At 36.6% G+C, this 144,179-nt stretch overlaps 3 protein-coding genes and 1 non-coding gene across 6 annotated transcripts; 3 read left to right on the top strand and 1 right to left on the bottom strand.

The window, feature by feature from the left end:
• Positions 1-34,600: 34,600 nt before the first annotated feature.
• LOC122453595 (ubiquitin-like protein 5) lies at positions 34,601-34,798 on the top strand. Its single transcript, XM_043487629.1, has one exon. The coding sequence runs from the start codon at positions 34,601-34,603 to the stop codon at positions 34,796-34,798; it is 198 nt and encodes a 65-aa protein (XP_043343564.1).
• Positions 34,799-40,319: 5,521 nt separating this feature from the next.
• Positions 40,320-40,424, bottom strand: LOC122454067. The gene has a single exon (XR_006273287.1). It is a non-coding gene; the product is annotated as a U6 spliceosomal RNA (small nuclear RNA).
• Positions 40,425-47,493: 7,069 nt separating this feature from the next.
• Positions 47,494-50,691, top strand: ATP5MC3 (ATP synthase membrane subunit c locus 3). Its single transcript, XM_043487507.1, has 5 exons — positions 47,494-47,629; positions 47,817-47,928; positions 49,072-49,149; positions 49,661-49,854; positions 50,433-50,691. Exons 2-5 carry the CDS (start codon positions 47,890-47,892, stop codon positions 50,545-50,547), a joined length of 426 nt encoding a protein of 141 aa, XP_043343442.1. The 5' UTR covers positions 47,494-47,629; positions 47,817-47,889; the 3' UTR covers positions 50,548-50,691.
• A 14,472-nt stretch (positions 50,692-65,163) lies between these two features.
• ATF2 (activating transcription factor 2) lies at positions 65,164-142,833 on the top strand. Of its 3 annotated transcripts, none has more exons than XM_043487506.1 (14): positions 65,164-65,332; positions 75,804-75,904; positions 89,484-89,558; positions 91,235-91,304; positions 102,615-102,711; positions 105,462-105,580; positions 105,709-105,837; positions 109,535-109,713; positions 111,211-111,325; positions 114,757-114,843; positions 122,294-122,443; positions 125,085-125,291; positions 135,064-135,169; positions 141,343-142,833. In XM_043487506.1, the coding sequence occupies exons 3-14, from the start codon at positions 89,527-89,529 to the stop codon at positions 141,420-141,422; spliced, it is 1,371 nt and encodes a 456-aa protein (XP_043343441.1). In that variant the 5' UTR covers positions 65,164-65,332; positions 75,804-75,904; positions 89,484-89,526; the 3' UTR covers positions 141,423-142,833. The 3 variants fall into 3 exon arrangements, with proteins under 3 accessions (XP_043343441.1, XP_043343440.1, XP_043343439.1); XM_043487505.1 differs by having other exon boundaries at positions 65,165-65,332; positions 109,646-109,713; positions 140,292-142,833; XM_043487504.1 differs by having other exon boundaries at positions 65,167-65,332; positions 140,292-142,833.
• Positions 142,834-144,179: the final 1,346 nt, after the last annotated feature.

Here is a 144,179-nt window from a genome sequence, read left to right as displayed (position 1 = left end):
CCAAATTCAGCACACTGCCTGTTTATGTAAATAATGTTTTATTGGAACATAGCCGCACTCATTCTTTTGCATATTGTTTATGGCTGCTTTCACACTACAGTGGCGTGGTTGAGTAGTTTTAACAGAGACTATATGACCTGCAAAGCCTAAAATATTTACTATCTGGCCTTTATACAAAAAATTTTGCTAATCCCTGCCCAAGACATTATGCATTGCATGTTATTTCTTAATAATTAATTTCTTATGATTTAGGAGTGCTATTCGGCATTATTGCTGAACATTGCTTAAAACGTTGCTTTTAAATAGCATTTCAAATGCAAAAGGATTCTAAACTCATTTACAAAATGTCTATCTCAATTGTACTGATCACCTTGAAGAGTTAGGAAATTACAGATGTTCCACAACTTCTTGGTAATTTGGGTAGCATCCAATAACCACTATACGTTCTATAGCTGGTAGATTTTAGAATGTGGGTAAAAGATATCCCAACTATTAATCAAGGAGAAAATCAGTGTTAATGTTTGGCCAGCTTTGTCATTTGAGTCAAGAACTGTAGTCTCTCAGGGCTTTTGCTTCTGTGTCTGCAAACTGTTGCTGTGTATTAAATCATCTGTACCTCCCTTTAGCACTTCTGTGCTATTGTTCATATTCTCCCCAAAGTTTAAGTCACTTCCCCCTCCCCCAGTCCCCTCCAGAAAAGTTTCTAGGCTCTCATGGGAATTCAGTTAGTCCCTGACTTTAAACAGCCCCTGCAGGAAGATTTTAATTCTAAATTTAACCTGAATCTCGGAGTGAAGGAGAGTTGATGCTCTGAAATGAAGAGCAGTTAAGTTACTCTCATGACAAGTAGCTTAACTACTACTATAAAAATGGGAAACTTGTACCCTTGTGAACCTGAGAACATGTATCCAGTCACAGGACAATATCTTTCCACAAAGATTTTGAAGGGAGACTTAAGAAATGTAACCAGTAACTTAAAATATTGTTTTTATGTTAAAACAAGTAAAACCATGTTGTCCATTAGCATGCAAAAATCAGCAAAAATTTTCAAAGTAAAATACAACGCTTCAAAACTCTTTTGCTGATGAGGAAGGTGCTTTAGATTTCACACTCAGAACCTTTCTCTCACCTTGCCCTTCACACCGAGAGCTCCATCGCTGGGGAACTTCAAGGGAAAAGCTGGAGAGGCGTTGCCTTGTAGAAAGTAAATGCTCATCTTCTACTGTGAAGAAAAGCACTCGTGCCTTTGAGTCAGCATGCCAGAATTTATATTCAGACTTATTACTGTGTCTCAAAACTTCTAACTAGCTCTGAGACGTTTATTCCAACAATAATGTGCATCAGTGAACATTCAGAGTGACCCAGATTTATAAATTCCCAGGAGCATGTGTATCTTGTCCTGATGTTTCAATAAATTACTGTGGGTAGAATTCAAGCATCATACATCAACCAAATTATCTCTAAGTTCCCTTCCAACCAAGGGAGGCAGTGGTAGGAGGTGAGGAATGGAATGAGAATACATCAGGAGGCTTTGCCACTAATTCACAGTGTGAACTTAGCCAAGTACCATAACTTTGGGCCATGGTTTCTCTCTTTTTTTTTATTGAAGAGTATTTGATTTATAATGTTGTGTTAGCTTCTGCTGTACAACAAAGTGATTCAGATATGTATTTTTCAGATTCTTTTACATTATAGGTTATTATAAGATTCTGAATATAGTACCTGTGCTATATAGCAGGTCCTTGATGTTTATCTATTTTATATACAATAGACTGTATCTGTTAATCCCAAACTCCTGATTTATCTCTCCCCACTCCCCCAACCCCTTTGGTAACCATAAATTTGTTTTCTGTGTCTGTAAGTCTTTCTGTTTTGTAAATAAGTTCATTTGTATCATTTTTTAGATTCTACATACAAGTGATATCATACGATATTTATTTTTCTCTGTCTGACTTTATTTAGGATGATAATCTCTAGGTTCATCCATGTTGCTGCAAATAGCATTATTGCATTCTTTTTTATATGAGCTGTGATTTCTTTATCTGGGAATGAGAGGTTGGAACTAGAGGCAAGCCCACATGGGCCAAATATGAAATTCTTAGTAAATTATAACTGCTATGAAAATATTATTTGTATAATCAATTCACTGTCCTATATCTGGCAGTTACAAAAACTTATTACATTATTTTCTATATTTCCTAAATAGTAAAAATTACTATTATTATATTCTACTACTCCTAATTCCCTAATCTAGTAATGAGAGTAATAAACACCATGAACAAAGCAAGTATCAGAAAAATAATTTGAAACAGAAGTGAAAAAAAAGATGATTACAAATCTAAAGGGGCTGCCGTAATCAAACTCAACAACAAAAAGGCTTAAGAAGCAAGGAAGTTTATTTCTCTCAAGTAACAGTCACAGGTGGATGGGTGGCTTTGTTCAAAGACTGTGGCTGACAGCAGCTCTCTGTCTGTCACATGAGGCACCAGGGCCATATTTGTTGTTGCCATTCCTGCCCCCAGGAAGTCCAGAGCCAGGAATCTGTTAGAGGCAAATTGCTCACCTCACTTCTACCCACCTTCCATTGGCAAGAGTTTAGCCATACACCCACCGGCTGCAAAGGGGAAGTCTCATCCTGGCCACAGCTCCATGATCACAAAGGAAGAGGAGGGTAGAGAATCCTTAGGGTCGTTGGAATGAAAGAAGGCTGAAGAGGCAGGCTAGTCAGTTACTCAGTGTGTGAAAGGCATATATTTAGGTATATTACAAATGTATTTATACTATATATTTATAGAAGTTTTAAATATTTTGATATTTCTTATTTGATATATGAAATACCTAGACATGGATAAAATTTCTAATAATAAAACAAATTAGTGGTACTCACCCACATTTTAACAAACCTTAGAATGTGTATAGTTGAAGACCTCCAAGTCTTTCTCCTCTTACAAGGGGGAATACACCCCTGAATTTAGTGTGAAATCTTCCCTTCTGTGGGCTTTTTTAAAAATTTTTACTGCATTTTTTAAATCAAAGAACATAAAGAATAATTCTGTGTTTCTTTAACTTTACATGGAGTGGTATGACACTGTGTCTGTCATAATACAGCTTGTGTTTTCCCTCCAAATTGTGTTCTTTAGATGCATCCATGTTGATAGTATAAACTTAATTCCTTCATTTTGACTGCTGTTTGGTATTTGTGTGACTGCAACTTGTTTCTGAATTTCTATTAGTGGAAATAATAGAGTATCTTTGTGGACAAGGGCAAGAATTATGCTCAAGTTTTATAGATAAAGCAGCCACTAGCCACTGGGTAGCCATATGGCTACTTAAATTAATTAAAATCAATTAAATTTATTAGAATTAATCATGTAAAAATTTGGTTTTAATTCTGTAGTCACACTATCCACATTTCAAGTGCTAAGTAGCCACACAAGGCTAGTGGCTAGCATATTAGAGGGTCCAGCCATCATCACAGAAACTTCTATGGGACAACATTGCTCTAAAGTATAAATGAAGCAGTGGATTTACTGACTTGTAGGGTATGCATAGCCTCAGTTTTTGGGTTTTTTTTTTTTTCTTTCACTTTTTGGCCACACCGCACAGCATGGGATCTTAATTTCCCAAGCAGGGATCAAACCAGCACCCTCTTCCATGGAAGCGGTGAGTCTTAAACTACTAGACCACCAGGGAAGTCCCCATAGCCTCAATTTTAATCTGGAGAAGGAAATGGCAATCCATTCCAGCCTTCTTGCCTGGAAAATCCCACAGAGGGAGGAGCCTGGTAAGCTACAGTCCATGGGGTCCCAAGACTTTGCCAAATTGCTTTGTGCATCAGTCAAGACTCTTTAGTTATAAGCAACAGAAAGCCGTTATGGGTCATTAAAACAAGAAAAATAATTTTTAAAAGAATGTTGGACAGCTTATAGAAGCTCAGGGAGGACTTGAGAACCAACTTTAAGATAAACTACCTAATGTCAAACCATGGTAAAATAAAAAGTAAAGTATATTAGTCGCTCAGTTGTGTCCAACTCTTTGTGACCCCACTGACTGTAGCCCGCCAGGCTCCTCTGACCCTTGAATTCTCCAGGCAAGAATACTGGAGTGGGTTGCCATTTCCTTCTCCAGGACATACCCTCACCCAGGATCAAACTCGGGTCTCCTGCATTGCGGGCAGATTCTTTACCATCTGAGACACCAGGGAAGCCCCATTAAACCATGGAATTGATCTAATAAGGACAATGCTGCTCTGCTGAAGGTCTCAGGTACCACCCCTTTTATTTCCAAATGACTCATGCTTGATACTCCTGCTATTTCTGGGACCATAGTCATTGCCACATCTGGAAATTGCTCATAGGTGCTGTCTCTGCTGCCACCTTCACGACAAGGGCGCCACTTGGTCCCAAATTTTTAACATCATTTTCAAACTCAAAGTTTGGAGTTGATGCATCTGTTTGGCAGGCTGGCTCAAACACCTGCATCCCATCTTTACAGAAGGCGAGGAAGGCAAATATCTTGTGATTTTTCATTTCTAGGAGTTGTGCAAGTTTTCAGACTTACTAGCTATTACCCAGTGGTTTCCAAAGTGGATATGGAAATTTTAATTCCTACCATAGCAAGGAATAGTTCCCATTTCTCCTCAAAGTTTCCAACATGTGGTGTCATCTAGCATTTTAATGTTTGCCAAACTAATAGTTGCATAAGGATATCTCAATGTGATTTTAATTTGCATTCTTTTGATTAGTAGTAAAGCTGAGCTTCTCAATGTGTTTCATAACCATTAGAGTTTGTTCTGAAAACTGCCTATTTATATATCTTTTCCCCCATTTTTAGGTTGACTTTTGGTCTTTTTCTTATTAACATTAATAACTTTTTATATATTTGATTTTTTAAAGTTCTAGGCACTAAATACCTCTTCCCAGGTGGTAGGTTGTCTTTTCAATTTATTTCTATTTTATTTTATTTTATTTTTTGTCTTTTCAATTTAAAAAAATTTCTTATTCTGAAAATCTTTAAGCATATATAAAATAGACAGAATGATATAATGAATCCCAATGTGCCCATCACTGAGCTCATCAATTTTATTTCAGCTACATCACGATGCTGTTCTCCCCAACAGTAGGTTATTTAGAAGAAAATTTTCAGATACAATATTACTTGTTGCATAGAATCTCTGAAGGAAAGAACTCTTTGTACAACCAGATCCATAATACCATCATCAACCTAATATCATGCAGAAGACAAAGTCCCCATATCATCAAAATTGGTCAATGTTCAAATTTCCCTAATTGCTTTATAAATGTTTCCAGTTGTTTGGGTCAATATCCAAATAACCAATTATAATCAATATCCAATAGTTAATATTCAACAACTGTGACAGTTGGTTAATATGTCTCAAGTATACTTTAATCTGCAGATTTTCTTCCATTCCATACTTCTCTCTCTCTCTGCCCTCTCCCCTCCCCTCTCTCTCTCTCTCCTAATTTCTTGGAAATTTTGTTATTGTAGAAGAAGCCAGGTTTTGGTCCTATAGAGTTCCTAAGGTTGGAATTTTGTTTGAATATATGTGGTATACTGTAACGTGTCCCTCTGTCCCTTATCTTTTCTATAAACTGGTAATTATATTGAGACACTCGAGTAGACTCACCTGTCTTATGAAAAGATTACTTCATTGATAGTGTAGTGTAATTCCATCAATAAGTACCTAACATTTAGCTCTGTCTCTTTTGAGATGCTAACAACAATTGCCCAGGTCCATTAATTCAATATGGATTGCAAAATAGTGATATTCTAATGATACTTGTCCAGTTTTTTTTGTTAGTTGATATACTTCTATTAAAAAATAAAACACAGAACAGAAAAAACTTCCCCTTATGAACTGTTGATATCACCAGGTACAGTTCATTTAGAATAGACAAGATAAATGCTATTTTCCCTGTAACAGTTTTTAATATCATAAGTTAGTCCCCTAGAATCCTACAAACAGGAAGAGGTTGTAGACTCTAAATACTGTTTTACACTGAACAAACCAAAGATCCTGGCTGTCTCCTGACCTGGAACAGGAAATGTACAGTGTGAATCTACACATCACAACTGAAAGTGAGGAAGATCTAGAGTCAGATAGCATTGCATCGGTAGTGCTTAGGAGCCAACTTGAAAGGTTTCCATGACAGAAGAATAATCATTAGAGGATTAAAACGCATTTTATATATTAAAATTCACAAGTTAATAATGATACCAAACAAAACACTCTTTTTATATTTCTAATGGTGTTCCTTTTTGACCAGATGCTTTTTTTAACCTGAATATAGTCAGATTCATTCACATTTTTCTAATCATGACTTCCAGACCCCTTTCTGTTTAACTTCACCACTAGAGATGAATGGGGCTTCTTTCTAGATCCTGTTTGAAATATACCAATCAAAGGCTCTGGAACATTATTCTCACTCTTCAAGCCAATCAATGTGGCCAAATAGATGAAGACTTATGATTGGTCATTTTGGCAGGTGGAGTAAGGTGGGGGAAAGGCTGTTAGCAGCAGGGAAAGTAGAGAACAAAAAAATAGTAACAAAGAGGAAGTGGAGGAAGGGAAAAGGAGATCTTTTCTGAACACAGTTTACCTATAGCCCCATCCTTAAATAATGTGTTTAATTCACAGCCAAGAATCTTATTCAGAGGTTCCTAACTAAAAACACTTGACCCTGAGTGATGATAGACTAGACTCTGATTCACAAGTCAGCCTGCAGGTGTCCATCTTTAAATGAGTCTTGCCATCTACCTCTTAACTGAACCTGTTACTGCTCTTGGGTTTCAATGAGGACTATTCCTATTGGGTATTACAAGACACAAAAAGGTTACACATTGCATGATTTTGTCTAACTTCACTGTGACATTTATGAGATTGCTTCTTGACAGTGACCATGGCCAGAGTCCCTCTGATAAATTAATTTTGTCTTATACCATCCTTAATTATTCTCTTCAGAGGCTCAGGTACTTCAGAATTTACTGGTATTAATTCACCCCAATAAAAAATCTTTTTTTTATTTAGCTTCACATTCATTGTGCTTCTTAAAGTCAATTTTATCATCAGAACCTCTGAAATTGCCAAAGTACAAAGATGAATGTCAGAATGTCAAGGGTTTTTTAATGAATTCTGACAAGACAGAAAAGGTCAAAGCAGATTTCTTCAACATGTTCAGATGTCCTGATTATAAAGATTTTTATAAGAGTATTTAGGCTATTCCTTAAAATGACTGCAGAATTCTGCTATACTTGATGGGTTAAATTTTGCCTGGAATACTCATCTCTCTAGGGCCCCCACCTTCTGCCCTGCTAGCCTCCTCTTCCTGATCTTGGTTGTGATATCACCTGCAAGAAGTCTTTCCAGGACCCCAAGATATAGCCAGTTGCCCCTTCTAATATCCTTTTCATGCTCAGCCTTTACCTCTATTATAGCACTAAATTGTATTTACACTATGTTGTAATTGCCTGTTTTTTTGTGTGTTTTTTTTCCATTTATTTTTATTAGTTGGAGGCTAATCACTTTACAATATTGTAGTGGTAATTGCCTGTTAACTTGGTCTTTCACTGTAAGACCAGCTTCCTGGGGCAAAAGACTGAACCTAGAATGAAGCACCCCTGAAGCTAGCACAACACCTACAAAAAGTACTGTGCATTTGTAAGATTAAGGGACATTCTCAAAACAACCGACCTGTACTCTTTGTAAGTGTCAAGGTCATGAACGACTGAGAAACTATCCCAGATTGGAAGAGATTGAGAAGCCTTGACTCTGATCCTGTTTTGGAACCTGAACCAGAGAAGGAACATTAATGAGACAACTGGCAAAATTTGAATAAGCCCATAGGTTAGTGAATAGTATTTAATAAATGCTAATCTCCTGGTTTTAGTCACTGTACTGTGGTTTTGTAAGATAACATTTGGGATAGGTTAAACTTGAGAGATTTTATAGCCCTAGGTGCCTCAAATGCCAAGTTATTACCAAGTTCTTAGCAGTTAATTAATAAATGGTGCTCATGACCACAACCTTATGTAATCCTTTCTTTGCTATTTACTCTTGAGCTTTGTTCCAGTCACTTTCCGATTATTTCAGATTATTATTAGATTTAGTGAGCACTCCCTATGTGCACTCCCACTGTGCCTAGGCACAGTGATAAGAACTGAGGGTAGATGTAGATGTGGTAAGATATGATCCTCGTCCTCAGAGACGAGTGAGAGTCACAGAAGAAATCTAAGCAAAAAGCAAATGAAGGGTAGTGATACAGTGAGAAATGTGCAACTGTTCCCCAAATACCAAATCGGGACAAGACTTGGAGGGCATCATGCTAAGTGAAATAAGTCAGATAAATACAGCATGATCTCATATGTGGAATTTTTCTAAAAAGAGCTTATAGGTACAGAGAACAGATTAGTGGTTGCCAGAGTACCACAGGCAAGGGCGTGGGGTGGTCAAATCAGTCAAGGGGGTAAAAAGATACAAATTTCCAGTTATAAGATAAATAAGTCTTGGGGATACAATATATAGCATGGTGACTACTGCTCATAAGATTGTTATTCTTGTTCTCGTGGTGTCTGACTGTTTGTGACCCCATGGAATGTAGCCACCAGGCTCTTCTGTCCATGGGATTTCCCAGGCAAGAATACTGGAGAGGTTGCCATTTCCTTCTCTAGGGAATCTTTCTGACCCAGGGATAGAATTTGTATCTCCCGCAATGGCAGGAGGATTCTTTACCACTGACCCACCAGGGAAGCTCTTATAGCTAGTAATATTGTATTGTTTATTTGAAAATTACTGAGAGAGTAGATCTTAAAAGTTCTCATCATAAGAAAAAAATGTTTAACTATGTGTGGTGATAGATGTGAACTAGACTTACTGTGTGATCTTTTCACAACATATACAAATATCAAGTCATTATGTTGTACACCTGAAGATAATATAATTTATATGTCAATTATATCTCAATTTAAAAAAAGAGCCAGCATAGAAAAGTGCTTACTTTCCTGAGAGGACAGAGGCTTCCCCGAAGAGATGATATGTAAACTGGGTCTTGAGAATAAATCAGGATTTACCAGTAGACAAAATTGGGACGAACATTCCAGGTACAACATGTATAGGATCTCAGAGACGAGAAACAGCAAAGTGAGTTCAGTACAGCTAAAATAAAAAGCATCCACAGAAGAGTGGATTCCTTTTTAGTAGCTTTATTGGTATATAATTCACATCTCATAAAATACACCCATTTAAAGGGTATACTTCAGTGGTTTTTAGTATAGTCACGAAGTTGTACAACTATCATCACTATCTAATTTTAGGATATTTCATTAGCCCCTAAATGAAATACCATACCCATTAGCAATCACTTCCCATCCCCACCCCACCACCCCAGTCCTAAGCAACCACTAATCTACTTTCTGCCTCCACAAATTTGCCTATTCTGGATATTTCATATTACAGAATCATACAGTATATGGTCTTTTGTGGTTCTTTCATTTACCATAATATGTTCAAGGTTCATCTGTTCTGTAGTATAGGTTAGTACTTTATTGCTTTTCATTGCCAAGTAATACTCCAGCATATGGATACATCACATTTTGCTTATGGACATTTGGGTTGTTCCCACTTTTTGGTTGTTATTAAGAATGCTGGTATAAGTATTAATGTTTTTATATAGGCATACTTATTCATTTCTCTTGAATATAGATTTAGAAGTTGAATTGCTGGGTTTTATGATAACTCTGTTTACATTTTGAGGAGTTATTAGTCTTCCAGAGTGGCTGCACCATTTTATTAGTACATTCCCACCAGCTATATATGAAGATTCCAAATACTTTACAACTTCATACTTCTTATTGTCTATCTTTCTTATTATAGTCATGCTAGTGGGGGTGAAGTGGTATATTAAGCTTTCTAAGGTCTGCTATAACAAATTACCACAAACTGAGTAATTTAAAGCAAGAGCAATTTATTCTTTCACAGTTTGGGGTACTAGAAGTCTTTAATCAAAATGTGAGCAAGGTCATGCTTTCTCTAAAGCCTCTAACAGAAAACCATATCCTTCTCTTAGTTTCTTGTGTTGCCAGTAATCCTTAGCATTTCAAGGCTTGCAGGTACATCACTTCAATCTCTGACTCTCTTATCACACAGTGCTCCCCTGTGTCTTTCTTTTATCCAGTCACATTTGTTTAGGACCCACCCTAATCCAGTACAATCTCATCTTGAGCTGACTGCATCTGCAAATAAGACCCTATTTGCAAATAAGATCATAGTCACAGGTTTCAGAGTTAGGACTTCATATCTTTGGGGAGGACACAATTTAACCTACAAGTTATATCACATTTCCCAAGTGGCAAATATTGCTTAGCATCTTTTCATGTGCTTACTGACCACTTACATGTATATCTTCTTTGGAGAAATGTCTATTGCCAATTTTTTTTTTTAATTTTTTTATTAGTTGGAGGCTAATTACTTCACAACATTTCAGTGGGTTTTGTCATACATTGATATGAATCAGCCATAGATTTACACTTATTCCCCATCCCGATCCCCCCTCCCATCTCCCTCTCCACCCGATTCCTCTGGGTCTTCCCAGTGCACCAGGCTGGAGCACTTGTCTCATGCATCCCACCTGGGCTGGTGATCTGTTTCACCATAGATAGTATACATGCTGTTCTTTTGAAACATCCCACCCTCACCTTCTCCCACAGAGTTCAAAAGTCTGTTCTGTATTTCTGTGTCTCTTTTTCTGTTTTGCATATAGGGTTATCGTTACCATCTTTCTAAATTCCATATATATGTGTTAGTATGCTGTAATATTCTTTATCTTTCTGGCTTACTTCACTCTGTATAAGGGGCTCCAGTTCATCCATCTCATTAGGACTGGTTCAAATGAATTCTTTTTTATGGCTGAGTAATTCCATGGTGTATATGTACCACAGCTTCCTTATCCATTTCATCTCTGATGGGCATCTAGGTTGCTTCCATGTCCTGGCTATTATAAACAGTGCTGCGAAGAACATTGGGTGCACGTGTCTCTTTCAGATCTGGTTTCCTCAGGTGTGTATGCCCAGAAGTGGGATTGCTGGGTCATATGGCAGTTCTATTTCCAGTTTTTTAAGAAATCTCCACACTGTTTTCCATAGTGGCTGTACTAGTTTGCATTCCCACCAACAGTGTAAGAGGGTTCCCTTTTCTCCACACCCTCTCCAGCATTTATTGCTTGTAGACTTTTGGATAGCAGCCATCCTGACTGGCGTGTAATGGTACCTCATTGTGGTTTTGATTTGCATTTCTCTGATAATGAGTGATGTTGAGCATCTTTTCATGTGTTTGTTAGCCATCTGTATGTCTTCTTTGGAGAAATGTCTGTTTAGTTCTTTGGCCCATTTTTTGATTGGGTCATTTATTTTTCGGGAATTGAGCTGCAGGAGTTGCTTGTATATTTTTGAGATTAATCCTTTGTCTGTTTCTTCATTTGCTATTATTTTCTCCCAATCTGAGGGCTGTCTTTTCACCTTACTTATAGTTTCCTTTGTAGTGCAAAAGCTTTTAAGTTTCATTAGGTCCCATTTGTTTAGTTTTGCTTTTATTTCCAATATTCTGGGAGGTGGGTCATAGAGGATCTTGCTGTGATTTATGTCGGAGAGTGTTTTGCCTATGTTCTCCTCTAGGAGTTTTATAGTTTCTGGTCTTACATTTAGATCTTTAATCCATTTTGAGTTTTTATTTTTGTGTATGTTTAGAAAGTTTATCTAGTTTCATTTCTTTTGCAATGGTTGACTTTTTCCAGCACCACTTTGTTAAAGAGGTTGTCTTTTTTCTATTGTATATCCTTGCCGCCTTTGTCAAAGATAAGGTGTCCATAGGTTCATGGATTTATCTCTGGGCTTTCTATTCTGTTCATTGTCTATATTTCTGTCTTTGTGCCAGTACCATACCTGTCTTGATGACTGTGGCTTTGTAGTAGAGTCTGAAGTCAGGCAGGTTGATTCCTCCAGCTCCATTCTTCTTTCTCAAGATTACTTTGGCTATTCGAGGTTTTTTGTATTTCTATACAAATTTGAAATGATTTGGTCTAGTTCTGTGAAAAATACCGTTGGTAGCTTGATAGGGATTGCATTGAATCTATAGATTGCTTTGGGTAGAATAGCCATTTTGACAATATTGATTCTTCCAATCCATGAACACGGTATGTTTCTCCATCTGTTTGTGTCCTCTTTGATTTCTTTCATCAGTGTTTTATAGTTTTCTATGTATAGGTCTTTTGTTTCTTTAGGTAGATATACTCCTAAGTATTTTATTCTTTTTGTTGCAATGGTGAATGGTATTGTTTCCTTAATTTCTCTTTCTGTTTTTTCATTGTTAGTATATAGGAATGCAAGGGATTTCTGTGTGTTAATTTTATATCCTGCAACTTTACTATATTCATTGATTAGCTCTAGTAATTTTCTGGTAGAGTCTTTAGGGTTTTCTATAATAGGGATCATGTCATCTGCAAACAGTGAGAGTTTCACTTCTTCTTTTCCTATCTGGATTCCTTTTACTTCTTTTTCTGCTCTGATTGCTGTGGCCAGAACTTCCAACACTATGTTGAATAGTAGTGGTGAGAGTGGGCACCCTTGTCTTGTTCCTGATTTCAGGGGAAATGCCTTCAATTTTTCACCATTGAGGGTGATGCTTGCTGTGGGTTTGTCATATATAGCTTTTATTATGTTGAGGTATATTCCTTCTATTTATTGCCAATTTTTAACTGAGCTATCTATCTTTCTATTCTTGAATTGTAAGAATTCTTCATATATTCTGGACCTTTATCAGATATTTGATTTCTATTTTCTCCCATTCTGTGAGCTGTCTTTTCGTTTTTTGATAGTGCTCCTTGAGACCGAAAAGGTTTAACTTTGATGAAGTTCAGTTTACCTATTTTTCCTTTTGTTACTTGGGCTTTGGTGTAATATCTAGAAGCTATTGACTGATTCAAGGTCATAAAGATTTATGCCTTTTTTTTCTTCTAATAGTTTTATAGTTTTATAATATCTTACATTTCATTTTCTGAGTATTTTGAGTTAAATGTTTATATGGCATGTGATACAGATCCAAATTCCTCTTTTGCAGGAGTATAGCCAGTTGTCCCAGCACCATTTGTTGAAAATTATATTCTCCCCCCATTAAATTGTCTGGACACCATTGCAATATGAATTAAATGTATGGACTTGTTTCTGGACTCAGTTCTCCTTCATTGATATGTATGTCTATCCTTTTGTTGGCACTACTATCTTGATTACTGTGGATTTGAGATCCGGAAGTGTGAAACCTCCAACTTTATTCCTATTTTTTAAAATTGCTTTGGTTATTCTTTTTTTTTTTTTTTTCTAAGCTGTACTGCAGATGTGTGATCTTAGTTCCCTAACCCCTGCAGTGGAAGGGCAGAGTCTTAACCACTGAACTGCCAGGAAAGTCCATGACTATTCTGAGTCTCTTGCATTTTTTTAATTTTGGCTGCACTGGGCCAAGATATCAGTTCCCCAACCAGGGATAAAATCCACATTTTCATATGAAATATAGAATCAGATTGTCAATTACTGCAAAAAGCTAACCAGGATTTTTATAGTGATTGTGTTGAATCTGGAGATCAATTAAGGGAGTATTGCCATCTTAACAATAGTAAGTTACCAATCCATGTGCACAGATTTTTTTTCTATTTAAATATTCTTTAATTTGTTTCAATAATATTCTGTGGTTTTCAATGTGAAAATCTGACATTTCTTTTGTTAAATTTATCTTACATGTTTTATTTTTTGTTATTATAAATGAAGTTGTTTCTTACTTTCATTTTCATATTGTTCATTGCTGGTATGTAAATTTATTTTGTATATTGATCTTATATCTTGCTATTTGAATTCATTTAAATAGCTTTCTTTTTAGTGGATCCCATAGGATTTTCTATATATAAAGACTATGTCACCTACAAATTGAGATACTTTTACTTCTTCCTTTCCAATCTGTGTGCCTTTTATTTCTTTGTCTTGCCTAATTGAGTGAAAGAGGAAAATGGAAAAGTTGGCTTAAAGCGCAACATTCAGAAAACTAAGATCATGGCATCTGGTCCCATCACTTCATGGCAAATAGATGGGGAAACAGTGGAAACAATGGCTGACTTTATTTTTCTGGGCTCCAAAATCACTGCAGATGGTGACTGCAGCCGTGAAGTCAAAAGACGCTTACTCCTTCGAATGAAAGTTACGACTAACCTAGACAGCATATTAAAAAGCAGAGACGTTACTTTGTCAACAAAGATCCATCTAGTCAAGGCTATGGTTTTTCCAGTGGTCATGTATGGATGTGAGAGTTGGACAGTGAAGAAAGCTGAGCTCTGAAGAATTGATGCTTTTGGACTGTGGTGTTGGAGAAGGCTCTTGAGAGTTCCTTGGACTGCAAGGAGATCCAACCGGTCCATCCTCAAGAAGATAAGTCCTGGGTGTTCATTGGAAGGACTGATGTTGAAGCTGAACTCCAATACTTTGGCCACCTGATGCGAACAGCTGACTCATTTGAAAAGACCCTGATGCTGGGAAAGATTGAGGGCAGGAGGAAAAGGGGACGACAGAGGATGAGATGGTTGGATGGCATCACCGACTCAATGGACATGGGTTGGGTGGACTCCAGGAGTTGGTGATAGACAGGGAGGCCTGGCATGCTGCGGTTCATGGGGTCGCAAAGAGTCGGACAGGACTGAGCAACTGAACTTAACTGAACTTGCCTAATTGCCTTAGTGAAAGTGAAAGTCACTCAGTTGTGTCCAACTCTTTGTGACCCCATAGACTATAAAGTCCATGGAATTCTCCAGGCCATAATACTGGAGTGGGTAGCCTTCCCCTTCTCCAGGGGATCTTCCCAACCCGGGGATCAAACCCAGGTCTCCCACATTGCAGGCAGATTCTTTACCTAATTGCCTTAACTAGAGCTTAAATGCTAAATGGAAGGGGTGAGAGTAGATATCTTTGTCTTGATTCTGATCTTAGCAGGGAAGCATTCAGTCTTTTCACCACTAAGTATAATATTGTTGTAGATTTTTCATAAGTCCCCTTTATCAGATTGAAAGTTTTTTCTTCTATTTCTAGTTTGTTAAGTTTTTTGTTAAGAAAAATTGTTGGATTTTGTCAATTGCTTTTTCTATGATTACTGAGATAATCATGTGGTTTTTGTCCTTTATTCTAGAATATTGTGTGTCAGTGTTTATTCTTCTTTAAATGCTTGGAATTCATCAGTGAAATCGTCTGATCCTGGGCTTTTCTTTGTGGGAAGTTTGTTTTGTTTTTTTTTTTTTTTTATTAGTGCTTCAGTCTTTCTACTTGTTATATATCTGTCCAGGTTTTCTATTTCTTCTTGACTCCATTTTAATATTTTGTGTCTTTCTAGGAATTTGTCCTTTTCACTAGGTTATACAATTTGTTGGCATATGATTGTTCATGGCATATCTTTGTAATCCTTTGGATTTTTTAAGTTTAGTGGTTATGTTCCCTCCTATCCCTGATTTTAGTAAGTGGAGTCTTTCTCTCTCTCAGTTTAGCTAAAGAATTGTCTGTTTTGTTAATCATTTCAGGGACAAACTTTTCAGTTCGTTGATTTTTTTTTCTGGTTTTCTTGTCTTTATTTCATTTATTTCTTCCCTAATCTATATTATTACTTTCTTTCTTTTTTTTTTTTTTTTTTTGCTTCGTGTTTAGTTTCCTATTCTTTTTCAGTTTCTTAAAGTGAAAAGTTGGGCCATCTAGTAAGATCTTTCTTCTTTTTCACTATAGGCATTTATAACTCTATATTTCCCACTTTAATGGCATCCCATACATTTTGGTATTTGTGCCTTCATTCCCATTCATCCCACCTACTTTCTAATTTTGTTTATAATTTCTTTTCTGATCCATTGGTTATTTAGGACTGTTTAATTTCCATGTACTTGTGAATTTCCCAAATTTTCTTCAGTTGTTGTTTTTTTAAGATTTTCCCCTGTGTACAACAGGAACTTTACTTGTGATTTCAATGCAATTATACCAGGGGTGTGCAAACAAAATGGGAGGAAGAGAAAGTCAGAGAGAGTGGGATCCTGGGATGAGCAAGACAAGAAGGCAGGAAGATTGGGATGTAGCAAAGGGAAGCTAGAAAACCCCTTGAGTTCAACAAGTTTAGCACAGGATCCCCAGTGTGCAAAGACTGGGTACAAGCACTCAGTTTGCTAGGGTGTCCATCACCCTCTACACATCCCTCCCTCCTCCAAAAAGTCCCTAGGGTGGATTCCATTTCTTTCCTCCATTACAAAGAAATCTGTGTCAATAGCTGACTCCTCCAACATTTTCATTATAATGGACCCCATTTTGAAAGCCACCTAGATTCACAAAACCTCGGCTTTGACCAAATTTCTTTATGTTATTAGATTCTAAGTGAAAATACCAAAGTAGTGCTTCTTTTCTTGAAGTGCCTCTCATCTGAGGAGTTATTTTTCTCCATAGGCTATTTTACTGTTTTGAACAGTTTTACATTTAGTGTCCCACAAAGAACAGATAAGTCATGGAAAAAGTACAAGACCATATCTCTTATCTGAAAACCTGGAGGTCAAATGTGCTTTAGAGGTCAGGTATGCCTCAAAATTCAGATCTTGTGATTTCATACCAGTCATGAAACACACAGTGAAAACCAAAATCTCCCTTCCAGTAAGACATATCACTAGCGGCCATTTCCTTGGAGTGGATAATCAGGGACCCCAAGCGGTGAATTCATGGCACCTCCCACAAAGACAGCAGCAGTCAGGCAGGTGGGATGCATCTTTTGTCCTCCTTCTCCACCTTCCTACCCCCTAGCCCCCCACCTCCCTGGTCTCCCAGAGAGTAAAGCTCGGAGCCTGAGGGCAGACTAAGACCTATTGTTGATTTTTAATTTAATTCCATTATGGAATTAAACCATATCAACCTACTTGATGTGGTTTCAGTCCTCTTAAATTTACTAAGACAGAAGAATGGACTCTGAATCTCAAAAGTCATGAAGGACTTTCAAAGGGTTTTAATCAAGATGTAAGCAGTTAACTGAAGTTGTGGAAAAGTCACTCTGGAAGAAGTGCAGTGCGCACGAAAGGATGGCAGGGAGGAGGAAAGGCCCGTCGAAAGGCTGTTGACAATTGTTCAGACAGGATGCTCCTAGACTGAGGCTGCGATAAGGAAGAGAATGAATGAACCAAAATTACACTCAGGAAAGAGTGTCACTGACGATGAGCATAATTTTCTGAAAGGAGGAAGTCTAAAATGACTCTTGGGATCCTTGGGGCAGTGGCAATGCTCTGCATAATACTATAATGCTAGATAATGCCAGTATACACTTGTCCAAACCCATGGAATGTACACCAAGAGTGAGCCCTGATGTAAATTATAGACTCTAGATGATAATCCAATGTAGTGTGACAAATGTTCTATTTTGGTGCAAAACACTGGTAGTGAGGAAGGCTAGCATGTGTATGGTGATGGGTAATATGGGAGCTCTTAATTTTGCTATGAACAGGAAGCTGCTCTAAAAAATAGTTTATTTTAGAAGAAGAAAAATGGCTTAAATAAAATATAAAATGACTCTTATTTGAGATAGTAGTGACTCGATACATTCTATGACCCAAATAGGACCAATCAGAGTCTTGGACTTCGAACCTTGAGCAGTGAAATTCAAAGCATTGAGAGCTCATCTGCACTTTCACCATGCCCCCAAAAAACTGTCCTCCTACTTAGAACCCAGAGCTGTGCCAGTTTTCATCCATCCATGGCCAGGATTAGGGTAAGGGGATGGAGTAAGTGAGGCTGGAGTACAAAATTTAAGAGGCACTCCAAAAGCTCAATAATCAAGATAAATATTTTAATGCAATATTTTTAAAAATCCAGATTAATGCAGATCTCCATGATGAACAAAATATCAAAATCTTAAATACAGGATCAGTGTTACTGATTTTTCCTTTTGCCTCAGGCTCAAATATGCTTGAAATGGCACATCTGAGCCTTGATTGTTCACATTTTCCTTTGTTTCCATAAGCCAGTCCCTGTCTTTCCAATAATTCCTCCTTTTCGTAAGTTAACCAGAAAATGTTTCCTTAGCTCACAACCCCAAATCCACCTGAGATGGAGTCTACCTTTTTAAGTAAAGGTATTGCTGTTGTTACTCACTAAGTAATGTCTGACCCTTTTGTGACCCCATGGACTGTAGCCTGGCAGGTTCCTCTGTACATGGGATTTCCCAGGCAAGAATGCAGGAGTGAATTGCCATTTCTTTCTCCAGGGGATCTTCCCAACCCAGGGATCAAACAGACATCTCCTGCGTTGGCAGGTAGATTCTTTACCACTGAGCCACCAGGGATAAGTAAAGGTGACTGCCTGTTAATTCCTTGGCTGCCACTGATTCCAACTTACTATTCTAATTGATTGACCTTCTATTGGACAGATTCCGTGTCATCCTAATGCAAACCTAAAACTCAGTTTACCTGAAGACTATTTGAAATCAGAGGTTTTCTTAAAAAAAAAAAAAAAAGCCACAGGTTGAGAAAGAATCTCAAAGTAATTATACTGAGTGAAAGAATTCAGACAAAATGAGTATATACTGTGTGATTCCATTTATATAAAACTTCAGAAAATACAAACTAATCAATAGTGACAGAAAGCAGATCAGTGATTGCTTGAGAGGTAGGGGTGGGATGGGCAGGGAGGGATTACTAAGGACATCAAAGAAACTGGGGGATAATGGATGTGTTCACTATCTTGATTGTGGTGTTGAATTCAGGTTTATACATATGTCAAACCTATCAGAGTATATACTTTAAATATCTGCAGTTTATTGTATGTAAATTATGCCTCAATAAAGATGTTTTTAAAAAGCCACCAATTGGCCTTTAGACGTTGCAACTTTACTGTAATTTTCACCTTTTGAAATTTTAAAAGTTTTACTTGAATACTACATGAAATGTTTTGACTTGATATTTCAGATGTTTAACATATTTTACTTATTCCATTTCGTCCTTTCTCTATACAGAGGTGGATTTATTCAGATAATTAGAAATTGTTCCAAGGGAAGATTTCCCTAAGGTTGCAATGGAATAGTAATTTAGTCTATGAATGGCATAACATCTCATCTGAGAAGTGTATGAAAAGTATACCTAATCTGATTATTTTCTGCTCAAAAACTCTTGTATGCAGATGATTCTCCACTTTTGAACAGATTGTCTTAAGGTTTTTGTTCATTTCTAAGCTGTGTACTCCTCTCTTGGGTCATACTTTCTCAAAGGAGAGATGTTTTACAAGCTGGACTTGTCCATAGGCTCATTCCCTTAATCCTATTTGAGTATAGCCACAAATCCAACCTTGAAAATAAAAAGGAATAAAAAAATTTTTCCCTGAAAAAAGAGATAAATAATAAAGAAAATAACATTTAATTATAATAAGGTTTTTTTTCTTTAATTTAACTTTAGAACTTGCCCTTGAGAGAAAGAACTTGTATACAGAAATTGGAAGGATGGTCAATGGAGACCTCAGTGGAAATTCTGAAGGAAACTTCCAGATACTTCCAAGGGCATTAGAGGCTAATAAGGAACTATTATTTCTAAATCTATTTTCCTCACTCAATCAAGTAGAAAGAGGTGATAAAAATGATTTTCTATAATCACACTTCATTATTCTGCTTTGCTTTTGGTGTTATGGCCAGAGGTTCCTTTCCCTGGAAGTTGAGGTAAATAATGCTTCAGACTCTGACACCTCTTTCAAGTCCACTTAATCAAATATAAAATCCAAACCACAGTAAAGAAAGAGAGCTATCTCTTTTCAGTTTTCCTTGCCCCTTCATCCTCCCAGCCCTAGTTTCCCTTGTACAATCCCAGCATAATCTGGTTTCTTAAAAGATTTTGCAGTCCTTATAAATTAATGGGTTTCTTCCTAAAAATTAATAGGTTTCTTTTTTTATTGTTTTACTTTGTATTCATTTTCAAGAGCTAGAGGAGTTTTTAATCTGAAAACTAATGTTTTAATCTAAAAATGTTCAAAGATCTCCTTAAAACCCACATTTGATTATGGGACAAATGAAATAAATACACTTTGATTTGTAATCATTGTAACAGATTTATAATGTAATTGGAATTCTATAGCAGAAAACTCCATTTTCTGCTGACATTTTTATAGAACTCTTCTTTTTTTAAGAGTCAAATCAGAGACTTCAGAAAACTGTTGATAAAAGGGAAAAAAGCCTACCTCAGAAGAACAGAGTGGAAACCTATATTTAAAAGCAAAGATGACTTCCCTGGTGGCACAGTGGATAAGAATCCTCGTCAATGCAGAAGATGTGGTTCGATCCCTAGTCTGGGAAGATTCCACATGCCACGGAGCAACTATTCTGTGCATCGCACAGAGCCTGTGTTCTAGAGCCCGAGCGCTGCCACCACTGAACAGTTACCAAAGCCCGTGTGGCCAGAGCCTGTGCCACGACAAGAGAAGCTACTGCAATAAGAAGCAGAAGCACCGCTACCAAGAGTAGCCCCTGCTTGCCGCAACTAGAAAAAACTCATGCAAAGCAGCAGACTCAGCACAGCCAAAAACAAAATAAATTTAAAAACAAAAACCGCAAAGATAATATATATTTTAAAACTAAGATAAAGAAAAATTTTAATAGATACACAGAAAGAAAAAAACCCAATAGTGACATTTACAAACAAATGCATGCGGTTGATCCAAATTTCTTGTTTTCAAGCATTACATGTGTAAAGTCCTTATGAATGGCTTCCAGCTCACTGGAGAGAGAGTACTTCTCTACATGCCAAATTACAACACTAAGGCAGATTGAGGGAGAAATATAATCAACCATTTGTTGATTATTTATTTTTTAATCATGTCCTCAAGTATCTACAGATGTAAGAAAGCATGTAGCCTCAGACTGGAGCTGTTTGCAAACAGCAGGATCACCTGGCCCAAGAAACAGCACTCACTGTGTGATGAAAACCATCCCTCCACAACCGTGTTTGGTTAGCACCCATGCCCTGCTGAAATTGGCATAGCACATTCTCCGTGGGCATGCTGCCAGCCTAACAGATGGGCATGAATGTAACTCTGCCAAAGAACCAGTGTGTGCAGTGAGCTCACAACTGTGGTTAGACAAGTTTCCAAGGATGTTGCATATACTTAAGCTGCCCAGAAAAAAATTTATGACTTACATGTCTTCAGATGGCATTAATGAATATGCAAATAATTCTCCAAATTGGTGGTTCTCAAAAGCATGGTTCCTTATTCCAGCAGCATCATTGGCACCATTGGGAAGATGGCTAGATCTGCGAATTCTCAGGTTCCATCCCAGACTATTGAATCAGAAGTTCTAGGAGTGAGAACCAGCAATCTGATTTAACAAACTCTCTAAGTCAGGGGTCCCCAATCTCTGGGATCTAATGCCTCATGATTTGAGGTGGAGCTGATGTAGTAATAATAGAAATAAAGTGCACAATAAATGTAATGTTCTTGAATCATCCTGAAACCATTTCCAGCCCCCTATCACCACTGGTCCATGGGAAAAACTGCCTTCCACAGAACCGATCCCTGGTGCCAATAAGGTTGGGAGCTGCTGTTCTAGATGATTCTAATGCAACTTGAGAACCACTGCTCTAAACCATGTTCTCAAATGTTCAGATTACTTGAGAAATTAAAAAAATTAAAAGACTGATGCCTATGTCTCAGGCTCACCCAAAGATTCTGATATAACTGGTCTAGGATGCAGCCTGTGCCTCGAGAATTTTATTAATAAAAAAACCTCAGGTGATTCTAATGGACAGCAAGTGTGAGAAGCCCTGTTCTAACAAACCTGGAATACCTTGTAAAGACTTTGGGAAGAAAGACTACAGACTTCTGCAAATGCAGATAAGTCTTTTTTGAAAGAACATTTGTACAGATCTTTGCTTAAATAATTCTTTGACTTTTTGATCTCTTTATTTTAAGCTATTGGATAGGATAAAGTTTATATAATCTGTGGCTTTTGGCAAAGTCCTGTGTGCTGAGTCACCATCAAGATCACCCTTTCTCAAAGCACCATAAACTTTACACCCGATTTCAGTGTACTCTCTTTTTTCTTTATCCATTTTTTTTAAATTGAAGTATAGTTAATTTGCAATGTTGCATTACTTTCAGGTGTACAACAAAATGATTCACTTATACACACACATACATATATACATATATACATCTATTTTTTTCAGATTCATTTCCATTATAGTTTATTACAAGATATCAAATATAGTTCCCTATGCTATATGGTAGACCCTATATACATAAATATATACATACATCTATTATTTTTCAGATTCCTTTCCATTATAGTTTATTACAAGATTCCAAATATAGTTCCCTGTGCTATATGGTAGACCCCTCATGTTTATTTTATATATAGTGGTGTGTGTATGTTAATCCCAAACTCCTAATTTATCTCTTCCTACCTCAGTATGCCCTTTTAATCTCATGAACTCAGCATCTTCTAATATAATATCCCCAAACTCTTTTCTTGGTATCTCACTGCTCTGGTTCTCTTGAATACTGAAACCTAGTCTTCTTCCCAGCCAGAAAAGATCTGTTATAGTATAAGAAAATTAAATCTTCAAGAAGTCTATATTGAGAAAATAAAAAACAGAAAAAAACCCTTTAACCCTGTGCTCTGCTTAGTCACTCAGTTGTGTCCAACTCTTTGCAACCCCATGGACTGTGCCCGGCTTCTTTGTCCATGGGAATTCTCCAGGCAAGAATACTAGAGTGGGTTGCCTTTCCCTCCTCCAGGGGATCTTCCCAACCCAGGGATCAAACCCAGGTCTCCCAAATTGCAGGCAGATTCTTTACCATCTAAGCCCCCAGGGAAGCCTTTTAACCCTAAAGCCCCTTTAACCCTAAATTTACTCAGCACATTTAGTGTAAGTATTCAACAAAGAAAGAAAGAGCCAGAAAACTTGAAATACCCATTAATTTGCTATGCTTTCACTACCAGTGTCATATCAAGGCACAAGTAGACATGGTAATATTTGCACATCCCACTAGGGTGAATGGGAGAGGTTGCTGCAAACTGGCCACTCTGAGGGCAAGAGATCGGGATCTTACACAGACCAAACTCACTGCTGGAGAGCTCTGAATGGATGAAAACTCAGATTCATGGATTAAATCTTAATATAATTCTTTGGAAAATGAGACTTATCAAATACTTGATTTCCCTTCCATTTTTCAACAGCTAATCTATTGTAAGATAATGATGATAGCCCTCGGTACTACTCTAGTGTCTAAGTCCACTTACCGCTGATAAGAACAATGTGAAGGCTGAAGTTAAGCAAGGGGACTTTGCTTCCTACGGTGGAATCTTAATTTGGTCACCTACTAGCAGTGTGACCTTGGGCAAGTAATTTAATTGTGTTTTACCTCAATTTCTCTACCTATAAAATAGAAGAATGATAGTATCTATCTCATAGGGTTATTGTGAAAATTAAGTGAGCTAATGAGTGGTAAGTCATAATTAAGTGGTTGCTATTCTCATCAACAATAGTTACATTTAACAGTGGTGTTGTGTGGACCTTATTAGCCCTCACCCTCATTTCCCTTATCTCAGTCTCCCATGGCCCCCACCAATGGACCTACTGAGTGGCCATTCAGCCATCCTAACAGATGAACAGAGCAAGGCACAGCAACAAACAGCAAATTGGTAAGGCATGCTCTGCATTCAGACAATGAGCACAGAGTGCCTGCCCTCTAGGAAGGGGTGCTGATGGCGTGGTTTTCAATTAGAGTGACCTAACAAGCTGGGGAAGGGGGGGAGGTTGGAAATATTTGGAAACATTTCTGGCTGCCCACAGCTGAGGAATGCTACTGGCCTTTAGCCAGGGTTGCTCAATGTCCTCAAATCAATGGAAACGGAAATGGCAATAGCATCCACATTAAGAATAAGTCAGAACAGGACCCGACCCCAGTGTGATGACTGGGGCGCAAGACAAGTCACCAGTACACGGACTGAGAGCAAGAGCTAAGAGTGAGGCCCAATATCTACTACACTGAGGCCCAGAGAGGGATGCTTATAAAGGACCCTCAAGGTGAGCATCTATGGAAGGAACGGGGCTTAGTCTGCTCAGGCCGCTGTCATTAAACACCACCAGATGGATAGCTCATAAACAAAAGAAATTTTTCCCACAGTTCTGGAGACTGGAAGTCCAAGATCCAGGCACCAGCATGGTCACAGTTTTTGGTGAGGACCCTCTTCTGGTTCCTAGCGGGAGGCTTCTTACTATGTTCTCACAAGACAGAAGGAGCTAGAGAGCCCTATAGAATCTCTTTTATACGAGCACTAATCCCCTTCATGAGGGCTCTACCTTCATGATCTAGTCACCTCTCAAAGGCCCTGCCCACTAATATTATCACCTTTGGGGTTATGACTTCAACATACAAACTCTGGGAAGACACAAACATTCAGACCAGAACAGGGACAGAAGCAAGACTAGGCAATGGGAGAAATCAAGCTGACTCTGTGGGAAGTGCTGGAACTAGTACAGTGCTGAAGCTAGTTGTTGTCTCGAGTTGGGCCAAGATGTCAGTGTCTTTACATTCCCCGTTGGTCAGTCATTGAATGTGGGCTGCTCTGTAGAGGGTGACTCTTGGGCAAGGCCATTCTCTTTTGTTAGGAGTTCATTAAGGGGCTAACAGCTGAAGGCTATCTGTTGACAATACTATTTTAACAGCTCAGTTATTAATAGTATTAATGCTGCTGCCGCTGCTGCTAAGTCGCTTCAGTCGTGTCCGACTCTGTGCGACCCCACAGACGCCAGCCCACCAGGCTCCCCCGTCCTGGGATTCTCCAGGCAAGAACACTGGAGTGGGTTGCCATTTCCCTCTCCAATGCATGAAAGTGAAAAGTGAAAGTGAAGTTGCTCAGTCGTGTCTGAGTCTTAGCAACCCCATCGACTATAGCCTACCAGGCTCCTCCGTCCACGGGATTTTCCAGGCAAGAGTACTGGAGTGGGGTGCCATTGCCTTCTCCGAATAGTATTAATAAGATCCATTAAAAGAGGATCAGAGTGGATGTAACAGAGATGAACAAGTATGTAGAGTAACATGAAGTCCCAGTGGCCAGTACCACAACATAGTCTCCTAGATCAACTTTCGGCACAAACACCTTCATCAAACACATTAGTTCTATGTCTACAGTTTGGTTGATGATCTATGAAGTAGGGAATTTGCACAGTCTCAAGACTGTGCCCTGTTAACCTAACTTGGAATGGTCTGAAAGAAGGAATCAGTCAATAAAGTGATGAAATTATCCCAACTCTCCAGCAGGATGCTAGGTGTCACAGTCTGTTTTGCGTGTTCAAGCCAAGAAGTAGGCATTTGACACATTCAACTTTGCAGCTCAGACCACCGTGTTGTTATGCTAAAGAGAACCAAACATGGCTTTGTTTAGGAACTGCTTTTCCTTTCATCAATCTTGTCTGGAAGGGATGAACAACAGTCTTTTAACATAAATCCCTGTCATAAATATTCAGTTGGAAGGAAGGAATTTTGACACTAGCTCTGGTTTATCCAGTGGTCCAGCATTGCCCTGAGTGTGTTTGCTCAGCTGGAACTCTCTCAATCTACTTCATTCTAGTCAATCTGGTTTTCCCAAGATTTGGATCATGTTCTTATCTCCCTCCACATGCTATCTGGGATCTTGTTTTCATCAGAACCAAAGTGATACCAGCCATTGAGTATCACCAGCATAGCTGCCACTCAGAGAATCTTGCCACAGGACCCCAGTTCACCTTACCTGATACCTTAATTTGGATTTTGCGATTTGGACTTCTGGTCCAGCCTCCTTGAAAACTCATCAAGTCAGTTCCCTAAACCCTTGCCCCTTAAGTAAAATTTAAGCTTACTTTGGTCTCCTCATAGACCCCACACTGTTGAGGGTCCAGCACAACCACTAGAAAATTATATGGTCTATGACGTTTGGAAACCTCTTAGAAGGATGTTTCCAAAGTACAGACTTTAGGAATCAAATTAGTATAATAAGTCAACTCTAGCCACGTAAAGATGGCAGACTTTAACCCACAATTGCCTTGGCCTCCTTTCTTCCCAGATCTCGGTCTTTCCCCCACAAGCAAAGTTATTTTACTTCATACATCATAGGAGTATTCCTCTAAACACACCAACCCCTTTGCTAGAACATGACTGAAGACATCACTCGACATCTCAGACACCCTTGGGGCTTCCTACTCAGGTTTGGTTTCCTGCCTGATTGGTATTCCTTCTGCAGTTCACTGACTGCACACAATCAATAGTCTACATTTCCCAGGCTCTTTGGGATAACTCCAGCTCCCCCAAAACTCTGGGCAGTGGCTTTGTCCAGATAAATAATATCTTAGCCATTTAAGTAGTTAAGATAAATATCTTAACCATAAATGATATGTATACCATGCATACCTGTATAATATTATAACAAATGTAATTTTAAATAAAATGTCTTAACCATTTAATAATATCAATAATGTGAGTAATATCTTAACCATTTGATACCAATGTTGTAAATAAATCCTAACCATTTAATATAAATACAATTTATATAAATCATAAATAATATCTTAACAGTTTATACCAATATTATTCATTTGAAAGGGACTCAGCACAAATTCGTACAGACTGAAGGTAGAATAGTGGTTGCCAGGGGCTGCATGAGGAGACAGGAGGAGTTATTGTTTAATGGGTACAGAGTTCAGGGTGATGAAAAAGTTCTGCAGATGGACAGTGGTGATAGTTGCACAACAATGTGAATGTGCTTAATGAATCTGAACTGTTTCAGTCAGTCAGTCATTTCCATCGCTCAGTCGTGTCCAACTCTTTGTGAGCCCATAGACTGCAGCACGCCAGGCCTCCCTGTTCATCATCAATTCCCAGAGTTTACTAAAACTCATGTCCATTGAATTGATGATGCCATCCAACCATCTCATCTGTCCCCTTCTCCTCCCACCTTCAATCTTTCCCAGCATCAGGGTCTTTTCTAGTGAGTCAGTTCTTTGCATCAGGTGGCCAAAGTATTGCAGCTTCAGCTTCAGTATCAGTCCTTCCAATGAATATTTAGGACTGATTTCCTTTTGGATGGACTGGTTTAATCTCCTTGGAGTCCAAGGGACTCTTAGTTTTCTCCAACACCACTGTTCAAAAGCATCAATTCTTCGGAGCTCAGCTTTCTTTATAGTGCAACTCTCACATCCATACATGACTACTGGAAAAACCATAGCTTTGACTAGATGGACCTTTGCTGGCAAAGTAATGTCTCTGCTTTTTAATATGCTATCTAGGTTGGTCATAACTTTTCTTCCAAGGAGCAAGCATCTTTTAATTTCATGGCTGCAGTCACCACCTGCAGTGATTTTGGAGCCCCAGTAAATAAAGTCTGTCACTATTTCCACTGTTTCCCCATCTATTTGCCATGAAATGATGGGACTGGATGCCATGATCTTTGTTTTCTGAATGTTGAGTTTTAAGCCAACTTTTTCACTCTCCTCTTTCACTTTCATCAAGAGGCTCTTTAGTTCTTCTTCGCTTTCTGCCATGAGTGTGGTGTCATCTGCATATCTGAGATTATTGATATTTCTCCCGGCAATCTTGATTCCAGCTTGTGCTTCATCCAGCCCAGCATTTCTCATGACATACTCTGCATATAAGTTAAATAAGCAGGGTGACAATATACAGCCTTGATGTACTCCTTTCCCGGCTTGGAACCAGTCTGTTGCTCCATGTCCAGTTCTAACTGTTGCTTCTTGACCTGCATACAGATTTCTCAGGAGGCAGGTCAGGTGGTTTGGTATTAGTGGATAGCTGTTCCCTTCTCCAGGGGATCTTCCCAACCCAGGGATCAAATCCAGGTCTCCCACATTGTAGGCAGATTCTTTACCAGCTGAGCCATCAGGGAAGCCCTCTGAACTGTGTACTTAAAAATTATTACAGTGATGAATTTTATATTATGTATATTTTACCACATTTTTTTCAAAAACGACTCTGTAAACCAATATTTTTCTCTCACATCACTCCTAGTTAGTTACTTTGGTAACAGATATTCACTCGAATCCCCACAGTTATGGCTGTTTAGCTGCCATCTAGGGGGTCACACAGAGTCGGACATGACTGAAGCGACTTAGCAGCAGTCACAGCATTGTAAGACTCAGGATGGAGCCAGAATCTCATGACAGTCAAGGAACAAGGATCAGGGTGGATCAGAAACTGCACTGTCAAAGAGAGCTGTGACTCTTCCCTCTAGCGCTCCATCTCCACAGGGCTCAGCCCTCTTCCTCTCCCTACTTCTCCTCACACTTCTTGCTACTCCTCCCGCAAAAGACTGGATTTTTCTTCTCCATATTTTCTCCTCCTCATAGGTTCCTCTTAATTATTGTCTTGGGCTTCCTTGGTGGCTCAGATGATGAAGAATCTGCCTGTAACACAGGAGACCCAGATTCGATCCCTGGGTCAGAAAGATCTCCTGGAGAAGGAAAAGGCAACCCACTCCAGTATTCTTGCCTGGAACATCCCGTGGACAGAGGAGCCTGGCAGGCTACAGTCCATGAGGTTGCAATGAGTCAGACATGATGGCAACCAATACACTAATTATTGTCTCAGCCTCTTTACAGCTTAGCTTCCTCACACCTGGCTTTGCTCTAGGCCTCTATTGTGCATCGTACCCCACTCTGTACTTTCATACCAGCTCCTACTGTTACCCACCTCATGTTCTATTTCCCAGATCGGATTCCCACAAGCAAGCCTATGATTGGTCCAGCTTGTAGTAGTGCTTTTTGAGCCAGGTCGCCCTATAAGCTGTCTCCAGGCGATATTTTGGCTCCCTCTAGTGCAATCAGCCATATATAGGAAAGGAAGATTCATATGGTACAGAGCATGGCCACTTCATCTCCTCTTTAGCAGAGACTGTAGCTATAAATGACACTGTGATAGCCACATCCAGTACAACCTTATTTCCCACATCTTCACTCCTTATGCTGTGGATGATAATCCCTTTCCAGGCAGCCATGGCAATGGGTCAATAACACATCTGGGTCAGTGACATCTTTGACATCAGTTAAGTTTCAGGAATATCTCTACTGTCTGATGGAGCTAAAGACCAGACCCCTGACTTATGTTAGCTAGAAGCCCTCCTTGCTTTAGGGATCACCAGAGAACACGCCTCAGGTGAGAACACATAACCAATTTGAAACACTTAGCTTGATTTTAGGACATATTTTTACCCTCTGCTGGTTAATTATTAGGTTCCTAATGTTGGCATAACATAAATCCAAAAACTCCTTTGGACAAATATATCATTTTTAATCAGCAAATTATTTTTAGTTCTTGGCTTTGGTCATTAAGTTCTAATAATGGCCCATAGCTAATGTACTAAGTATTAATGTTTTAAATAGCACAAAGTAACAATTTATTGTGGAGGCAACATGCTAAGGGAAATATTCCTCCCATTTGGAGATACGGGAGGCGCTTCCTTGAGACATCGGATGCGGCTGCCTGAGTCCTGCAGAGCAGCCTGAGCTCATCAGCTGGCTCAACTTCAGCTCTGCAAGGCTTACAGCTTCTGGACAGAACAAGCAGAAAAGCTGCATTGTGGGTGCCCCCAAGTGGGTACATTTTGATGTGCATGCTGAGGATTTTCTGGCCAGTAACTCCAGCATTAGGTCATGTCTGTGGAATGTTTTTAAAGATGGAAAAAAGCTATATTTTGTGTATGTTTTTCAGGATGCACCTCTTGTAACCTAGTATTTACTGAAATAATATTTAATACTTCGGGTTATCACAGATAATTTATTTTCTAGCTAATATCTTATGGAAAAGGTTTCAAGTTATGCAGCCATAAAAGAGTGTGGAAGTGAAGATGATGGACTTTAATGTCAGACACAACTTGACTTTCAACACTCAGTCCCTTATTATTTGTATGACCTTGGGCAAGCTACTTAATCCCTCTAATCATAATTGTCTCATTTTAAAAATGGGATTCAGGAGTATTTGAAAGAGTATTTATCTTATAGGTCATGTTTTGTAATATGGACAGTGTCTGACACATTAGAAGTGCTCAGTAAATGTTATTTTTGTTTGTAAACAAAAAGAGTTATGTATGTATATAAAACAATATTTGCATATATATGCAAAATAAATGTATTTATTGAGATATGTCAAGGAGCTCCCCAGTACCTTTTTAATAAGTTCCTTTCCTGGTCAGTCAGTCATAGGCAATTTCTGTAATTTATGACTGAGAACTGAGCAATGTATATGGTTATGACAAGATAAAATGAATGAAATTGACCTGGTTCCTCAAAAATGTCAATGTCATGACAGACCAAGAAAGGCTAAGGAAATGTTCTAGATAATAACATTAAAAGACATGGTGACTAAATACAATAAGTGACTTTGGACTGGGTCCTGTATGAGAGGGGAAAAATTTCCATAAAGGACCTTATTGGGACAACTGATGAAACTGAAGCATAGGTTGTAGGTTTTGTTAATGATAAATTCTCTGAACTGACTGCTGTGATTATGTAAGAAAATCTTCTTGTTCTTAGGAAATATGCAGAGAAATATTAAGGGACATGATGTGTGCAACCTACTCTCAAATTATTTAGAAAAAATAAAAATATAACATCTGTGTATATATATAGATAGATATAGAGAGATGTTTATATATAAAGACAATACCATACATATACCATACATGTGTACAAACAAAAGGAATAAGAGAGAATATGAAAAAGTGTAGAAAGTGATAAAATTGGTGTCAGGGTAAAAGGTTAACAGTACTTCTCTGTTCTCTTCTAGCAATTTTTCCTTAATACTTAAGATTTTTAAATTTAGGCTAATTTTTTTTGCATAAAAGATTTTAAAGATAATAAAGTAGTTTCATCCCAAAATATGAGCTACCTATCCAGTATTTTGAGACAAACCCACAAAATTATTGCAAATTATTTAGCAAACAAAGTATACTATATGTTAAAGGGGTATCTTACACTCTGAAGAACCCTAGAACATGTTAACTGATTCCTTTCAAAATTGAGAAATAAAGCATAAATATTGTTATGAATAAGAAAACTTATAAGCTATAAGAGCTCAAATAGACCTTAGAGAACACCTGGAAACAGGTTTTTTTCAAATAAAGAAATCACCCAAATTTCCTTAAAGATATATCACCCACTCTAAATCATTCTTGTACTCATATCCTGATGGTTTAAAATTATCTATGATTCATTATTCTGAAAACTGCAACAAAGGGAAAAAATCAACAATTTTTTCTGCCTTTTCTATCCTAAATAATACAAGATAATAAAAATAGTTGATATGGGAAAGTTTTTCCTTGTAGAATAATTCCAGCTAATAAGTGAAGAAGAAATGATTGAGAAAGACCATGTTTCTGTCCTAATGAAATAATGGATCTACAAAATAATCATCAATGACCACTAAAATTGTTAAGTAAAAAACTGATAAGGAGCTTTATAACGAATAAATCAAGCTGAACTCATTGATCAATTTTAGTGTCAGAAAAAGACAACCAGCATTGTGTGCTTCCTAAATGGTACACACAGGAAGTACAAAATATAACCTATAAAAGATATTTTAAGAAGGAAAGGAAACTGACCAAGCCTCTAGATCTATCTACCAATTTACAGTAAATGCAGAGTTCAAATAAACGTGTTCAATGACACCATGAGGATAAATTTGCAAAATCCAGAAGGACTAAATGGCAAAAACTTGAGTTTCTTCAACTAATAAAGTTAAAAGGAGACTGAGGGAGAATCTATAGGTTAAAAGTGACTTAAAAGACATATAATTAATTACAGTATGTAGAATTTGTTCAGATTCTTAATTTCAATAAACCAACTGTTAAAGTATCATAAGATAATCAGGGATATCTGAACACTGGCTGCATATTTGATGAGATTAATAAAAACTGTTAAATATTTTAAGTGTGATAATGATACTTTGGTTATGTTTTTCAAAAGAGTCCTTATAGAGATTTATACTTAAACATTCATAATATGAGTATTATGACCTCTGTTATTTGTTTCAAAATAACGTGCGATAGAGGAGATAGAGAGGAGAAGGAATAGATGAGAGGGAAAATACAAAAAACAGAACTGACCATGTGTTGATAACTGCTAGCTGGGTGATGGGTGGGAATTTAATATGCTATTCCATTTGCTTTTTGGTATGTTGGCATTTTCCCTTATAAAATTTTAAACATTATTTTTAAAAGATTCAGGTAACTGTATTTACTGAAGTTGAAAGATTGCTAACACATATTTATTGAAAAATTGAGGTGCAATTTTTGGGATTGTTATATTAGTAAAGGATATAATATAAATTTTGCATTAAAATTTATATTAAAGCTTATTTCAAAAGTGTACAGTTCAATGGCATTAAGTACTTTCACATTTTGCACAAAATCACCACTATTCATTTCCAGAACTTTTTTAGCATTCTAAAGAGATACTCTGTACCCATTAAACAACAACTCTCCATTTCCCTTCTCCTCAGTCCTGGTAGCCTCTATTCTATTAATATTTTCTATCTCTACTAATCTGCCTATTCTAAGTACGTCATATAGGAGGAATCATACAATATTCATCCTTTTGCATGTGCCTTATTTTTACTGTTTTCTAATTTCATCCATGTTATAGCATGTATCAAATTCTTTTGCTGAGATACAATAATTTTTTTCATCATAAGTTTTGTTTCTATTTTATAAAAAAATCTCAATTTTCTAAAGCCTACTTCTCTCTTTTTCTTTCGTAACTGAAGTATAGTTGATTTACAATGTTTCAGGTATACTATAAAGTGATTCAGTTATATATAAATATATATACATATTCTTTTTCATATTCTTTTCCATTATAGGTTATTACAAAATATTAAATATAGTTCCCTGTGCTATACAGTAGGTCCTTGTTGTTTATTTTATACACACTAGAGTGTATCTGTTATCCCAAATTCCCAGTTTACCCATCCCTATATCTTTCCCTGAAGAACTATGGATGGAGGCTTGTAGCATTGTCCAGGAGGCAGTGACCAAAACCATCCCAAAGAAAAAGAAATGCAAGCAGGCAAAATGGTTGTCTAAGGAGGCTTTACAAACTGCTGAGGAAAGAAGAGAGGTGAAAGGCGAGGGAGAAAGGGAAAGATATACCTAACTGAATGCAGAGGTCCAGAGAATAGCAGGGAAAGATATGAAGGTCTTCTAAAATGAACAATGCAAAGAAATAGAGGAAGACAATAGAATGGGAAAGACGAGATATCTCTTCAAGAAAATTGGAGATATCAAGGGAACATTTCATGCAAGGATGGGCACAATAAGAACAGAAACAGTGAGGACCTAATAGCAGAAGATATTAAGAAGAGATGGCAAGAATACACAGAAGAACTGTACAAGAAAGTCTTAATGACCCATATAACCACAATGATGTAGTTACTCACCTAGAGCTAGACATCATGGAATGCGAATTCAAGTGAGCCTTAGGAAGCGTTACTATGAACAAAACTAGTGGATTTGAGCTAGTTCAAATCCAGAAATGATGCTGTTTGAGTGTTGCACTCCATATGTCAGCAAATTTGGAAAACTCAGCAGTGGCCACAGAATTGGAAAATGTCAATTTTCATTCCAATCCCAAGAAGGGCAATGCCAAAGAATGTTCAAACTACTGTAGAGTTGTACTCTTTTCACATGCTAGCAAGGTTATGCTCAAAATCCTTCAAGCGAGGTTTCAGTAGTACATGAACTGAGAACTTCCAGATCTTCAAGCTGGGTTTCAAAGAGACAGAGGAACCAGAGATCAAATTGCCAACATTCCTTGGATCATGGAGAAAGCAAGCAAGTTCCAGAAAAAAACACTTCTACTCCACTGACTACGTGAAAGTCTTTGACTATGTGCATCACAACAGACTGGAAAATGGGAATACCAGACGACTTTACCTATCTCCTGAGAAACCTATATGCAGTCAAGAAGCAACAGTTAGAACCAGACATGGAACAATGGACTGGTTCAAAATTGGGAAAGGAGTACCACAAGGTTGTATACTGACACCCTGCATTTCACATGATGTACTCATGAGTATATCATGTGAAATGCCAGTCTGGATGAATCCCAAGCTTGCTTGTGATTGAAATCAAGATTGCTGGGAAAAGTATCAACAACCTTTGATATGCAGATGATACCACTCTAATGGCAGAAAGTGAAGAAAAACTAAAGAGCCTCTTGATGAGTGTGAAAGAGGAGAGTGAAAAAGCTAGCTTGAAACCCAGCATTCAAAAAGCTAAGATCATGGCATCCAGTCCCATTACTTCATGGCAAGTAGAAGGGGGGAAAGAGGAAACAGTGACAGATTTTATTTTCTTGGGCTCCAGAATTACTGCAGATGGTGCCTGCACCCGCAAAATTAAAAGACGCTTCCTCCTTGAAAGGAAAACCATGACAAACCTAGATAGCGTATTAAAAAGCAGAAACATCAACTCGAGTGAGGAGGTTGTGGTGTCAGTCAGTTCTAAGCAATTTAAGCTCCAGCCAGGATGATTGAAGTTGTTTGCAATGAACATCTGGGAAAGAAGGTTCATGTTACATGCAATATTGATGACACCACTGGGGACCTTAAAAAGCTGATCACAGCCCAAACTGGCACCCATTGGAACAAGATTGGTTTGAAGAAGTGGTACACGATTTTTAAGGACCAGGTTTCTCTGGGGGACTATGAAATCCATGATGGATGAATCTTGGCACTTTATTACCAGTAGAGCAGACTTCCTTCTCCCTCCCCTTCCCTCTCCTCCCACACTAATATCGATGCTTGTTTTTTGGAAACTCATGTTAATAAAAACTTAGGGACTGCAAAAAAAAAAGAGAGAGAGAGAGACATCACTTTGCCAACACAGGTCCATATAGTCAAAGATATGGTTTTTCTAATAGTCATGTTCAGCTGTGAGAGTTGTACCAGAAAGAAGGCTGAGTGCCAAAGAATTGATGCTTTCGTACTGTGGTGCTGGAGAAGACTCCCGAGAGTCCCTTGGACTGTATGGAGATCAAACCAGTCAATCCTAAAGGAAATCAACCCTGAATATTCATTGAAAGGACTGATGCTGAACCCGAAGCTTCACTACTTTGGCCACCTGATACGAAGAGCTGACTCATTGAAAAAGCCCCTGATGCTGGGAAAGATTGAAGACAAAAGGAGAACAGGGGCGGCAGAGGATGAGATGGTTTAATAACATCACTGACTCAATGGACATGAATTTGAGCAAACTCCAGGAGATAGTGGAGGACAGAGGAGCCTGGCATACTGCAGTCCATGGGGTTGCAAAGGGTCAGATATGACTTAGCAACAGAACAGCAATACTCCCTTTCCCCATTTAAGTTTGTTTTCTATGACTCAGTTTCTGTTTCATACATAAGTTTACTAGTATCACTTTTTTTTTTTTGGATTCCACATATACATGATATCACATGATACTTGTTTTTCTCTGTCCGACTTGATTTCATTTAGTATGATAATCTCTAGGTCCATCCATGTTGTTGCAAATAGAAATATTTCATCCTTTATTATGACTGAGTATTATTCTGTTGTAATATTCCATTTATGAATGGATAAAGAAGGCGTATCTTCTTTATCCATTCATCTGTCGATAGACACTTAGGTTGCTTCCATGTCTTGGCTATTGTAAATAGTGCTGCTATGAACACTGAGGTACATACATCTTTTTGATTTAGAGCTTTCTTCAGAGAGATGCCCAGGAGTGGGGTTCCTAGATCATAGGTAACTCTATATTCCTTAGCATTTAAGGAAACTTCATACTGTTTCTCATAGTGGCTGCACCAACTTACATTCCCACCAACAGTATAGGAGGATTCCCTTTTCTCCACACCTTCTCCAGCATACATATCCCATTGTATGTATATACCACACTTTGCTTATCCATTCATTTGTTGATGGACATTTGTATTATTTCCACCTTTTGGAATATGCTGAATAATGCTGCTATAAACAGATGTACAAGTATCTGAGCCCCTGCTTTCAATTATTTTGAGTATATACTTAGAAGTGGAATTGTGGATCATATGGTAACTCTTTATTTAGCTTTTTAGAAGAGACATCACATTGTCTTCAACAGCAGCTACACCATTTTACATTCCAATGATCACTGCTCCAGGATTCCAGTGTGTCCGCATCCTAACCAACAATTGTTATTGTTCATTTTTTTGGATCATAGTCTCTCTTATTGGTATGAAATGGTATCTTATTGTGGTTTTGACTTGCATTTCGCTAATGACGAGTGATGTTGTATATCTTTTTATGTGCCTATTGGCCATTTGTATATCTTGTTTGGCAAAACACCTATTGAATTCCTTTTTTCATATTTAGATTAGGTTGTTTGAGGGGTTTGTTGTTTAGTTGTAGGAGTTCTTTACATATTCTGAATATTAATACCTTATCAGAGATATGATTTTTAATATTTTCTTCCATTATGTGGGTTGTCCTTTCACTCTCTAGATAATGTCCTTTGATGCATACAATTTTTAATTTTGATGAAGCCCGATTTATCCATCTTTTTCTTTTGTTGCCTGGCTTTTGGTTTCATATCCAAGAAATCATCATAAAATCCATTGTCATGGAGATTTTTACCCTATATTTTCTAAGGGTTTTATAGTTTCAGATCTTACATTTAGGTCTTTGATTCATTTTGAGTTAATTTTTATATATGATATAAGGTAACATTTGCAGTATTTCACATGCAAATATCCAATTTTCCCAGCACTATTCATTGAAAATAAGATAAATTTTTAAGAAAATTAAAAATTCTATTCATATATATCAATATTTCCATATGCTCAGATGCTCAGTCATGTCCAATTTTTTCCATGTAAAAATACAGTGAAAGTTTGCAACTCCATGGACTATAGCCGACCAGCCTCCTCTGTCCATGGAATTACCCAGGCAAGAATACCGGGAGCTATGCCCTTCTCCAGGGGATCTTCCCCACCCAGGGCTGAAACCTGGGTCTCCTACATTGCAGGCAGATTCTTTTCCATCTGAGGAACCAAGAAAGCCCAGAAAGGTACACACTGTACTGTTAGTAATTTTTATTTTTAAGGAGGAAACCAATATTGGGGAGGAGGATATACAACAGTTATGATTTTGCTGGCTATAATTTTATATTGCTAAGATTATTTATAAGCCTATAGTTATGCATTACTTATATCATTTTAGAAAGACAATTTTGGTGGGATTCTTTTCCTGATGGTTTTTAAGAGAAAATTGGCTAGATGTTGAAGAATGGGATGAGTAAGCCAAAGGGTTACTATTCTGGCAGGTTAGAGGTCCAAATTAAATAAAAACTCCAAGGCAAGAGAAGTGTAATGTGGGAAGGAAGTATCAGATCTCAAAGGAAATATTATTTGTCTAGATAATCATGGAGCAACGATAGCAAATAGAGACAGTTAATAAAACTTGGCCCTAATTCTTACCACTGCACTTAGTCTGCCCCCACCCATTTGTTTTGTTTTTGACCTTCAGCTGAATTTGCATAGCATGTATTTTGTTGATATATATAAGAGGTAACTGAAAGCTCAGAGGTCCCCCTGTGCCTTGCCAGGCAAAGTCGCCAAAGTTACAAGGGTGGGATGAATTGAGAGAGTAGCACAAAAACCTATAGAAGACCAGAGGATTTCAATAGCAAAGTAGTAGGGGGCCAGGAAAAAAAAGGCTTTTAATTTTACCTTAATTACCACATATTTTATTCTAGAATTCTCAGCAAAGAAAATCCTTTTAGAAAGCAGACTCACAATTATATAAAATAAATAAAATGCTTGTTGAATGAATGATTGACACATGAATCTGAAGGACAAAAAAATGTGAAAAACTAAATAAAAGTAGAGTAATATGAGAGTTGCCTGGTGGTCAAGTGGTTAGGATTCAGTGCTTTCACTTCCATGGCCCAGGTTCAATCCTTGGCTGGAGAACTGAGATCCCACAAACCACATGGCATGGCATGTGTGTGTGTGTGTGTGTGTGTGTGTGTTTAAATGTTTATACACACACATATAGCTGAAACTGACAGTATACCTTCCTATCACATAAAAGAATACAAGAAACTCCAGCCAATATATAGATAAGAAGGTGTACACACCCACATCCACACATACATGATGCTTTAAAACAGGAATAGCCTTATCATGAATAGATTAGAGTTTGAATAATTTGAAATGTATTGGATGGGGCTACTGCCTAAAAGTACACCCAAGCCCATCACCAACAACTGAAATTCAACATTTAATAATGCTTCCCTTTGGTTTCATTAATGCAGCTGCCACAGAGGGGATAATATAATACATTTATCAGTTACCATAAATTAAAACTTTCCTAACATATTGCTTTTTTAACTGTTGAAGTTCATGCTTATGGTAACATATCAAATAATGCAGAGGTAAGCATGCACATGTGAAGAAAATTTAACAGTTTCTCCTTTCCTTCTCCAACCTCATTGCTTAAAAATGTAGTGAGTGCCTATAATAGGTCAAGCAAGTTCTAGGCTATGTAGATATAGCAATAAACAAAACAAAGTCCCTGCTCTCATATCAGTTCAGTTCAATCACTCAGTCGTGTCCGACACTCTGTGACCCCATGGACTGCAGCACACCCGGTCTCCCTGTCCATCACCAACTCCCGGAGTTTACTCAAACTCAAGACCATTGAGTCGGTGATGCCATCCAACCATCTCATCCTCTGTCGTCCCCTTCTCCTCCCACCTTCAATCTTTCCCAGCATCAGGGTCCTTTCAAAAGAGTCAGTACTTCGCATCAGGTGGCCAAAGTACTGGAGTTTCAGCTTCAACATCAGTCCTTCCAATGAACAGCCAGGACTGATCTCCTTTAGGATGGACTGGTTGGATCTCCTTGCAGTCCAAGGGACCCTCAAGAGTCTTCTCCAACACCACAGTTCGAAAGTGTCGATTCTTCAGAGCTCAGCTTTCTTCATGATCCAACTCTTATATCCATACATGACTACTGGAAAAACCAGACCTTTGACTAGACAAACCTTTGTTGGCAAAGTAATGTCTCTGCTTTTTAATATGCTCTCTAGGTTTGTCATAGCTTTTCTTCCAAGGAGCAAGCGTCTTTTAATTTCATGGCTGCAATCACCATCTGCAGTGATTTTGGAGCCCCAATAAATAAAATCTGTCACTGTTTCCATTGTTTCCCCATCCATTTGCCATGAAGTAATGGGACCGGATGCCATGATCTTAGTTTTCTAAATGTTGAGCTTTAAGCCAACTTTTTCACTCTCCTCTTTCACTTTCATCAAGAGGCTCTTTAGTTCTTCTTTGCTTTCTGCCATAAGGGTGGTGTCATCTGCATATCTGAGGTTATTGATATTTCTCCCGGCAATCTTGATTCCAGCCTGTGCTTCATCCAGCCCAGCATTTCTCATGATGTACTCTGCATATAAGTTAAGTAAGCAGGGTGACAATATACAACCTTGACGTACTCCTTTACTGGTTTGGAACCAGTCTGTTGTTCCATGTCCAGTTCTAACTGTTGCTTCTTGACCTGCATACAGATTTCTCAGGAGGCAGATCAGGTGGTCTGGTATTCCCATCTCTTTAAGAAGTTAGAGTCTAATGTGAGATACAAACAAACAGGCCATAAATGATGCCAAGGTAGCAATAACAGCCATGGAGAAATATAAAATTAGGTAAAGGATCCAGGAAAGCCACACTTAAGATGTGACTTGAGGAAAAACTTGAATGAAGTGGAGGTTAAGCCAAGTAAACATAAGGTGTTGCAAACTAAAGGAGCAAAACATGCGGTTCTATTGGGCAGTATGGTTGGGGTGCTGGAGGAACAGCAAAGAGGCCAGGGAGCATGAAGCTGATGATCAAGGAGTTGTTTGTTCTTTTTGTCCATTTCTGGACTCTTTGTACCTACAAAGAGTAAATTGTGGTTATGCTACCAACTAGAAACGGTGGAATTCGTTTGTTTCAATTTATAGGGGATTTAATTTTTTTTCACTTTTTTAAATGAGTTGCATGGTTCCAAACCCAAATCCAGAAAGCAAAGTATATTCAAAGAGGGTTAGCATCTATTCCTGTTCCCTTCAATCCATTCCTTCTCATATTGGGAACCATTTTTGAACCTTCTACTTTTAAAACATAGGAGGAAATGTATTTGTAATTCTCTCCCCTTCTTAGATGCATTCACATTCCTTCTCCACTTGTGAGGTTAATAGTAGCAGACTATAAAAATATGGAATACATGATGGATTTGAGTGTCACCCTTGCCTAGGTGCCATGCTAGTTTTCTCTGTATCATTACAATTTTGGTATATGCACTGCTGAAGCAAGCAATAAGTTAGATTTTACATGGGTAAGAGCTCAGAAGCGGAAATACCTGGAAAGAGATAGCATCAGTAGCTGTTGCCATGGAGAGCCTAACATAGCTACGAGATACCAAGCAAGTACAAGGTGCGGGCAGAGAGAGTCAGTTGCCCACTGACAGAGCAGAGTCTTTGAGAAAAATAGTCAAAGACTAACCACCGACAGACCTTGCCGGCCTCACAAGCCAGCCCAGGGCCTATTCTGCTTCTGCTCGTGTCCCACGTCTGCCAACATTCTATTGTATCACGTGTGCTGCGCGTGCTCAGTCAGTCACGCATGCACGTACGCACGTTCAGTCACTTCAGTCGTGTCTTACTCTTTGCTATCCTAAGGACTATAACCCTCCATTCTCCTCTGTCCAAGGGATTCTCCAGGCAAGCTCAGTTGTGTCCAACTCTTTGTGACACCCTGGACTGTAGCCCACCAGGCTCCTCTGTCCATGGGATTCTCCAAGCAAGGATACTGAAACGGGCTGCCATTTCGTACTCCAGGGGATCTTCCAGACCCAGGGATTGAAACTCCATCTCCTGCATCTCCTGAAATGGCTAGTGGATTCTTTACTACAGAGCCACCTGGGCAGCCCCTTTGTATCATAGAACAGGTCAATAAAGGGCTTTATTGTTTTGTTTTTTTTAATGAATTCTTTAGGTACACAAGACTATAAATACAGAATCCTTCTTAGGTACATACATAGAATGTTTATTTGAACAAACTCATGCCACAAATTAAAAAAAAAAAAAAATATTCCTCGAGGTCTCTAAGTTTGAATTTTGCAATACGAGTAAGAAAAAGAAATTCTAGAGTTCATTCCAGTTTGTCCAACAGCCTAAAATTTTAGTTAGAAGAATAAATTTTTGCAAATTACTTCAACCATACCAAGTACCTTAGTTACTACTGAGCAAACATTTATTGAGTGACTACTATGTTTAATACTCTATGTTAGCTGCTATAGAAGACATAAATATGAATTAGATGTTACTCCTGCCCTTAAAAATCTTACCATCTCTGTTAGTTAATAACTTACGACTCTCAGCTAGAAATCCATGCTTCTTTGCCTTGTTTCTGTTCTACAACTGGACCCTTTAGGCATTTCTGCTCTGACAACTGGCAAATGTTAGGTTTGGCCAATAGAGGGTGCTGGCAAGACACTGTGGAGCCAGACCAAGAGGAAGGACTTTCCTTTCTTCTTCAGGTGGATTGGCTTGCAGCAGAGGCCTGGTTGTGTTCACCTCAGCAATCCTCATGGTTCACTTGTGTGGCTTCTGCCTCCAGCAAGTTTCTTCACCACAAGTGGACTGTGGGCTGCACGTTCCTGTGACGGCCGTGCCCTCTCCTCTAAATCTCTAAATTCTCCCTTACTGTTCACTCTTCCTCAGCCGAGGATAGCAGCTGTTCTTATCGTTCCTGCTTCTAGACCCCTTAGAATACACTCTCCCATTTTTAGTAGTTAGATACCTTTTACTGGTTAACACAGTTTGTATTAAATTTTCCCTGTTCAAATTACTAATATGATTTCTGTCTTGTGGTTGGTCCCAGCAGAAATACCTAGCAGATAAGGGGAAAAAAGACAGATATAAGTTAATGTAAATTCTGTGAGAGAATAGGCCACTATAATCACAGCCCAAAATCCAAAAAAGTTTCAGGTGTAAATCTACAGAATTATGTATCAGTTTGGATTGTGTTCAGCTGCACATAACAGAAAACTGACTTCAGTGGCTTAACCAAATAGATTGATTTTCTCCTGTACCATGAAATCCATAACTAGGCAGTTAAGGGCTACTATAGCTACTCTTTTAAAAAGTTAAGAACTCAGACTCCTTATTTATTTATTTTTTAGTTGAAACATGGTTGATGTATAGTAAAGTTCCAGGTGTACAACATAGTGATTAACAATTTTTAAGGATTATGCTACATTTACAGTCATAGAAAATATTGGCTATATTCCTGTGCTGTACAGTATATCCTTGTAGCTTATTTATTTTATATGTAATTGTTTGTACTTTTTCATCCCCTACCTCTGTCTTCCCCATTCTCCTTTCCCTCTCCCCAGTGGTAATTACTAGGTTGTTCTCTATATCTCTAACTGCTTCTTTTTTGTTATACTCACTACCTTGCTTTATTTTTTATATTCCACATATAAGTGATATCATATAGTATTTGTCTTTCTCTGCCTGACTTATTTCACTTTGTATAATGCCCTCCAAGTCCATCCTTGTTGTTTCAAATGGCAAAATTTCATTCTTTTTTTTATGGTTGAGTGGTATCCGGCTCCTTTTCTTTCCCAGTTTCTCCATACTTAATGTGTGGCTTCTGGACTCATGGTTGCAAGATTGCTGCTTCACCTCCAGACACTGGGTTCATATTCCAGGCAGGAAAAAGAAAGGGAAAGAAAAAAAATGAACCAGTTGCCTCTAACTTCTTTCTAAGCATTCTTAGAGGCATTGCCAAGTAACTTCAACTCACAAACCATTGATAATTCCTAACTGTAAGTGAACCTGGGAAGCTCAGTACTTTTTTAACTGGGAGCAGGATCCTGTAAGTAAGAGAGAAAGGGAGAATAAATGTTGAATAGGTAACTAGCAGTATCTGACATATTAACTGGAAAAGGAGTAAGTTACTCCGAGATGGGTTAGAGTCAGCAGAGGAACATGATCTCATATTCATATGTATTCATTTTCTTTTAATGTAAATGATATTTATATATTAATTATCAAGCAGTAGATTACATGAGATGAGTAGCAAAGTCACATTGCACAGGAGCATGCAGGATAGGGAAGGATTTATTTAGAAATTATCTTTCATACTTCTTTTTACTGCCCCATTCCCTTCTTCCTCATGCAATCATCAGCCAGATATTATCAGATATTATGAAGCACAAGCTGGAATCAAGATTGCCGGAAGAAATATCAATAACCTCAGATATGCAGATGACACCACCCTTATGGCAGAAAGTGAAGAAGAACTAAAGAGCCTCTTGATGAAAGTGAAAAAGGAGAGTGAAAAAGTTGGCTTAAAGCTCAACATTCAGAAAACTAAGATCATGGCATCCGGTCCCATCACTTCATGGCAAATAGATGGGGAAACAGTGGAAACAATGGCTGACTTTATTTTTTGGGGCTCCAAAATCACTGCAGATGGTGATTGCAGCCATGAAATTAAAAGATGCTTGCTTCTCGGAAGGAAAGTTATGACCAACCTAGACAGCATATTAAAAAGCAGAAACATTACTTTGTCAACAAAGGTCCATCTAGTCAAGGCTATGGTTTTTCCAGTGGTCATGTATGGATGTGAGAATTGGACTATAATGAAAGCTGAGCGCAGAAGAATTGAACTTTTGAACTGTGGTGTTGGAGAAGACTCTTGAGGGTCCCTTGGACTGCAAGGAGATCCAACCAGTCCATCCTAAAGGAGATCAGTCCTGGCTGTTCATTGGAAGGACTGATGTTGAAGCTGAAACCAGTACTTTGGCCACCTGATGTGAAGAACTGACTCTTTTGAAAGGACCCTGATGCTGGGGAAGTTTGAAGGTGGGAGGAGAAGGGGACAACAGAGGATGAGATGGTTGGATGGCATCACCGACTCAATGGACATGGGTTTGTGTGGACTCCAGGAGTTGGTGATGGACAGGGAGGCCTGGCCTGCTGCGGTTCATGGGGTCACAAAGAGTTGGACACAACTGAGTGACTGAACTGAATTACCTAATTCTGATGTCCAATAATTTAACATGACTGACTCCACAGTCTAAGAAAAAATGTAGACAGGATTAAATACTTATTACTAACTTATTATTTGTCTTTCTCTGTGTCTCTGTCTCTCTGTTTGAAATGCACACACACACACCATTCTCAAAGGTAGAACATCTGTTCTTTGAACACCTAAAATTCTTCATAAATATTTAAACTCTAACTCACAGAACCCACAAAGGACCTATTCTCTTCTAGGCCAACTCATGTGCTCATTGACATGCCAACACATGTCAGGCGGGAGCCTGGACACAGAGGGTACCTCTCACTCCTATAGGCAACTAATCCACATGCACCATGGAAGTGAGACTGTTAGGGGGCCTGGTTTTTCTCCTGCCTCTTCTCAACAGTTACTGCTACTGATTTATGGCTGATTTATTTCTCTAAGCCATCTCCATACACAAATTTATTTAGAATAATTTTTTCCTTAAGATAATCTATTACTGAAGTATAAGGCCCGTGATGATTAATTTTATATGTCAACTTGACTGGGCACAGGAGTATGTATATTAAACATTATTTCTAGTGTCTGTGAAGGTGTTTCTGGATGAAATTTTTTTTTAACTGGAGGATAATTGCTTTATAGTGTTTTAGTGGTCTCTGTCATACATCAATGTGAATCAGTCATAATTATATATATAATTATTTATTATATATAAGATATATTTATTTATTTATAATAATAAATAGGCCACTCCCTAGTGGGCCTCCCTCCCTGCCAAGATCAGCATTTGAATCTGTGGACTCAGTAAAGTAGATTGCCCTCCCCAATGTGGGTGGCCATCCCAGTCCATTGAGGAATAGAACAAAAGTCAGAGAAAGGAAGAATTCACTTTTTTTCTCCCTGTCTCACTCCTAAGGTGGGCCATTCCATCTTATTTTCTCTGACTGGGATTTATATCATTGGCCTCCTTGATTCTCAGGCCTTCAGATCCAGTTCAACTATACCATCAGCTTTCCTGAGTCTCCAGCTTGAAGACATCAGTTCATGGAACTTCTCAGTCTCTATAACCACATAAGTCAGTTAGTGTGTGTGTGTGTGTGTGTGTGTGTGTGTGTGTGTGTGTCACAGTCTCTATAACCACATAAGTCAGTTAGTGTGTGTGTGTGTGTGTGTGTGTGTGTCACAGTCTCTATAACCACATAAGTCAGTTAGTGTGTGTGTGTGTGTGTGTGTGTGTGTGTAGGCACACACGCGCACTAAGTCGTTTTAGTTGTGTCTGACTTTTTGAGATTCTATGAACTGCAGCCCTCCAGGCTCCTCTGTCCATGGGATTCTTCAGGCAAGAAAACTAGAGTGAGTAGCCATGCCCTCCTGCAGGGGATCTTCCACGTCTCCTGCATTGGCAGGTGGTTTCTTTACCATAAGTGCCACCTGGGGAGCCTATATAAACAATAATGCTTAATATAATAATGTTCTGTGTTAGTCCAGGTTCTCCACAGAAACAGTAGGATCCTACCAAAAGAGGTCAAATTTTTCTTCCAGCTAGTTTTGCTTCTCTGGCGAACCCTGACTACTACAGAGCATTATTGTTTCTTCAAATTTAGACATCAAAGGACATCTTACTACATACTTCAAGCAAGAACTGAGTGCTTCAGAAAATATCCTAGTAAGTTCTCCTTGAACCGCACATGTGAATTAACTCTGTTTTATGTGCTAAAGATTGAGCCTAAAATGATCAGCTCACATGTGAGTTTGAAGCATTTGCCTATGGAGCTGGATCAGTGTCTTAATTGCCTATGAAGTGGATCAGTCTTAATTCATTCCTCAAGTTTTAGTTCTGAGGGCTTCTCCCCAGGATTACTGCTAGATGATACTGCACCATTGTGCCAACTAGAAAAAAAGTGATCCTCTGGGTCTATGTTGTTTCAGGGCTCTAGGCCAAGTAGGTAGGATTTCAGTCCCTAGATATCCCTAGATATTTAATCTTTCGTGTTGACTTGTACCACCTCCATAGCCACTTGTTAGAACTACTAAGTCAGATTTACAGAATTCAAGACCTGACAGAAGTCCAGTAAGAGCCATTTTTTTCCTGAGATATTTCTGTATTCATCTGAAGCCCAAATAAGTGTTCCAGTTGGGTCACTTTTGAAAATACTCAGACTTTCTTTAGTCCCTGGCCCTACATGAAAAAACATTTACAATCCCTTAATTCTCCCAATCACAGGGCTGGAAGAAAAACTGACCTCCCTCTCTTTACCAAGAAGTAACTTTGTGCCCAAGCCACAAAGCTCTTAGAGCTATTCATTTGCTTATTCCTTTGTCCCAGTATTATTTTGGGGGGCTCCAAAATCACTGCAGATGGTGATTGCAGTCATGAAATTAAAAGATGCTTGCTCTTTGGGAAAAAAGCTATGACAAACCTAGACAGCATATTAAAAAGCAGAGACATTACTTTGCCAACAAAGGTCCATCTAGTCAAAGCTCTGGTTTTTCCAGTAGTCATGTATGGATGTGAGAGTTGGATCATAAAGAAAGTTGAGCACGGAAGAATTGATGCTTTTGCACTGTGATGTTGGAGAAGACTCTTGAGAGCCCCTTGGACTGCAAGGAGATCAAACCAGTCAATCCTAAAGGAAATCAGTCCTGAATATTCATTGGAAGGACTGATGTTGAAGCTGAAACTCCAATACTTTGGCCACCTGATGCGAAAAACTGACTCATTTGAAAAGATCCTGATGGTGGGAAAGAGTGAAGGCGGGAGGAGAAGGGGACGACAGAGGATGAGATGGTTGGACAGCATCACCACATCAATGGACGTGGGTTTGAGTAAGCTCTGGGAGTTGGTGATGGACAGAGAGGCTTGGCGTGCTGCAGTCCACGGGATCACAGAGTCGGACAGGACTGAGCAACTGAATTGAACTTGTCCCAGAAGGTCAGGCCCACTTTCCCCCAAAAGATTATTCCAGACTTCTGGAACTCTTTTTTTCAGATTCCTTTACAGAAATGTATTTTCACTTTCTGCTAAGCAGTGAATGAACGGTTTCCCCACAGAGTCCTATTTCACAGAGAACAATGACCAGGAAGGGATCTCTTTTACGAAAGAAACCTAGCAACTGATAAAAGGCCAAATCTCATTAAGAAAGTCAACTGATAGATTAAGTCCCACTATCCTGCGACCAGCTTAGATCAAAGGCGAAATTATCCGTTCGGTTCCCTCTCCCTGGGCTAGTTTTCAATATCTACTTTTTGTCTCTCCTTCACCCGTCTTCTGCCCGCCACTCCATCTTAGGGCTGCTGTCTCTGTACTTCCGGACTGGTTACCAATAAAGTTGTTACAAAGTGACCTTGAGCGTCTTCCGGGCTTCACCCAATTCCCCGCCTTCTCCATCCGGGTGCTGCGGTGCGAATAAGAGCGGGACTGCGCGTGCGCGCCCAGCCCCATTCCTTCGACCTCTGCCGCCGCGGCCGCTGCCACCTCACTGGAAGGTAAGCGGAGGGCGCGGGAGCCGGGTCTGGCAGTGGTGGAGCTGCGCCCCAGAGGGACCCGTTCATTTTGCCGGCGCCTCGTTTGGCGCTGGGCCCGAGCTGACCGCGTGCACGGGAACTCGAGGGACTTGGGTGGAAATACTGGCCCTCGGAGGACACTTGACCTTAAGCCTCTTTGCCTCCGCAGAGAGGAAGCGGGAGAGGAGCCCACGTCTCCTGTCACCCAAGTCCTCCAGCTGCGCTGCCCCGAAGAGTGCAAGATGTTCGCCTGCGCCAAGCTTGCCTGCACCCCAGCTCTGGTGCGTAGCCCAGACTGGGCCCGGAGCTGGAGGGCCCGACCTCTTGGCACGGGCGTCCACGTTGTTGAATGGGTCACCTCCGCGCGGGACTCACGGCCCTCTCAGGACAGTTCCCTCACGCCTCTTAAGCTCTGTGTCTTTTTGTCCCTTTCCTTTTCCTTCGTGGGGTTTCTTACTTCGCTCCTCCCCTCCACTCTGGCTAGGGAGAACCGTCGGGGCCTAGTTGTCAGGCCCAGCTCGGTGTAGGTCAAACACTCCTTGCTCCTTGTCCTGGAACGGCCCCTCCCCCACCGCTTCCGACACCCTGTTGGATCCGTGCTCGCGAGGGTTGGTGTGCAGAGAAGGGTGGAAGGGGCCTTGAGGCCTACGTTCGCTGCTGCTGCGGTCTCCATTACGATCTGTAGGTCAAACCCGATGCTGCAGAGGGAGGGACTTTGCCTCACCCTGTGTGGGCGGAGGCGGCTAGTGCAGCAGCCCAAAGTTTCTACTGCTTCTGGAGTGTTATTTCCAAAACCATTTTTGGGTACTTTGTGTGAAGATCTGGGGGGTTTGTCTTAGAGAATCAGATCTTGGTTCTGAAGGAATTTTCTGTGACCTTAGTTAGTGGACACTCAAGGGCAGGAATATGTCCTTATGGTCAGACTGTTTAAAAGATTGTTCTTCCACCAGTGTGGAATTGTTTAAACTGCTTTTTAATTTTATGATTAATGGACATATAAGAATAATCTTAGAAATAGCGAGAGCTCATTTTAACTAATGGGCTATTTAAAATGACAAGCGTTTATAGTGCTTATGTACTTGTTGATCCACTTAACTTACCAAAGAATGTGGGGTATTTATTGCTGGTTTTCTGATCTGAATTGTGGCACTACAATAATTGAAATTTTAAAAGCAATACTTACAAGTTTTGTTCAGAGTATTACAAATGCATTATGAATAAGTTTTAAAATTTCATTAACAAGTTTTGTCAAAATTGTTTAATACGTTGAAAAATGATCAAATAGCCAGGATAAGAATCAATACAGAAAAGTCATGATCTTTCTGACTCATTTTTGCAGATTGCCTTTTTAGAATTCATGGTGTGGGAAGGGTCCTTGAAGTCATATCTGTTGTCTTAATACATGGAATCTTTTTCATGAATAGATCAGAGCTGGATCCAGAGTTGCATACAGACCAATTTCTGCATCAGTGTTATCTCGACCAGAGACTAGGACTGGAGAGGTAAAATTAACTAATGCTACCAAAGAAGTCTTAGGGTCTTTATCAAAGTGAAGGGGGAAAACCTCATTAATGAATGGTTTTAGGCAGTCCTTTCCACGCTTTCATCCAAAAAATTTGCAGAAGATGAGCCAATGAAAGAAACTTTATCCAAAACTTATTCACCTGAATTTTGGCCAGGAGATATAATTAATATATATACTTAAATGTATAGTTTTGAGTTGCTGGTGTACGATTTTGATAGCAACAGTTCCTGAACCGCCTACTCTATTAAAAAGCATATGCACATACACTGTTTCTTAATTTTCAAAGACCTTATGTGGTATAGATACTGTTGTTCCTTTTCTGCAAAACTGGAATTATTCTAAGCCCTAGAGTTTTCCATTGTGCCACACCATCTTCTATTCAAACTCAGCTACAAATAGAGAAGTGGTTATCATTTTGACAGTACCATGATTACAATAGCTAACTGTGATTACTAATTTGACCTTTGCCTTTATTTCCTGCTGTCTAGGGCTCTACGGTATTTAATGGAACCCAGAATGGTGTGTCTCAGTTAATCCAAAGGGAGTTTCAGACCAGTGCGGTCAACAGAGACATTGATACTGCAGCCAAATTTATTGGTGCAGGTGCTGCCACAGTAGGAGTGGCTGGTTCTGGTGCTGGTATTGGAACAGTCTTTGGCAGTCTCATCATTGGTTATGCCAGGTAATTTCTATTGCCAAATAAATAGTTTGAAAACATGTTTGAAATAGTTGGAAACTTAGAAAACTAGTGAAATAATAATAGCTACTTTCTATTTAGTGCCTTTCTGTGTCTTGCATTACATTTGAGTACTTTGCATGCATTATCACTGCTCCCAAAACCCCCTAGAGAGACTCCAGTTTACCTATTAAGGACTAGAGAAGCTCATTGTCTAAAGTCAAAGCAAGAGAGCTCATGCTTTGAAAGAATACCAGTTTCCATCTTATTATTTAAGACCTTTTATTTAAACTATCGAATCTTAAACATACTTTTACGGGGATAAGAAGGTCAGAATCCTTCATAATGGATGAAGACTGACCATTGACATAGGGAGATAATGCCTTCCTTTCCCCATCTGATTAGGAATGAGGGGAAAGGAATGTCACAGGCAGAACCAAAAGAGATCTGGGCAGAACGCTGTGCCAGTACTTTTCAGCTTACAAAGAACCCAACACTAATAATCTGGTTCTTTAACATTTGTCAACCATGCTAAAATTTGAATAATATTTCAAAGTAACAATGGTATGTGTTGTCTCTTTTAGAAACCCTTCACTGAAGCAGCAGCTGTTCTCATATGCTATCCTGGGATTTGCCTTGTCTGAAGCTATGGGTCTCTTTTGTTTGATGGTTGCTTTCTTGATTTTGTTTGCCATGTAACAGAAATTACTGCTTCAAATGTTGGCATTCATATAATTACGGATATAATTCTGTGTATCTTACTGTGACTCCGAAAACTGTAGTGTTGGTGTCATGGAAATGTATGTTATTTCCAAAGTCATTTCATTAAAGATGAAAAGTTTATTTTTGCTGTGATTTGTATTTACCTAAATTTAAATTTCGATCATCACTGAGAAGAACATGTATTCAGGCAGAGGCTGTACCAGTCCCTGGTGATGGAAAATATGCTAATATAATTTTATGGGAATTATTTTAATGTTTTGCACATTGTAAATTATAGGGCTTTTGTTTATTCATATAAAGGGGAAATGTTGGAGTGTTTTGAGCTTCTATGAAATATGGTTAAATCAGGATAGTTAATTACTTAAGATGGTTTTATGTTTTTAAGGGCTAACATGAATTACAATACGTGGAAGCAGTATTACCTTCCAAGACTAACCTGGCTGGTCTTACACACCTGGATCTAAAAATAAATCATGTCAGGTTTTTAGGAATTGAACCCTTATTAAATGGGTGTTGGGATTAGGGAAGCAATTTTTGATTGTCAGTAAGTCTCACATTGAGCAATTGTGTGTCTGTAGTGAATCTTACCTGCCTTCTTAGAAGAAACTCAGTATCAAAAAGTAAACTGAATTGGCTACAGTTTAAAGCCAAAAGTTGCTACAGCATTGTTTATCTTTGATACTAACAAATGCTTAGAATAGGAGTCTTGGGAATGACAACTGGTTCAGTTATGGGCTTCCCTGGTGGCTCAGAGGATAAAGCATCTGCCTGCAATGCAGGAGGCCTGGGTTTGATCCCTGGGTGGGAAAGATCCCCTGGAGAAGGAAATGGCAACCCACTCCAGTACTCTTGCCTGGATAATTCCATGGATGGAGGAGACTGGTAGGCTACAGTCCATGGGGTTGCAAAGAATCGGACACAACTGAGCAACTATGCTTTCAGTAGTATTTTATTTGTAATACTATCTGTTGTTTATTGGTCAAGTTTTGCCTATTAAAATGAGGAAAGTCTACTATAGAAAGACTTGAGTTTTCCTCACAGCAGATATATATTTCCTCAGCAGATATATTATTTGTCATCACAGTTGCAGGGTTTCTATAAAAGATTAAGGTGACAGTTGGGAAAGCTTCATTTTACTCCTTTAATCCCTGCTGTCTAATCTGATTTCAGTTGAGAAAGAGCCATCAGCTTCAAGGGTGTGTCAGAGTGCACTGGAAAGACCCATCTCCATCAGAATCATCTAGGATGTCTAAAGTACAAATTCCTAGGTTCCAGCCCTACTGAATTAGAATATTTGGCCTTGAGACTCAGCCATCTGCATTTTTTAAAAGGTTTGCCAGGTAATTTTTGTGCACACTATTTGAGAATCACTAACTTAGCCATATCCTTCCCCACTACCTAGTGTCAAAAACCAGAGCTAGAGCTACTGCCACTTTTTGGTTAATCATCTAGTGTGTGAAACATAATTTCCTGGAGCCTTCACTATTTTCATAAATAGCACCACTCAATATTTGAATTCAGCAATTTAAATGAGAAGTATTATATGACCCAGCAATTCCACACCTTGGTATATACCCAAAATTACAAGCATTCAAGCAAAAGCTTTATATACGGATGTTCATAGTTGCACTATTCACAGCAGCCAAAAGGTGGAAACAACCAAATTGATGTTTGGATGAACAAAAAATGGTGTTTGCATAAACTGATGATAAGATGTGGTATATCCATGTAATGGTTTATTCAGCCATAGAAAGGAAGGAAGTACTGATAAGTGTTACAACATCAATGAAACTTGGAAACAGACTAAGTGAAAGAAGCCAGACACATTAAGGCTGCATATTATATGATTCTGTTTATATGAAATACTCAGAATAGGCAGATCCACAGAGACACGGAATTCCCTGGTGGTCCAGTAGTTAGGACTCTGGACTTTACTGAGAACCCAGCTTTGATCTGATTGGGGAACTAAAACCCCACAAGCCTTGCATTGCTTCAAAAAACAAAGTCCACAGAGACAAAGCAGATTGGTTGTTACTAAAGGCTAGTGGGAGAAGATTGGGGACTGCCTGTGTAATAGTTGTGGGGATTCTTTTTGGGGTAATCAGTGTTCTGGTGATGGTTGTACAACACTGTAAATGTACCAAGTGCCACTGAATTATACACTTTAAAATGGTTGAAAGAATATATGTTTTACAACTTAAGAAGTACTATGCAATTAACACAAAGTCTATATTGTAAAGTTTCATACCAAAGCTTTTAAGTCCTAGGGAAGTACTTAGATTAACCAATCCTTTGTAACAAGTTCATTATAGTTATTTTATTAACTTTTAAAGCCATAATCATTTATTTTTAAAATATTTATTTGGTTGTGCCAGGTCTTATATGCAGCATGCAGGATCTTTAGTTATGGCATGTGAACTCTTGGTTGAGGTATGTAGGATCTAGTCCCTGAGCAGCAACCTAACCTGGGTCCTCTGCATTGGGAGCCCAGAGTCTTCACCACTGAACCACCAGCAAAGTCCCCAGTTATTTTAAATAAGATCAACTTAGACAAACCAAAACCTGCTCTTAGTGCTGGTTTGGTGGTTAAAGAGGCCTGAAACATTAATTATGGAACAGGTTTCTTAAAAGACATGCCCTAGTGCTCGGGCCTGGTGCACTGGGAAGACCCAGAGGGATCGGGTGGGGAGGGAGGTGGGAGGGGGGATCGGGATGGGGTGTAGATCCATGGCTGATTCATGTCAATGTATGACAGAAACCACTACAATATTGTAAAGTAATTAGCCTCCAACTAACAAAAATGAATGGAAAAAAAAAAGACATGCCCTTAGCTGAGGAAATCCCCTGAGAATGAAAAGGAAATTGTGCTATGGCTGCTTGGCTTCTAAGTTACTGAACAAAAAAATTCTTAGAAAGTAAGCATAACTTAGCAGTGTAACCACAGGCAATTTTATCTTACTTCCAGTAACAAGTTTCCAACACTGGAATATATCCTTAACAGCAGAAATGTTTATTGTACATTTTTGCAGCAAGTGCTACCAGCCTTACTAGCAAATATTAATGGTGTTTGCTTTTCACTAACTTTTTAGTTTGTGAACAGAGGCCAATAAAGATGTTTTCACATCAAAGACCAAATGAGTTTTCCATGTTGATGAGTTTGGCCTGTATACTCTCAGAGAGGACAACACCCAAGAGTAGTAGAAGAATGTTGTTCCTAATGGTATTTCAGATCTCCATGTGTACTTATTTAGTGACACATTGTTACCTTTCCTCATTGCAAAAATGTGGTATTTTTGATGCCTTTGGGATTAAGCTCAAATGCAGATTTGAATTATAAAGTATAACCAAAGAGAATCTTGTCATCTATCCACAAACACTAGCCACTTAAGGAAATAACTGAAACAAAGTAGAATGGTGAGTTCCAGAAGAGTGGCAGAAAGTACTAAGATGTTCAGAAGGGGTAGGAAGAGTTTTCTAGTGATGGAATTACATGAGGAAGAGTTCTTTTTCACAAATTAATATATACCTTGAACTGGTGGAATGAAGAAAACCCAGATTAAGAGGATATCTTATCCAGTGAATAGCATGAGGAAAAAAGCATGAGGGTAGGGAATTAGTTTAAGATAAGGCTACAAAGGTAAACAGGCCAAATTATGTAATCTGGCAGATGTAATTCATTTGACCACAGCCAGCTATTGAAGGTCTAGATCTGCTTAAAGTTTAATACAAGAACAGTATGTAGGATGGACTGGAGCCAGTTATGGTCAAGATTGAAGCATACTCTTAAAGACTTGTGGACTTGAAAAGGGGAGACGTGTGGTATATGATATGGAGTGTATGTGAATAGAAGTGCAGGGCAGGAGTAAGGACAGTGACCAAGGACTCAAAAAGACCTGGGAATACCTTAAGTTTCACACATCAGGCTGATTGGTCCTTGGCAGAAGAGCCCACAACAGTCAAAAAATTAAATCTTATAGAAGGAAGATAATCTGATTTCCAGAGATATCCCACATTATAAATTCAAATGTCCAGTTTTCAACAACAACAACAAAAAAAATCACAAAATATTTAAAGGAACAGGAAAGTATGGCTCATTCAAAGGGAAAAAAAAAGATCAACAGAATCTCCCTGATAAAGACCTGATGGCAGATCCACTAGACAAAGACTTAAACAACTATCTTATAGATGCTTGAGGAACTAAAGGAAAATGTGGAGAAAGTTTAAAAAGATGAATTCCCTGATTTCAAAACTTTGAAAATCTACAGTAATCAAAACTCTGTGATACTGGCTTAAAAATAGATACAATAGACCAATGTAATAGAGAGCCCAAAAATAAACCCTTGCATATATGGCCAAATAATCTTCACACTTTTTTTAAGTAGAGTATAGTTGATTTACAATATAGTCTTAAGTCTCAGCTGTATGGCAAAATGATACAAATATTTTTTCAGATTATATTCTATCATGGTTATCACAAGGTATTGAATATAATTCCATGTGCTAACAGTAAGTCCTTGTTGCTTATCTGTTTTATGTATAGTAGTTTGTTAATTCCATATGCCTCCTAATTTGTCCTTCCTCTCTCCCTTTTGGTAACCATATGTTTGTTTCCTGTGTGTCTGTTTCTGTTTTGTATGTAAATTCATTTGTACATTTTTTTGAATTCTACATATAAGTGGTATGTAGTATTTGTCTTTCTCTGACTTCACCACATATGATATCCTCTAGGTTCATTCATGTTGCTATAAAAGGCAATATTTCATTCATTTTTATGGGTGAGTAAATTTTTTTGTAAATTAACTTTTACAAAAATGCTAAACTGTTCAGTGAAGAAAGGACAGTCTTTTCAGCAAATGATATTGGGAAAACTAAATATCCACATGCACAAGAAAAAAGTTGGACCCTTATTAACAATCTACAAAAATTAACTCAAATTGGATTAAAGATTTAAACATAAGACTTAAAACTATAAAAATAAATGGAAAAAAAAAACCTCTTGGAAGAAAATGGCAAAGTTTGGAAGACAGTTGGATGTGGCAGATTTCTTGGATATGACACCATGGGTACAGGCAACAAAAGAAAAAATAGATAAGTTGGACATCATGAAAATTTTTTAATTTGTGCAATAAAAAATCTTAACAATGGGAAAAAATATTTGTAAATCATATCTTATAAGAGATTAAGTTCCATATAGAGTACTCCTAAAACAAGAACAAAAAAAGAATGATCAAAGGACTTGAATAGATATTTCTCCAAATAAGATACTCAAAAGGCTAACAAGGACATGAAAAGATGCTCAATATCACTGATCATTTAGGGAAATGCAAATAGCCCACTAGAATAGCTACATCAAAAAAATAACAAAAGTTGACATGGATGTGGAGACAATGGAATCCTTATGCACAGAAAGTAGAAATGTAAAATAGTATGGCTGCTGTAGAAAATAGTATGGTGTTCCTCAAAAAAAAAAAAAAATATATATATATATATTTATATGAGAATAGTCAAAATCATGGAGACAAAAAGAATCATGGTTGCTAAGGGCTGAGGTGAGGGAGATTGGGGGGAGGGGGCTATATATTAATGAGTGTAGAGTTTTAATTTTACCAGATGGAAAGAATTACGGAGATGGATGGTGGTGATGCTTGCACAATACTATGAATGTATTTAATGACTGAAATGTATACTTAAAATGGTTAAGATGGTATATTTTATGTGTATTTTATCAAAAACTTGAAAGGGAGGGATTAAGGGCCTAGAGATTTCAATAAGGTTGAAGATCCTTTCAATGTTTAGACAAGTTCTTTAAATTTCAGTGTTCAAGATCTCAGCAGTAAGGTAGGTCAAAGGAATGATGGAATTTTGTGGTTAAGTTGCTGAATGGCTAAAGTTGGGTAGAAATTAATGTTATTGAAGTTAAGCTTAAGGAAGAATTATAGAGAAATGGGAAATAACATTTAAGAATCAACCATCTCAAGCTTCTACTGTAAGTTTAAAATTCTATTTGATCATTTTAGCTAATATGGTTTTGTTTGCATGACAAGTAAAGAAAAGTTTGTTTTATTGCAGTACTATCCTCTATTTCTGCTTTATTGACTATGCCAAAGTCTTTGACTGTGTGGATCACAATAAACTGTGGAAAATTCTGAAAGAGATGGGAATACCAGACCACCTGACCCACCTCTTGAGAAACCTATATGCAGGTCAGGAAGCAATAGTTAGAACTGGACACGGAACAACAGACTGGTTCCAAATAGGAAAAGGAGTACGTCAAGGGCTGTATATTGTCACCCTGCTTATTTAACTTATATGCAGAGTACATCATGAGAAACGCTGGGCTGGAAGAAGCACAAGCTGGAATCAAGATTGCCGGGAGAAATATCAATAACCTCAGATATGCAGATGACACCACACTTATGGCAGAAAGTGAAGAGGAACTAAAAAGCCTCTTGATGAAAGTGAAAGAGGAGAGTGAAAAAGTTGGCTTAAAGCTCAACATTCAGAAAACTAAGACCATGGCATCTGGTCCCATCACTTCATGGGAAATAGATGGGGAAACAGTGGAAGCAGTGTCAGACTTTTATTTTTTTGGGCTCCAAAATCACTGCAGGTGGTGATTGCAGCCATGAAATTAAAAGACACTTACTCCTTGGAAGGAAAGTTATGACCAACCTAGACAGCATATTAAAAAGCAGAGACGTTACTTAGTCAACAAAGGTCCGTCTAGTCAAGGCTATGGTTTTTCCAGTAGTCATGTATGGATGTGAGAGTTGGACTGTGAAGAAAGCTGAGCACCAAAAAATTGATGCTTTTGAACTGTGGTGTTGGAGGGAGACTCTTGAGAGTCCCTTGGACTGCAAGGTGATCCAACCAGTCCATCCTAAAGGAGATCAGTCCTGGGTGTTCATTGGAAGGTCTGATGCTGAAGCTGAAACTCCAGTACTTTGGCCACCTCATGTGAAGAGTTGACTCATTGGAAAAGACCCTGATGCTGGGAGGGATTGAGGGCAGCAGGAGAAGGGGACGACAGAGGATGAGATGGCTGGATGGCATCACCAACTCGATGGACATGAGTTTGAGTAAACTCCGGGAGTTGGTGATGGACAGGGAGGCCTGGCCTGCTGCAATTCATGGGGTTGCAAAGAGTCGGACATGACTGAGCGACTGAACTGAACTGAACTGAACTGATCCTTTGCAAAACCTTTTAAAAATGTGGTTTCTACACATGAAATAATGAGTTGCTGAATTTCTCTACATTCTGAGAATATATAAATTTCATAATTTCATGGTATTACTCTATTGATAATACTATGAACGTCAGAGACAGTTCTATCACTACTTGCCGAATTATTAGGGGCAAAACTTATTTTTTTTTCAGATCTAATACCATTCTCCTCTGCCTCAACAAACATAGCAACGTTATGCCTTAGCTTGCTTTGACAGTTAACAAGTAGTAGTGAAAATCTGTCATAGTATACAATTTATTCATTGGAAGGACTGATGCTGAACCTGAAACTCCAATTCTTTGGCCACCTGATGCAAAGAATTGACTCATTGGAAAAGACCCTGATGCTGGGAAAGATTGAAGGAGAGGGGAAGAGGACGACAGAGGCTGAGATGGTTGGATGGCATCACCAACACGATGGACATGAGTTTGAGGAGGCTCCAAGAGTTGGTGATGGACAGGGAAGTCTGGTGTGCTGCAGTCCATGGGACTGCAGAGTCAGATGTGACTTAAGTGACTGAACTGAATAGGATTTATAAGAAACAGTAGCATCTTAATAGTTTTCTTTAAGTATATGGCATGTATATAGTTTATTTATACTTCTCTCTTTCCTCCACCTGTCCCCGTCCTACACTTCCCTTACACACAGAAGCTCACTTGTGTATAGTCCTATAGGTTTTCTGGTGATGTATATATCATAATTTACTTGAACATTGCTACTTAAAGTGATGTCCATGGATCAGCACCATTAGTATCATCTGGAAGCTTGTTAGAACTATAGGTTCTGGAGCCTCACAGCAGATCTTTTGAGTCAGTATATATATATATATATATATATTTTTTTTTTTTGGAGTTACATGTGTTCCCCATCCCGATCCCACCTCCCACCTCCCTCTCCACCCTGTATATATTAATACATTAAACTCAAAGCTTACAGTGCTCCTCAAAGAAGCACTACCAGAATACTACAATTGCCAGCATGCCATGACTCAGACTTCTTTATCTCTCAAAAAGCTGTCAACTCACTCGTTGAGAGACTTATTTTCTCCTCCCTATTGCAATGTACCACTAATCCAGTGATTCTTAAAGTGTGGTCTGAGAATTCTGAGAGCCCCAAGAGCCCTTCAGGGAGTTCATGAGGTCCTCTTTTCCATTTACATAACTCCGTGAGGCTAGATTTTCATCATATACTCCCAACTGCAAATCAAGTGCAGAAGAAGATACAATAATGCAACTATCTTCTCTTAAGCATGACATAATAGTTTGCAAAAATGAAAATAATTTTATTCCTTTTGTTTTGGAAAATATAATTATTTTCCCCCAAAATGTTACTTATGGTAACAAGTTGTTATGAGGTACAGGGTCCCAAAGTCAGGAAGTTGAGAACCACTGGTCTAATTTGTCAGAGGGAAAATAGGCTTTAATACACATCTCAAAAATCTATAGAAATGTCAATTTTGTAAGTTGAGAGTAACCTGTCTCCCTAGGTCATATCCTTTTGGCTATCAATCTCTTTATAATCTCAAAATATTGGCATAGGTTCTTGGCAAGAATCTATACTTCTTTCTCCCAAATAATGTAAGTAATCTGTCTCTTAGATGTTTTGTAATTTAGAGCTTCTTTCTCAACAATAATGAAGGGAAGAACTGACCTAAGATTAACAGGGACTCTTAAATCCAAGAGCTCCTGATTGTCCTGCCTATTTGCACTAGCTATTATCCTGCAGCAGATCTTGGTAGAGACTCCTAAAAGGACTCATGGTTGTTGTCAGTGGCTGCTTTTGAACAAAAAGCATTTAGTCAGCAATTCCCAGCCATGGAAATGCCAGGATCTGCTCCTCTTATAGAAAAGTCACAGGGTTTGCTTCCTCAAATAGCTGCATAGGTTGGCTGAATCTCTCGGATGCTGGACAGCTCAGTATTATTCCCTCAAGACTTGTATCTTAAAGTGAAATCGCCTAGTCGTGTCCGACTCTTTGTGACCCCATGGACTATAGCCTACCAGGCTCCTCCATCCGTGGAATTTTCCAGGCAAGAGTACTGGAGTGGGTTGCCATTTCCTTCTCCAGGGGATCTTCCCGACCCAGGGATCAAACCTGGGTCTCCCGCATTGCAGATAGATGCTTTACCATCTGAGCCACTAGGGAAGCCCATCTACTTCTCTAGAGAGGTCTAAACTATCTGTAGTTCTCAAGTCCTGTAAAGTTGTATAAAAGGAGTAAGCTTATAATACTGCATGTTATCACACTCCTGCTTTATTTTCTCCATAGCCCTTACCATTGAGTTATCTGACTATATAGGTACTGTATTGCCCCTCCTCCCACAATGAGGATTTGCTCAGAGGACTTTGTCTTATTTATTGTTGTGGTCTTAGGGTCAGGAACAGTGCCTGACATATTGAGCATGTTTTATGCTCCATCAGTATTGACACTTGATGAAAAACAGACAAAGCATTTGGTTGACAGGAACCTGAGAGACTGTGTCCAAAGTAAGAAGGTAACTGGAAAGAGCTAGGTATTGGCTAGGGCCCAGGAGAGTCCGTATGACCAGACCTACCTTGGTTTCTGATAAATAAGGAACTCATGATTTTGGTCTTATTTGGGCCTCAGGTTGATAAGTAGACTAGATATGGGGAGCCAGGAAGGGTAGACACAAAGGACAGATAAAAGTCTTTATTCTGGGAGTAGTTCTATCTACTTTTACTGGTAATTTAATAGTGTGTGGAAAGCAGACCATAATGATGACAAACCCTCTTTGTAGGGAGTGGGATGAGAGAGATAAGATAAGTCATTGAGATGAAGGATGAAAATGAGGCCTTAAATGCCATTCTCTCTCTTTGGGCTGGTGTCACTGAAGCTGGCATAAGCTTATTGGTGTAATTTGAAGATAAATACAGCTCCACAATGCCATACACAATGATAAATTCTTTTGAGGGGTGGGAGGTGTGTAGTGGTCTTCCTTGCACTTGAAATGTTCAGAATGGAAATTTCCATAGTGAGAATAGGTGCTGAGAGATAACTGACATAGGTCATGGTTGTCAGTGTACAAGAAAACTCTGGCAGTGTACAAGAGAGAGAAGTCATGAGATAGAAGCTACCCCAAAAATCAACTAAAGGGTCTTAGGTTATGCAGTCCTCATCTTTCAGATATCAGGTGGGTGGGTAATTAAGTCTGCTTCACACCACACAGACACACATAAACACACCCTTCCTGATTCCACAGGCAAAATCTAAACCACTGTACTGAGTTGCACCTTGAGGATACCTGTGAAAATACCTGTGAGGATACCTATAGAAACTCTTTCCCCTAGTCCAAGGCAGACATAAGGGATGCCCTGGACTATGCTATGTTTTGTTTAGTTACAAACAGAAACTACATTTTATAAAGTAAATCTTCCCATTTTACTCTTTTTATAGATAGATATTTATCTGTATATATAGTAGGGTTTTAGTAGCATTCTTATGAGCAATAACAGATTTATGGATGAATAATCACATAAATACTTCTAAATAAGATGGAAACATAACACTCTGTGGCATTGGGAAAGTTTTGAGAGCATTTAGAGGCCACCATTGTTTCTTGTGTTTCTTTAGTAATGGACACTTTGTTCAACAGAAAGGAGTTTTCTTCAAATAGTCTCCTTGTATTGAATGAATACCAGTTTTATTCAGAAGTCATGCTAGTTTCTTAAAGGTGGTTCACCAGGTCCTCACTAATTTTCCTAGGAGTAAGTTAGATAGATACATATGTGGAACAATAAGACAGGCAAAGAAGCAGTCCAGAAGTTTCCTGCCCTTGTTAAAAAAAAAAAAAAAAACTTGCAGAGAACTTTAGAGCTCTCAGGGATATTGAGAAACAAGAAAGTGAGAAAATTTTTGTGAGATTATGCATAAATAGTGAGCTTACAAGTTCACAGGATCAGAACTGAAACTACTGACTTCATTTTGTTCACACCGAATGTTTTCTCCATTGCAGTAAAGCCATAGTGAAGGAACTGTTGTGGAACTAGATGTAGATAAAGTGAGCTACTTTGCTATGCCAAACTGCTACATGTATATATAACAGATTTGCATTCATTCCACCCATTTTTCCCTCTGACCTCCTTCATTTTTAAAAAAGTTTTTAATTTTTTGGCTGCATTGCATGTGGGATCTTAGTTCCCCAACCAGGAACTGAACCCAAATTCCCTGCATTAGAAGCATGGAATCTTAACCACTGGACAGCCAGGGAAGTCCTCCTCTGACCTCCTTTATGTTTTTTCAGTTTTGGTATATTTTCCTTAGACAGTTAGCAAAATGTATCCTCACAACAGATCAGGGTACCATCTGTATTACTAATGATTCTCCTCCTGTCTAAAAGGACTCCCAAAGACTTCTTTAAAAATATATTTTAACCCATTATGTAGATAATTATCAACTTGGCAAAGTACTGGAGGAGGAGGGATGAAGAGGAGAAATTTAAGACCAAACCTACTGCCAAATGAAAATGAATCAAAACTGGAGAAAAGAATTTCAAATTCTTGACATAAGTGAATGGAAAATATTTTTTAAAATTCATCTAATTTGAAATGCTATAACATTTATAACTCACTTATAAATGAGTGACATGTGACAGTACACAGTAAACAGGGTGACAGTATACACCCTTGTACTTGTACTCCTTTCCCAATTTTGAACCAGTCCATTGTTCTATGTCCGTTCTGACTGTGCTTCTTGACCTGCATACAGGTTTCTCAGGAGGCAGGCAAGGTGGTCTGGTATTCTCTTTAAGAACTTTCTATAGTTTGTTGTGCTCCACTCAGTCGATTTAGGATTTGAAATAGCTCAGCTGGAATTCCATCACCTCCACTAGCTTTGTTCGTAGTGATGTGTCCTAAGGCCCACTTGACTTCACACTCCAGGATGTCTGGGTCTAGGTGACTGATCAAACACACCATTGTGGCTATCCAGGTCATTAAGATTTTGTTTTAGTTCTTCTGTGTATTCCTGATACCTCTTCTTAATATCTTCTGCTTCTGCTAGGTCCGTTACCATTTATGTCCTTTATTGTGCCCATCTTTGCATGAAATGTTCCCTCGGTATTTCTGATTTTCTTGAAGAGATTTCTAGTCTTTCCCATTCTATTGTTGTCCTCTATTTCTTTGCATTGTTCCCTTAGGAATGCTTTATTATCTCCCTTTGCTATTCTTTGGAACTCTCCATTCAGGTGGGTATATCTTTTTTCCTTTGTCTTTCACTTCTTTCTTTTCTCAACTATTTGCAAGGCTTCCTCAGACAATCATTTTGCCTTTTTGCACTTCTTTTTCTTGGGGATGGTTTTGATCACTGCCTCCTGTACAACGTTACGAACCTCCATGCATAGTTCTTCAGGTACTCTATCAGATCTAATCCCTGAGCTCCTGAGGTTTTAATAATCAATGTTACACTACATTAACAGTACTACAGTGTTACTAACATATAGGGATGGTACTTTCATTTTAACTTGAGACATAAACTGTGTCAATAATTTGTCTTCTTTCAGGTCTCTTGAGTAATGAAATTAGTTTTAAAAGAGGGGTTTGTTGACTCACATACAGGCATACAGGCCGGAAACCTGCTAAATGCCAGATACCGTTACTGAACTGCAGGTTCTTTAACTGTCAAATACATGTCCCACAATCTTCCAACAGTTTCTGTTTCACTTGAGTTTGGAGATGTTGGAGAGTACAGTTTACGCTCATGAAAGTGAAAGTGTTAGTTGCTCAGTTGTGTCTGACTCTTTGGGACCCCATGAACTAAAGCTCACCAGGCTCCTCTGGTCCATGAGATTCTCCAAGCAAGAATATTAAAGTGGGTTGCCATTCTCTTCTCCAGGGGATCTTCCCAACCCAGGGATTGAAACCATGTCTCTTATGTCTCCTGCATTAGCAGGCAAAGTTTTTATTGTCGAGCAAATATGTTCATATGTAAACTCAATTCATAATTTTGCTACAGACTATAAATCATCACTTAATAAATGGAAAAGGCGGCACTGGAAAAAATGTGCTTTTAAGAAACTAATGCAGATTTTTGCAGGGGTCCCTATCATACTTTTCAACGTGCCAGTGTGTATTTATTGAACAACCAATATCCCTACAGTTAACATTTGAAACATTTAAGTTGTAAAAAGAATCACAGATTTCTACTTCTGTTTGTAAGAGTGTATCTGTGTCAACTGCGGTGCAATAAATATCTTTTGTCCTTCATATTAATCAAATGACCCCCCCCCCCCACACACACACACTTTTTAAACAGGTACCTTCAAAGTTTGAGAGATATTTTCTTGGTATTGCATCGACCTGTGAAGTAGCAGGATAGTAACATGGAACGAGCGCTATATCTATGCCATATTAGTGTTTTCTCTAAAGTGTTAACACGGAGTTGTTGATGTTTTAAATATTTGAAATTATCTCTACTAAAATTGATGTATTTTTGTCTATAACTACTTAGTAAGGGAAAATTGATAAAATAGGATACACCATAATATGGAAGCTTTTCTCTTATAAACAAGTCCCTGTTACTATTTTAAGTTAGGGAGATATAGTGTAAAGCACTGTTATTTCCTTTTGGTAAGTTACTTTGAACATAATTATATGCTAAAATCACGTACAGGGCGCGCTAAGAGCCGGAGGAATCAGTTTCAGCTACAGCTTAGTAAAATTCGAAAAAATGCCATTCACAGTAAAGGCTTTCTCGTTTATTTTCAGAACTGACATCTTGCTTTCCCATTTCAGACGTGTTGGGGGCTCGAGAGTTAATTTCCAGCAGACTCCACTTCTTCTAAACCGAAGCTCTCCGTCTCAGGGTTCAGTTGTAGCCGGAAGGTGGGTTACGGTGAACGCCTCCCTACGCTTTACTCTCCTTTCTACCTAGGACCGGGAAGTGACAGAAACGGAAATACCAGGTTTCCAGAGCTGGGCTCAGAGGACTCCTGCTTTCTCTCCCGCCGCTCGCAGCCTTCCCAGAGTTCACCTTTCCTTCCTGCTCACTATCAACCTCACGCGACCTCAACATCCACCTGCTCCGGCGCCCCACACCCGCGCCCGCCTCCCAGCCGTCTGCCAGTCACAGCCTTCAGTTGCTCGCGGGTTACAGAGACACAGCTCTTTTGACACTCTGGTCCCGCCCCCTCCATAACTGCTTCCCGCCCTTCGAGTTCTTTATCCAATAATCAGCACCCGAGTATCCCTTGGTTCCCGCCCCGCTTTCCCTGCCCTCCTGAAGTCCCACCCGCTTCCTTAAGCCTGACGGAACCACCTGACCCGGAGGCGCTCCGTCTGAAGGAAGGCTAGAAGGGGCGTGTGCGTGTAGGGGAGGGGCGCGAGAAGAAAGGAGGGATGCCGGGAGTGGGGCGGAGAGAAGGGTTGTCAGTCCGATCTCGCGAGAGAGGACGGAAGCCTGTGGGAGCCCGTGGCCTTTAAAGTGTGGTTCAGCCCTTTCCTCTAGGGGTAGTTTGTAAACACCGCGGAGCTTCGGTCTTCCCAACGACCGAAAAGAGCATGAACTAGTGAGCTGGAAAGGTGAGTAGTGATGAGGAGAGGGCCGCAGGACTGGAGACTGTAGGGATACGGAGAAAGAAGGCACTAACATGGCGACGTCGCTCACCATAGTCCCCACCCCCCGCTTCCCATCACCTCCGGCTCTCCTGCCTGTGTGCCTAGCCCTCGGGGCGGCTGCGGCTGTGGCTGTGCTGCCGCCTCTGCGGCCCGCGCGGCGTCGGCTTCAGGAGCCGGACTGGCCAGGCCGGACCGTTAGGTAACTGGCATTTGTTGTTCCGGCCCCTCCCCGCTCGCGCGCTTTCCTAACGTGGAGGAAAAAGGAATAACGGCTTCTCTTAGACCCCTCCCCCGATGTACCTTCCCCGTCTCTGGTCAGTTCAGAGGTCCCAGGGGCACATGTCGAAGTCGCAGGGGGCGCAGGGAAACCCCGCTTCAGTTCTGGAATGGAACAGGAAGAGGGCCGGCTCCGGTCTCTGCACTCAGTGGCTGGGCACTGTATATGATGGTGGCGTGGGGAGGAACTGGACGCGCGGTTGGAAATAGGGTCAGGGTCTCTGGCTGCGGTGGAAGCTGACGGAACAAATGGAATGGAGAACCTGGGAGTTGGAAGTCTTGGCCTTTTCTGTCCTTTCTGCCCCTTCACTCTCCCGCCACCCCCCACTTTTTCCCGATGGGGCGGGGCTGAGGTGCGGGTGCAGATTGATTCTAGTATTTTCCCCATTTTTTTTTTTTTTTTAAATTTTAAAAAACCTTCCTGGGTAGACTGCAGAGAATCTGTAGGGGTATAACCTTTGCTTTTTTTTTTTTTTTTTTTTAATTGATGCCCTGGGGACCAGTACCGAGAGTATGTGTATGTGGGTTTGGGTTCTGTGTTCAGTGGTTAAACTGACGCTAGAAGGAGGGAGAGAGTGAAAGAGATGGGGACTATTTTTGTGCCCTTAGATCGTATAAAGTTATCTTTGCCTTTTGCTTAATGAAGAGTTTTAAAACTGGCCAGGCCAAGAGCAAAACTACTGTGAATATGATGGAGTAAAAGGGATTACTCCTGATGTACTTTAGGCTATTGACTAGTACCTGTTATTATGTGAAAGTAACAATTTCTAAGGAATTTTAAAACTTGGAGACAGTAACAGTAGATACACTTAATGTATAGATTTGAAATCAGAACAAAAACTGTTCCACTGAGCACATTTTTTGTCCTATCTGAAGAAATTTATAACCACTGTCAGTAGTCTTTCTAGTCATTATCTTAAAGCCTATATCTTTGGTCTTTTGTACCAAAACTATGAAGGTGAGAAGCTTCTTAGAAAGTCATCCCTATGTGGTTAAGTGCCCTGAAAGACAAATATAATAGCAATTATATTTTGTAATTGATTACACTGACTTGAAGAGTCTACTAAGAACACTGTTCTCAAAGCGGCAGGGACATCATTGTAAAGTATGTTAAAAAAATAGAGATGCTTTTCTTCAGATCAAACAGAATTAAGGCCATCGATAATTGAATCCTAATCTTTGTAAAATAATCTGTAAGAATAGTCCAGAATTACAGTGCTGTGTATGCTGCTTCCCCAAGACATGTTTAATCTTATTCTGAGAGGATGTTGCCACCATTAGGTTTTTAACTAAAATATAATATTGTGGTAATTTAGAACATAAGTGCTTGTTTTTTAATTGTCAGTAAGGACAGAGCTTTCAGGTGCTTTTGTGCATATGTTTTTAAGGTACATAATACCTTCTGCAGATTTGATTATTTTCTAGAAGTTCTTTTTAAAACATCTTATTAGAATGTTTATTTCATATTTGGGGCACTATATTATCTATTAGATATGTAATCCAGAAATTCCTGCATTTACTTTACTTGGAATATGTGTTTCATATTTTAAAACTAAGATTAAGAGTAGAAATTATTGTGTCAGCTCTTTAATAAATTGGAGTGTTTGTATTTAGGATTTAGAAGCTGTATGAATTTCGTATTTAAAAGCGATGTACTCTGCCTCAAATTTCTACTGCCTATAATTAGCATTAACTTTCAATTAATCATCTACATTTTTTCTACTTAAATTTTTGTTTTTTGGAAAAGTTGGGGTTTAATGATTTGTATGTTCTCTGCTGGTAAATTGTTGTTAGATCATGTTAGATCAAGTAAACTGTCCCACTGTACGTGCTGTTTCCACTCATTTTTTTTTTTACAAGCTCTTCCTTCCATTATGAAATAAGACTATAAACTGGTACTTCTTTCTCTTTAATAGTCTTACTGTAATGTCCTCCGACAAGGTAAAGTAGTTGAAGTCTCCCTATTTAAAACCAGATTTTCACCAGTCTTTCACTGAAAACCCAGTGAGTAGCAATAATTTATTTTTTAAAATAAAAACATAAAATGTTTTTCTAGTCTCTAATTAAAATGTACTGTAAATAAAACAAATTAGCAGTTATAGTCAGTAGTTTAACTCACTATGTTTCTGTGTTTATCTTATTCGCACACCTATTAAGACTAAGAACGTACATAAAATTCCTCATGTTCTCTTAATGTAACTTAATGAGGTAGTAGTAATAGTATTCACCTGTTCATATCTAGGGCCCAATCCCACAAAACATCTTATTTCTGTTTCTTAAAGTTAAAAAGTTAGTGTGAGGTATAGTTTCAAAGAAATTTAAAGAAGTTTGTGGATCTTTAAGGCCAACAATAATTGGAATTATTTTACATATATATTGTAATTGTAAATACATAAATATTACTTTCACTTAATTCTTTTTAACAAGCTTGAAACTGATACATTCCTTTACATTTTTATGTTTAGTGATGCTTTTTTTCCCTCTTCTTGTCATTTTGGTAATTGTAGTAATTAAAAACATTTTTTGCAACAAGAAAGGATGTGAATAAATGCTTCGGGGGCTAGGCCTGTTCACCCATGTCTGCAGTCTGTGTCTTAACAAAGATGGTGATTCTCAGTCATTTTTTCTGTCACAATATCCAAGGAATAGAAAGCACTCCCAACAGCTGTTGTTGTTTAGTTGCTAAATTGTGTCCAACTCATTGTGACCCCATGGACTGCCAGGCTCCTCTGTCCTTGGGATTTCCTAGGCAGGAATACTGGAGTGGGTTACCGTTTGCTTTTCCAGGGGATCTTCCCAATACAGGGATCAAACTTGTCTCTCCTGCTTGGCAGGCTGATTCTTTACCACTGAGCCACCGGAGAAGCCCAGTCCCAACAGTAATAGTAGCTTATTATTGGAGAGATTCTCAAGAAGATTAGTAGAGAAAGACAGGTGGGAATGATTGTAATTGGCAAAAGCCAGTTGGTAAATCACCAGGTGTATTTTGGTATTATATGGCTACCTTAATAATATAATACCTTAATAAAATACCTTAAGTTTATAAATATGTTCCCTAAACATTCTTTAGTTTGCCTCATGGAACCTAAATCTTTGACATTCCAGCTTTATAACTTAGTTTTTTTCTAATTGTATTGTTTAGGTTAGTGAGTTTCCGTTTATTTGTTGGAAACATGCTAGAATAGTGTTACCAGAAATCACTGAAATGATAAAATTATGATGCTGTGATTTCTATGCAATCCAGTTATCATTTTCTTCTGCTTCACCAATCCCACCTTAAACATTTCAGTGAGAACTTTCATTTCTTCCTCTCCTTAGTGGAAGAGATGATTTAATTTAAAGACCATATTTCTGATATTTGTGCTTCTGATTTCTTTACTAATTATTTACTATAAGTACAACATCATTTCTCAATCACATTGTTGAGAGTCACTGATATCTTTTATCTTTGTAAGATAGATTTTAATGATTGTGAAGTATGGATATTGGAATGAGGGTTACTTCTGAGATAATATCTCTTTCATTTACTTGAATTTTGACATACTTTGTATGGTGTGGGAGGAGGTAAGCTTACTAGTGTTGTTATGGGAATTTTACATAATCTATGTTATTTGTGCCCTCTTCAAAATGAAAAATTATTATTGATGTACCCCTGAGTGGTGATCATGAATTATTTTAATTCTTGCTGAGCTCTGAATTTCTATTTAATCTTTTTATTCTTACAGAGATAAGTTTTTAGTGAGGAAAAGCAGTGATCAAGAAGCGCATTTTACACATCTGCCTTGAGCAAAAACAATGCTGGAGATGTTATTTCACATAACTGATATGATTACCAAGTCTAAAATAATGTTATTGGTAAAAACTTGGATTAGCACTGTTCATATTCATAACCATTAATCTGTAAGTTCTTTGTGTTTATATATTTCTAATCTTGTTCTATTATAACTTTAAACTTTAAAATAAGAACTTGTTTACCTTGCATCACTTAAGAAGTAGAGGTCTGGCAATAATCAAGACTCACTTGAGAAATGAAGTTTGACTTAAAAATTGGACTACTGTTATTTTTATTAAAGAACATTTTGAAACATTGGGCTAATTTCACTGTTCACATACAGTCATCCCTCAGTATCTGTGGAAGTCTGGTTCCAGGATCCCCTGTGGATACCAAAATTTACTGATACTCGAGTCCCATATATAAAATGGCATTGTATTTGCATATAACCTAAGTACATCCTCCCATGTTCTTTAAATCATCTCTACATTACTTATGATACCTAATACAGTGTAAATGCTGTGTAAATGGTTGCCAGCTGGAGGCAAACACAACATTTGCTTTTTAGAACTTTCTGGAATTTCTTCCCCCCAATTTTTTTTTTTGCCACACTGCTTGGCATATCGGAATTTCCCTGACTAGAGATTGAACCTGTGCCCCCTGCATTGGAAACACAGAGCCTTAACCATTGGACCACCAAGGAAGTCCTGTTCCCGCAAATATTTTTGATCCAAGGTTGGTTGAATCCATAGGGCCATCTGCACTCATAATGTACTTTCATGAATACAGTATTGAGACGTCTGTGATGCTCTTCATGTATCTCATCAACTTCGAGGAATTTCATCAAAACTCTGGTATACTCTTGGGAGTGGTGATATGTGTGAAGAACATCTGTCATGTGTGCTGTGCATTTGTACGTGGAATTTTCCAGGCAAGAATACTGGAGTGGGCTGCCGTTTACTACTCCAAGGAATCTTTCTGACTCGGATCGAACCTGTGTCTGTTGCATCTTCTGCTTTGGCAGACAGATTCTTTACCACTGTGCCTCTTGGGAAGTCCCGTGTCTGCTGGGAGTGGGCAACAATTAAAAACTACTGCTTTCATCCTTAAAGCTGAGCTTACATTTTTCTCACTTCCTTACACTGATGAACTAAACATGTACCAGATAACTTGAGGGGATAACATCAAATTCATGGGTTAAAGATTAATAAAAAAAACTTCTGTCTAAAAGTTTAACTAATTCTCACCTTCAGGCTTTAAAAATAAAGGAGGTAGTAAGATTAGGATTATTAGGAAAATGTGCATTTAAAGTCAAAATAAAACACAGTAAAACTTATAATAAACTGAATAGATACTGTATGAGTGCTATGCTCTGTACTTAATGTATTTTACTTATACAGTAATTTCATTTTTTTTTTTACAATCCTGAAACTAGTATATTTTTTTTACTGGAGAGGATAGTAGTGAAATCATACCATTTAAATTTTTCCTAGCTTAGAAACTCAAAGAATCTTAAACGTTGAAAGGGGAATGAAGTCCTTCTAGCTTACAGCTACAGGTTTTCCGCTGCTTAGATTTAAGTCTATTATGACTATACTGCTCTTCCCAGTGTGAGCTCTAGGATCATTTCTTGGCATTTTGTTTGTTTGTTTTTGGTTCTTACCAAGATATGAGAAGGAAATTAGAGCACAGAGAAAGCTCTAAATCTGTGCAGTTCCTTGGTCTGCAAGCCTGTCCTCCTGAGTACCTTAGGATTTTTGCTTTATTAATTTTCTATTCCTCATCAGCAATAACCACATACTTTGCATTATAGAACAAACGAAATTTATCTCTCAACTTTTGTCAGAAGTCCACCTGGGCCCTCTTTTTAGGGCCTTACAAAGTCTAAATCAGTATGTTGACAGAGCTGCAATTTTTTTTTTTTTTTTTGGAGGCTCTGAGGAAGAATCCACTTTCCAGTTCATTTGGATTGTTGACTGCATATAGTTACAGGACTGCCGTTCTCTTTCCTTGTTGACTGTCAGTTGGAGCTGATCTTCACTCGTAGAAGCTAAAATGCTTTCAGTATTGCTGCCTCCAGTAATGGCAAGTAAAGTCTATCTCTTGCTTATCTCTGACTTCTGCTACTGTCAGAATCTCTCTGACAGAGAAAGTTCTCTACTCTCACTGGGTCATATGATCAGATTGGCCCATTTGGATAGCCCAGGATAACCTTCCTGTTTTAGAGTCTGTGACCATTTTTACATCTGCAAAGTCCATTTTGCTCTGTAACATAACCTATTCATAGATTCCAGGATTTGGGGTGGGGACATCTTTGGGCGGCCATTCTGCCTAGTGTACTCATACATACACTCCTGAAAATAAATTTGATGAACTGTGTACTCTAGCACATTTCTAAGTTGATTCCTAAAGTTTTTCTTTGTAAGTTTAGTTTTAGTTGGCTTAAAACTCATCATTCAGAAAATGAAGATCTTGGCATCCAGTCCCATCACTTCATGGCAAATAGATGGGGAAAAAGTGGAAACGGTGTCAGATTTCATTTACTTGGGCTCCAAAATCACTGCGGACAGTGACTGCAGCCATGAAATTGAAAGAAAAGTTTTGACAAACCTAGACAGTGTATTAAAAAGGAGAGACATCATTTTGCTGACAAAGATCTGTATAGTCAAAGCTATGGTTTTCCAGTAGTCATGTAGGGATGTGAGAGTTGGACCATAAAGAAGGCTGAACGCCAAAGAATTGATACTTTCAAACTGTGGTGTTGGAGAAGACTCTTGAGAGTCCCTTGGACAACACGGAGATCAAACCAGTCAATCTTAAAGGAAATCAACCCTGAATATTCATTGGAAGGACTGATGCCGAAGCTCCAGTACTTTGGCCACCTGATGTGAAGAGACAGCCCATTGGAAAAGATCCTGATGCTGGAAAAGATTGAGGGCAAGAAGAGAAGGGGGCAACAAAGGATGAGATGTTTGGATGGCATCACTGACTCAATGGACATGAGTTTGAGCAAACTCCAGGAGATAGTGAAGGACGGGGAAGCCTGGCATGCTGCAGTCCATGGGGTTACAAAGAGTCGGACACAACTTAGTGACTGAACAACAATAAGTTGAGTTGAAAAAAGAATGATTTCTGACTTTTCAAGATATTGACACCATTCTAAGTACAGTTGATTTTTTAAGAACACAGGTTTGAACTACATGGGTTGACTTAATGTGGATTTTTTTCAGTAGTATATACAACATTACTGCATCACCTGCCAGTAGTTGAATCTGTGGGAGCAGAACTGGGAAAGTGGAGGATCCACAGATACAGAGGACATCTTTTAAGTTACACTCAGGTTTGGGACTGTATGGAAGATTGGTGCCCTGAGTTGTTTGAGCATCAACTGTGATCCTTAGTGATTCGATCTGTCATTGGTTTAAAAGACAAACGACTTAATTCACCTTTAACAATTGAGCATTTTTATTGTTCCTTTTTCTTACTGAACTTATAATTAAGAATAATTTTTTTTGAATCCAGGGTATTTTAATGCTTTAAACTATTTTGATCACATCACCTTATCCTACTTCTTTGCAGCAAATATAAATTGAACTTTACAGAGTTTCCTATTGATTTCCTCTTTGCTTTGTTCTCATGAAGCTCACTCTCAGGACAATGCATTTTTCCACAGCATTTTGAGAATAGAAGAGGCAATCATTAAATGAAAGGGTTTTTGTTCCTGTCATCACACTGTTCAATACATCTGAATTCAAAACATTCCTCAACACAAGGCACAACATCATTCTTAAAAAGCCATGCTTCGCTTTAACAGCACTATTTATAAGGGTGCCTTGATTAATGGAGGCTTTAAGACACTCTTATATTAAATCAGCCCGTTGTTTTGTTCCATGGAGATTTTTACAATCCAGGGCAATGCATTGTAGTAATATTTGGTATGGCTAAGAGCTATGGGTTTCTTTTCAAATAAGGAATTATGAGCACTTAGGGAAAGCAGGCAGATGATTATTAGGAAAGCAAACAAAGGGAAGTTGAAGATACAGAAATTGATTTTCTTAAAACATGTTTTACTTATCAGTCCCTTGAAAAGTCTTAGTGTATCTGCAGTAATACAAACACCTGTCTGAACGTTGCTCCCTTGAAAATCTGTTCCCCCACCTACCTAACTCTTCTGCTCCCACAAGGCCAGAAGCTAGCTTCTCTCCCAGAATCCACCTTAAGTAGAATTAATTCCTTTCTCACACTAATGTCTACCTTTTTGGGCCCTGTTCTTTGCCCAATTTCTCTTTCCTGAATACTTGCCATTAGTAGTGTTTGTCCCGTTTAGCAGACAGAGATCCTACCCCTTACCTACAAGTTGATTTTGTCCAAGTATAAGACATACATTCACAGTAGCTGGGGTAGGGTAGTAGTGGTAAAGGAGAGAGTCCTTACATTTGTGCCCTTCAAGTTACAAACAAATAAACCTTTATTTTTAATGTTTTTCAAAGTCTAGATAATTGGCTTAACCTTGCATGCATTAAACATGAGCTCTGTTTGTCAGGTTCAGCTGGCTGGCTTAATGTTGCTTTTGCTTGAAGTAAAGATCAGAAGGCCATCTTGCTGCTTTCTAGATATAAGTTCCTCGTCTTTTGTAAGCAGCTGCTGAACTAAATGCAAATATTCAATAGGAAAATCTGAAGCCATACTTAAGCATTTCCATGAAAGAAATAATTTGCAGAAATTGATCTGTCCCTGGAAGATGTGAACCTTTGAGCTATCCCACAGAGCCATTTGTCCTTTGAATTGCTGCTCCATTCACTGTCCCCATTTTACATTTGTCTAGCAGAATACCCTCTTCTGGTCCCTTTTCCTTTAAGGAAGAGTCTGTATATAAAACAGAATTTTGTTGCCAGCTTTGAAATAAGAGTCATTATCACTTTTGGTATTTGCATCAGAACTTTTAAACATATTAAGGCCTTTTCAGCCAACTTTATTCAAGGTAAAGTGCAAGTTCTTTTCAACAGTTTGTGCAATAAGGAAATGGAGGTCCAAATTCACACTTGACTCCCAGGTATGGGAGCTCAGCACTCAAATAACAGTAGAGAAAAGTTGACTTTCCCTTTAACTTTGTTCCTGGGATCACTGCCTTTTCCTAATATAGTTAGTAACTGAGCTTTCTGGCAAGTTCTTACCCAGTCTCATCTTAGGCACTCCATTGCTTACCTAATCGGTCCTGTGTAATCATTTTTATGGAAAGTTTATGGAAAACCTAATGAGATTATCCTTCCAAACCTAAACTTTTTAGGTTGTTTCTTTACTCTGGTCTTCAGATACAGATTGGTCTTGCATATTTAGAGAAGTCCTTATTAACATTGGTCTTGCTCCTTGGCTGCTGGCAGAACTATCTACTTTTGAAAGCTCCTGTAGTGGACTGATAAGGCATCTCTACAAGGTATCCAACCATCTTCCATTTTAGAATGACCAGAGTATGATGACAGAAAAAACTAATTATCCACCAATATTCATTCTCGTCTTTTTTCCTTATTGTAGACGCTCCATTCCCCCCATCCCCACCCCGAGCATATGATGAAATAAAGGATGTATTTCCCAGCTTCCCTGCTAGCTCTAGCCATGTGACTTAAGTTCTGACCAGAATAGAGGTTTCCTGTAAAATTTCTGAAAAGTGTCCTTGAAAGGAGGCTATCACCCATCTCTCCATTTTCCTTCCTGTCATCTGATGTGATGGTTAGACCTTGAGCAGTTATTTTAAGCCATGATGGAGATGCCACATGTTGAGGATGGCAAAACTGCAAAATAGAAGGAACCTGGGTTCCTAATGGTCATGGTTCTGACTACCTGTGTTCATGTGAGAGAAATAAACTTTTGACTCACTTAAGCCATTGTTATTTTGAGTTTTCTCACTCACAGCTAAAGCTAATCCTAGCTGATACGGGTGTAAAAAAGTTGTTTCCAAATAAGAACCACATAAACTGTTGTGTAAAGAACACTGACATAAGAGGAACTATTAATGTTCACTGTAAGAGTTTTGCTGCTCAGATTCAGCACTGCCGTTTTACAGATCAGCTATGACTACCTCTCCCTTCTGTTACATGAAAAAGTTTTATTTTTCTCTTTTCACCAAGACTCCATTGCCATGCTTCCATCTTTGAAATTGTTACACCTCTAATAGATGGCAGTGTGCCAGGAGTTGTGGGAGGCCACAGGATAAGTATCTTTATGGAAGATTTTTGAGGGAACCTTAATTTTATATTAAATAATGGAATGGAAGGCAAAATTCACATGCACTTTAAAATGTAAAATAACCATTTATAAATTTTTGTAGAGAAGTTGTTTAGCTCTTGCAGAGTAATGAGTTTGCTCTTTTCTGCTTCTCCTTTGCCCTAGGGATATTTGGATGGAAGCTTGAGAAGCACTGCTTACTTAATAAGAGCTGACAGATACCTGGCAGCACAGTAGATAAAGCTCATGGCCTACCAGCTAGAAAGGTAAGAGATTTTAAGTTTTTACTGCAAAAGTGGCCTTTTATTTTGTGATTGTCTCTCAAATATTATTAAATTAAAAAGGTATTTCCAGATAGCAATCCTCATAATGGTAGTGTCCTACCATATTGACTTTAATAAAAAAAAAGTTCTGATGTTTGGCAGATTTGGAGATGTCCTTTTGGAGCTACAATGCATATCAGCATATAAAAGCACGCCAAAGACTTTACATAAAGTACATAATTTTAATTCAGAGTGTCCTAACTTGTCTGACTAGAGAGTCCTCTGTAGCAAAGGGTCCCAGCATGAAAGTCCCAACTCTTGTAGGACTTTTTATAGGTACAGTAACAGGAGTTAATCCTTGAGATATATTCTATATTTTAAAAACATTTTGGACAGAAAGTCCTACTCTTGCATGTGCTCAGTAACTGGATTACTCAAAGAGACATTGGAAATTACAGGGTAGGGGTAGTAGAGGGAAGAAGGTCAGTGGTGAGTGGTGTTAACTCAGAAACAGATGAGAGGGGAGTACGAGCGCTCTGGGGTGAGAGAGTGAGCTGATTAAAGGTTTGCATTACTACAGCCAAAAAATGAAGGTATCATAAGAATGCGGTGGATGTCAGAGGCCAGTGCATGCAAGGGTCTGCAGACACCGTTAAGGATTAGAGACCTAACCATAAGGGCATAACGTATCCTTTCCTCTCATTTTGACTGGCATTGCTTGAGTATAATTCATCGTTCTCTTTCCTGAATCTAGAAGTTTATAACTGATTTTCTTATGCATAATTTTCTTATGCATGGTGTTACTCTCACTAATCATCCTCCACACTTCTATTAGTGATGTTGCAAAAATGTCCCTTTGATGATCTAAATCACCTATTTAAAATCTTTACATTTTTTATTATTAATTTAATTCTTTAAATTTTTAAATTTTATCTTTTAATTGCTTTACAGAATTTTGTTATTTTCTGTCAAACCTCAACATGAATTTTCCCATTTTTAATAACAAGATTAAGCAAACTTCTTTGCAGAGCGAGATAGTAAGATTTTAGGCTTTATGGGGGTCACATATAGTCTCTTGCTTCTTTTTCTCCTCCACTCCTCCCACCCCACACACACCTCTCAACTATTTAGAAAGTTCAAAAACTTTCTTAACATTTTGGCACAGGGCCATAGTTTATAACCTCAGGGTAGGGGTCAGATAGGGGAATGAGGATGGACTCCAGACTCCTTGCTCAGGCACTAAAGGCCTTTTGAAATTTGCTTCCTGCTCTGGCCCCAGCTCTCTTCTTCTTCAACCATATATCCCATAGTTTAGCCATTAGAAGTTCTTGGCGATCCTTCTGTGTATTCTGCTCTCTCCTCTGCCCAAAACATCATCTCTTTTTTCTTTAAGAAGACTTAAGTCCAGGCATTACTTCCTTCAGTATCCTTGGCAGATCCTTTCTCTCTCCAGGGTTGGCTAGGTACTTGTCTTAATGACGGGGTAGAAGTTCAGATAAATTTAACTTTAGAGAAAAGAAGAGCTTATACTCAGAATACAAAAGATTCTCACTTGACCCAGTCACAGAAAGCATCAGGCTTCATAGAAACTTTTCACGCATCTTGGCTGCATGGTTTTTTGTCTCTGTTTTCTGTACCTACTCCATTCTGGCTTTCATTAATTTCTTATCAGTATGGAACATGACAGAAGGTGTCTGTGAATCCTGAGTATGATTTTAAATGTCTAATGTATAGCTCTGGTTGACTTTTGTTTTTTAACACATTTCCTGAAGAGGTAATCTGATTGTCCTAACTTATTCAGATGTCTTTCCTGGTTTACCTGAAATATATAGGACTGCCTTTTGCTGGCCGCCTGGCTCTAAGAGGGGATTATGGGTAGGGAAGAAAGGTAACCAGCCCTAGTATACTCCCTGTTCCCCTATGTTCCCATAGCACCTGTGTATATCTTTATTATTGTATGTATATCACTAAATTAGTATTACTATATTCACTTGTTTGCCTTCCTTACTAAACTAATTTTGAGGTCAGGAAACATATCTTATTCTTAATGCAGTATCAGGTACAAATAGTCAAATATCTTCAAATAAATTTCATAAAATATATTTGTATTAGAAATGTTTGAGAATTCTGCATATCATATGTAACATGAAATATTATCTGTATTTTAGAAATCTGCTTTGAAGCTTGAATACATGCTTTAAGTGTAAAGGTTACAACATTTGTAGTTCTATAACTAGAATATCAGTAAAATTCATATTTTAGAATCTAGTGATTTCTGAAATTAACCACCAGAAACTGATTCATTTCCCCCACTTCTGTTTTCAAAGATTCATTTGCTCATACTAGTTTCTATGAAGTGATTTCCTTTTTACTTGTTTTTGATAGGAGATGTAAAAAAAGCAAATATTTTTATCAGTTATATCATTTGAATGATATAATTCAAAATTGCATGGGAATATTGATACTACAGGGTAAAGGATTATCTATCTTAATATGTTTAACATTATCTATCTTAAAATGTTTAACCTACATTTCATGTTTTAAACAAGGGAGTTGCCTATAGGACAGCTAATTGTCTAAATTTTAGTCACCTCTCAAGTCTTTAGTCAGATACAGAAATTATTATGATTCTGTTTGCTCTTAACTTTCAATACAGAACATAGTTTTTCTGTTCTTTGACACAATATGAAAGTTATAATCCAGAAACAATCAGAGAATTGTTAAGAGAATCTGTATATTTTAGTATATTCTCTTAACTACTGCTAAAAGTTACATGATACTAATTATATAATGGTTATATGTAAATTATGATAGTGCATGTTATTTCTATACACTTTAAGCTCCTTCTGTAAGTTCTTCCATTTTTATGTTTAATTTTTTTTTAGTTCAGAACCTTTTAAGATGCTAGCATGATATCCAATTCCTGCAAATACTTTATTTTCTACAATAAGGCATTCTCCTCTTAAATCGTAATATAACCATGAAAATCAAGAAGTTAATTTCAAAATATTGCTACTGTCTAATCTGTATATTATATTTAAGTTTTGCCAGTTATTCCAATAATGTCTGTCCTTTATAGCAACTAGATTCGGTCTAGAATCTCACATTGCAGTTAGTAGTTGTGACTCATTGGTCTTTTTCAATCTGAAACAGTTCCTTGATCTCTGTTTGACTTGGACACTTTGAAAATTATGGGCCAGTTGTTTTGAGGGGATTTACCTCAATTTGTGTAGTATTGTTGTGTAGTATTTCTTCATGATTAGATTCAGATTATGTATCTATGGCATGACTATCATGAAAGTGATGCTGTGTCCTCCTCATTGCAACCCTTTTAACTTGTATCACTTGAGTAAAGTGATGTTTGCCAGGCATTTGTACTGTATATTACTCTTTTGCCTTTAGTAATTAAAATGTATTTTATGCAGAGATACCTTGAAAGGATGTAAGTATCCTGTCTAATCAAACTTTCAGTTTATTCTTCTATATTGGTATGTATTTTTTATATCAGATTAATGAAATCCTATTTTATTCATAATATCTATTACTGTCATTTATTTTGATTCTGAAATTGTCTGAGATCTAGCCACTTTCTGGCTAAATTCATAATAAGTCCTTTTTTCTTGCACAAGATATTCAAGGCCCATCATGTATTTTTCCTGCTAAAGCCCTGGAATCGATCAATTCTTCAAGCATCCCAGGTTCCTTTTGGTTGAAAAATGGCATTTTGACATCAAGTGCTAAGTGGGCTTCTTGGTTAGGTGGTATCAGTGTTCCTAGGCCCTCTCAGTGACACAGCTAGGGAAGTATGTGAATATATGTGCATATTTATACACATATTATCATCTGTGTTTCTGTATGTTTCCATTGAAAGTCATGAGTTCATACCAATATCTCTGCTGCTGCTAAGTCGCGTCAGTCGTGTCTGACTCTGTGCGACCCCGTAGATGGCGACCTACCAGGCTCTTATGTCCATGGAATTTTCCAGGCAAGAGTACTGGAGTGGGTTGCCATTGCCTTCCCCAACCAATATCTATAAATCTCATCTAATATCAGGATTTATTCTGTGTGATTATGGTGTGACTATTTTCATCCTCTGTATAGTGTTGCCTATTTTCATCCACTGTATCCTTGAGAAATTCACGTATTCATTCATTACCTGCATTACATGTAATGAATTGCCTATTGCCCCCAGACCTTTTCCTCTCATCAGGTAGGTATCCTTTTGCTCAGGCCCTGGTATCCTGGCCTGGGCTGGTGCCATCCCTGTTCTTTACCTCACGTGTATACCGCCTCACCCTTCTGGGGCACCGACATCCCACATCAGACTACTTCCCCCTGCTTGCACAGACAGATCTTCCCTTACCTAACTCAGTCTCCTCTGCAGCCCAACCCCCCTCCCCCCATGAGCACCTTTCTCTTCTTGTCCAGGTTCTCATACTCTGTACTTAGACAGGCTGCTCCCTCAATGGCCTGACTAATCTGTCTCCCATGAAGATACCCTTATATGTGTTTTTCCTTAGAAGGTTGTCTTTTATATTAATGTTAAGTTATAAGACATGGTTTGCTGGTTAATGTCAACCCATTTCCTCCCTTTCATCTTTCCTTAAAGTGTTCTTCGTTACGATTTTTTAATTGGCATCTTATATTATGTGTGGTTTTATTTGATAATGGGTCTGTTGAGTAACTCTACAAGTCCCCAGAGAGTCTTTCTGTACAATTTTTTTTAAAGTGGTTTACATAAAATTGCTGTATAGTTGGTAGGCAAATAATTGCAACACAAGACAGTTCATATGCACAGTATAGCAAAGCTGGTCAGCTGGCAGGCACAGACTATAGCAGGAGAAATTTCTTGTGCCGTTTTTTACCTCGAGTAAGTCGTTTCACTGTTTGGGGCATCATTTGTAGTTTGCGTAGTTAGAACTAGATCAGGAATACAATGAGGTAAATAATCAGAAATCCATGTTAAAAGAAAGAGCCTCTGATCTGTATTCAAGAGAGAATTTTGGACTAACATTTCATTTTTTTGAATGGGCAAAAGGCAGGGATAAAGTTGATGTTTAGGTAATGTAGAATAAATATACAGTAGCAGTTTATTACAACATACAAATGTATCAAGGTACCATACTTTACACCCTGAATTTACACAATGTCATGTGTCAGATACCTTCCATTTTTTAAAAAAGATTGGGCAAAGGAAGCATTTTAGAGATTACAAAGAACCATTTTATATATGAAAAGGTTCAATCTCACTTGTCTGTCATGATACGCAACTTAAAAATTTTTTTCCCACTAATTCAACAAAAAAGTTAAATATTCAGTGTTGGTATGGGCATTGAGAAATGAGGTCTTTCTGTACACTACAGGTAAAGTAGAAGTCAGTGTTATGTATCTGAAGAGTTTAGCAATGTAAATTAAAAGTCTTAAAAATGTGCCTTCACTTTGATATAGTAGTTTCAGTTCTAGAAGTTCATCTAATGGAAATAATTACAGATATTACACAAAGATTTGTCCTCAAAAATAGTCACTGATGATAAAAATCAGTAAGAGAATAGTTATAATAGAGCTCAGACGGTAAAAAATTCACCTGCACTGCAGGAGACCTGGTTTCAATCCCTGAGTCGGGAATATCCCCCAGAGAAGGAAATGGCAACCCATACCAGTATGCTTGCCTGGAGAAACCCTCAGACAGAGGAGCCTGATGGGTGACAGTCCATAGGGTCACAGAGAGTCAACACGACTAAGCCACTAACACACACATAATGGAGTAATAGAGAATTAGTTATAAATATGTTGTATCTGTATGACACTGTGGATCTATATGGAATACTATATAGCCATTAAAATGACATTTAATATTTAATGATTTTACCAGAGGTCCCTAACCCAACTGCAGACCAGTACCTGTTCTCAGTCTGTTAGGAACTGGCCTGCACAGCTGGAGATGAGCGTCCGGGCAAGTGAGTGAAGCTTTGCACCATTTGCCAATCCCCATTGCTCTCCTCATGGATTCAGATTACCACCTGAACCATCCACCCCCACCCCAACCCTCCACCTCCATCTGTGGAACAATTGTCTTCCACGAAACTGGTCCCTGGTGCCAATAAAGGTTGGGGACTGCTGATACTATTTCATAATATGGCAGAATTTCAGTTCAGTTGTTCAGTTGTGTCCGACTCTTTGTGGCCCATGAACTGCTGCAGCATGCCAGGATTCCCTGTCCATCACCAACTCGCTGAACTTGTTCAAACTGATGTCCATCGAGTCGGTGATGCCATCCAGCCAATTCATCCTTGTCGTCCCCTTCTCCTCCTGCTTTCAATCTTTCCCAGCATCAGGGTCTTTTCCAACGAGTCAGTTCTATGCATCAGGTGGCCAAAGTATTAGAGCTTCAGCATCAGTCCTTCCAATGAATATTCAGGATTGATTTCCTTTAGGATTGACTAGTTGATCTCCTTGCAGTCCAAGGAACTCTCAGGAGTCTTCTCCAACACCACAGTTCAAAGCCATCGATTCTTTGGCATTCAGATTTCTTTATAGTCCAAGTCTGACATCCATGTATGACTACTAGAAAAACCATAGCTGTGACTAGACAGACCTTTGTTGGCAAAGTAATGTCTCTACTTTTTAACATACTGTCTAGTTTTTGTCATAGCTTTTCTTTCAGGGAGCAAGCATATTTTAATTTCATGGCAGCAGTCACCATCTGCAGTGATTTGGAAGCCCAAAAAATAAAGTGTCACTGTTTCCATTGTTTCCCCATCTATTTATCATAAAGTGATGGGACCAGATGCCATGATCTTAGATTTTTGAATATTGAGTTTTTGTGGGTTTTTTTGCAGCAACTCTACCCTTTTATTTTTTTTTTCCATTTATTTTTATTAGTTGGAGGCTAATTACAATATTGTAGTGGTTTTTGCCATACATTGACATAAATCAGCCATGGATTTACATGTGTTCCCCATCCCGATCCTCCCTCCCACCTCCCTCCCCAGAATACTGAGTTTTAAGCCAGCTTTTTCACTGCAGATGGTGACTGCAGCCATGAAATTAAAAGACACTTGCTCCTTGGAATAAAAGCTATGACAAACCTAGACAGCTCAGCATTTCACATGATGTACTCTGCATATAAGTTAAATAAGCAGGGTGACAATGTACAGCCTTGATGTACTACTTTCCAATTTGGAACAGTCCATTGTTCCATGTCCCATTCTAACTGTTGCTTCTTGACCTGCATACAGATTTCTCAGGAGGTAGGTAAGGTGATCTGGTATTCCCATCTCGTTAAGAATTTTCCACAGTTCGTTGTGATCCACACAGTCAAAGGCTTTAGTGTAGTCAATGAAGCAGAAATAGATGTTTTTCTGCAATTTTCTTGCTTTTTCTATGATCCAGTGGATGTTGGCAATTTGATCTCTGGTTCCTCTACTTTTTCTAAATCCACCTTAAATATCTGGAAGTTCTCAGTTCACATACTGTTGAAGCCCAGCTTGGAGACTTTTGAGCGTTACTCTGCTAGTGTGTGAGATGAGTGCATTTGTGCGGTAGTTTGAATATTCTTTGGCATTGCCTTTCTTTGGGTTTGGAATGAAAACTGATCTTTTCTAGTCCTGTGGCCACTGCTAAGTTTTCCAGATTTGATGACATATTGCTGACATTTTAACAGCATCATCTTTTAGGATTTGAAATAGCTCAGCTGGATTTCCATCACCTCCACTAGCTTTGTTCGTAGTGATGCTTCCTAAGGCGCACTTCACTTCGCATTCCAGGATGTCTGGCTCTAGGTGAGTGATCACAGCATTGTGGTTATCTGGGTTATTAAGATCTTTTTTGTATAGTTCTTCTGTGTATTCTTGCCACCTCTTCTTAATATCTTCTGCTTCTGTTAGGTCCATAGCATTTATTTAGGTAATTGTATTTTAAAGGAAGTTGTAATACTCTTTTTTTTTAATTAAAAAATATTTGTGTATTTTTATACATTATTCTTTTTTTTTCTCTATTTTTCTGAGAGCAAATTTAAAGTTTCTTACAAAAAAAAAAAATAAAGTTTCTTACAACGTCTTAGTTCAGCAAGTGTAATTTAGTTCATAATATCCAGAAATAACAATGACCTCTTTCTGAACCCCAAATAAACCTTGAGCGTTAAAGATTATTTTTTAGAATTATGTAAGATTGATCATTTATGTGGTGTAGTTAGTAGTGGATATTGCTGTGACTATGTTATAACAAACAAAATTTAAAGTATACCTTCAACCAGGTTTGGAGTTCTAAAATAAAATGCCTTATAGCAGTGAAATAGAAAAAATATGAAGAACATACACATGTTTATATGTGGAATTGTCCTAGAAACTGGAAAGAGGAGTCTGAGCTGGATGTTTGATTAGCTAGTATAAACTCCATCACTATCCTGGAAGTTTCTTGAGAGCAAATACCTATCTTAGTTCACTACTACGTCCCTAGCACGTGGCATAGAGTGAAGAACAAAATAGACCCTCAAATATTTGTTCAAAGATGAAAAGGAGAAACCTTGGCAGTAAATCACAAGGAGAGGGAAGATGAAGAATGTTAGAAGAAGAGTTAAAAGAGAGATTAGAGAAACCAAAGAAACTGACTTCTTAAATCTTGTGTAGAACCCTCCTGTGTACTCTTCATGCCAGTGATTTTCCTACCAGTATAGGCTGTAGAGTCTTCTCTCCTGTGTTGTTGGAAGAGGGTGTTGGCTGTGACCAGTGCGTTCTCTTGGCAAAACTCTATTAGCCTTTGCCCTGCTTCATTCTGTACTCCAAGGCCAAATTTGCCTGTTACTCCAGGTGTTTCTTGACTTCCTACTTTTGCATTCCAGTCCCCTATAATGAAAAGGACATCTTTTTTGGGTGTTAGTTCTAGAAGGTCTTATAGGTCTTCATAGAACCATTCAACTTCAGCTTCTTCAGCATTACTGGTTGGGGCATAGACTTGGATTACCATGATATTGAATGGTTTGCCTTGGAAACGAACAGAGATCGTTTTGTCGCTTTTGAGATTGCATCCAAGTGCTGCATTTTGGACTCTTTTGTTGACTATGAGGGCTAATCCATTTCTTCTAAGGGATTCTTGCCCACAGTAGTAGATCTAATGGTCATCTGAGTTAAATTTACCCATTCCATTCCATTTTTGTTTTCTGATTCCTAAAATGTTGACGCTCACTCTTGCCATTTTCTGTTTGACTACTTCCAATTTGCCTTGATTCATGGACCTAACATTCCAGGTTCCTATGCAGTATTGCTCTTTACAGCATTAGACCTTACTTCTATCACCAGTCACATCCACAACTGGGTGGTGGTTTTGCTTTAGCTCTGTCTCTTCCTTCTTTCTGGAATTATTTCTCCACTGATCTCCAGTAGCATATTGGGCACCTACCGACCTGGGGAGTTCATCTTTCAGTGTCCTATCTTTTTGCCTTTTCATACTGTTCATGGGGTTCTCACGGCAAGAATACACAAGTGGTTTGCCATTACCTTCTCCAGTGGACCACATTTTGTCAGAAGACTCTCCACATGGACATCACCAGATGGTCAACAACAAAATCAGATTGATTGTATTCTTTGTAGCCAAAGATGGAGAAGCTCTATACAGTCAACAAAAACAAGACCGGGAGCTGACTGTGGCTCAGATCATGAACTCCTTATTGCCAAATTCAGACTTAAATTGAAGAAAGTAGGGAAAACCATTAGACCATTCAGGTATGACCTAAATCAAATCCGTAATGATTATACAGTGGAACTGGGAAATAGATTTAAGGGACTAGATCTGATAGAGTGCCTGATGAACTGTGGATGGAGGTTCATGACATTGTACAGGAGACAGGAATCAAGGCCATCCCCAAGAAAAAGAAATGCAAAAAAGCAAAATGACTGTCTGAGGAGGCCTTACAAATAGCTGTGAAAAGAAGAGAAGCAAAAAGCAAGAGAGAAAAGGAGATACACCCATTTGAATGCAGAGTTCCACAGAATAGCAAGGAGAGATGAGAAAACCTTCTTCAGTGATCAGTGCAAAGAAACAGAGGAAAACATTAGAATGGGCAAGACTAGAGATCTCTTCAAGAAACTTAGAGATACCAAGGGAACATTTCATGCAAAAATGGGCTCAATAAAGGACAGAAATGGTATGGACCTAACAGAAGCAAAAGATATTAAGGAGAGGTGGCAGAAATACATGGAAGAACTGTACAAAAAAGATCTTCACACCCAGATAATCAAGATGGTGTGATCACCCAGCCAGACATTCTGGAACGCGAAGTCAAGTGGGCCTTAGGAAGGATCACTATGAACAAAGCTAGTGGAGGTGATGGAATTCCAGTTGAGCTATTTCAAATCCTGAAAGATGATGCTGTGAAAGTGCTGCACTCAATATGCCATCAAATTTGGTAAACTCAGCAGTGACCACGGGACTGGAAAAGGTCAGTTTTCATTCCAATCCCAAAGAAAGGCAATGCCAAAGAATGTTCACACTACCACACAATTGTACTCATCTCACACGCTAGTAAAGTAATGCTCAAAATTCTCTAAACCAGGCTTTGACAGTACGTGAACTGTGAACTTCCAGATGTTCAAGTTGGTTTTAGAAAAGGCAGAGGAGTCAGAGATCAAATTGCCAACATCCGCTGGATTGTTGAAAAAGCAAGAGAGTTCCAGAGAAACATCTATTTCTGCTTTATTGACTATGTTGACTGTGTGGATCACAATAACCTGTGGAAAGTTCTGATAGAGGTGGGAGTACCAGACCACCTGACCTGCCTCTTGGGAAATTTGTATGCAGGTCAGGAAGCAACAGTTAGAACTGGACATGGAACAACAGACTGGTTCCGAATAGGAAAAGGAGTACATCAAGGCTGGATATTGTCACCCTGCTTATTTAACTTATATGCAGAGTACATCATGAGAAACGCTGGGCTGGAGGAAGCACAAGCTGGAATCAAGATTGCTGGGAGAAATATCAGTAACCTCAGATATGCAGATAATACCACACTTACGGCAGAAAATGAAGAAGCACTAAAGGGTCTCTTGGTGAAAGTGAAAGAGGAGAGTGAAAAGGTTGACTTAAAAATCAACATTCAGAAAACAAAGATCATGGCATCCGGTCCCATCATTTCATAGCAATTAGATGGGGAAACAGTGGCAGACTTTATTTTTTGGGGCTCCCAAATCTCTGCAGATGGTGACTGTAGCCATGAAATTAAAAGATGCTTGCTCCTTGGAGAAAAGTTATGACCAACCTAGACAGCGTATTAAAAAGCAGAGTCATGATTTTGCCAAAAAAGGCCTGTCTAATCAAGGCTATGGTTTTTCCAGTGGTCATGTATGGATGTGAGAGTTGGACTATAAAAAACACTGAGCACCAAAGAATTGATGCTTTTAAACTGTGGTGTTGGAGAAGACTCTTGAGAGTCCCTTGGATTTCAAGGAGATCCAACCAGTCCATCCTAAAGGAAATCAGTCTGGAATATTCATTGGAAGGACTGATGTTGAAGCTGAAACTCCAATACTTTGGCCACCTGATGGGAAGAGCTGACTCATTTGAAAAGACCCTGATGCTGGGAAAGATGAAGGCAGGAGGAGAAGGGGACGACAGAGGATGAGATGGTTGGTTGGATGGTATCACTGACTCAATGGAGATGAGTTTGAGTAAACTCCAGGAGTTGGTGATGCACAGGGATGCCTTGCATGCAGCAGTCCATGGGGTCGCAAAGAGTCAGACACAACTGAGTGACTGAACTGAACTAATAAATTGTAGATGCTTGCCTGAGAGCGGTGTGCTGTAGTAACAGTTCTCTATCTGCAGTCATTGTCTTCTCTGACAGTTTATAGTTGACACTGTCAGACAGTTTATAGTTTATAGTTGAAAGCCTCTTTCCCGTGCTTTCTTAGAAGCATATTTCCACCCTTGATGTGAAAGGGAGATAAGCCTGGATTTAGAGGTTTGAGATTCAGTTAGATTAACACACAGATAGCATTTAAGCCTGCTGGAGGAATTATGATCATTTATGTCTCAAGGTGCTTTGACTGTTGTCTTTACAGCTACCTCAGCTAGATATTAGGAAATAGTATATAAGTAATGGGAATTGTTATTGGTTGGCTAGAAAATAATCTGCTGTGTAGGTAAGGAACTTCTTTTGTAGAATGGGAGAATAGTAGTTATGGCAGGTAGAAAAGAATACCAAGGGTTAATTCCTTTAGAAAGCTTTTCTATAAGTATCAGATTGGTTCCCTACACTACTTCTATATTTTTAATATTTTAACTCTTATTCTTAACCAGATTGTATTGAAATTTCTGTTTTCTTTCTTCTGCTTGACTAAAAGTTTCTCAGAGTGGAGGGTCTTTGTTTTTTCATCTTTGTGTCTGTGTGTGTGTTTGATGTTTAAATGTTTCCTGAACTTATCTGAGTTTAAATATTGCTTTGATTTTTCAAAGCAATATGAACTGCATCTTCTTACTAGTTTTAGTTTATTGAGATAGTTAACATAATCTAAACTGGTTCATATTATATAGCAATTTATTCATTCCTTGATATTTAATGGGGGCTTCCCAGGTGGCACTAGTGGTTAAAGAATCTACTTGCCAGTGCCGGGGACACAAGAGATACAGGTTCAGTCCCTGGTTGGGGAAGATTCCCTGGAATAGGAAGTGGCAGCCCACTCCGGTATTCTTGCCTGGAGAATTCCATAGATAGAGAAGCCTGGGAGGCAGTAAATAAATAGTCCATGGGGCTGTAAGGAGTCAAGATGACTGAGGAACTAACATGCTCCCTTTCTTTCAGAACTTTCTTCTTCTTATCTCTTATATCATCTCTGATTCCAGGATTCAGAACTGTAGCTATTTGTACATTTCTCCACAGGAATTACCCAATTCTGTTGAGCAGAACATTCTTCACCACATTTATAAGCAAAATTATGTAAAAACAAATTTTTTTCTCTTATGTACCATTGGCTTTTATGGATAAGCATATAGTTAACTCTGTTCGCCACTAGATGGGGTTTCAGTGAATGTAATGGAGTATTGCTGCTGCTGCTTAGCTGGGTTTAAAAATGAGACACTCACCTAGTAGTTTAAGTGTTGTACTTGTCCTTAAGCTAATATCAGATAAGTAAGCTATGAAGTTAGGGAAGAGGGAGCTCCTTCAACTACATTGAGGGACAAATAGACTGATGAATTAGGCTGAGAACCAGACCACACTGACTGCATTTGAAAAAATTTAAAGCTTTCTGAATAGATATTTTGAAATAGGAGGTCTAGTCTTTTCACCAGACTTCAAAAAAGTCAGGATTTTCACTCTTTTAATTATTGCCCTTCAGTCACAACCTTAAAGGCTAAGCTAAATGTTTCTCTTTTACCTTCTTTATGGTGGAGTTGGATATATTTTGCATTTATATGGATGTTTTTATTTTAGGAGCAGAGCTCTATTATAAAGATTCTTAATAGTGAGTGGGTTTTTGGATGACAGTAGCTACAGAGAGTGTAATTATCTGAGTGTTTTTATTTTTTACTATGTTTCAAGAAGTGTTTCAAAACTAAATATTTAATAGTGTGAAACCACTTCATTTTTCAGTGTCCTTGCCATGAAAAAGAGGACGTGATAAGTTGTTCAGCTTATGAAATTCAAGTTATATGTGAATTCTGCCAGGTTTGTATGCAATATTTGATGTTTTGGGCTATTTTTCAAATTTTTTTATTTTTCATATTGTAGATTATAAGTATTTTCACAGGTTATTTCTAGATAAATGGTTCATTTTTTTTTTATAAATAAGGAAATATTTATTTATATAGTATGTAGTTCAGCTGATACTCCTAATAGAGCATCAAAATACACTTAACTATGACAAAGATAAATATATATTTTAGGGTTTTGATTTCTCCTTAAATGAGTTCCAAATAATACTAGTCCCATAAGGTGAAAAAGGGTTCAGACAGAAAATGGATGTGGTAGATATGCTCTATTCTAGGTGCTCTTCTGGTCATTTCCCTCGAACATAGTAATTCTTTGAAAAGTCCTGCCTCCCAAAAGAAATATTCTAGCACTTCCCAAATCTGACTATGATAGCAATTGTCATCTCTGTTTGCGAAGGGCTTTTTCTCAAAGGTTTCTGAAGGTTACGTATTTCTGAAAGGCTAACACACTAGTGTTGAAAAAGGAATAATTTTACAGACTTGTTAATTCAGTCAAATATAGTTGTATGTAATTTGTAGGGAGAAAGCAAAAACAAAAACCTGCAAGTTAATGGAAGGACTAATTGGGAACTTTCAAGTCTAATTCAAAAAGTAGGAAAATAATGTTGACTTGAAAATGTCTTTTTTGTAGTTTTTGGTTTAAATCAGGATCCAGGAAAGTCCCCATATTGTATTCTATTTAATATGGTATATTCAACCTCTTTTAACCTAAAGCAGTTCCCCTCTACTTTCTCTTTTCTTTTGTTCCCCATGACATTTATTTTTCAGGAGACCAGGTCTTTTGTGCTGTAGAATTTTGCTAATTGCATCTCAGTAGTGGTGTTTGATCTGTTTTCTCTATCTCCTTTATTTCCTGTAGTAGAATCTAGAAAAGCTTGATTAGATTTCAGGTTTGGATACAGCTGCACACCCCGCCCCCCACCATGAATGCTTCATGTGCTTTCTGTTGTCTCATCAGGGGACTCACAGTATTTGTCCCACTTTTAGTGACGTTAACTTAACACTGACCCGTGAGTTCAGATGCTGTCGACCTGACCCAGCCATTATGAAGCTCCCATCACCTTTGCTCCTGATGGTTTTACCAGACATTGATGAGAGTTGCCTGTCCATAATTTCATTGGTATTTAAAGTAGTGATCTTCTAGGGACTTCCCAGCTGGTCTAGTGGCTAAGACTCCGAGGTTCCTATGCAGGGGGCCTGGGTTCGATCCCTGACCCAGGAACTAGATCCCACATGCTGCAACTGAAGGTTCACATGCTGCATCAAAGACTGAATATCCTGCATGCCACAACTAAGACCTGGTGCAGCCAAATAAATAAACAAAAAATAAAATAAGGTAGTGATCTTCTAATTATTTCATTCTTTCTGCGCTTATGCTACTGAACAGGAAAGGTTTAACCTAATAGATCAGAGTTCTTAACAGTTTTTTCTATAATGTGAAATCTGCATGTTGCATGTCTTTGTTCATAATAAGAAAATGGAAGATGGGGTTAAAATGTCAGTAAAACTGTTTTATTTCACATTCAGATAGAAAAGGTAAAAAGCTTAATGAAAATCAAGTAATATTTTAAGTTATTTATTTAAAAATCTGTACTGTAAAATGTTTAATCATCTCTGAATGTTTTATTATAGGCAATACAAGGACCTGTGGAATATGAGTGATGACAAACCCTTTCTATGTACTGCCCCTGGATGTGGCCAGGTAATACATAAATTATTTGGTATGTTCACATTTATTAAACACTTAGGACAGTGAATGTTGTCATTAAGGGGATTCTTTTATGATATTTTGTACAATTTTGAAGTTAGAATGAAAATAACCCAGAAAAATTTGGAGAAAAAATTCATTTTCTTCAGTAGCATATCTAAATTTTAAAGAATACAATCTAACATGGAAAAAAAAAAAGTTAAGTCTTGTAAGGGAAAGATGGAAAACCTGGAGAAAACACAAGGTTTAAAAGCATTTTCATTTGATCGTTATTGGTTGAAAATCATTGTAAACTGCCCAGTTGGAAATCAGATACATTATCTCGGATGAAAACTGTTTTATTTGCTGTACTCTTGTGAAATTAACTAATTTTTACCTCTGAGCAAATCACTAATGTACAGCATCTCACTAATATACTAATGTTATTAAGTCTATAATCTTTAACATAGGCTTGTGTGGAAGCATTTTCAGAAAATAATATTTTAGTGTTTCAGAAGATATTTCAGTGTTTTTCAATAGACCATTAAATTATTATTCTAAAATTTTTATAATAATCTTAACTATAGACACTGAGGAACGAAAAAATAAATTTAATGTGTAGTAAAATTATAGAGTACTTAAATATACAAACTATAAACCATAAATATTAAAATGTTTCTTTGGTTCTCATTGTTTTCTTTAGTTGATACTTTAAGTTGAGATATAATTTATATACAGTAAACTGCATATTACTTATAAGTGTACAGTTTGGTACATTTTAACGTATGTATGTACCCATAAAACCATCACAATTCAGATAGTGTATGTATTCATCATCTCCCCAAGTTTCCTGTGCTTGTTATGCCTCCCTCTCACCCCTCCCAACCCTGTCAACCTCTATTCTGCCTTCTGTCACTATAGGTTAGTTTTTATTTTCTAGAATTTTATGTAAATGGAATCATACAGTATGTACTTTTGACTGGCTTCTTTCCTTCCACATAATTTACAGTTTCTCCATACTATGTGATCAATAGTTAATTCCTTTTCATTGAGGAATAATATTTCCTTAGTTCACAAACAGTTATTTATTTACTCGTTTATGAACTTTTGGCTTATTTCCAATTTTTAGCTGTTACAGATAAAGCTGTTGTGAATATTTAAGTACCAGCCTTTGTATGAACACATTCTTTCTTTTCTCTTGGGTGACTACCTAGAAGGATAGTGATGGGATCATATGTTACATATACTAGGAAACTGTCAAACTGCTTCTAAAAGGGAGGTACCACTTAATGTTTCCACCAGTGGTCTGTGAGCAGTCCTGTTGTATAATATCTTTGCCAATATTTGGTGTGGTTCTTTTAATTTTAGCCATTTTCATTGGGTGTATACTGATAAATTGTGTGTTAATTTGCATTTCATTGATGAAAAGATGAGCACTTTTTCATTTGCTTATACCTTATTTTTTGTGAAATATCTTCAAATCTTCTGCTTGTTTTTTAAGATTGGGTTGTCTTTTAATTATTGAGTTGTATGAGTTCTTTAAATATTCTGGATACCAGTCCATCTTCAGTTTTTTCTTTATGTCTCTGGTTTCCAACTTGACTTTCATAATATGAAAATAATCTGTCCATTAAAAGATGGATGTTTCTTTTAATGAAGTCTGATGTGTTAATTTTTTCTCTTTGGTTGTTGCTTTCTGAGACTTACCTAAGAAACTGTTGTTTACCTTTAAGACACAAAAATACTCTCCTTCATCTTCCTCTGAAAGTTTGGCTTTTCATTTAGGTCTCTTGCCTTTTGAATTAATATTTGTGCATAAGTCTGAGTTAGGAGTTGAAGCTCACTTCTTTTTTCCATGTGGCTTTTCAGAGATTCTAGTGTCATTTGTTGAAAAGATTTTTCCTTTCTCCATTAAATTGCTTCATCCCTTTTCTTGAAAACCAGATGATTTGTATAAGCATGGATCTATTTCTGAACTTCTGTTTTTTCATCAGTCTGTCAACGTTTATGCCAGTACCATATGTCTTGATTACTCTAGCTACATAGTGAGCCTTCCAGTCACTTAGGCTAAGTTCTCAGATTTAGTTCTTCTTTTTCAGGATTGTTTCGGATAGTCTTTTAATTTTAGTCCTTCTGGTGAGGGTGTAGTGGTATCTAAAGATTTTAGTTTACATGATGTCCAGTGATGTTGAGCAGGATAAAAGTAGGGCTTCCCAGGTAGCTCAGACGGTAAAGAATCTGCCTGCAATGCAGGAGACCCAGGTTCAATCCCTGGGTTAGGAAGATCCCCTGAAGAAGGGAATAGCTACCCTCTCCAGTATTCTTGCCTGGAGAATTCTATGGACAGAGGAGCCTGGTCTTGGGGTCACAAAGAATCAGACACGACTGAGTGACTAACACTTTCACAGGATAAAGGTAGAAATTACCAGAGTTGGTGATATTTTAAATGGGTTGGTCAGTGAATGCCTCTGTAATAAGGTGACACTTGAATAAAGATGTGGAAGCAAACCCTACACATACCTTGGGGAAGAGTTTTTCAGAGTGAAAGAACAACAAGTTTAAGGCCAAGAGGGAAGAAATGAATTTGGTGTGTTTAAGAACAGAAAGATGACTGCTGGAACGTATAGTGATTAACTAGGATAAGGGTAGGAGATGAGGTCAGAAAGGTAGGGGAATAAAAAGAGCCCATAACCTGTAGAGCTTTTTTGTTGACTGTGGTCTAAGGTGTTTGGGTTTTATTCACAGAGGAATGAAAAGCTGTTGCTGAGCTAATAGTGGAAGCTGGGAAAGTAGAGACTGGCAGCAGTCAGGTGAGAGATAACGGTGGCTTTGACTAGGTGGTAGTAATGGACATACAAAGAAATAGACTGATTTGACATATATTTTGGAGATAAATTTTGTATACATTTTTCTATAAATTCAGGAAAGCAATTTCCAAAATCCTTTTACACTAAAATTTTGGATATGATTTACTCATAATGATAAATGACATTTTCTCCTTGGGTTTGGGACTAAGTTAAGTAGAAAGGTGGTCCATTTTGCTGGAATGGACTGTACAGAGAGCATAATTCTGTAACCCCTGAATTATAGCTAATACAGTATGTGTCTCAAGCCAGCCTTTGGACCATGACCAATTTTGCTGTGTTGTTCTAGGAATCATTCTTGAAAACTCAGTCTCAGACAAGTCCCTGATTCTTTGTCTTATTCTTTTCTGCTTAAAATAGTTGGAATTGTCATCTTGTGATTGACTCTTTAGTAATACATATGCCATTTTTAATAAAAAGCATTGCATTTAAATTTACTTAAGAAATGAGGTTAAATGAAGGTTAGCTCTCATTTGGCATTTAACCAAATGAAGATTAAATGCCAACAAAAGATCAGAGAGGATGAGAACCCAAGATCGAATTAGTAACATCTAACTTTCCCGGTTTTTGGTACCTCAACCCCAAAACTGGAAGATAGAACCAGTGAGAGAATGAATTCAGTAAAATTAGGGGAATTAAGGTAAATGGAAATGAGATAGTTTTCAGGTCGAGAAAATATTTTAAAATTTCTGAGGAAAATTATACAATCTGTTCAAACACATCCATATTGTTTATAGACACTATTAATGCTTCCTTAGCTGATGAAATGAGGCAAATGGAACATTATACAACACATACCAGGGGTAAAGCCGGAGTTTATTCACCTCAATACCAGATCCAGGAAGTCTGGGAGCTTTTTGATATTCATTATTTGAGTTCTCATAGCAGGCTGCCTTGAACATGCCCAATCTGTGGCACAAATAGCCAAGAGACTGAGGTAGACTACCGCTCAGCCCACACGGAATAGGGAGGAGAGCCTTTGTAGAGTCCTCTGCAGGTAGCTAGGGTGTTCCAGCACTTTATCAGGCCTAGAAGTCAGCCACTATCCTTCCTCAATATGTATATCAGCAACATTTCCATCTAATGATGCTGTCTATAAATCAATCTGTTATTATTTTGGCATTTTCTACCGTCAGAATGTTTATATTTTTGGCAAAGCAGCAGCCATTTTACTTCAGTCATGTTGAAAATACTCCTGCACTCTCCTTCATTGCTGGTAAAAGTGCAAGTTGGCAAACGCATTTACTCTTTGACCCAGCAATCCCACTTTTGGGATTGTCCCACAAATGTTATATCAACACTATGAAAAGACATATGCCAAGGTTATTAAATATGTGTTCAATATATTTTGTTACCTGGGAATCTCTGGACAGCAGTTTTCCATGGCAATAGAAGCTGAAAACTACAGAGCTCCTTGAAGCTTTAGTTTGGAAGTGACAGGGCATCAGTTCTATAGCATTCTGTTGATCACGCAAGTCACCAGACCAGCTCAGACTCAAGGGGTGGAGAAATAGGTACCATCCTCTGGATGGAGAACCAGCATTAACCACATGGCAAAGGAAGGAGGGTGTATTTCATACCAAAAGGAATTTGTGGCCATGTTTTACAATGTGCCACAGATGGATACTGCAATATTTCTAGGTAAAATAATTCTTGGAATTGGTCTCAAAAAAAAAAAGTGCATTGGGTGAATTGTGAGTAGAGATGAAATGAGATGGATCATAGGTTGATAATTGCTAAAGCTGAGTGAAGTGTACCAAGGGGGTTTATTACACTATTTTTTAAAAATTTTCTTAAATTCAACAGAAGAAAAAGCAACCTATTGCTGAATATAAGAACATGTATGTATCAGAGATTGCTTAAAAGATTTAATATTTTTTAAAAATATGAAAAATATTAAGTTAGAATAGTTTTTCAGACTCCCTATTATGAAAGGAGATAACACTCATTTTTCTTCTTACATCTCCTTTCCTCCTCCCTTAATGTCTGGTAATAATTATTTTTCCATTGGTAGAGTTCGGAATACATTTTGTCTGATAATCCATAATCCCCATATTTCTTCGGTTTTACTTCTGTATTTAAGTAGTATAGAGAGGAAGGATGAGAACTAAGCTTTAAGGCACTCCAGTGTTTAGCAGTCAGAAAGAGGGGAAGGACATAGAGAAGGCAGAGAAGCAGCAGATAATGAAGAAAATTGTGTTCTAGAAGTCAAGTGGGAAAAGTATTTCAAAATGTGGAGAAACAATGTAGTCATATAGTTGCTAGGATAATTCGGTATTTACTATTGAATTTAGAAATATGGGGATTGTTAAGACACCCTGATAAGAGTAGCTTCAGTGAAAGAGCAGTGACAACAGTGAGATTGGAATTAGCCTGAAGAGTAAATGTGGAGAATCAGAAGTGGAGACATTATGAGATACCTTTTATTTGTAATTTAACTTAAAGGGAACAGTGAAATACTGCTGGAGGAGAATTAAAGATGGAGCTTTTTTGCTTGTTTTGAATTTTAAGGTGCAACTATCACAGCATAACTTTACACTGCAGAGAGAGGAACTGTTGCAGAAATGGGGTCCTTAAGAGAGGATGGGATCCAGTGTTCAAGTGGAAGGACTGGCCTTAGATAGGACCATGGACCATTTATCCATAGTAACTGAGAATGAAAAGTCGGGAAGAGGTGTGGAAGGTTTGAATAGAGAAAAGGAACCATATCAAAACTTAGACATACAAACATGTTTCTTCGATATGGTCACCATAAAAATTTCTGTATATTCCAGTGCACAAAAGAAATTATCTTTAGAGGCTATGGCATATTGTTATTAAGAGATTTGTATTACTTAGGATGCAGGCTGAGACAAAGAATCAACCTTTAACAACAGACTGATTGGCTTGTTTTTTAATATAATAACCAGGAAGTGTAGGAGTCCCAGGTAGGCTGGTTCTATAATCCTCATCATGCTACTTCCATTTTTGGGTCCAAATGGCTGTCCAGCTCCTGCCATGAAGTCCACATTCCAGCAGTGAGGGAGGGAGAAGGGGGAGCAGAGAGGAGCATGTCCACACCCATCATTTTAGGGGCTTTAACTGGAAGTAATGCAGATGATTTTCACTCATTATTTTGATCCCAAAAGAGTATGGTCACCTAACTGCAGAGAATGCTAGAAAATGTGGGCTTTGTTCTGGGCAGCCAAGTGCTCACCTAAAATTTGGAAATTCTTAATTTGAAGGAAAAAGAGTAACACATATTAAGGGATAGCTGGCAGTCCTTGACATAATTTTCAGAGATTATTTTGAATTTGGGAACATAACAAAAAGTCATTTGGAGCCAGAGTCTGGTTAAGCTGGGCAATACTAAAGCTACCAGTCTTGAGTTTAGTTAACAGTAATATATCAGTGTTGGTTTCTTAGTTTTTATAAATGTGCCACAATAATAGGAGAACATTAGGGGAAACAAACTGAGTAAGGAGTGTATAGGAATTCTGTGTACAGTTTTTGCAACTTTTCTGTAAATTTAAAAGTTTTCCAAAATAAAAAGTTTATTCAAAACAGTAACGAAAAAGGTCTACCTGAGAAACTCAGAAGTTGCTTGTGAACCGTAGAACAGAGCTTACAAACATTTATCAAGTGTGTATCATACCATGTCTAAATTTGTGCTCCAACTTGTTTCAGAAAAGATTGGAGGAATTCCAAGTTTCATATAACAGTTGTTGTAGTAATAAAAGCAATTATAATGATAATAACATTTTTAAACTTAGTCACTGTGCTACGAAGCTTATATGGGTTATGTTATTTAATCCTGCACCAGCCCTATGAAGTTGGTGCTACTGGCCTCATTTTACATATGCACAAATACATTACTGAATGCCTCTCAGTCACAGAACCTGTGAACACTGGAGATAAGTGTGAACCCAAGCCTACTCTTGTGTTATGTTTATAGCAAAATATCCCAAAACAGAATGTTTAGCCTTCAAGGTATATTTCAATAGGGGTCTTTGTATATGTATCTTTTTCAGTGAACATTAAAAGTTTTTCTTTTTTCTTAATTACAAAAGTATCACTGAGAATGCTGACAAAGTAAAATCTAGAGAGGATGTCTGTTAAACATTTGGTTCATTTCCTAAGTCCTTCCCCCCTTTTATTTTTCAAACAAAATTGGGATCATACCTCATGTATTAATTTGTATTCTATTTGTATGCAAATGACATTATATAGTATTATACTGTGCATTATACAGTATAGCATTATACTATATTACATAGTATATTATACATTATATAGTATGACATTTTCTGTGCTAATTGAAAACATGAGTTTGAGTTCCTGTGTAGTGTTCTGTTGCCAGAATATGTCCCAAAATCTATTTGCCTATTCCTCTTTTATGGCCTAAAACTTAATTATTATGGCCTAAAAAAAACCACAACATTATGATGAATATTCTGTATAACCCCTTATGTACATCTCCCTAATTCCTCAAAATACATTTTTAGAAACCAAATTAACATATCAAAATGTATACACATTTTTAAGGCTCCTCATACATTTTTTCATATTGTTTTAAAAGCTAAAACAATTTTTAGTTTCACTAATAACTTTTAAGTATTGTTCTCATCATGAACACTTCATTCCTAGGTATTAATAACTTTTTTGGCATATATTTGTTCTCTGAGATACTTAAAATAGTCTAATCTATTTTATAGTAATGCCTTATAACTGTTACTGGCCAAATGACAATTGGGCCAAGGTCAGCATCATCCATTTGCTAAATCTTGCTTGGAACAGAAATAGTTATGGTCTCTCTCTAGATTCAAATAGTAATTTCCTAGGAAGTCAAAAGTTCTATTAAGCATTGATTTTAGAAGCCCCAATCTGATGGTGGTAGTACAAATTATTTTTTGTCACTAGTTAACAACATTATTCCAAATTTGAATTTTTGCTTTAAAACACTTAATGGACTTAAATTTTCAAATAGATTTTTAAAATTTTAAGTATGTTTTGTTAATAATGTTATTTCAGAGAGATCTATAGATATCAGTGCAAAATTTTTAACTGTTGGCTCTTTCTATTAAATTTTTTTTTGGTCTCAGACACTTAGGTATTTCATAGAAAGACTTTTGATAATTTCATTTATTTTAACATGATGTTGCATTGAATTTGGTAAAAGAGACAAAGTTGAGATAATTTAGTGAAAGACTCTTTTAACATTGAAATTCTTAAATTTTATTGATAATAGCTTTTCTTTTGGTGATGCTCTCATTGAAAATGTTTTCTTTGGTGAAATGTTAATACATTATACATTTTTTTAAAGGAGATAAGATTTCATTTTATTTAATCTGAAGTTTCAATGAAAGTGTGGGAGAGTGTATGTGTATGTGTGTGTATTTGATCAGTAACTCCCTGGTGTTGAATTAGAGTACTTAAATTTGTGAAAGAAGTAGTAAAATGGGCTATTGGCCTAATGACCTTATTAACTTAATACCTATTTAATGTTTTAAATTAGCAATAATCATCTATATCATGGATATGAATGCATGTATTAAATGCAGAATGACTGATTTCTTAAGAAGTTGATTCTGATAAGAGTGTTCACATTTTGGAAACACAAATTTCTCCAATACCTGAGCTTAAATTAATTTTTTATGGAAGCAGCTACTTCACCCCCTTTTACCCTTCCTTTTTAACCTTGTAAGAGAGACTGTTGGCCTATTCTAACTTTCTTGACTGCCTTTCCCATTGTTTATTCAGCTGTATATTCAGAGTCTTTCTTATTTAACAGAACACTGCACATGTGTAACATTTTCATTGGAGTTGTGCTCTCAATTGCCTGGAAGAAAGAAATTGTATGAATTCAATATATTATTACTAGCAGTATCATTATTTTTCTACAAAACTTATTTTTAGAATAAACCTTTTAATTTGTCTGGAAAAGCAGTTCAAATAGATTCTTGCAAAAATATTAGCTTGTAGTAGCTGCTTTGTAAGTATTTGTTGAAAAGATAATGCATTTTACATATATATATCTTTTCCTGGTGACTGCCTTTTGACACTGTTTTAAGTTTCTCATTAAGAGGTAAATAAGTCTCCTCAGATGATAGGCAAGGTTATAGATATAGATGATATCTGTATCATGGTATAGATCCATGATACTTGATACTCGTTTGTATCAAGTATCAATTTCAATGTATTTTACCCATGTATAGAAATATGATTAACAATTCCTTTATAAATAGCATTTAGATAAACTTGATCTGTATGTTCTCTTTGAAACTTTGTGAATTCATATTCCTAGCATTTCTCCTTTTACTATTCATATGATCTTAAATGTATTTTAGGGTCCTTTTACCTGCTACTTTTCACTTATAATCAATCTTGTTGGTATTTTCACATATTTTGTAGAAAACATAATGTTATTTATTGTATATGTAGTTGCTGTTTGATTTGAATATTTGTGTTCAAACCAATAACTAAGCAGAGGATACCATGGGGATAAAATTCCTAGGAGATAACTTTCTAAGCTCTTCTGTTAATTATGCTGACTTTGCTGTTTTAAAATCTAAGACCTCTACTAAAATGCATTTACTTGCAAATGTTTAATGATTGCCTTCAGTGGAGAAGCCACATTGTTAGGTTCTTTAGAACATAAAGTGAATCTTGCTTTAAGATACTTGTAAGACATTCAAAACTGTAATGCAAAGTAAAAAGCAATGAAGTAGTGCTGGTAAATGCTATTGCTATGTTCACTCTCCAAAAGCTTTGTTATTGGAAACTCTATCAAAGGGTGACTATTTCTTATTTTTCCAAATTTGGAAAGGATGCTTATACATAATGACAAAGCAGTAGGAAAATAGCACTTGCGTAGGGCAGAGCTAGATTATGATTCCTCAATGATTGTTTCAATTATAAATAAATAAATCAAGGGATAGAGTTACTATTTGCATCTGGATACTCATCTTCAATGGGAATACAAGCAGGTTCCAAAGAGGGGACATATTAATAATTTTCCACTGGTGTACAATAACTTAAAGACTTAGTAGAGAAAGCATACTTACATGAGAAAACAATATAACCAAATGAAATTAAGGCTTAATTCACCTTTAGGAACAGTCTGTGGTTTGGTGGTTTTTGTTTCTTTTAGATTGGGCTTGAAGATTCAGTTCTTTACTTGTAAGGAGTTCATTCTTTCAGTTAGCATTTATTGACTACTTACTATATGTTAAACTGAGGGAAACTGAAATAGTAGGAGCTCAGTCTACTTGAAAGGAAATATGAAAGCATCAATATAATATTACTAGGTGCTGTAAACATGTACTGTGCAGAGCAAAATCAGATATAAATGAGAGGGATTAACTTTTTAAGTGGGCTTATGGGCTGGGCTAAGGATGATACAGGTCATACTTTTAATATTTAGAAAAGAAAGCATAGTAGATAGAAATGTTTCTTTCTTTTACATTGTTTTAAGGTTAACCCTAAAGCTGCTATCATTAGTTGCATGAAAGGATGTACATACTGAGTTGAATCGGGAATGGTAAGACCACAGGATAAGGAATCCATTTTTGGTGGTTCCGAGAAACGATGTTCATTATTTTAACATCCCATTTTTAAGGATATAGCCTAGAGAGTATAGATCTCTTAATTTGACATTTTATTATTATTTCTCTGAAATAAAAAGAAAGTGCTCTATATTCAGTTGTAAATGTTGCTAAAGATAAGGAGCATCTTCATAAAGATTGATATCCAGACATAGGAGATATTTAAACAATGTATTATATTGTAATCATAAATGTCACCTTTACCATAGAGGACCTATCAAAGTTAAGTGTAGCTTTAGAAATAATTTTGCTTCATTTTTTTATATAAGAATATGATGAAAAAAATGTAAAACCACTTTATTCTAAGTTAAAATTTTTATTTTAAAATGAATTGCTTTATTGTATTGACTGCTATTTCTTTGCTGGATTATAATCAAGGCATTCTTTTTTATGTGGTAACATAAAGCACCTGATTTACTTCTTAATTTGTCCAGGAGTAATATTTTTATAAGAAAATTCTCATTTTAAAAGTGGTAAGTAACCTGAAATCTAAGTAAAATAACAATACTTTCTTCAAAAGTCATTATACTATGGAGTATATATTTCTAATATGATATGGCAAAAATTAACGGTCTATTTTTAGTGTCCAAATGAAATTTATGTAGTTTCTTTGCCTCAGGTTTTGTTTTTAAATGCTCTCAAATGAGTTATGTGACCTAGTATTATCAGTATTGCTCATTCTTGGGTAATGAGTTTCTCTATGATTGAGACCTGGTATGTTTATCTATACTAACAGTAGATTCTTTATAGTTAACAAACTGCTATGTCTTTGTTAATGGTGGTTTTACATGTTGTTGTGGAAATGAAAATTTCCTTATCATTTAACTTATTTGATCAAATTGAAAATCTTAACTATATTTTAAAACTTTTTGCCACAGCGTTTTACCAACGAGGATCATTTGGCTGTCCATAAACATAAACATGAGATGACACTGAAATTTGGCCCAGCACGTAATGACAGTGTCATTGTGGCTGGTTAGTATATGCTTTTATTAATAGCTTATATACATATTTCACCTGGAATGTGCACAATTTTTGTGTATTCTCTGTAAATAATTTATTCTGGTGATATTCCAATGATTTCATTTACAATAAATGTTGGCAACATGTATTTTACCCATTACATTTTCATGTTTCCTCCTGACCTTTCATTTCACTTTTTTGTATAGTTTTCAAATGTAGACTTCAATATCATTTTTTGTGGAAGTTAATTAGGATCTGGGAGCATTCATACCATTTCCAGAATTTACATTTAACTGATAATTCAATTAACGTGATGTTTAGTCATTGTTTCTTTTAGCTGTTTACATCTGCTTTACAGTGCTACGTGAAGCTAGAAAATGATCAGGCTCCTCCTGTTGGAGAAAGCAATTAGCAGACTTGTTCATTAGGATTTTGTTTATGTTTCTGTTTGGACTAAACATCTGTGTTAGTAAAATACTCTCAATAAAGGGGGCTTAAATTCAATCAATGCTTTTTATTTTTGTATGTTGCTCCTATGAACATACTGTATCACCTACGTGGATATGATTATCTTTCAGTATGTGAAAAGAGAAGCCCAGTATATGCATTGGTTTACTGTCCTTCCATGCTATATGTCAGCTACCTCTTTTTTTGGGTATTTATAGATGCATACATCTCTGTATATGTATACACACCAGAAGTATTGTGATAAAATAATTTTACATAAAATTTAATATACTTATATAAATTTCAGCCCTTTTGTCATAACCACAGTCATATATTACAAATATTCAAATTAATGTTTTAATTTTTTTCTCTTATAAAGCTTAGGTTATACTATTTGTAAGTCTAGAATTATACCTGAATATTATTAATACTTTTAAATTTTTACCCTGCTTGAAATCAAATTATCTCTCATAAGCATTGTATATGATAATGAGGAAAAAAGATAATTCTTTTCATTCAGTATCAAGATTTTTGTCTTGAAAAAACTGGAAGTAACAGATAATTCACCAAAAAACAATTTGTTTAGGAAAAATGTAGGGGAACATTCAGCACATCTTCATTTCTATAAGTAAAAGGAAGCAGGTAAGAGTGTGGTATGCATTTCTTTAAAATACCATGTATCAGATATTGAGAGAGAAAACCAAAATGCAAACGAAATAACTGCAGCCTGGAAGTTTCACTCCCCTGGGCATGAAGGTCTTTCCTTCTCTGGAACTTCTTGCCTTAGAGCCACATCTCTCTCTGTAACATTTAACTCAAAAATATTTTGAGATTGGTTTCTAAAACTTACTTTACTATCTGTTTACATTTAATGCTCTAGAAAAGTAGAACACATTTAAACATAGCACTTGACTTTTTTTCTTTAAATATACTTGAAATCAGTAGTATAATGTAACTGTGTAAATACAGTGCATGTTGGTGTGATATATATTTGATGATAAATAGCCAAAAACCATATGCATGTTTAAACAATTGTGCCTGTGTTGACTTTTTTCTTTCTAAGCCTGATCATGACAGTAATTGCTGATGAAAAGTGATTTTTGCATATGAATTTTATTTTTAAGACTCCTCTCCCTTTAATACAAAATAGGAACCTTCTCTTGGGCATAGACAAATCCTTTGGGCATGAACAGAAGAGTCTAATTTAGATTCAGTTTACCATTGCAGTCATGATGGCTGGACCTAGGTTGATACAAGAATGCTGGGCCCTTATTATAATAGTATTTTGTATGTCTTCTGGGGAGTACAGGTTATGTACATTGCAGAGTATTAGGTAAAATGATGACAAAAAGTCCTTCAGTAATTTTGATAATACTCCTACTGTCTGAGGTAGGCCTATATTATATCTGATGTGTATGACAAATAGATCATTTTAGTGTTAAATATTTATAGGTAGTAAACACATTAATACTCTGTGTATATGTTGGGTTGAGGGTGATGATAAAATAGTAAGTAATTCCCACTCTAGGGACCCAGTAGTTAACAAATACATATTTTAATTTCACAGAAGGTTTTTCGAGTATTATATCTTAAACCAGGAGTCATCCTTACACTTTTATTTAGTTTAGGCTAAATCCTTGATGTAACTTGTAAAGTTGATGCCCTAAAGTATAATGTGAATAGAATTGAATGTGCTATTAATCCTAATCAATGTGAGCAAATAGCCTTGAAAATAATAAAACTAAACAGGCACAATTCATACTTTGCTGTTTTTCATTCAGTGTAGATCTTAACTAGCATTTGTTTTGTAATTAACATGTGCTCACATGTACATCGAGTTCATGTTTTAGTGCAGCACTGTTTTATCTTAAATTTGCTTTCATAATTGTGAACACTAGTGGAAGGGCCAAGTTAAAGCAAATATACATGCTCTTGTCCTAGTTTTCCCCAAATTGCATGTATTTTAAGCATTTGTAAGTTTTAATAGTGTAAATTTTTTTTTAATTTGTGTTAGATAATGATACTAGTTTATCTCTGAATAGAGGATGCTTATGTCACTCTACTCAGAACATGTGGAATAAGGAACAAACAGGAAATCTTTTCATACTTTTATTTTTCATAAAGTTGGAGGAAATACCTTAAACTGCAACAAGAACTTAACCAAATTTTGTTTGCTTTAAAGGAAGAGGTCTTTCCAAAGAGAATTAACAGCTGACTGAACCAGTCCTGCTAATTCATTAATTTACTAGCTAAAATACTTTAGAGTCCTGTATGATACTTAAATATGTGTAATTACGTATTGACATTTATTTCAGATCAGACCCCAACACCAACAAGATTCTTGAAAAACTGTGAAGAAGTGGGTTTGTTTAATGAGTTGGCAAGTCCATTTGAGAATGAGTTCAAGAAAGCCTCGGAAGATGACATTAAGAAAGTATGTTATTAACCATGAAATTAAAAGAGTGCTTCTGACAGAACAGTTTTCACTTGTTGCTTTCTTATTTTAGATATACTGACTGGCTGTTTTTAAACTCCTAACACTTTCTTTAATTTGTGTTTTAGATGCCTCTAGATTTATCTCCTCTTGCAACACCCATCATAAGAAGCAAAATTGAGGAGCCCTCTGTTGTAGAAACAACTCACCAGGATAGTCCTTTACCTCACCCAGAGTCTACTACCAGTGATGAGAAGGTTAGAAGTTTGTATTTATAGAAGAAACTCAAACTAAGTGGGAAAAAAAATCAGCATTCTCCGTAAAGTCTAATATTTGGCCTACATAAAATTTTAATGTAATATGCATTAATCAGCATCAGGTTGTACTTGTCTTATATGTGAAAGCCTGTGAATACTCAGAAATTTTAGGGAAAGAAGATTATAGATAATTTTTTATGACAAACAGAAAAATTATTGGAGAGAATAGTAGTCATTTAAGATAAACCTGTTATTTTTTTAGAGGATACATAAATTTATAAATTTAATTTCTCTGGGTTTTCCTTTTTTTTTTTTTTTTGCTACTTTTATACATTGACAGCTTAATTAAGAATCTTTGCAACTAAAAATTATTTGAACAAAGGTTATTTAGACTTTTAAAGGGTTAAAGGAATAGCTACTTACTTCAGCAGTGATCTTTGGTAATAGCAACTAATACAATGACGATGACACTGTCTTTCTTACTTGGTATAGTCTTTTTGTAGTAATTTAGTGCCTCATTCCTAGATCTGAATACTTTGGTACCTGGGGCCGACTGGGGTATGTTATGTGTTGAGTTACCATTATTACAGGTATTTCTCAATTAATGTTCATTTACTAGCACATCTACTAAACACATTTATTTGGAGGCATGGGGCACAATAAAAGGCAATGACAGTGTTCTTTTGTAGGTTATGTTACTCTAAAATCATAGCCTAACTAACGGACTTTTGCCATGGCAGAGGAGCTAGAAGTAAGGCAGAAAAGGTAACTATTTATTGATACCTAAGAATACGTGCTTTGATCATAGGTGTTTTATATTTTTTTATTTACTTATTATAAAAGTGCATTCTCATTATTAAAAAGCTTTAAGAATCCAGAAAAATATAAGAAAGAAGAAAATACCTTTTACCCCATAACTGAGCAATAAGAATTACTAATATTTTGAAACATTTTCCCAGATATATGCTTACCTTTGTACATAAAAATATACGTATATATGTTGGGCTTCCATAGTGGCTCAGACAGTAAAGAATCTGCCTGCAGTGTGAGAAACCCGAATTCAATCCCTGGGTTGGGAAGATCACCTGGAGAAAGGAATGACTACCCAATCCAGGATTCTTGCCTGAAGAATTCCGTGGACACAGAGGAGCCTGGCAGGCTACAGTCCATGAGGTTGCAAAGAGCTGCCTAACACTTTGACACACATACAAGTGAATAGTTACATAGACGTATAAAGGGATACAAAGATAAATACCAAGAAGAATCATAGTTTACTTTTTTATATCATGTTTTATACATTCAGCATTAATGAATATTTTCCCATGCCATTAGAAAATTTTCCAAAATCATAATTTTTAATGGTTGCACTTTATCATAATGTGTTTACTGATCTTGAATGTAAATTTTGTTTCCACATTATCACAGTTATAAGAAATGCTGTTAAATCTTTGATATAAATATCTTTTACCTGGAGAATATTCCAGTCCCTTCACACTCAACAGTTTTTTCCTGCTGGTTGCTGTTTTAGCCCTCTTAGGGGTATTTCTTCTTCCTGCATTCTTCAGTCTAGCTCACACTGGGCAGGGCATAGTTATTCCAAGTTTTAAGAAGTAAATTCTGAGCCCCCTTCTCTTTCTCAATTTTTTCTTTCTTAAATGCTCTCATCCAGACCTGTAACTTTAAAAACCACCTACCTGGTTTTCAAATTTATATCAACCCAGATATTTCCCAGATTTCCATATTCATATGCAGCTCCGTCTTGACATTTCCTTTTATGTGTCGTCTTAAACATAGTATGTCTAAATTAGAGCCGCCCCTTTTTTTCCCCAAAGTTTTCTCTGTCTCAATAAATTTTCTCTCCATCCACCTAGTTGCTCTGGCCAAAAATAAAGAATACTTAATTCCCTCTTTTCCTTCTCAATGAAACCAGTAGCACATGTTACCAAACCTACTTCCTGAATATATCCTTAATTTATCTCTTTCATCGTCACTGTCACCACTGTAGTCCAAATCATCTTTTACTTGGATTATTAACGGTTACCTTCTAATAATTGTTGATAGTTATTTGTTAATATATTGTTCAGTTAATATAATTTAACAATTACCAGGACTTTCTACTTCCATCTCCAACCTATTTTCCATTAGCTGTATATTTTTCTTAATTGGTGGCTTTGTTTTTCTTTTTAAATTATTTTTAATTGAAATGTAACAAACATGCAGGAAAGTGTCCAAACACAAGCATATACAGAATACTTAAATTTGTGTAGATGTATATCTGAATATATATGTATGTGAGTGAAAGTCAATCACTAGAATACTGGAGTGGGTAGCCATTCCCCTCTCCAGGGGATCTTCAAAACCCAGGAATCGAACCCAGATCTCCTGCATTGTGGGTGGATTCTTTACCAACTGAGCCACCAGGGAAGCTAGGCTGTATATTTTTAATATATTATGTCACTTCCCTGCTTAAAATCCTTCAGTGGTTTGCCTTTGCCTTTAAGGTAGCTCATGCTTCTTCCATAAGCCATCATTGATTTAGACTTGTGTTCTTATCCAACCTCACCTCATGCCTTTTCTATGATAGTGTTCATCAGATATTCTAAGCTTTTTCCTGCCTCAAAGACATTGCTCTTGGTATTGCTTCCTTCTCCCTGGAATGCGCTCATCTTTTCAGTACCAGTTCAAATGCCATTTTGCAAAGAAGCTCACTTTACCTCACTATGCTATCTGAAGTAGCCAACTCCCAACTTTCCCTCAGTTAATCTCATGATTTATTGATACTGTTGTACTGTTAGTCTATAACTCACTGCTGTCCAAAATTTTCTTGTTTTACTTGTTTATTGTCTCTTTTCCTACTAGTCCTTGTAATTTCTCAAACTTGTCAAGTAAATGAAGTTCCAGTATTACTAGTTTATCTTTCTTGCTGTGTAGCTTAATAAGATTCTGAGAATAAATGGCAGTATAAAGGCAAATTCAAAGAACATGGTGGACCAATTTTTACACTAGTTACGGAGTTCTGGATAATCTGTTTTCTAATCTGTAAATTGGGGAAAAGACCATCTATAAGGTTCCATGTTTTCCTTTATTTTGGAAAGATCTTACTCCAGTAGTTTAGTTTTACATTCAAGGTATTAATATTACTTCACCTTTTGATATTGAGAAATTAGTGGTAATGTAGAGATAGTTACCTGGAATTAGCAAACATTTGTATTACTTAAAAAAAATTTTTAACATTTCTACTATTGAATTTATATCAACTATAAAAGAGTCTCCTGGACCTATTTCTTCTTTATACAATATAATGATGGAGTAGGACAAGGAAGTCCCATCTGGATTTTAAATTCTGTACTTCCATGAGAATGGAATTGTAGTTTTATTTTTTACTAGAATTCTCATGGAGTTATATAGCCAAGTTGCCCAGCCTGAGTTATTTCTAGATTGATGGTAAAACAAGTTGCACTGAAAAAACCACTCAGATGTTTTTTAAATTAAAATATTAACATTGCATTTGAAACAACTGCTTCTACAGTTTTCTCTTAATTAACTTTAAATAAATATTAATATATTTTGGGGTGTTACTAAGTGTGGGCTTTTTTTTTTGTGGGTTTTAAGAGATGTGTTATATTCTGTTCATTAAGGTACTTGAATTGACTTGGATTTTTAAATTTCATTGTTTCTCCGTCTCATTATTAAATAGGAAGTACCATTGGCACAAACTGCACAGCCCACATCAGCTATAGTTCGTCCAGCATCTTTACAAGTTCCCAATGTGCTGCTTACAAGTTCTGACTCAAGTGTCATTATTCAGCAGGCAGTACCTTCACCAACCTCAAGTACTGTAATCACCCAGGCACCGTCCTCCAACAGGCCAATTGTGTAAGTGATTTGGGCCAGTCATTGAATTTTCTGAATTGTCAAGTTTTTCTTGTCATGATTTTCCTAAGACATTTAATTATTCTAATTGTGGCCTTAGTTTTGTGTGTGTGTTAATCATTTTTGCATGCTTTTATTTTTGGAAAAAATACTTGGGTAATTTTTTTTTTATTATAAATGTTTTCTAACAAATTAGAAAACATATACAGTGCTTAATTTTAAAGACAAATTAACACAGATTGTGATTTTAAGATGGTCTCTTATTTTCATGCTATTTTACACAAAACACACAAGATTATCTTTATCACTAGATAACATTTCTTTCAGGGCTTCCCTGGTGGATCAGACGGTAAAGAATCTGCCTGCATTGCAGGATACCCGGCTTTGATCCCTGGGTCAGGAAGATGCCCTGGAGAAGGGAATGGCTACCCACTCCAGTATTCTTGCCTGGAGGAATCCCATGGACAGTGGAGCCTGGCAGGCTATTTTCCATGGTGTTGCAAAGAGTCAGACACAACTGAGCAACTAACACAAAACATTTCTTTCAGTTTTTACAGGGAGCTCTCAAGAGCTTTCTGATAAGAATTTTTCTCACTAATGTATTGCAGATTGTTCTCTAAATTCGTAGCTTTTCCCATTTTTTTCCTTTTATCCTACACTGCTTACATACATTGTACATTTCAAAGCAATTAAAGCTAATTAAATTTTACAATGTGCTTTTCAGTGGTTCAGAAATTTTTGTTTAATTTCTTGAGTGGTGTATATATACCATGTATAATTTTTTGTGGGTATTTAGTTCACTTTATGAAAAATGGTATCAAAATTTGCATCTGTCACATGGGCATTTTCCTTGGGCTGGACCTCTTGTTCTTTTTTTTTTTTCTTATATACAGTGAACACTTAGAGCTTCCCAAGTGGCACTAGTGGTAAAGAACCCACCTGCCAGTGCAGGAGACATAAGAGATGCTGTGTTTCCATCCTTGGGTCAGGAAGATCCTCTGGAGAAGGAAATGGCAACCCACTCCAGGATTCTGGCCTGGAAAATTCCGTGGACAGAGGAGCCTGGCAAGCAGCTATAGTCCATGGGGTTACAAAGAGTCAGACACGACTGAGCACACCATACACATACACATTACATCCCTAGTAGTTATGTATCTTCTAACTATAAGTTTGTATCTTCTGACCACCTTTGTTACCATACAGAGCTGATACTGCATTATTAATGATTATATTCCTCATACTGAGAATTTCATTCCTGTTACTCATTTATTTTGCAACTGGAAGTTTGTACCTCTTAATTTCTCTCATCCCTCCATTCCCTTCCCTCTGGCAACCACCTGTCTGTCCTCTGTTTTCTCTTCTGTTATGTTTATTAATTTTTTAGATTTCTCTGGAAAATTTATTTTTAAATTATAATAGGGGTAAAAATACTTTTATATTTTTTAAACATCATTGATACAGATTTCTTTTTTCTAATTGCCCTTCTGTTGTTTTCCTTAGTCCTGTACCAGGCCCATTTCCTCTCCTGTTACATCTTCCTAATGGACAAACCATGCCTGTTGCCATTCCTGCATCAATCACAAGTTCTAATGTGCATGTTCCAGCTGCAGTCCCAGTAAGTTTTTAGACTGTTTAATATTTTCTTTATAGAAAACTGATCTTTATAATCAGAAAATACACTTGGGGCTGCTTGATTAGCTTATGAAACCGAATTCAACAAAATACTTAGTGTTGAGTAATATTTACTCATTGATATTTACTGTGATGGCGTAAATCTTTCAAGCCAAACATAACTGGATAAATAACATTTTTCAATCCTCGAAATCTTAATTGTTTTCCTTTTATTTTTAGTATTAACTAATTCCTAAGGTTCAAGAGGAAGGGGACATATGTATACCTATGACTGGTTTATGTTGATGTTTGACAGAAATCAAAAAATTCTGGAAAGCAATTATCCTTCAATTAAAAAATAAATTAAAAAAATAAGGTTGAAATTAAAACTAATTCCTTATTCAACCCATTTCAATTTGCTAGATTTGTAGAATTCAAATGTTAACATAGATTTCTGTTCTATAAGAAGATATTTATACTGGAACATTTATCAGGTAACTCCATGTTATTTTGATTATTAGAGAAATTATTTATAAAAGTATTCTGAACTTTTATAGTCATGTTGGGTTTATGGAATTCCTTTGCTGTCCCAAGCATGTGAAAATCTAAATGGTCTACTAGAATGGACACTTTTCCTAATGAGAAGATCAAAAACAAGTTTTTTGAGGGGCATGTTAACTATATAAATTTTGAAAGACATAGATAGTAGTTAAATATCTACTTACACTATTCAATAACTTAGTATTTAAAGGCACATTCTTTGGAATAATATGTTAGAAATAATACTTTTTTTTCTATTCTCACATTTCATAAAATAATGGAATCTTCAAATGTGTCTTCAACATTCAAGTTTTTGTCTTTAGAACCACTTTTTAAGAAACCTCACAAAGTTTTCCAAAACACATTATTTTCATCCTCATCTAAATAATTTCAGTGTAACACTTTTTGAATCTACTATTATAATCCTGGAAATCTTACATCAAGTCCTAATACTCATAATAAAAAGAGTCTCTTTTTCACCTTTTAGATAGATATTTCTGGTTAGTACAATATAATCATTTATTGTATAGTTTTTAAAAATTATTTTTAAAATCTTCCTTACACTTTTTGTGAGATTATGTCCTCAGGACACTTTTGGTGAGATTATATCTTCATGAATATTAACTAAAATTAACATTAAATATTTATTTTTATTAACTGAAGTGACCTAAGTATCCAAAATTAGCATTGACTATAATATTTCAGATATTTCCACAAAGTCAAGATAATGTGTTGTCTTCAAATGGAACTTTGTAGTTCAAAATGCATTATTTGAGAATTTTATAAGGACTCAAATGTAAGGTGACTACTCCCTCTTTTCTCCAGATATTTTTGATGGGGAAACGTTCTTGTATCTGGGTTTATATGGTATCCTGTTAAATGTAACTGCAGTGAGAGAAACTGAAATGAAAAAGAGATATACTTTAGTATACAATAACTAATCATTCAGTGTTGATACTAACGTTTTTTAAAAAGAAGGCAAAAGACAATGGAAAGTCTGTTCAGTAGTGTTATTAGTGAAATTACTAGAGGTAATCAGGTTCTCCTTTGTCATTATGCTTTATTTAATGTATTAAAGAACTTTCATGTATATATTTTATAAATTTTATATGTATTTTAGAAAAGCAAAGTTCATTTTATATGTATATATTTTAGAAAAGCAGAGTTCATTGTTGAAATTACTTTTTATGCCTAGTTATACAAGTTTTAACATTCTTTCTCACTCAAAATGGAGGTGTGACGGATCTGTGAGAAATCTTGCTCACTGAATATTATTAGTTTCTATAAGGAATTATTAAAAAAGTAAATTACGAAAATTTAAGATTAAAAATGAATGAGAAAAATTGACAAGTTTTGAAGGATAAATCAGGATTAAGATCAGTAAGTGTTCAGATACAGTTTTCTGATTCTGCAGTCTCAAATAATTTTATCAGTTATTATATTTAACAATATAAATATTAATATATTGGGTTGGTCAAAAAGTTCATTCAGTCCCTCCCCATAAGATGGCTCTAGTAGCACTCAGTTGTCTTTAACTTCATTTGAAACAATTTTGTTAGATTGTATTGTGACAGCTGTCATATCAGTGTGCATTTTTTTTTAATTGAAATTGGTGAATATTTATAGCCGTTTTAATATTGAAGATGAAACAAAAAGCAACATTTTCAACACATTTATGCTTTATTATTTCAAGAAAGGTAAAAACACGATTGAAATGCAAAAAAAAAAAGACTTGTGTAGTAAATGAAGAAGGTGCTGTGTCTGATAGAACGTGTCAAAAGTGGTTTGTGAAGTTCGTGCTGAGATTTCTTGCTGGACGATGCCCCACAGTTGGGTAGGCCTGTTGAAGTTGATAGTGATCGAATCGAGGCATTAATTAAGAACACTCAATCTTATATCATGAGTTTGATAGCTGACATACTCAAAATATCCAAATCAAGCACTGAAAATCATTTGTACCAGCTTGATAAATCATCACTTTGATATTTGAGTTCCACGTAAGTGAAATGAAAGAAACCTTCTTGACTGTTACTTCTACATGTGATTTTCTACTGAAAGCTAACAAAAACATTCCACTTTTAAAACAAATTATGACAGGGTCCTAGAACAGTTTCTTTGCTCAAAAAGATAAAAAGTTTTGGGAAGATGGAATCTTTAACGTGCCTGAAAAATGGCAGAAGGTAGTGGAACAAAACAGTGAATATGTTGTTCAATACAGTTCCTGATGAAAATGAAAAATGTGTCTTATTATTACTTTAAAAACAGGCCAACACAATATATACTTTGTTAATGTATAATAACAAAGGTCCATCTAGTCAAGGCTATGGTTTTTCCAGTGGTCATATATGGATATGAGAGTTGGACTGTGAAGAAAGCCGAGCACTGAAGAACTGATGCTTTTGAACTGTGGTGTTGGAGAAGACTCTTGAGAGTCCCTTGGACTGCAAGGAGATCCAACCAGTCCATCCTAAAGGAGATCAGTCTTGGGTGGTCATTGGAAGGACTAATGCTGAAGCTGAAACTCCAGTACTTTGGCCACCTCATGCAAAGAGTTGACTCATTGGAAAAGACCCTGATGCTCGAAGGATTGGGGGCAGGAGGAGAAGGGGACAACAGAGGATGAGATGGTTGGATGGCATCACCAACTCGATGGACATGAGTTTGAGTAAACTCCAGGAGTTGGTGATTGACAGGAAGGCTTGGCGTGCTGCAATTCATGGGGTTGCAAAGAGTCGGACATGACTGAGCGACTGAACTGACTGTATAAATATATTGTCATATGCATATTAATATATACTTATTATGTAAATTATTATAGCAGCCATTGTGCAAATAAAGTACAAATCTCATTTTGAATATATTCTCTAGTAATTATTTTTCAATATCTTCTGATAGCTTGTTCGACCAGTCACCATGGTGCCTAGTGTTCCAGGAATTCCAGGTCCTTCCTCTCCTCAACCAGTACAGTCAGAAGCAAAAATGGTAAGCAAGATTTTATTTGTTCTGTACATATCTTGACCCTGTTTTGAATTAGCTTTTTCAATTAAAGCCCACTTCAGATGCACAATTTAGATAAAATATTATAAATCTGTGGGCTGTATTACATTATAGGGGAACCAGAAAGTTTTAATTAGCATAGTGACAGGGCACTGGTACTTGAAAGCAAATGAATCGATTGGGAGTAAAGTTCTAGTTTTTATCATTGGTTTGTCTGATGTTTGATGTGGCCTTTTAGGCAAACTCCTCCTGCTGGAGGCTGGGGATATTGCAGCTGAAACTAGAAGTAATAATCTGAAGGCAGTGTTGACATAATGAATGATTTTAAACATTCATGCAAATGAGTAGAACAGTATTAAGAAAAAATTCTGAAATAGTATACAGGTTAGTGAACATTATATATAAAGGAAAACCATATTTTTGACTTGTGTTTCAGGCACTAAGAAATCGATGTTAAGGGGTGAACTACAGAGTAGGAATCAGAAGACATATTTTCATTTTACTCATAATTCTTCTGTTCACTAACCCCAAACAAGCCACTTTAATTTTTCTGAGATTCATTTTCCTCATCTGTAAAATAAAGGGATTAAACTTTGATTTCTGGGGTCTTTCTTAGCCTCAAATCTTTTTTACTTGCTAATCTTCTTAGTAGGCAACCTGAAGCTGCTGCTATGGGGTGGGGGTTCAGTGGGTTAATTTTCTTTTAAATCAAAATAATTCTCCCTTCTACAATTTAACACACTTTAGAGCTAATTTTTAACTAAAATCAATCAATAGTTGGTAGACACCTATTATTTGTTTCAGTTCTATACTGGGCACTATACTGACATTATAAAAATTTGTACACATAAAAACCATCATGTATTGTTGCAAGGCTTTAAATTTTTTACTGCTTTTCTCCATTAATGCAAATAATCAGTCTGAATTTGGCATGTGATAACTTTTTTTAAACAGTAAAACTTATATACCATATGAATGAATAATAGTTGGTTGAAGAGTATTAAAATTAGCTGATTATTGATGATAGTGAAAGAACTTGAAAATCCAAGGGGAGAATTTTTCATGTAACACCATGTTTAGGTCAAAGCCATGGAACTAACTAAGATGGATCTTTTTCATTTGATAGCAGATCTTCACTAGGAATGTGTTTTACACTTCCTACTTAATGTAACTATTATAATGAAAAACTGAATTAGTGAGAACTATGTAGAATAGAAATAGAAGTTAAAGAGATCCTGTTGTAATCTGCCTCTCAGAATACCTTTACGTATTCAGTGGGCTTTTCCTGCCACAATTTGTAAAGAACTGATCAGATTTAAAGAAATCCTTTTGGCTATAAGATAGAAACTAGTAAGCTTCCCTGAATAACTGAATGAATTTGAGAAACTTAATTAGTCAGAAGAAAAATACTTTGTATGCTTGTACACTGAAGAGTACCAAAGCTGTATTTCACATATTTATATATGAAACAGTTATAGGTTGAAGGCTCCCCAAATTGCATGGGGAGTCACAAATTGCCTCACTTAAATTTAACAGTCCAATTAAATTTCATAGTAGAATATTGCTAACACATAAAATAGCCATATTTAGGTGATTACCTGTTTCAATTGGGATAGTAAATAAGATTGTCCTGTTTTTTAATTAAATAAAAAGATTCAGAAATTAGCCCCCCCCTTTTTTATAAGCTTTTTGTTGTGGAAGATTTCAAGTATTATATACAAAGTAAATAAGATTCTGTAATGAATCCCCATGTACTCATCACCCAGCTTCAATTGTTAGCAATATAACTGTCATTCTTCCTCAGACCATTCTCTACCCTCACTGAATTATTTTTTAATAAGCCTTTCTTAAATGTAAAATTTACATAGATTGAAATGGACCAATTTAAACTGTACAGTTTAAGTGCATTCATGTAACTCACCTCTATTATGGTATAGAACATTAACATCTATCCACATTTCTTTATGTCCCTTCCCTCAGTCCATCTCCCCCAGCTGTTAATATTTATCACCAGCAATGTAAATAAAATCAATGTATACTCTTGCGTTCAGCTAAGCATACGTCTGTGAAACTTATCCATGTTGTTGCGTGTATTGTAGTTTCTTTTTATTGCTGAGTAGTTTTCTGTGCTGTAAGTATACCACAATTTCTTTATCCATTCTCCTATTGGCAGAACTTTGAATGGTTTGGTTTGATTGTTTCTAAACTTGAATTAAAATGTCAGTGTCATTGATTTTCTTATTAAGCATCGGGGGCTAAAAAGATTTACTAGATAAATAATTGTATGATTATAGTGAGAAAAGCTGAGGCTCGGTTCATACCCTAGTGCAGAGGTTCCTTAGTGATCAGATAAACGTCATGGGATTGGATTCTTTTCTCTGTCAGTGGTAGAACTCTTAATTCCGTTCTCTCCAAATGAATGGTCCCCAGCTCACATCCCCTAGGTTCATGCTACATGTTAAATAATTTTTCTGACTTTTTACCAGTCTGAAGCCCCCCAGCAAACATTATAATTTCTTCTTTCACTGCTTCAATTGGATTTTGCTTTGTTGTTTTCAACTCTTTGAAAATATTTAAACATCCTCCCTGTTTGATTCTGCATCTCTGCTAAGGATTTATTTGACCTTTCTGGTCACAGTCTGTTAATGTTAAATAATACAGCAATAGTAACTGCTAAAATTTGGTTAAAAAATGTTTGAGAAATGGCAGCATTGGAACACAGAACAATGAGTAGTACACTATAGCTGAAGAGAAACTTATCTGTATCCTAAGGTAGCCATGGATGCTTTTGCAGTGGCCTGATTTTCATGTGCCCAGTGCTTACTGGAAGATTTATATGCATTGTGTTTGTTACAAATATTTAAAGAAGATCCTTCTTTTTTTGCTGAAGAAATTCTTTCAGGACAAGTTGTGCTTGTTTTGTTTTTTAAGAACTTTTAAGTCTTTGGCAAAGTAAAAACGTATTTTAAGTAAAAATGTATGGAGGGGAGTTCCACAAATAAAAAGATTACCTAGTATTTTTTAATACTCTAGGAAAACTCTTGGGATCTCCTGTTATCTACAAAATATCACTGGCTCTCACCAAATTAAATATAGTTTAGGGGTTTTGTTTGTCATTAAGCACATTAAACCATAGATATTTGCTACCTGTGTTTACTCTTCTAAAAAAACAAATTTCCTATGTAATATTTGTAATCAAAAAGTAACTCATCTGAATAAGAAAATGTTAACCATCCAGGAGTTTCCTTTAAGAAGATTTAGTTAAGTATTTAAGTTGTATTTTCCAGAATCATTCCTTTAAGGCTTGTGTGACAAACTGAGAGGTATCTTTGCACGCAGTGGGTAGCTGGTAGGTTTTCTGCAGGGGGTTTCTACTGAGAGCTGACAGAGGGCATCTTGGCAAATGTTCAGAAACCTACATTAACTTAGTTGGGCCCTGCATGGAGCCTCATGTTCAGCAGAATTCTTCTGACCTCCCTCTGCATGCCAAGCTAATCAGCAAACACCAAATGAGCCCACTCCAAAGAAACAGACTCTCTCCCAACCTAGTTCATTTTCATATGTTCTCTGGGGGTGGGGAGCAAGATTTTACAAGGACTGATGATGCTGCAAAGACCACAATAATGATAATTAACTTGCTGAATTTAGAAGATTATGCTGTTAATTAGTTGCAAAATAAAGATAAGTAATAGAGCAGCAGATGGTAGGATAACACCCAGGAGAAGGAGGGTTATTACTCTGATGAGCTTTTGTGGTACTTATGAAATATGGATCTGACTTTTTCATAAATTGTTTCTAGAGAACATTATGTTTTTTCTCTGAACTATGATCGAGTAGTTTATTCCTACCAGGTTCTGACAGATGTGATAAAAATTTGCTTTCATAGGTACAACATATAACATAGAATTTGAATAACAAATTATTTTTAGCAGATTACCTCTTAAGATGGATCTCAGATTGGTCAGCACAACAAGACTATATTCAGTCTTTTTTTTCCCCCTATATTCACTCTTTAATTGACACAGTCTTTAAGACAAAAAGTTTTCAACCTAGTGGCTGAATTTTACAACACTAAAATTTAACTCTAACATTAAAGCACTAGTCTGCTTAGAAACATAGTAATAAAGATTTTCGTTTTCTTTCCTTTAGTTTAAAATTAAAATGATGCCTAGCTTTTATTGTACATGTTAGAGAATATAAACCTGTTAAATCTTACATAATTTCTCTGAGTACTTACTCTTCATTTACTTATATTAGATTTCTCTATTGATAGAAATTTTGATCCAGTAATGGACTGACCAGTGCCTGATACTCTTAATAGTTACTAAAATATACTTAGAATACTTAATGTAAGACAGAAGCTCTAGTTTGGAAAAGCTTTTGTTTAAAATATGTTTGTTCAGTGAACTAGGAGTCAAGAGACAGAATTTCTGGTCCTAGATCTGCTTCTAACTTGCTCTGTGATCCTGGGAAGTAACTTCACTCTTTGGGCCTTAATTTCTTTCTTTATCTGTAAGATGGTAATTGAACTAATTGATTAGCTCCAAAATTCTGTTGTAAAATAAATATCTATCATATTTATAGACGTTTTCATTAATTTGGGGGAACCAAATTACTCTTCTTTAAAATGTCTCAACATATATGTGGGTGGATTGTGGATATCCTTACATTAGTTGTAAAATGTATATGAATCACCATTTAGATAAATTTCTTCTAACCCACTGTAATTTTTTTTAGCATACATTTGTTTTTAAACATGTTTGTTTAAAAAAAAATTATAGTTTATATTTAAAAAAAAAAATCTATAGTTCAAAGCAGTGTTAATTAACCCTTGAAAATCTTTTTCTTGCATTTTGTATCCAGTGGCACACTTCCAAGTTAGACCCATTGTAATCAATGTAACAGCATGGAGCAAACATTAGAGCTTCCTCACTGGATGAGTACTGTATACCCTAGGGCAGTCAAGAGAGGATAATGAATGAATACTGATGCTGCTTTTAAGTGCTCTATAAGGTAGTAACTTGCCCTACTAAAGATTATTCAAGAGAGTGATGTTTATGTACTTCAGACTCCCCTATGTGCAGTTACTGTATTTCATTAATTCTAAGAGCTAAGCTCTTTACTATAAAACTTTAAATGCTCTTCAATTCTATGTTTTCTGCCTAAGGACTTAAAAATGTTTTACCAACACATAATTTACCAAGCTTCACATCTCAACCAGTACTTATATTTTTTTTTTTCAACCAGTACTTATATTTTTATACATTTTATATCCAGAAATGAAAGCCCTAACCTAACGCTATTATAGATTGGCTTTTAAAAGATGTTAATTATGCACACTGACCACCTCCCCAGATCCTCCTCCTTCTGTATATATGACCCACACTTTGAAATTCCTCTTTTTGCTTTCACTTCTTTGACCGTTGAGCTTAAGTATTCCTTTCTGATTACAGGCAAGTACTGCTTTGTCACCTACCTAATTAGTTTTAATCCATCCACTTCCACATTATCCCATCAGTTATGAGTGTCCCAATTTCCTGGATCTTAGCTGCTAATGTGGTTATTTCTGCATGTTTATAAGAGAAGGAAGAAAAAATGGAACTGGGAATCTTAAACCTGGATTCTGAAAGATGCAGTGTACCATGTGGTCTTGAGAATATATTTTCCAAAATAAAATACATCTGGAGGAGTTCATGGTGGTCCAGTAGCTAAGACTCTGCGCTCCCGCTGTAGGGGAGCGGATCCCCAAGTTTGATCCCTGGTCAGATCCCACATGCCACAACTAAGAGTTTCCATGCTGCGACTAAGACATGGCACGGTCAAAAAAATAAATAAATAAAATATTTTTTAAAAATTTAAATATAATATTAAATATTAAAAATTTTAAATTTAAATATAATATTAAATATTAAAAAATTTAAATTTTAAATATTTAGCTTCAGACTGAGCTAAACCTGTCCTTAAAATGATCCCTGAGTACTTTTTTTCCTAAGTATATTTTGAAAATACAAAAGTAAAGGAACTCTCATGATTCTTTGGTGTCCATACCCTAACACCTGAACTGTGAAAATAGAGGGCTCAATAGATATTTTTGAAAAAGGTAAGGAAGCTGATAAAAAATTAATAAATCCTTATGTAACTCAGGTAAGTTTTACATATTTAATCTTTACCTCAGCCCTACAAGGAAGTTGTCATTTTCCCCAGTTTTACAGATCGTTTGTTCAGATAGTTGGAGACAGAGTTAATTTCTGAACAGTAAAGTATCTTCTCAGCTGTACACATTTTGTATGCTAATATATATACAGTATATCTTATGTATGCTAACCAGTGAAGAAACTAGGACTTTACGTATGTGTAAAAACATATATATATCCTAGGTGTGCTAACCAGTGAAGAAAGTAGGACTTTATGAACGAAAGTACTCAGTCAGAAGAGATGGGAAAAACACACCTAATTTGGGTTGATATGGCTTTAGCGGTTACAGTATCAGACTTGGCATTCCGAGTCCTTTGTGGTTGTCTTTTGCACCACTTGACTTGCAGGATTTTAGGTCCCTGACTATGGATTAAGCTTGGGCCTATGACGGGGCGAAGTCCTAACCACTGGACCACCCGGGGATTCCTTTGTAGTTGTCTTTTGAATCATCAAGCCATCCAGCCTGAGATTATCTTTCTTGATTTTTCCATTTTCTTTTTTTTTGCTTCTTTTTTTTGGTGGGGGAGGTAGGATAATATATATAACATCATGCCATGGAAAAACTGCACTTTGAAAATAAGGAGATCCAGATTTAAATCTAGGATCTTAACTAGCTTGATGGCTGTATGACCTTGGGCAAATGATCTCTAGCGTCCTAATTTGTAAAATCAACATACTGTTTATTAGAAACTGATTTAAAAATTACTGATGACACAGCAACAGAGATGGATCTCAGGTGCATTATGCTAAAGGAAAGAAGCCAGATTCAAAAGGCTTATTATATACACTGTATGATTCCATTTATATGATATTCTGGAAAAGGCAAAACTTTGAGAATCAAAAAACAGACAGGATTTTCAGGGACTGTGGTGGGAGGTAGTCATGTGTGGATGTGAGAGTTGGACCATAAAGAAAGCTGAGCACCAAATGAAAACAATTGCATTAGAATCATGTAGGGGACTTTGTCTAAAGCTGATCTCTATTATCTACCTCTTTACGCTATTTCCAAAGAAAGAAGAGAGGAAAAGTTGCCCAAAATGACTCAGGAATGCTTCCCAAAGGTCCTTTTATCTGTCTTACTGATATTTAGGAATGCAGTAGAATATAATAAATCAGAACTAAGTTTAAAGTTTATGTATTCATTAACAAATGTCTCATTTGGTTAACCAAAAGTGTGTTAGGAGTTAGATTTGGGTAGAAAGCAGGGAGCATTTTTTTTAAATTGGTATTTGCATTTCAGAGATTAAAAGCTGCTTTGACCCAGCAACATCCTCCAGTTACCAATGGCGATACTGTCAAAGGTCACGGTAGTGGTTTGGTTAGGACTCAATCAGAGGAATCTCGACCACAGTCATTACAACAGCCAGCCACATCCACCACAGAAACTCCGGTATGTGTGTTGTTTTTATCATTCATCACTCAGTTTTCCTTTAAAAAAAAACAAAAACAAAACACAGTGTGACTTCAATGACTATATACTTTGAAAAGATTTTTCTGGTCAAATTTTTATTCCAAAAGTGTATTTAAAAAGCCTTAAGAAAAGGTAGTTCAACATAAAAGTTGAACATACAAAAAATAAATAAGCAGTTGTTACTGCTGAGGACACTCTGTAAATGTTTCTCAGAGTATCTGTGTGTTGGTTTAAGATGGCACAGTATCCATCAACAGTATTTAAAGAAAACTTTTTTACTATTGGTTGTATTCAACAAGTAATGTATATATGAACCATATTACTGATGTAAGATAGTTCTTGAATTAACACTTGTGAAATGTCACCAAAGTAACAGATAGGTTTAATGGCAGCTGTTTATACTAGAGGCCCGTTTCACTCTAATTTGTGTCCGGCCATTAGATGATTGCTGTTTCTATGTGTCTGCAGTAAAGGGTGACTGTATTTCTGTTAAATGTTTCAGAGCTCTATTTAGACCTTTTTCTTCTCTACTTAAAGAATATTAGCATTTAAAAGTAAAACTTTCCAATTAAAGAAACACACGTGAACAGCAAGTTTAACACTACCTCCTAAGCATAGGTGTTTAGATAACTGTATTTTACCTTTGTGAAACTTAAGATAAAGTGAAATAGTTGTGGTTGTCATCCACCAAGCAACTTTACTTAGGGGCCAAAAGAGAGGAAAAGTGAGTGTGTTCTTATGTCTTAATTCAGGGTTAGCCAACTGGCTCATGAGCCTAATGGAGCTCATGACTGTTTATCTATGGCTGGCAAGTTCAGTATGGCTTTTACATACTTAAAAGTTTATTTAAAAGAAAATAAATGAATGAAACTTAACTATAGTTTACCTGGATCTCATTTTTATTTATATTTTCATACTGTATTGTATTGGAATGAAGCTCCAGGAGAGCAGGACTTTTCCTGCTCTATCACTGCTATATCACTAGAATAGTTCTTATATGTTTTTCAGTGAAGTAGAGTGAATGAATCAATAGAAAAAGGGAGAGAAGGAAGAATATATGCTTCTAAGTAGCCTCAAATCCTTGTTAGAGGTAGAGTTATATATAATTCAGGTTAATTACCTGCAGAACTTAAAGATTTCTGCCTATGGTATAGATTAAGAGAATGTAGAAATTTTTGTATACATCATTTTAAAATATCATTAAAGTAGAGGCAAGAGATTTGTTTTCAGGCTGCTACTTTGGATCCTATGTCTATGGCCACACAATGCTTTCTTTTGCGCTGTTTCTAAGGGTTTATATCCTATCTCCTGTATTCAGGTGTTCTGTGGCACAATTTTGGGATTTGTGAGAGACATGAATATATTCTATAATCCTAAACACTGGACAATATCACTAATGACTGAAGATTTCTGTCTGGCTGATTTTGCAGGGCAGGCAGACCAATTAAAAGGAAAATCTAGACTCTGGGATTCTACCTACCAGGAAAATGAGCATTAATTAATTATATAAACCTGACCCTTAGAAAAAGACTGACCCCAAATTTCAGAAACTGAAGAAAAGCTGAATACACTAAAATGTGTTGTGTACTTTCAACTCCTTAAGTTTAGAGAAACCAATTTTTAAAAAACATTTACAGTTTAATGCTATTCTTTATTTCAAAAATAGCATAGAAACCATGGTTTCCCATAGTGGATTTAAATAAGTTATTTTTTATTAATACCTTAATAATTATCAAAGGATTCAATAATAATATAATGTTTGCTTAAAAGTGCACTTGGAAAAATAAAAGATCTCTACATCATCATTTGTATTGCATTTTTTAATTTATTTGTATTCTCTATAAACATGAAAATATTATTTATACAAACATTAAAGAATAGAATACAATCCTAAAGGAAATCAACTCTGAATATTCATTGTATGAATATTGATGCTGTAGCTCCAATATTTTGGCCACCTGATGCAAATAGCCACCTCATTGGAAAAGACCTTGATACTGTGAAAGATTGAAGGCAGAAGAAGAAGGGGGTGATAGAAGGTGAGATGGTTGGATGTCATCACTGCCTCAATGGACATGAGTTTGAGCAAACTCCAGGAGATAGTGAAAGACAGAGAGGCCTGGTGTGCTGCAGTCCATGGGGTCGCGAAGAGTCAGACACAACTTAGCAACTGAACAACAAAAAATACATTCACTGTGACGGTTAGTGAGAATCTTGGTTTAGCAATGCTTATTTATTTCAAGGAATTTGTTAAACAACAGAGTGATTTGCACATTGCTTCAGAATATTGATGTATACAATGAAACTTAGAAAGTAAAATTAGTACCTGTCACCTTTGCAAGGGACTTCCCTAATAACTCAGTTGATAAAGAATCCAGCCGCATTGCAGGAGAGCCTGGTTCAGTTGCTTGGTCGGGAAGATCCGCTGGAGAAGGGAAAGGCTACCCATTCCAGTATTTTGGCCTGTAGAATTCCATGGAATGTATAGTTCATGGGGTCACAAAGAGTTGGCACAACTGAGTGACTTTCACTTTCACCGTGGCAGTCCTTTACTGCCTATTATGTTAAATTTTAATCAGTAGGTACAAATACCAAAAGCTTTCATTTGTGTCTATTATAGGCTTCTCCAGCTCACACAACTCCACAGACCCAAAATACAACTGGTCGTCGAAGAAGAGCAGCTAATGAAGATCCCGATGAAAAAAGGAGGAAGTTTCTGGAAAGAAATAGAGCAGCAGCTTCAAGATGCCGGCAAAAAAGAAAAGTCTGGGTTCAGTCTTTAGAGAAGAAAGCAGAAGACTTGAGTTCATTAAATGGTCAACTGCAGGTATGGTGCATATATGTAAATTGTTTTATTATGAACACACATTTTCTTTATTTTTTCCTATTCAGACATTTTAGGATACAATATTGGGTGTGTATGGAATCTGTAGTAAAGTGTAGTTTAATAAACCTATTTGAATACCAAGATGAAGTAATATAACTTTCAATACTGATACAGTGAAGAAATTTTTAAATGTGTTTACTTGCGTTGTACAAAAGTACCTAAACTATCTGGTTTAAACTTTATAAAGTTATGATATAGACTTCAACAGAATCTTCAACTGTAAAATATTACTGGTACTTCACTTTTCTTATTTTTTGGTTCATGTCACAACTATAGAGTTGGTTCAGTTTGCAGTTTTTGTTTTTAAGTTCTTTTGTTCTTTGAATTATAAATTTTGTTTTGTTTTGTTTGTTTTATTTAAAGTGAATATAGTGCTCGTGAAAGGTGCCAGATTGACAGCTTTGGAACTGAAGGACTAATTATCCACAGAACAGGTACAATATGGCCAGTGGCAGTAGAAATCATTTCATACTGCCCTGCCAGTGTGCCTCAGATTTATTTCTTAGGAAGCCTATGTGGTATAAAGGTTTTAAAGCTCCTTCCTATTCAGTCTTTGGTAAGATTTTCAATGATGGTATCGGGCAGCACTAAGTCTATTTCCTTCCTTCTGTTTTTACTTCCTTTTTTGTTGTTGTTTTTAATGTTGTGAATATTCTTAAGTAAAATCTAAACTACCAGTTGATGAGCGTCAATGAAAAAAACTGATGAATTTATGAATTAAATTGATGAATTTAAATTCATTATGAATTTAATGAATTGTAGTTGTTATTATTGGTCAATCCTCTGAGCTGTCCATTCCTACTTAAAAATTAATCATGATTAATGATGAGACTTGCTCTCATCTTACATCTTTAAAGATGTCACCAGTATCAGTGTCTTGTTTAAATTGCTTAGGAAAAAGCTTTCTAGCTTGTTTAGCTCCAGGCATAGCATTTCGCCTAATGTAAATTTTAATAACTTAACACTTCTTCATATGTGAGACAGACATCTTTTAAAACTCTGTGTTGGGCTTTGAATATTGACATGTTAGCTTTAGAACAAATAAATTATCTTGCAAAACTTACTTTTAACCATTTCAAATAAAATTAAATATGATTTTAATTTTACCATATCACAGAGACTTCAAATATGTACTTATATACTAGGATATGTTAAATAATATATTACCTGATAAATTATTCTTCTGGAACTATTTTCATAATTTTTCAAAAAAAACTTTTGAATTTTTTTCTTTAAAGTGAAACATTATAGATACAAATTTATTTATGTACTGTAAAAATGGTTATTTATCAGATTTCTCTGAATATTAACTCTCATTTAAATGTTGGAGTATTCATATTAATACATTAACAAAGTGATTTAGGTGGATCTATTCTTAAACTAACAAAATCATTCTTCTGACTGACTTGGCTTCTTAACAGTTACATGGTATTAAAAATAACATTCTTTGTTAGCCTCAGTTGTCTTACCCATGGAATAGAGATAATAATACTTGCTGGTTCTTCTGCTCTGGATTGTTACATACATCAAATTAGAATTTTTGCAGGCATTTTAAAATAAATTAATTTTAATAGGATAAATTTATCAATATTTTCTTTTTTAATTTGGCTTGTTATGCCAAACTAAGTGGTATATAAATATATGGTATTATTCTCAAGGTACTGGACTTCGGGTTTGGCCAGTTTCCTATTTTGACCCGAGTTATAACACTATTAACAACTTTTAATGAGATTGTTGTTCAGTAGCTAAGTCATGTCCAACTCTTTGTGACCCCATGGACTGCAGCATGCCAGGCTTCCCTGTTCGTCACTATCTCCCAGAGTTTGCTCAAACTCATGTTAATCATATTGCTATTTCCTTAATTATACTGCAGCCCTGGTCACCACTATGAACACCAACAGTGCTTTATTACTTCAGAAAACTTTGGAGAATTCAGTATTCACAATAAATGTAATATTTGCTTCATTAATTTCATGTTTTTTCCACCATCCATACTATATAAAATATCATATTGTAAAATGTGTTCCTTTTTATATTTCCTAATTTGAGTAGAAATTTCTTGATTGGAGGAATAAAGGCAAGATTTATCACCTAAGTAAAAGTTAGCTAACACTTCAGTTTTGAAGCAAGCATGAAACTTCTAAATAGAAGTCACAATCAAGAAATCACTAAGTTAAACTCTGTTGTTGAACATAACTAGTTAATACCTCAAATTAAAACAGAACCAGTTGTTTTTCTTAAATTGAGGTATAGTTGATATATAGTATATAATTACATGTTTCCATGTACATATCATGATTCACAATTGTTAAAGGTTATACTCCACTTACACTTACTTTATTCCTTGTGCTGTACAGTATGTCCTGGCAGCTTGTTTATTTTATACATAGCAGGTTTTTTAAATGTTTGTTTATATACTTGTCTGTGCTAGATCTTAGTTGTGGCATGTGAACTCATAGCTGAAGCATGTGGGATTTAGTTCTCTGACCAGGAATCAAACCCTGGGTGCTCTACATTGGGAGTGCAGAGACACAGCCACTGGACCACCAGGGAAGTCCCTATATATAGCAGTTTTTAATCTCTTAATCCCCTATCTCTATCTTGCCCACTGGTAAGCACTGTTTTTTCTCAGTATCTGTTTTGTTTTTGGTTATTCACTATATTCACTGGTTTTATGTTTCAGAACCCAGATACAGGTGATATCATACAGTATTTGTCTTTCTTTGATTTATTTCACTAAGCATAAAAATAAGTATTTTTAATCATTGAGGGATGGGTACCATCATGGTTAGAAAGAAAGTGTTCTTAGTTTTAAAGATGTATACCAAAACATGAAGATAGGTGAGATGATGTGTTATCGGGTATTTAAAAAAAATACTTTTGCAAAAAAGAAAGAGAATAAAGTCCTTCTGAATATATTAACCTGGAAAATGTCTGTAATATTATGGGCAAAAACTAAGTTGCTTGGAAACAGCCCAGATGTCCATCAGTAGATAAATTGTGGCATATACATCCAACGAAATATTTTTCAGCCACAAAAAGGAGTGAAATTACATGCTACAATGTGAATAAATCTCAAAACATTATGCTTAAGTGAAAGAAGCCACAAAGTCACATACTATATGACTCCATTTATATGAAATATATAGAACAAATTAATCCATAGAGACAAAATGCAAACTGGTAGTTTCCAGAGACTGGGGGGAGAAGGAGGAAAATAGGAAGAAACTGGTTAATGGATAAGAGGTTTTACTCTTGAATGGTCAGATAGAGGGTGGTGGTAGCACAACATTGCAGATGTGTACTAAATGCTACTGAATTTTTCAGTTTAAAATGGTTAATTCTATATTATGGAAATTTCACCTCAACAAATTACTCAAAAGTCACATACTAATTTCATTAATGAAAGCTTTATAGTTAAATGTATAGATTGTATGTATGGAAATTAGTATAGAAACGAATCTTTAAATAGAGGTAAAATTTTAAGAATGACATGTACTAGTTTGTAACAGTGATAAAGGGGGTTTGGGAAGAAAGGGTACTTCAACTATGACTTTCTCTATTGTTTCAAGTGGATATAGACTTTTTCTTGTTTTTTACTTACATGTCATATAAAATAAGTTTTAAAAAAGTAAGTGACACATTCTAGTTTTCAGAATATGAAGAGTTAATATGCTTATAATAGATTCTGGAGAAAAAATTTCATTCAGTCTGCCAACAGCAAAACTGTTAACTGTGAAGAACAGAATGACTTATAAAGAAAATTGAATGTCAAAGAAATAATTAAACTCTACTTTATGTGAAAACATTCATCAGTTCTACATTTCCTTAATAATTCTTCACGTGACATTCAGGTTTAGGTGATCAGTGTAGTGGGCAGTAATGACCCATGGTTACTTATATATAATAAAAGGTTTAATGAGTATTGAGGTGTGACTGTTCATATTTTTACCAAATAATATATATATATTAGGTTTTAAGAAAATACTAATTATTCAACCTTACTGCCCCATTCACTGAATTTAATTATATTTTAGCTTTCTAGAGCCATTGCTTTAAAAACAGTTTCATCAAATTGTATTAGAGACATTTATGGTACTCTAGACCAAGAATTGGATGCTGTTGGTTATAAACTATTATATTTTCAAAGGTAATATATGATTTTGTCTTTTACTTGAAATGGTGGTAACCCAGTTATGTCTTTGTCTTTCATATACTCATCTTGTGGGTTAGTTTTCAGTTTAGAATTGCAGCATTTCCTTTATGAACAAAAGGCAGGCTCATAGGAGCTCTTAACAATCTGTGATAAAACCTGTAGAATTTGTTGTGGATTTTACTTTTAAAACTTAGACACTGCAAATGTGTGTGGACTGGAAGCTCAGTAAATTAATAGAAGCATTCTTTGATAACAAGATACGTGAGGAGTTTTCACTAATAAGTTAATGATATGGAAAAGGTTTTGTTTAATGGTCCATTGACTTAGAGGGAATGGGATTGATCTTTTAATCCTGGTACCTAAACAGTATTTTACTTTAGTATTTATCACTTGAAATAGAAAGGAATGGCAACAATTGGGAGATGGTATCCAATACCTGTTTAATTCCTGAAAAACTCTAAAACTGTCTTTCTTCTCCATTCCCAGACTGAGTTTTTCACTATATTCTAGAGGGGGAAAGGGTAATAGTGATGCCACTTCTATCTCATGCATTTTATTCTGAGTACTTCTTTTTACTGTTGTTGCTCAATTGCTAGGTTGTGTCCAACTCTGCGACCCCATGAACTGCAGCACGCCAGGCTTCCCTATCCCTCACTATCTCCCAGAGTTTGCTCAGGTTCATGTCCATTGAGTCAGTGATGCCATCCAATCATCCCCTCCTCTGTTGTTCCCTTCTTCTCTTGACCTCAATCTTTCCCAATATCTGGATCTTTGCCAATGAGTCAACTCTTTGCATCAGGTGGCCAAAGTATTGGAGCTTTAGCATCAGTTCTTCCAATGAATATTCAGGACTGATTTCCTTTAGTATTGACTGGTTTGATCTCCTTGGCTGTCCTAGAGACTCTCAAGAGTCTTCTCCAGCACCACAGCTCGAAAGCATCAATTCTTCAGTGCTCTGCCTTCTTTATAGTCCAACTCTCACATCTATACATGACTATTGACAAAACCATTGCTTTGACTATACAGACCTTTGTTGGCAAAGTGATGTCTCTGCTTTTTAATATGCTGTCTAGGTTTATCATAGCTATTCTTCCAAGGAGCAAGTGTCTTTTAATTTCATGGCTGCAGTTTTTACTAGTCTTTACTAAAATCTTCCCAAGCCTTTACCTCCCCATCTGTCAAACTCATAGAAGATAAGTACTATTTTAAAGATCAAATAAGAGAGGTAATAGAGAAATTAAGATACTTAAGCTACTCTTCACAAAAATCAATGATCATAGCAATGAGAAATTCCCCAAAGAAGAAACTAGCCAATATTATTTCTTTAATTTGGGGGATAGTAGCTGAACTAGAAAGTCAAAGATCATGAATTTATGGAACCTGATACATCAGTCTGTGGCCAAATATCAATGAAATGTTTTGATTGGTTATTCAATTAGCTATCCTGTCATTATTTCATCAGTCTGATCTGCTTCAGACAAACTGTAAATATATATATATAATTTGTTCATCAGTATGTAATTAACCTTTGAGTAGATACAAATAGATTTAGAGCAGTGGTATAGACAATGCCAAATAATTATATTTTCTGTTAGACCATAATGATTTCTTCAGCATCTGCTTTATCTTACCAAATACATTTTACTTTGACGCCCCCCCCCAAAAAAAAAAAAAAATCAGTAATTCGTCACATTTGAATGGGACTTTAATATTTTCAAAATGTTTTCATGTCTCATATTTCATTTCATCTTCAGAATGACCCAGAAAGAGAGTTAATATATTCTGCAAATAAACTAAGACTAACCAGAAAGGTTTTGGAGACTGAATCCAATTATAATCAGTCTAAAATAATCCACAGATACAGAGGTATAAATATTTCTTTTTTCATTTAATATTAAATCTCTTTATGGCTTAACATTTCTTTCAGATTCACTATGGCTTAAGCAAACTGGTTCTGTTATGGCTTTAAGTCATGATTTATGGAACTGCCTTGTCTAAATACTGTCTGTCTTCTTAAGTTCTTTCCTTTATACATATAACTATGTGACTATAATTCTTGAATGTTTTGTTTAATTTGTTTAATTTTCTGCATTTGTCATAAATGATTTAAAAAATACTGGCCGGGCTTTGGCAAACTTTTCTAATTTTGCCTAATGTAAAGGTTATATACCAAGATAAGCCTCCTTTTATCAACTCCTACCTGGGACCTGATCTTGACCATAAGCATATGCTTACACTTAGGGCTCTCCAGCTCAACTAAATCCATTTCTTTAAGGTTTGGCCTCTCTTATCCAACTGTTTACTTTGCAGTATTTCTTACAGTTCCAATTCTTTGCTAGTAACCATGTCCCATTTGCTGCTTTCAGTCTAGTACTGATAACCATTTTTTAAAGAAATTGAGTATTAGAATACAATAAAATACAAACTATTGATTTAATTTAACCTTTTGATCAAAAATCACATGAGCTTAGGATTACCATTAGGAAAATCTCTTATCATTATAAAATATTTTAGATCAGGATGATGTAAAAGATTGAACTAAATTTGTATTGAGCACACCTTGAGTTTGTTGGGGTTTTTTTCCTTGCTATTTCTGTCATTTAAAGGTATAGGGGGAAATTACACTATTTGCATTTTGGATAAAGAACAGCATACTTGTGTACTATATCACTTAGGTATATATAAATTATAATATTTAAACATTTTTTAATTTACCCCTCTCTTCCAGTTTTTGCCCCTGATTTGAATTAAATTCAGTTAACACAAATATAAGCTGTGAAAGTGTTAGTCGCTCAGTCGTGTCCAACTCTCTGCGACCCCAGGGACTATACAGACCACCAGGCTCCTCTGTCCATGGAATTCTTCAGTGGTCATTCTCTTCTCCAGGGGATCTTCCCAACCCAGGCCTCCTACATTGCAGGCAGATTCTTTACCATCTGAACCACCAGGGAAGCCCTTATAACAGGAATCAAATACCTTCTCTCTAAAGTCCTTGATGTTCATTACCCATTTTTAGCTAGTGGCATCTTTACATTTATTTGTTCACTTGTTCATGAACCAGGTAGTCTGATTCGGTGAACAACCATAATACCACCAGCTGTTAGATGGAATATCAGTTTCTGTATTCAAACTTAACCAGTTTCAAACCTGTCATTTAAAGAGAGATTTTGAATATATTTATTTTTGAGTGCACAGGAATATTGTTTTAATGGTTAACACCCAGAATTTTATTTAAATCAAACTATTTTGTATCAGATTATCAACTTGCGACTGCTCAGGAATTTTATCTAATACATCATTTCTTTCATAATATGGTTTATGATGAATGTCCATATTGAGTATTTAGTTGAGAAGGCATTTGTGGTTTTTAAAATTCTGTAATTGAGATGATGCTATTAAGTATGTCAATCTTCCTTTTCTAAGAAAATGAACAGTGTGACTATGTGGTGAGGTTGTTGACAAAATAATGAAATTAGAACCACTGACCAGTTTTATATTATTTAAGCTATTTCATTTCACCCTCTTTGGTGTTTTTTTTTTTTACCGACTGGAAATAGATTTTAGAGAAGACCATGGTAATTCAGTGTACTCAGTTTATGCTAGGCCATGGACTGTGATCTGGGGATATAGAAAGCAAAGTGATCCCTGCTCTTGAGAAACCCCAATCTAACAGCGGTGGCAAATAAGTAAACCAAAAACAATCCAATGAGATAAGTGCTATGTAAATACACACATACAAACACACATATGTACATATATGTAAATATGGCTGTGGAAGCACAGAAATGAACACCATGTGTATTTATATTGTACTGAGTTGACTTTTAAAGACAGTGAAATAGTTAACAAGGCAAAAGGGAAAGGTTTTCTAGATGGAAATAACAGTATATATTTAGTTAGCCATACAAAATTTCTATTTATAGGTCAAAATCATTAAATATTGATTATTTAATAGGTTCAAACTAATGAGAAGGGTGGTCACAGGTACTCGATTATAAAAGATTGTGTATTCTTGACTAAAAATACATATTCAGCCCTATTTCATATTAGAGAAATTAATGAGAGAAACTTGTAAATGGAAGTCTCAAAATCAAGCTAACAGCAGAAAGAGGGAGAAACATTTTGGATTATATATGGTGGATTATTCATAATATGGTTTCTCATAAGTACTGTCATTAATAGAGATAATTAGCAGTATTGACACTAATGATTCAGTATTGCATAGAAATTAATTTTCTAAATAACAGCTTGTTTTTTAAAGCAAAACTTTAAACCTTTTTCTTTTGTACTTTAATCACTATACACCCATTCTTGTCTCAAATACAATGTTCTAAACATAATTTAACCTTTTTTTTTAATGACTCAGAGTTCTTATAAAGCATCAGTTTTTGTTTTGTGCTTTAACACAGCAATTACAGTTCGTTGTTATTGGCGTGTGAGGAACTGTTTGAGTCGACAAACTTGCCTTTGGATTACTGAACTTTTATTGTTTGATCTTGTATGTTCCTATCATCAGTCACTTAAGGAGACCTAATGAGTCTAATTTACTAAATTATTTTACATTCAGCTTTCTGGGTAAGAGATTTAGGGATGGAAAAAGAAGTGCTTGAGCTTTTATGTATACCTTTTTGCTGTATTTCTTCATTTAATTTTGGGTTCATGGATGAAATGTGAATAGTTAAATGTAAGTCCAAATAAGTAGAGGTATTTGTATGTTAAGATTTTTTAATGTTATTAATCTATTACATTCATATTATTTGTAACTCTTGAGTATTGGTAATTATCACTAATTTATGTGTTAAGGTTTGGGGGGTGGTCCAAAGGAATTAATTGGGCTTTCTCAACTTGGAACTTCTACATAGAATCTACCAGATTAATGCATCCAAAACAAAGACTGAACTGCTCTGTAATAAGAAGGACAAATCATCATTGATTTATCACATTTAAATTTAGATGTGTACAAATGGCCTAGGTCAAAGGCAACTAAGCCATTTAAACATTATGTCTACTTTCATTGGTTCCGTGTCCAAAAACACAGTGCCTTGCGGTGCACTTTAGATGGCTGTGATTCTCCAGTGACTGTGTTTTCCCCATGGAGATTTTCCTAGTTTCTAGAAAACTGTTTAATTAGTTTCCAGGATAAACTTTTTTTATTTCCAAGTGAACAGAGTTAGTGAAATTTTATCCTGACTCCCTTGATACTTCTAATTGTTCATATAATCAAAAGAGCATGTAACATACGTAAAATAAAAATACCTTTGATAGGTAACCTGTGTAGTATATAAGCAGTTCCAAGGCAAATGATAATGTAAAAAACTTTGAAATATGCTATCCAGTTGTGATTTAAATTTTTATGTAAGTTGCAGGTTTTATGTAAATGTTAAAATATAAAAGCTAATGTGTAATGATTTAATAAATTTAAGCAGCATATTTTTGTTTATTCCTTGGTATTCTTTTAAAGATATTCAATTTTCATATCTTAATCTTCACTTGTTTTAAACAGTGAAAATGGTTTAGTCTGATGCTGGTAAGGTACATAAGTTGTTTCTCCTCCAGAGTGAAGTCACCCTGCTGAGAAATGAAGTGGCGCAGCTGAAGCAGCTTCTTCTGGCTCATAAAGATTGCCCTGTGACCGCCATGCAGAAGAAATCTGGCTATCATGGTGAGTAATGGTCCATTACCTACAGCCTCAGGCTATATCAGTGAAATGCTGCCAGAGTGAACCAAGCTACCATTAAAAAAATGGAGACTGCAGTTCTAATATTTAATATTAAATATCAGAAGTTCTACAGAGTTATTATGGAATGGAGGATATACTTCTCAGAATCTAGAGTTTTTAACCTGTATCTAGCTTTTTCCTAGAGATTACTATAGATCATCAAAATGAGTTGGTTAATAATTTAAAATATAGTGAAAGTATTTATGATATTTTGTTTATATTTTCAGAGTAATATTCTTCTTGGATTGACAGACTGAACACTTCTTTTCCAGCCTCCATTTAGTAATTTTTTTTTTAATTAACTATCTTTACTTACCAATCAGTAACAGATCCTATTGTTACAGGAGCAGATCCTAGTATTCTTCCTTAGGTAATCAGCATTGTGCAGTTTTATTGTTCTGAATGTTTATATTGAGCCTTCTAGTTAAAAAATACTAAACTAGAACAGTATTTAAATTATCTGTAAGTTTCCTCTTAAATATTTCACTTTAAAATGAGTTGGGTTTTTTTTTTCTGTTTTCAGCATTTTAGAGGTTAATTGTGCTTTTCCTTCTTGTAATGTCCTTTTTTGATAAGATGCACAATGTTGGAACCAGCTGTTAGTCTTGAATAAATGGCCAATTTTGTCTATCGTACACAAATTTGTAACAAATAACATAGCTGGGAATGCATTAGGAACATTCATAATATATAACCCACAGCTTTCATTTTTATGATTTAGTGATATTTCAGGATATTTGTAAATGTGAAGATTGTTTCAACCATATGTATCCACTTCATTTTAATTTGCCAGTGTCAGTAATTCAAAGGAAAGAAACATTTTGTATTGGATGCAAACAGTTCCTCAGGTGCTCACGATAAAACTTAATGGCCACCATCTTTACTTGTAGTTATTGTAAGCAGTTTCATCAGAATGGGCAATATTTTTTAATTTAAAAGATTCAGTAGATTTAGCAGCTCTATGCCATATATATTTAGAACATTGATTTTTGTCAGTTTTGAGCAAATAAATCTCAGTCCTTTGACATCTTGTCATTTTGACAGAATTGTGAAACACATATGGAGTAAACTGGAACCATATAGAATTATGTTTGGGGTTGTATTAACAATGACTGCTGCGGGGATGAGGAGGCCATTATGGCTCCCATCTGACTTAACAACATAATTTCCTTTAGAAGCTACTGAGTTCAGCATTATGCATACATGATTTTCTTAACAAGAGAGCTCTCCTTATTTTGATAGTTCAAAAAGAAATATACAAATAATTCTATAAAAGTAGAAGGCAAATTAACTCTTAAGTTGCATTCAATTTATAATTATCTTCAATTTTTTAATCTAAATTTATTGGATAACCCCAACAGTTTTATCCCTGTTATCCAGGCAGTATATCTTCAGCAAATGCAAACCAGTTATTTATTTGAAGCCATAAAGATTTTTTTAAGTGTACAGATGTATATAGGTTTGCATGCTATATCCTCAAACTGACTGAAAATCTAGATTAATAAGTTTTTAGTGAAGATATACAAGGTGTGAAAAATGTAAAAAATAAGACATTTTGGAGTTTTGGAACAGTTCCCATCTTTTTTCCTGTCTTGTTATCTATATAGTCAAACTGACATCAGTATAGTTATTGCATAAAATTAGTTCTCTTCAGCTCTAGAAATTGGATTTTGTAGAAATTTCAAAATTTTTATTTTCAAATTTGAAGTCTGGAAAAAAATCTGACTTCTCTGTTTAATAGTCAAGGTAAAGATTGCTTAAGTAAATGTTTAAATCTCAGAAAAAAATGTGGAGAAATTTACAAATACATAACTGTTCATCATATTATAGTACATAGCAATTGCTAATGATAATGAGCTGTAATACCAGTTCTTTCAAAACACTGTAATACAAAACTAAGGTTTAGAAGAAATTAAGTAATATGACAAAATCTTGCAGGTAAAAGTGACAATATAAAGTCACACAGTCATAGGGTCTCTCAACAACGGAAAGTCCCATATCCTAGGAAACCTTTCAGTCATGAGAAAACTATGACATTGATTTTAAGGGTCAAATAGTATAAAACATCAGAGAAGGCAATGGCACTCCACTCCAGTACTCTTGCTTGGAAAATCCCATGGACAGAGGAGCCTGGTGGGCTCCAGTCCATGGGGTCTCTAAGAGTCGGACACGACCGAGCTACTTCACTTTTCACTTTCATGCATTGGAGAAGGAAATGGCAACCCACTCCAGTGTTCTTGCCTGGAGAATCCCAGGGACGGGGGAGCCTGGTGGACTGCCTGCCGTCTATGGGGTTGCACAGAGTCAGACACAACTGAAGTGACTTAGCAGCAGCATTATAAGACACGGAGAAGGCAATGGCAGCCCACTCCAGTATTCTTGCCTGGGAAATCCCATGGACGGAAGAGCTTGGTAGGCTACAGTCCATGGGGTCGCTAAGAGTCAGGCACGACCGAGCGGCTTCACTTTCACTTTTCACTTTCATGCATTGGAGAAGGAAATGGCAACCCACTCCAGTGTTCTTGCCTGGAGAATCCCAGGGACGGGGGAGCCTGGTGGGCTGCCATCTGTGGGGTCGCAGAGAGTCGGACACAACTGAAGCGACTTTGCAGCAGCAGCAGTATAAAACAGAAGAGAAATATGAAAATATTTTTAATGTTTGGATTCCATGAAGAATAAAACATAAGAGTAATCTTATTGCCATTAATTCATCTTCTCTAAACCTCTGGGCATAATTAACATAACAAACATAGTTGTTTCTGTAATCATAAGTGGGAAGCAAAGCTTATTAAACCCTAAATGTGAGTTTATATTTTCATGAATGAAAATATGTATAAACATTAGTGGAACTTCAGAGGGTGAATTGTCAAACAACTGGTTTCTTTTGGTTTAAGTAGTGCTAAAAATGGCTCTTAGAGTGTAGTAAGATCTCTTGTATCTTTCTGTCGTTTGTGATTTACACTAGTAATTTTTCTCCCCTTACCATCTCAAACTGGACATGGGTACAGCTGTATCACATCACAAAGGTATTTTATACATAATTTATAAGTTAGTACCTGATTCTTTGTACAGCCTAAAGATTTGTTTTACCTAATTCTGAAAGCTTGGAGAAGGATACACCTGTTCCTTATCACTTTTTCATTTTGAGTCCATCGCCCCCATTGTATATTTACATTTCCTTATACCACTTGTCACAGATGGCTCTATTTCTGAAAGCCTTTATATCCCAAGAACTTAGAGACGAAGGTCATTTTGTTATCATGTTAAGTAGTGGTGAAATAGAGGGCTTTTTACTCTTCTCTCCAGTTAAACTGTTATTTGCCAGTGTTTTGTTAGAATGCATTATTATTGTATTGGCTATTTAACTGAATTGTAAATATTTTATAACCTTCATTGTTGCTTAATCAGAAAAGTACCTTTGTGCTTTATGTAATTTTAAAAAGGATTACTGATTGTGGTTTGGTTTGTTTTTTTACTGTATCTTGACATCAAATTTTTATCCAGTGGTGCAGTTTTGTATTTAAAGCAGATTTATAGAGATGGTGAGATTCTTTCAAAAATGCATGAATTTGAGGCAAAAGTATCAAAATTCTGTAAGGGTTACTATATTTCAGAAAACCCTCAAAAGGAAGAATTATATTTGAACTAAAGTTGTGCTTGCCAGATTCCTCCCCGTCTATCTTCTCCATTACAAATCCCTGGGTAAGTCCTGCTTCATGGGGTCCACAGTCTTAATAATTGACTTTCAGAATGAGCACCTGGCCATCAGCAAGCAGGCCAGTATGTATTCTCAGATTTCATAGAAAGCCAGCTTATTGTCATTTCTGAACACTAAGTAAAAATTATTTTAATACCAAATGCAAAGTGCAAAAGAACACATCCCGTGTAACACTGTGTTTAAAGTGTTCAAAAATAAAGCTGAACGACACTGTTTAGAGATTTATACCTATCTGGTAAAACTTCAAAGAAAAAACAAGAGAATGATAAAGGGAATACATATAAAATGGTGATTACCTTTGGTGAAGAGAGGACCCTCCAGGTCCTCTCAATCAACAAGTGTTAATTGCAGTCTTTTAAGTTGGGAAGCTGAGTTCACAGGTGTTAATGCTATCTGTTGTCTCATAACTTGCATACACTGTAACTATTTGTGAGTGTTATACAAATGGAATTATTGGTTTCTCTTCTGTTAAAATAAGAAAGGTGTAGATTTGTTGTTCAAGCCAAAAAATTGGTAGATTTATTTTCATAAATATTTAGAATGTCCTATCTCCAGTTTTATATGGATTTTTATTTGAATCTCAATGCATGCAACTATAACAGCTGGTGGCATTTAGATTCTAAATATTGCTTATTCTCATATGTACAGATCATTAGAATCAGGTGTTATAATCATCCATTGCTGCAGTAGATAGAAAGTCAGAATAAATATAGTTCTGCAGAGGGAATTATTTGAAGACATAATTTGTATGTTAGAATTCATTTTGATTATGTATATGCTTGTACGTTTTCTAACCTTTTAATAAGAATAACAAAACCAGTCTATTGGCCTACATGTCAAATGTGTTGCTGGGTGTTTCATTTTATCTATAAGAGACTTATCTCTCAAATTCCTACTTAATTTTCTTTCTTAACACTTTTTTTTCCCCATTTATTTTTATTAGTTGGAGGCTAATTACTTTACAATATTGTAGTGGTTTTTGCCATACATTGCCATGAATCAGCCATGGATTTACATGTGTTCCCCATCCCGATCCACCCTCCCGCCTCCCTCCCTATCCCATCCCTCTGGGTCTTAACACTTTAACAAATAATTCTTCAGCTCTGTTTTACTGGGCATTGAGGTGTTTGCATGCGCATGCCTGTGACTTCACTTGACTTGTTGCAGGCACAATTGCCTACTTCACGACTTACAGCCACCTTTCTGTTACTCAGTTACTGTCATACCAACTTCTCTGAACTGATTGTGTAAAATGCCATCTAACTTTTTATTCTGTACATTGACTCAGCCTCATAAATTTTTTACAACTATTCTAAGAAACTGAGTAGTTTTCTTTTTTCCACTCAGCTGCTGATAAAGATGATAGTTCAGAAGATTTGTCAGTGCCGAGTAGTCCACATACCGAAGCTATACAACATAGTTCTGTGAGCACATCCAATGGCGTCAGCTCCACTTCCAAGGCGGAAGCCGTGGCCACGTCCGTGCTCACGCAGATGGCGGACCAGAGTACAGAGCCCATGCTTTCGCAGGTTGCCATGGCTCCTTCCTCCCAGTCACAGCCCTCAGGAAGTTGATCAAAAACCTGCAGTGCAGCAGCTCTAGATACTCCTTAGTGACTTCAAAGGGAAATCAAGGAAAGACCAGTTTCCATTTATGCGAAATCTGTGGTTGTAAATTTTTTTTTTTTTTACTTGAAATTAAATTTGACTCTAAAGTTGGTGTAGCAGCAGTTGATGATCAGACTGAACAAGTTTTTAGTCTCTGGAAAAAGACTGATTTTGCTTTTTTTATAAATATTGTTAGATTTATTAATTTTTCTGTGCTCAATGTGTAAATTGTATGATAATTCATTGTGGTTTATTTCACTTTTAATTTGGGGGTGTTTTAATAAATGGGGGTGTTACTGAATCTCTCTTCCTACTTCCATTTCTTTTGACCACCTCTTAACCCTCAACTACGATGGTAATTTTGTTATATCATTTATACCAAAGTTCTGCATAGTCCCTATTGACTTTGTAATGTTAACAAGGTCATAAAGCACTAGCAAGAGAAAGAAATTTTCTTTTAATCTGTTTGCCTTTTATTTTGCACATTATGCAAAAGGAAGAATATTACCGAACACTTTTTAAGTGAGTGAAGTGTGGTAAAAGACATACAGTGCTTTTATGCACACTCTTAATCTTAAGATCAGTAATAGTGCATTTTAAGATTTTAAGTAAGCATGAATATTGGAATCCTTTATCATTTCAATAATGACTGTTTTTCAAGTCTTAAATTCAGTATTTTAAATCCTATGTTTTGAGGCTAGCAAAATATGAAATTATATAAAGTACAATACAGGGTTATCGGATACTTAATAATTTTTTGATGTTAGATTTTTGGTTTTTATTTTTTGCAGATTTCAGGTTTCAAAATGAGAAGTTTATGCATAATCAAGTAAGGTATGGTTGCCAGAAAAGCCTAAAAATTACTACTTAGAAAATTTAAGACTGTTTACCCCCATTGTCTTGTACTTGCAAGCTAACTTGTACTTATTCTTGTGGAAGCACTGTCATCTTTTAGTAGCAAATTTTGATAACGTTTCTCGTGGGAAAAAATCAGTATCTATCTTTAGAACAATGTAATTATAATGTGGGAAACAAGAGTGAGTGAGAGAGTGTGAGTATGTGTGTATGTGTGTGTCTTTCAATAGTTTATGCCAGCAATCTTTGCTTGAATGTTTAATGATGCCTTCGGTGTGATGCTGGCCAATAGATGATTGCAATTTAAGATGTCATTACTGTGCAGGCTTGGATAACTAACATTCCATGATGTAGTTTGTTTCTGATGAGATGATTGTAGGTACACTTTTCTCATTATCCAGTCATCTGTGGGATACTGAGTTTTCTAATGTGCCATTATCTATTTTTATTCTGCAGTTATGTTCAAAATACAGTACAATATTTTAAAATAGACGAAATTGTTAAAAATAAAGTAGTAGATGTGTGTAGGAAAACTTTGTAAAATAGTTATGAGTCCTCCCCAGTAGCAACTTCTGGCATTCAAGCAGGATTCCATTATGTAAATATCTGTGACACATTTATAATAAGTTGTGTGGTTTGTCCTGCATCCATACTACACTATTTGCTCAAGTCCCAGTCCCGTCTCCTAATGAGACTGACACTGAAACCTGTATGAATATCCTTGACAATTCAAGGAAATAGCCCACCTTGCCTAAGTTCCGAACTGGGAAACATTCAGATTATACAAATGACATTTCAGGACTTTTAAGTATGAAGATAATAGGAATTTTATTGTTTGGCTTAAAAAATGAGCATTTTTGGTTGGTAATTCTACTTCTAAAGTTTGTTTTTTTTTTTTTAACTGATTTTCTAATTTTCAGGTACTCAATTTCTAATCATGACTTTGCCATAGTTATGCTAAGGAGTTGATCTCAAAGGCACAAAATATGAATTTTGCAAGAAGGCTGTTTTTTATTGTAGTTTGGATGGGTTAGGAAAAGCCTCCGTTTTTCATTCTCCTAAGTCAGTCAGTGCATTTTTCTTAAATTTTATTATTTATGCAAGTTAAAGTTCTTTGGTAACAGGAATTCTTGCAACTGTAAAATAAAACTACATAGATGTAAGAAGTCATGTAAACGGTTAATGAGCTTATTACCAAGGTTAGCAAAACTCATTGTAAATCAGTCTGTACTCAGCAAATAAAAATCATTATTAGTTGTATAAACACAAATTCCATTTTGACTTTCAGGATGTCACACTACTTCTGTACCTAGCATTTTGAGTCCTTATATTTGCAATGTTACACAAACTGTACTATTTTCTTTTATGTGCAGTTTGCATGAGTAAACCATCAAAGAATAAATTCTATCTTTAAATTATGTTCCTAATTTGCTTGTTCTTACCTGTCTTTCCTAAAGTAAGATTACTTGATAATGATGTTTTTCTCCTTCAGAATGTTTATTACCTGAGAAGAACCTAATATTCTGTTTCCTGTGATAAAATTAATTTCTTCTCCAAGACCTTTCACAGCTGCAAGGTCACTCAGGACTCTTTCTTCTTCTCTGCATGCACTTTAAGCCCTATCATACAAAATGAACCTTTAAGTCTCCAGCCCGGAATATTCCCTTACCCACACACAGAGTTACTACACACAGATGCACCAGCCTTTGGCTTATCTTGGTAACTGCCTATCAAAACAACTCTTTCACTCTGAACTGTATAATCTTCCCTTACCCTACCTTCAAACACAGTGCTCCCATAATGTTTCATAAATCAATTGATTACCACACCATCCTTCCAGTTGCTGAAGTTTGAACAACTTTGTTCTCATCATTGATTCCTCTCTTCTCACCACTCACATCCAACACATCAGGAAATGCTGTTACTTTACCTTCAAAATAATACAGAATTCACCCACTCATTCCCAGCGCTATCCCCCTGCTCTGTGCCCGCATGGTTCCTCACCCAGAGTACTGTGTACCTCCTTTCTTTCACCATATGCTACAGCCCATCCTCAGTCCAGGAGCGCCCTGAAGCTTCCCAAACACACATCAGGTTACGGCACCCCTCCACTCCAAATTCTAGAGCGGCTCCTCATTACATTCGGAGCTGGAGCCCTTACGGGGCCTACAAGATCTGTTCCCCCAACCGCATCCCATTACATCTCTAACCTCATCTCCTACCACACTGTGAGCACTACTAGGTGTCCGTTTTTCTTCTAGGCACTTGGCATACACTAAGAACCAAAACACAAAAGCCCCTGCTTTGGGGAAGCTCACATTCTAAGTGGGGAGAGGGGTTTTGGGGAAACACAACGCTGAGTATCAGTACATCATCTTACTCGTTATAATAGAAGCCATGAGTGCCAAGTGAAGAAACGGACATACCAGTTGTGCTGGAGAGCACTGGGGTGATGGTTCAGCCTTCTCTCTCAGAGCCAATCCGAAAAGACACAAAGAAACACGTGGTTATTTTTTAATTTTAAGGTATACATTTCATAAACGTGCTTAATCTAAATTACATGCTATCAAAGACTTCATGAAGACAAATTGATGTGTTTCTGTAACAAAGCTTGACTAATGATACACTGAGAAACTACACATTTGCTTTTGACTTATTTCAGAGGACAGGAAAGATAAGTAAATTCCACAGACAAGCGTTTAAGTGTAGTTTTGCTCATTCTCCATCTCAAACTATAGTTTCATGTTTGACAATAATAATTTATTTGTGAGAA

The sequence above is a fragment of the Cervus canadensis genome, chromosome 15, assembly GCF_019320065.1.
Source record: "Cervus canadensis isolate Bull #8, Minnesota chromosome 15, ASM1932006v1, whole genome shotgun sequence".
Taxonomy (NCBI): Eukaryota; Metazoa; Chordata; class Mammalia; order Artiodactyla; family Cervidae; genus Cervus; species Cervus canadensis.
The sequence above is the reverse complement of the archived record's forward strand: the minus strand, read 5'-3'. Positions and strand labels throughout refer to the sequence as shown.

Coding starts and splice junctions, on each gene's coding strand:
- LOC122453595 (XM_043487629.1), top strand. CDS start 34,601: ATGATTGAAGTTGTTTGCAATGAACATCTGGGAAAGAAGGTTCATGTT.
- ATP5MC3 (XM_043487507.1), top strand. CDS start 47,890: ATGTTCGCCTGCGCCAAGCTTGCCTGCACCCCAGCTCTG. Junction 49,150..49,660: donor CAGAGACTAGGACTGGAGAG/GTAAAATTAACT, acceptor CCTGCTGTCTAG/GGCTCTACGGTATTTAATGG. Junction 49,855..50,432: donor CTCATCATTGGTTATGCCAG/GTAATTTCTATT, acceptor TGTCTCTTTTAG/AAACCCTTCACTGAAGCAGC.
- ATF2 (XM_043487504.1), top strand. CDS start 89,527: ATGAAATTCAAGTTATATGTGAATTCTGCCAG. Junction 109,714..111,210: donor TCCTCCAACAGGCCAATTGT/GTAAGTGATTTG, acceptor TGTTTTCCTTAG/TCCTGTACCAGGCCCATTTC. Junction 135,170..140,291: donor GAAGAAATCTGGCTATCATG/GTGAGTAATGGT, acceptor TTTTCCACTCAG/CTGCTGATAAAGATGATAGT.